The sequence below is a fragment of the Mytilus edulis genome, chromosome 3 (genome assembly GCF_963676685.1).
Source record: "Mytilus edulis chromosome 3, xbMytEdul2.2, whole genome shotgun sequence".
Classification (NCBI taxonomy): Eukaryota; Metazoa; Mollusca; class Bivalvia; order Mytilida; family Mytilidae; genus Mytilus; species Mytilus edulis.
In genome coordinates this window covers 13,938,021-14,081,173 of record NC_092346.1, presented here as the reverse complement: position 1 = coordinate 14,081,173, position 143,153 = coordinate 13,938,021, and the positions used below count along the sequence as shown (strand labels likewise).

The window sequence follows — 143,153 nt, the reverse complement described above, 5'->3', positions numbered from 1 at the left end:
ACGTGTTTTTTAAGCGTGTGTAGATGTTATATTATTAATCAATACATTGTGTATGAAAATAATAATACAACATCTACACACGCTTAAAAAACACGTGTCTCATGTCTATCTCTAGATTCACCTTCCGTGACAAGGTAACACTACGACTATTGAAGTTATAGTTTAATATAGCGGATGTGGTGGAGTGGTCTAGAGCGCTGGACATGAGGCTAAGCGATTGGTGCTGTAGTGTATCAAAGGTGTGAGTTCGAATCCCGCTGAGGGACGGACAAAAATTTGTCAGTATAAAATCTAACTCTAACACTGTTTGGTGTAATTTTCAGACTTATATATATATATATATAAGTCTGAAAATTACACCAAACAGTGTTAGAGTTAGATTTGTTTGGTGTAATTTTCAGACTTATATATATATATATAAGTCTGAAAATTACACCAAACAGTGTTAGAGTTAGATTTTATACTGACATATAAGTCTGAAAATTACACCAAACAGTGTTAGAGTTAGATTTTATACTGACAATATAATATATATATAATATAATATATATATATATATATATATATATATATATATATATATATATATATATATATATACGATATCCATAATACATAATAATTATTTTTTTATCACTAGTATTACAAACATTACAGAAATATTAAGGATATAAATTCTATTCTGTGCTATGAACGATTGTTTACATGATTCATGTCAATAGTATTATCAAAAACCGCCCATATTCATATAATAAAAGTATGATACTTTCCAATAAATAACTAAAAAATAAGAATTGAACAACTTTGTGAAAAAAGCTATATATTATGATAGCGGCAAAATGTGGTCTTTCCTGGATCATTGGAGGAATCAGGGGGGGGGGGGTTGAAACCCCCCTTTTATGGACGATCAATGCATTTGAATGGGAGCATATAGTTGGAACCCCCACCCCTCCCCCTTTTTAAAATGGCTGGATCAGACCCTGCGGACCTACTCAAAAAGTCATCTTAAAATTTGATAGTTAAGAGATTTGGTTGCCGGTTAAGGCCATTTCGCGTTTTCGCCCATCATATTCTATTTGACGAAAACGCGAAATCGCGAAGTCGAAAACGCGAAAACATAGAGAAAATCTGAAAAGAGCAAACATGTTCAGATTAATGAACTCTACTAATTTACCGTACATGTCAAAACTAGTATACAAATTATTTTTATGGTATTGCCCATACATTTAACAATTTATTTTAGTTTAAACATATTTATTTATAGTGGATTGGGAAACAAGTTTTGCAACTTATATTAATCCCTTTCCACTTTGCGGGTGCGAGTGCTGCCTTGTAGCGGCAATAGCCTGCTCTTTTTCGAAATCTACAAGGGTGTCTTTAATGTGCAAGAGATATGGCTCTCTCTTAACACGGGTCAGCCATTTATCGTCCCCTCCTGACGGACTATCATCGTTACCCCGTAGTAATTAGTGCATCGGACTACAACACAAAGGTTCCTGGTTCGATTCCCGTTCGGGATAAAAATTTCAGGGACTGAATTTTCGGCTCTCCCTTGACACCATTTGCGAGTATGGTCTTGAGGAAACGATGATAGTCCGTCGTAATTAAGGGGAAAATAAATGGCTGACCCATGTTAAGAGAGAGCCATTATAGCCATATCTCTTGTACGTAAAAGACGCCCTAAATCGGGCTTGTAGATTTCGAGAAAGAGTAGGCTATAAGGCAGCACTCGCACCCGCAAAGTGGAAAGGGATTAATATAAGTTGCAAAATTTGTTTCCCAATCCACCATAAATAAATATGTTTAAACTCAGGTAAGATGTACTTAAAAGTCAAATTTTGCTGTAGACTGTCACCAGGGGCGGATGCAGGATTTTGGAAAGGGGGCGAAGTTTTGAACTTTTGGGACCTTTTTGGGGATAAAAACATAAAATAAGTGTTATAAAATATGTGCACTGTTTAAATGGTTCCTAGCGTTGTGCATGTATATTTTGTAGTTTCTGTAATATGGAAGGGTTGGACATTTTCGATGCTGTATTCTATCTATTAATTGTCTATCATAAAATGATAATATGGATCAAAAGTTATGTACTGATAAATTTAATGTGGGACTTGTCAGTAAAAAATAGACATGGAAAATTCTCGCCATTTTGTTGTAAGTTAAGTTATCATAACCTCACAGATTTCTTGTTGTAAAGAAGATACCGTATACGCCAATACCACTGACACCAGTTAAAAGAGACAAAAACAGGCAGTTTTTATCCCAAAATTTGGTTGATATGTTTCACCCAAAAAAATTAAGGGAAGTGGGGGGTTTCAAATTAACCAAAGGCTACGAATGAGTCTGAAATGACAACGAATTTATGACGACAATTGGGGACGTAAAGGCAACATCCAGCTGGCAGAGTCTGGTCTCTAAAAAAAATTTAATATATATAAGTTCTGCGAAACAGACATTCCGGTCAGACATTCAAACCCCTGCTACAAATCAAATATCCTCTCTTTTATTCATCATGTTCATTTAATGCTAAATAATTCTGTTGGAAATTTTCGATTTTAATAGCAAAAATAATGGACAAGATTATTGTTTTCAATCAAGATACAGCCAGAATGTTTGTTTAAGGCAAAAATCAGTCGATTTGTTTTCTCTCAAATATCTCAGACTGTCTCCTTAAATCAACGGTTCGTACCGTAGACTTTAAATATGTCTAGAGCTGACATGTGTACTGACTGAGGATCAATATTCAGCTATGTTATTTTAAAATAGGCTGGAGCGTTTAGGGTTAAAGATGTTTCCGTAGGTAAATAAAATTGCCGTGGAATTTTTTTTTCATGAGAGTGTAATAGTCTATAGAGTATTGCTTTTTGTTTGGTGGAACAGTGAAATAGAAGTCAATACGTTTTTGCTCAATCCTATGTCGCTTTGAAGGTGTCATGATTCTCAGCCTAAGCAATGTGTTACTGAAATTTCAAAATGACTGAGCGACGTTTTTTCGACTCTCTGGCCAACTCCACCATAGCGAATCACATGACTTTGACAATTAGTAAATTCCACCGAAAAATATCTTTATAAGTTAAGAATTGTCGCATGAAAATTTAAAACTAGAGTACACGGGAAATGGCAAAATTCACGAAGTCTATCCTGATAAATCAGTTTACAAAAAAACAAAAAAAGCCTGAGCAAAAAGGGGGGGGGGGTACGCCCTCTACGTCCCCTCTGGATCCGCCACTGGTCACTCTTCATAGAAGTAATTGTCCTTACGTGAGGAATTGTTCACCCTCTTCTGTGTTTTGAGCAAAAAACTAAAGAAGATAGAGAGAAACCAAACCGACTAAGTTTAGATAAGTTATACAAAATCAACATTGAGGTAAAATGAAAGTTATATCTAAAACTGCTATAGATAAAGAAAATTTGAGAGATCAGTTTAGAATGTTGAGCTCTACCTATTATCCATTTGCATTTGTTAGTCGGCGTCTCATAGGAATTTTAACCCTTTTATGAGGAATTTAACGTATTCATAATTTTTATGCCTATTATCTTGAAAATTATAATAGATATATAACATAGTGAAACTTTAAAAAGCTAAAACTTATCTACAAATAGGTGTACATGGCAAAAATTGTCAGACGACTCCTCATTAGAGTTCTCACCTATTATTGACGATATTTACTTTTACCAATATTTTGTGGGTTCGACGACTTAAGAAAGGGCGACGACTTACAGAAAAGAACCGAAAAGAACCGAAAAAGAAATTGATTTTTTTTGTAATCGAAGGAAATTAGCAAATTGCAAATCATTGAAAACCTTATACTGTGAGAGGACTAATTTTAACTTACATGTGAAAATTTGTTCCTTTTAAAATTGTTATACGATAATGACTGATGTACCCATATTCTAACTATTTTATTTATTGTGTTCTGAGTGTTTAGTTAACGCATCAATGTAAATATAACGGAAATTGATGAGACTGTCATCAAAGTGAAAGGGTTAACGCTATGAAACCAGGTTTAATCCACCATTTTCTACATTTGAAAATGCCTGTACCAAGTCAGGAATATGAGAGTTCTTGTCCATTCGTTTTTGATGCGTTTTGTTATTTGATTTTGCCATGGGATTATGGACTTTCCGAATTGATTTTCCTCTAAGTTAAGTATTTTTGTGACTTTACTTTTTACAGGTAGGGTCGGATGCCTATCTTATAGAATAGAAATTTAAAAAAAAAAGTTTTTATTTACAATGTACCAAATAAGGGCCCCTAGGAGGGCATATAGCATACAAAAAATAATATCATACACAATAACATATGCAATACACAGACAATATATATGTTACATGAGAAATAAAAAAATATAAAAAAAACAGATGTCAAGTTGGTTCAATATTCAACATTCAACATTCAATTTTTAAAAATTTTTATTTTTTAAAAGCGGGTGCGCTTTTCAAATATTTATATTTCCTTTGAAAGACGAAATGAAATGACTGTGTTGTGCATAAAATTTATAATATACTAATAATTGGGACTTTTATACTAAATTGGTATAATAGTCCCAACTAATAATGTATTTTTTTTTTAATATTGATTAATCTTCTTTTATTCCCATGTACTGATGTAGCCCTTTGTTTTATACGAATTAAGAAATTGAAACTAAATAAGAATATCGTAAAGTTTGGCAAGGTTTACATGTAGCAGGTCTTGAAATTTTCGTCCAATATTTTTATAATTCTATTTTCTAAAAAAAAAGGAAATGACACCGTGATTTTTGTTCTTCAATAATATTTCAATGCCAATTGTTTTGTTAATTCTGATGACATTAATTTGCCGACATAGCCACTGTGCACCCATTTTCCAGACCCAAAGCAGAGGACGGATTCTATACATTCACATTCCTTACTACAGATACAGCATGGGTACTGTTTTCGATATCGAGATTTACAACTACGTGCTCTCACCTTTTTTTGTAATTTTGAAAACAAGTGAGGAAACAAGCCTTTTTATCTTTTTAAAGTGACGATAATCGTGATTAGATAACGTGTCACCGTGGCACCAGAACACCAGACTCAAGCTGGCAGCCACTTTCATCGGCCAATCAAGATAGCAGCCACTTTTTTCCAGCAGCCAATTTTGACGATATGTCTAAAAACCAAAAAACTGCGTGAGGCTCAAACGTTCCAAAAATCGCGAAATCTTAGTTAAATGCAATCTAACAGCGGAAATCGACAATTTCACGGTTTCTGCTAATATCTAAAGCATTTCATTCCGTTTTAAATATGTATGTACGCGGTCTGCCCTTTATTTGACATTCGATAATTGATATTCAATATCCAACCGACTGCTAGCCGTCGCTTCAATATTCAAATTTAGTTGAAAATCACTATAAAGCCTGAGGGAAAAGATACCATTTTATGACCCCTTCAAGCTGTCATAAATTTTCGTTGTCCTCGAATATAAACAAGTTGTATATTTGTCTTTATGTTATATAGATTTTTATCAATAAAGCATAACAGAAGATTCACCAAAGATGTAATTTAATATATAAAATATGAAACAAAATCCAATTACTCCAGAAACATATAGAAATATACATAGAAATCCAAAAAAGAAAAGAAATTAATAGTGAACAGCTACCAGAGACTGCTTAAATGAAGGTGACCACCCTAAGACGACTTTGGACCTCTGTGGTGGCCAGACGGGCCCGGATCCCAGAAAAATATTTAAGTGGGGAATAGCTTGGGTCAATACCTTTAAAATGAGCTAGGTCCGGTTCGGAACTTTGCCGTTGGTATATGCCGAAAAGTACCGAATGTATGCATATGGTTAAAACGGAAAATTACGTTAAGACCTTTGAACCTCTGTGGTGGCCAAACGGGCCCGTATCCCAGAAAAATATTTAAGTGGGGAATAGCTTGGGTCAATACCTTTAAAATGAGCTAGGTCCGGTTCGGAACTTTGCCGTTGGTATATGCCGAAAAGTACCGAATGTATGCATATGGTTAAAACGGAAAATTACGTTAAGGGGCACCTTTGAACCTCTGTGGTGGCCAGACGGGCCCGGATCCCAGAAAAATATTTAAGTGGGGAATAGCTTGGGTCAATACCTTTAAAATGAGCTAGGTCCGGTTCGGAACTTTCCCGTTGGTATATGCCGAAAAGTACCGAATGTATGCATATGGTTAAAACGGAAAATTACGTTAAGGGGCACCTTTGAACCTCTGTGGTGGCCAGACGGGCCCGGATCCCAGAAAAATATTTAAGTGGGGAATAGCTTGGGTCAATACCTTTAAAATGAGCTAGGTCCGGTTCGGAACTTTGCCGTTGGTATATGCCGAAAAGTACCGAATGTATGCATATGGTTAAAACGGAAAATTACGTTAAGGGGCACCTTTGAACCTCTGTGGTGGCCAGACGGGCCCGGATCCCAGAAAAATATTTAAGTGGGGAATAGCTTGGGTCAATACCTTTAAAATGAGCTAGGTCCGGTTCGGAACTTTCCCGTTGGTATATGCCGAAAAGTACCGAATGTATGCATATGGTTAAAACGGAAAATTACGTTAAGGGGCACCTTTGAACCTCTGTGGTGGCCAGACGGGCCCGGATCCCAGAAAAATATTTAAGTGGGGAATAGCTTGGGTCAATACCTTTAAAATGAGCTAGGTCCGGTTCGGAACTTTGCCGTTGGTATATGCCGAAAAGTACCGAATGTATGCATATGGTTAAAACGGAAAATTACGTTAAGGGGCACCTTTGAACCTCTGTGGTGGCCAGACGGGCCCGGATCCCAGAAAAATATTTAAGTGGGGAATAGCTTGGGTCAATACCTTTAAAATGAGCTAGGTCCGGTTCGGAACTTTGCCGTTGGTATATGCCGAAAAGTACCGAATGTATGCATATGGTTAAAACGGAAAATTACGTTAAGGGGCACTTTTGAACCTCTGTGGTGGCCAGACGGGCCCGGATCCCAGAAAAATATTTAAGTGGGGAATAGCTTGGGTCAATACCTTTAAAATGAGCTAGATCCGGTTCGGAACTTTGCCGTAGGGATATGTCGAGGAGTACCGAATGTGTGTTCGATATGGAAAATATGTAAATGGGCAACTTTGAACCTCTGTGTAGGCCAGACGGGCCCGGATCCCAGAAAATATTTAAGTGGCAAATAGCTTGAATCAATACCTTTGAAATGAGCTAGGTCCGGTTCGGAACTTTGCCGTAGGGATATGTCGAGGAGTACCGAATGTGTGTTTGATATGGAAATTACGTAAATGGGCAACTTTGAACCTCTGTGGTGGCCAGACGGGCCCGGATCCCAGAAAACTATTTAACTGGCAAATAGCTTGGATCAATACCTTTGAAATGAACTAGGTCCGGTTCGGAACTTTGCCGTAGGGATATGTCGAGGAGTACCGAATGTGTGTTTGATATGGAAAATACGTAAATGGGCAACTTTGAACCTCTGTGTAGGCCAGACGGGCCCGGATCCCAGAAAAATATTTAAGTGGGGAATAGCTTGGATCAGTACCTTTGAAATGAGCTAGGTCCGGTTCGGAACTTTGCCGTTGGTATATGCCGAAAAGTATCGAATGTATGCATATGGTTAATACGGAAAATTACGTTAAGGGGCACCTTTGAACCTCTGTGGTTGCCAGACGGGCCCGGATCCCAGAAAAATATTTAAGTGGGGAATAGCTTGGGTCAATACCTTTAAAATGAGCTAGGTCCGGTTCGGAACTTTGCCATTGGTATATGCCGAAAAGTACCGAATGTATGCATATGGTTAAAACGGAAAATTACGTTAAGGGGCACCTTTGAACCTCTGTGGTGGCCAGACGGGCCCGGATCCCAGAAAAATATTTAAGTGGGGAATAGCTTGGGTCAATACCTTTAAAATGAGCTAGGTCCGGTTCGGAACTTTGCCGTTGGTATATGCCGAAAAGTACCGAATGTATGCATATGGTTAAAACGGAAAATTACGTTAAGGGGCACTTTTGAACCTCTGTGGTGGCCAGACGGGCCCGGATCCCAGAAAAATATTTAAGTGGGGAATAGCTTGGGTCAATACCTTTAAAATGAGCTAGATCCGGTTCGGAACTTTGCCGTAGGGATATGTCGAGGAGTACCGAATGTGTGTTCGATATGGAAAATATGTAAATGGGCAACTTTGAACCTCTGTGTAGGCCAGACGGGCCCGGATCCCAGAAAAATATTTAAGTGGCAAATAGCTTGAATCAATACCTTTGAAATGAGCTAGGTCCGGTTCGGAACTTTGCCGTAGGGATATGTCGAGGAGTACCGAATGTATGCATATGGTTAATACGGAAAATTGCGTTAAGGGGCACCTTTGAACCTCTGTGGTGGCCAGACGGGCCCGGATCCCAGAAAAATATTTAAGTAAGGAATAGCCTAGATCAATACCTTTGAAATGAGCTTGGAAAGGTTCGAAAATTACCGTAAAGATATTCTTAGGAATTCCGAATGTAAGATTGTTGAAGAATCTCAATAAATGCGTTGTGTTTTCTTTATACGTTTAAATGTAGTGATAGGTAATGAATAATACAATAACATTACTTACTATAGCGTTATAGTTACAACGTTACCATAGCATAATGTTTGTACCTTGCGTATTTTCTGAAGTATGTAACGAAAAATTGTAAGAAAATGTAAGTTCACAATATAGATAAAAGAAATTTAAATTTATGTCCATCTCAAATAAAATAATCTAGTTCCTTAACCTTAACTGATCACAACTAAAGTTTATCTCATAGTCCATTCATGGATTTTTCTTCTGTCGCCTACTGTAGCATCACTCAGCGGTAATTTTCTTTATGCGTTGTAAGTTCCTTTCTTGTATCTATTTGGGTTCTTGACTCTACCAGTTGAGGGTGTGTTTGTTCGTCTAGGTAGCAAGTTACTTTCTTTGAAATTTTCCTTAAGTGGGTTCATGTGCGATCTACTTTGTACGAGCCATTGTGATGTGTCTTCTGGTCTTCTTTTGACAACGGTCGTGCCTGAAGGTATATCATCTGAACGGTCATGTTTCCATAGCAACTTTGCCGTGGACTTTCCCTTTTCGCTGTGTTCTTGTTTTCAATGACGTTTACCAGAGCTATAGATGTTGTCGGATGGTGGATGTTTCTATTGATTAGTCCTGATAACACACATCCGAACTTTGACTGTACAACGATTGGTCATTTTCCTCTTATAACTCTGTCCTCGATAATTTACCAGTAGTAGTCGGTGCCTATGAGTAAGTCAATTTCGAAACGTTCTGTACTTAAGTTTAAAAGTGGAAAGTTCCTTGTAGTCTGTGAAATCCTGTTTTAAATCGGAACTGCAATCTCTGGAACAATGAGTGTGTCGATGTGGACTTTTCCTCCTGTGTCGGTCTGTAACTGTATTGTTGCAGTGTCTAAGTTGCGAACATTCTGGGATAAATTTCAAATCACAGACGGATGAATGCTTACTTTTTCTGTAGGATTTGTTTCTAATTTATCAGTTAATTTCTGAGTTATAAAATTGAAGAAGGCTGTGCTCCCTCGTCAAATAAGATGTTACTTTCTAGTTCTTGGTCGTTATTTACAACTGGTGCAGTTGTTGTTTTCGGGAGAATGTCGTGACTCTGATGTGATGGATACATTACTGTAGTCTCGTTTGGTGTTTCAGCTACGTTGATTGCTGACTATTGTATTGTAGGCTGCGGTGTCATACCTGGAATTACCTCTTTTCCTTTACATATGCTAGTATGATGTATTCCGTTAAACTTTTTGCATCGTTCAGTAGAGTGGCATGCGGCTACTTAGTGTGACCCTTTACAGTTAAAGCATAACTGTTTCTGTTTTACAATTTGATTTCGTATGTTTACGTCTGTTACTTCAGGGCACTCCGCCGGATAGTGCTCAGTTAAAAAAAATATACATGTATGTGTATTTACCATCTTACGTGTGTCTTTGAATTCGCTCTTGTATGAATGTGATTGCGTACCCATAAAAAAGTGCAGTGGCGTACAATATGTCTGAATTCATGACTCCTTCGCCAGCTTTAAGTATTTCAATCTCTTTAGTTATTGCTATTCGTAGATTTTTCAATATCAAGTTATATTTCCCGCGTTTTCTTGCAATAGATTTTCTCATGTCAATCGGTAACTTGTCCAAAACTAAAGCGAACCATACATCTCAGGTGTTTGACAAAGTGACTCTAATCCTCGCACATATGATTCAAGTTTGTCTCCGTAAGATCTCAAGCTAAATGCATCATTTGTCGGTGCGGGTAAGCTCATGAGTGATTTCACGTAAGCATTAAAAAATTGCGTGAGTTTCCAAATCTCTCTCTTAGCAAACAAACGGCTGTCTCATAATTGGTGTGCGTAAGCGCAAATCCTGCTATGGTTTGGGCGGCGGTTCTGATAAGCTGGGCTTTCAGATAACTAAATTTCTGTATTGGTGTAAGGCTACTATTTTAGTGTATGGTACATTCGCAAAAGTCCCAAAATGTGCTCAACTGCAAAACATACCCGTCAAAATGTGGCTAATCTAATTAAAATAATCTATGATTTACATTACTAAATACATTTGGTAGTTGGGCTGGTGGTTGTATATACGAACAATCTTCCTGAGTATTGTATGATTGTAAAATCGGACCAATAAAGTTGCTTGATTGATTTCCGGTAGGATTTTCCTCCGATGGAATTCGTTTTTTAGTGTTTAGCATGTAAACGGCTGATATGTTTGTATAAATAGCGTTTGATGTAGGTATATAGCATTCAGTGTTAGCGTTCATTGTTTACTTTCTTTTAAATTAGAATTATTGTTGGGGGATTTGATTGTTTGCTTAAGTTTTCGTATTTGCTTTAGTTTACTGTCTAAATCAAGCATATACTCATCCAAGTCTGTAATTTCTTGTTCAATGTGATCCTCGTGTTGGATTTCTTTCATCTTCTCGTTAAAATCATGAATAATCTTCTTTTTCTGGGTTACGGCATACTCTATGGCTTTGAATTCCTCCATTTTGACGTTTTCAGGATTCTCTTTCAGCTCCTCGAATTTGATCCATAGCTTCGTCAATGCTGCTCTGTTGCCGACACGTATTGCCTTTAACGTCCGTCACGGCACCATAAATGTTAAAAAATCTCAATAAATGCGTTGTGTGTTCTATATACGTTTAATCGTCATGATAGCTAATGAATAATACAATAACGTCACTCACTATAGCGTTATGGTAACAACGTTACCATAGCATAATGTTTGTATTTGTGTATTTTCTGACATGATTATTATGAAAATATGTTAAGGCACAACTTTTAACCCCAATTGTGGTCAGGATTGCCATGATCCCAGAAAAATATTAAATCGGAACTTTGCCGTAAGGATATGCTAAGATGTTCCGAATATGTGGTTTGTAAGTTAAATACGTTATATGAATTTCGGAACCACTGTAATGCAGATGGCTCTGGATTATATAAAAAAAAGTAGTGAATAGCCTGGGTTCATACCAGTGGTGTAGAATAGAGAATGCTGCAACACTTTCAATTTTAGTAATTAACAGTGAACGTGAAAGTAGGAAGGTGACAGTGAAAAAAGTGACGTCATATTAGTAAGTAAAAGTTATGACGTAACATTATACAGGTAAATAAGCATCATGGTGTAAAAGTTAAAGTAGTCTGATTTAAAACTGCTCATTAAGGTGTTTAAGGTTTTAGAGTAAGGTGTGTTAGGGTAAGGGGTGTTAGGGTTAGAATTTGAATAGGAGTACGGGTGGTGTTTTTTAAATTGAAAAAAAAAACAGAATATAGGAATATTTAGGATTATGAAGGCATCTGTATAATCAATATTATTTCATTGATCTGAATACCTTTGACACAAAAGAAAAACAAAAATGGAAGGACCTGCCAACAAGTGAGGTGAACCAAATTATTGACACTACAAGTGGGGATGAAATAATTTGTGATACTTACCTACTAATCTTGAAGTCAATAAAACGGGTAACAAGTAAGGTGTGGGCTTGTAGTGGGTTGTATTACGAAACAAGAGCGTTGGAAGGACCGTTCATCATAAGTACGACTGCCTATACCCTTATTAGACAGTAGTACGTGTCCTTATTTTTCTTTTCACATCTAGTAAACATTAGATTAAAAAAATTACAAGTGGTGGTTAGGGGTGTAAAATTGAAAAAAAAATAATCATAAAAGACATATGTGTGTAAGTGTTAAATAAATAATGGCATTAACAAACAAAAACATATCGGGTACGCCTAGATTGTCAGTTAATATACATGCTCTACATAATAAAGAAGTTGCGCTAGGTTTATAAAGACAATACCAACGGGTCATTTACAAATAACGGTAAACAAAGGATTTGGGGTTAAAAGGATATAGTATAAACCCAAAAGACGTGTTGGTAAAGCTTATTGAAGACAAAACGCATCAAGTGTTACCCCATACAGAAGTTTTCACTAAAAATGAATTAATACTAAAAGCAAAGAAACGTGGTATACCTTATATATATATAGATCAAGATAAAGGAAAAAGGACTGCAACAAGACATAGCTAAGAAACCTGTTATTAAGATGAAAGATGGTAGAAAAGAACTACAGTGTTTATTGAACCATTTGTTAATTCATTTTTAAGGCAAGTCGAAGTGCTTTACATACATTTGATTCGTAAAATTTCAGAAGACAACTTAAAGTAGGCATCGAAGGTGCTTCTAGTACAGTTGGTAAAAAAAACCTTGCAACAGGTGACAGTGATTCCACTTTTAAGGTCAACTCAAGCATGGCAAGTTAGTATTACTGAATCAACCAACTAAGACACTGAACTAACAGTAATGATAGAAAAGGCAAAAGAAAGCACAGCAACTTGCATGCGTGATGGAATTAAGTGAACGTTAGTCATATTGTAGAAGTACACCTTCATATGAATACATTGTATCCCTGAAGTTTGAGTCTTACCTACGCCTTTCAGTAAAACTAGCACAGAAGAAAGCCATTATTAACGTAAGCTGTATTCTCACAATCACATCATGAATAGGTGGATCAGAAAAGTACATTTTACGAGTGAGTCAATACAAAAAATTCAAAACAGTACCCGTTAAAAATTCAAAAAACATCAGAAAGAATAGAACTCACACAAACACGTTGTATTTAACCAATGCTGCTAAACATCATTACTGTTGGATAAAAAGTGTGTACTTGTTTGGCTTTATAAATATTTTGATATGAGCGTCACTGATGAGTCTTATTTAGACGAAACGCGCGTCTGGCGTACAAAATTATAATCCTGGTACTTTGATAACTATTTACACCACTGGGTCGATGCCACTGCTGGTGGACGTTTCGTCCCCGAGGGTATTACCAGCCCAGTAGTCAACACTTCGGTGTTTACATGAATATCAATATTGTGGTCATTTTTATAAATTTCCCGTTTACAAAACTGAATTTTTCGAAAAACTAAGGATTTTCTTATCCCAGGAATAGATTACCTTAGCCGTATTTGGCACAACTTTTTGGAATTTTGGATCCTAAATGCTCTTCAACTTTGTACTTGTTTGGCTTTATAAATATTTTGATATGAGCGTCACTGATGAGTCTTATGTAGACGAAACGCTCGTCTGGCGTACAAAATTATAATCCTGGTACTTTGATAACTATTATCACATTTGATAAGTCCCCAAGTGTCATCCCACAATGGTAAAGTGTTTTTGTCGAAGATGTTTCAATCATTGTTAAAGGAAGACTTGTTAGACGAACATTTACTGTATTGTGTGATATGATGAATGGAGTGAAAATCGAAATAGCAGAAGAAGATACCATTACTATATCTTAAAACATAGTACCAACGTAAAATGCGATTTCCTTATGTTATTTATGCTGACATTCAATGTAGCTAAGAACAGATAGACACTTGCCAACCTGACAAACTTAAAGCTTACACGGATGTTAACTAACAAAATACACCTTCTGGTTTTACTACCGTGTCCAGTATGCTCATAGGGAATATAAATAAACAAAAGTGTACTCACTGGAAGACATTGTTCAGAGATTTGTGGCTTGTATGGAAGAGATAATGAAGGCAATTGCAGACATCTACATTGATAAAAGACCTGGTGATGACTGAAGAAGATCCCAATGTTTTACAGCGAGTTAAGATTGTCACATGTGCGATGATGAATTAGGTGAAGACAAAGTGCGTGATCACGAGCGTTCGACAGGTAAGTATCGTGGTGCAGCACATAAAACAAAATGTAACTTAGACTGTCAATTACCGGTAAGAAATGCTTTTCATTGATTCGTGTAAGTTTATGTTAAATTCGTCCGACACCTTATATATTTAGCTTAGAATTTAATGTTGAACCAATTTAAGGTATGAAAGTCGTGATTTAGGTAAAATAATGAATTTATGATAAATAATTAAAAATAAAATGTTTATCTTACGATTTCATGAAGGGTCATTACGACATGAAGAAAACACAACTACTATCTGCTGACCGACTTAATAATAAACACATTAGTGTGGCTGACTATAATCATGTACTACATGTGTTTACTATTTTTTTTTTTGAAATTTGAAACAGTGTTGTTTCCAATGGTTGGTATTAACCAAAGTGCATCGTGTGTCAAAACTTTAACAATCAATTTGGCTTAAAATTTTCATTGACCTGAACACTAACCTTAGAATCATAACCAGCATCGTATCTGAAAAGTATTCCTTTAAACTGATGAACAACTCAATGTTTGAAAATACCATGGAAAACACACGTTAACGGGTGAATATAATATTAATGACTACTGATAAGCAACCGTTGAAACTAATAGCTACACCCAACTGTGATCAATTCGTGGTGTATAACGAGTCCATGGTAGTAGCAAACATAAAGAAAACCAAACTAAAGTTTTACAAGCCTGTGTACTAAAGAGCAATTATCTTAGACATTTCAAAGATTTTAAATGTACGACATTCATTTGGACTTTGTGCTTAAACCAACGGGAACAAAGTTCGACAATTGTTTACCGACACTGATAGTTAAGCCTATTAAATTTAAACCGACGACTTTTACAAAGACATATTTCACATTCAAAACAAGATTGACACATCAAACTATTGTATGGACAACCCGTTTTCGAATTCCGACCAACGTCAACAACAAAAAAATGATTGGTTTGCATGTGGTGGTCAAATGATGGCTAACTTTGTATGGATGTTTACAAGATGTGTTAATATCGAATGGGTGATGGTCAACACACCAGGAAAGCTAAAGGAACGAAGAAACAAGTCAATTGACAGAACATTACATTTAACGATTGCAAGACGTGTTTGATGACCTTTTAACCCTTCCATTATGAGACCTGGAACCCATTGGACGTGTCAGTTTAAGACGACAACAAGCAAAGCGTATTTTCATTCTTACGGACTTTAATTCCCCCTTACGTAATGGTAAATTACTTGAAACTTAAGATCTACTACATCACCGATGAACTTCAGATAAGAGCACCAGTGGTCTGTGGACACTTTTGTTTGTAATTGTCACAATTGTTGTCTGAAGGAAAACCTTGATGAAGTTGCGTTTCCAAGACAGACAAATTTGGACTTTATGGAAATTGAGAAATACATAGGAGTCAATTGCTTGAAGAATTGAACATGAACAACAATCCTATCACTAACATTAAATCTTAGAATAATAATACGGATGCTGCAACAAAACGACGAGTCATGCGTCAATTGAAACACTATACAAAACCGTTAGAATTAAAATTACAATCCGCGTGTAACCAGATAAAGAGAGATATAAAACGACTAGAGAAAGGATATGATACCGTCATTAAAGAACTCGAGAAAAAGGTAGATGAGTTTAAGACCGCTCTGCACCAAGAACTCGAGGTAAATCAGATTAAAAACTCGACACATAAAACATTGATGAACTCTTGAAACTTTAGTTGTCAATAGAAGCTTAAGACCAAAACAAGGAAAATCTAGAGAGTCTGAGGATGTGTATTCTATCGAAACATGCTGGTGGGAGATTAAAATCCGTTAGTGGTTTATTATTTGGTAAAGACGTAGTCCAGATGTTTAAGCCTTCACCACATTAATACTCGCATAACAAAAGTATCCTTTATAATCTTGGTCAAATTGTCAAAGCCTATACTTGCTAAAAGGTTGGTACTGCAAATCTTATTGTTTAAATCAAGAGTTTATGGACTTAGGTTACCCTTTTCATGGAACAAAGACCTCTTTCACACACACCTGTTTTGTTTTCGCAAGACCTTTCCGATGCGGTTCAAATCCTGAACCGTCTGTTAAGTTAAGGTTCATAAAAAGAACTTTGTACTTTTTCGTCAGTAAAATCCTTGATGCGATACCATTGGGCTTAAGTTTGTAACACTTGGGACACCGGTTAAGACTTTTCTCGGTCCACCTTTTTAAACATTCTTTTCTTTAAAGTTTAAAACTGTGTCCGTCCCCTACTTTAAATTTAACCTGTTTCAATGAAAGAAGGTTACCAAACAAGTTCCATACACTTTATATTCGTGTTCTTTTTTACTAGCATTATAAGAAGCCATCTTAATTTATCTATATTTGGAGGTGTTGTACTAATGAAAGATATTGGCCATTATAGGGATTCAAAGGTGTGCCTTAACGTACTTTTCATATTAACCACACATGCTTTCGGAAATCCTAGGCTTATCTCTACGGCAATGTTCCGAACCAGACCTATCTCATTTTAAAGGTATTGACCCGAGCTATTCGCCACTTCAAAAAAATTCTGGGAACCGGCACTGTCTGGCCACCACAGAGGTTCAAAATTATCTATTTACGTACATGTATTTTCTATATCAACAATACATTCGGTATTCCTCGACATATCCCTACGGCAAAGTTCCGAACCGGGTCTGGCTGATTTTAAAGGTACTGACCAAGGCTATTACCAACTTAAATATTTTCTGGGATCCGGGCCTGTCTGGCCACCACAGAGGTTCTAGGGTGCCCATTAACGTCAATTTCCGTATTAACCACACATTCGGTACTTTTCGGCATATACTTACGCCAAAGTTCCAAACCGGACCTAGCTCATTTCAAAGGTATTAATTCAAGCTATTTGCCACTTTAATATTTTTCTGGGATCCGGGCCCGTCTGGCCACCACAGAGGTTCAAAGGTGCCCCTTAACGTAATTTTCCGTTTTAACCATATGCATACACTCGGTACTTTTCGGCATATACCAACGGCAAAGTTCCGAACCGGACCTAGCTCATTTTAAAGGTATTGACCCAAGCTATTCCCCACTTAAATATTTTTCTGGGATCCGGGCCCGTCTGGCCACCACAGAGGTTCAAAGTTGCCAATTTACGTATTTTCCATACCAACCACACATTCGGTACTCCTCGACATATCCCTACGGCAAAGTTCCGAACCGGACCTAGCTCATTTCAAAGGTATTGATCCAAGCTATTTGCCACTTAAATATTTTTCTGGGATCCGGGCCCGTCTGGCCACCACAGAGGTTCAAAGGTGCCCCTTAACGTAATTTTCCGTATTAACCATATGGGGCAATATGCGCAATTATTTCTCCATTGGCCGTAATGGTAACGTTTTCTTCTGTTGCTCAGCCCATATCGTAAACTTATATATGTATGATGGCTTGTTTCGAAGCTGAGACATTTTTACATATGTGGTTAAATTTTCGGGGTACGAAGTGTGATTCATTTTTCCGTAATTTAGCAAACCCCGAGTATCCTTTTGCGATGTGGCTCCTCATGGTAAAAAATCCCATTTTTAACACAATAAGTTCTTTGAAATTTTAATACTTTGAACACATTTAATAGCTCCATGGTTTTTACACATTTATTCTGTGTTCCCTTACTTTCTAAATTAACACTAATGGTTCAGCTCAGTCATTTGTTTATCATAGAAATGTGTCAAATATCACTACACAGAGATTTTTTGTTGACACGTGACTTTTGTGTTCCTCATTTCAAGGCGCATGTCCCATATGCATACATTCGATACTTTTCGGCATATACCAACGGCAAAATTCCGAACCGGACCTAGCTCATTTTAAAGGTATTGACCCAAGCTATTCCCCACTTAAATATTTTTCTGGGATCCGGGCCCGTCTGGCCACCACAGAGGTTCAAAGTTGCCAATTTACGTATTTTCCATACCAACCACACATTCGGTACACCTCGACATATCCCTACGGCAAAGTTCCGAACCGGACCTAGCTCATTTCAAAGGTATTGATCCAAGCTATTTGCCACTTAAATATTTTTCTGGGATCCGGGCCCGTCTGGCCACCACAGAGGTTCAGAGTTGCCCATTTACGTATTTTCCATATTAACCACACATTCGGTACTCCTCGACATATCCCTACGGCAAAGTTCCGAACCGGACCTAGCTCATTTCAAAGGTATTGATATAAGCTATTTGCCACTTAAATATTTTTCTGGGATCCGGGCCCGTCTGGCCACCACAGAGGTTCAAAGGTGCCCCTTAACGTAATTTTCCGTATTAACCATATGCATACATTCGATACTTTTCGGCATATACCAACGGCAAAGTTCCGAACCGGACCTAGCTCCTTTTAAAGGTATTGACCCAAGCTATTCCCCAATTAAATATTTTTCTGGGATCCGGGCCCGTCTGGCCACCACAGAGGTTCAAAGTTGCCAATTTACGTATTTTCCATTCCAACCACACATTCGGTACTCCTCGACATATCCCTACTGTTAAGTTCCGAACCGGACCTAGCTCATTTCAAAGGTATTGATCCAAGCTATTTGCCACTTAAATATTTTTCTGGGATCCGGGCCCGTCTGGCCACCACAGAGGTTCAGAGTTGCCCATTTATGTATTTTCCATATCAACCACACATTCGGTACTCCTCGACATATCTCTACGGCAAAGTTCCGAACCGGACCTAACTCATTTCAAAGGTATTGATTCAAGCTATTTGCCACTTAAATATTTTTCTGGGATCCGGGCCCGTCTGGCCTACACAGAGGTTCAAAGTTGCCCATTTACGTATTTTCCATATCGAACACACATTCGGTACTCCTCGACATATCCCTACGGCAAAGTTCCGAACCGGACCTAGCTCATTTTAAAGGAATTGACCCAAGCTATTCCCCACTTAAATATTTTTTTGGGATCCGGACCCGTCTGGCCACCACAGAGGTTCAAAGGTGCCCCTTAACGTAATTTTCCGTTTTAACCATATGCATACATTCGGTACTTTTCGGCATATACCTACGGCAAAGTTCCGAACCGGACCTATCTCATTTAAAAGGTATTGACCCAAGCTATTCCCCACTTAAATATTTTTCTGGGATCCGGGCCCGTCTGGCCACCACAGAGGTTCAAAGGTGCCCCTTAACGTAATTTTCCGTTTTAACCATATGCATACATTCGGTACTTTTCGGCATATACCAACGGCAAAGTTCCGAACCGGACCTAGCTCATTTTAAAGGTATTGACCCAAGCTATTCCCCACTTAAATATTTTTCTGGGATCCGGGCCCGTCTGGCCACTACAGAGGTTCAAAGGTGCCCCTTAACGTAATTTTCCGTTTTAACCATATGCATACATTCGGTACTTTTCGGCATATACCAACGGCAAAGTTTCGAACCGGACCTAGCTCATTTTAAAGGTATTGACCCAAGCTATTCCCCACTTAAATATTTTTATGGTATCCGGGCCCGTCTGGCCACCACAGAGGTTCAAAGGTGCCCCTTAACGTAATTTTCCGTTTTAACCATATGCATACATTCGGTACTTTTCGGCATATACCAACGGCAAAGTTCCGAACCGGACCTAGCTCATTTTAAAGGTATTGACCCAAGCTATTCCCCACTTAAATATTTTTCTGGGATCCGGGCCCGTCTGGCCAACACAAAGGTTCAAAGGTGCCCCTTTACGTAATTTTCCGTTTTAACCATATGCATACATTCGGTACTTTTCGGCATATACCAACGGCAAAGTTCCGAACCGGACCTAGCTCATTTTAAAGGTATTGACCCAAGCTATTCCCCACTTAAATATTTTTCTGGGATCCGGGTCCGTCTTGCCACCACAGAGGTTCAAAGGTGCCCCTTAACGTAATTTGTGTTTTAACCATATGCATTCATTCTGTACTTTTCGGCGTATACCAACGGCAAAGTTCCGAACCGGACCTAGCTCATTTTAAAGGTATTGACCCAAGCTATTCCCCACTTAAATATTTTTCTGGGATCCGGGCCCGTCTGGCCACCACAGAGGTTCAAAGGTGCCCCTTAACGTAATTTTCCGTTTTAACCATATGCATACATTCGATACTTTTCGGCATATACCAACGGCAAAGTTCCGAACCGGACCTAGCTCATTTTAAAGGTATTGACCCAAGCTATTCCCCACTTAAATATTTTTCTGGGATCCGGGCCCGTCTGGCCAACACAGAGGTTCAAAGGTGCCCCTTAACGTAATTTTCCGTTTTAACCATATGCATTCATTCGGTACTTTTCGGCATATACCAACGGCAAAGTTCTGAACTGGACCTAGCTCATTTTAAAGGTATTGACCCAAGCTATTCCCCACTTAAATATTTTTCTGGGATCTGGACCCGTCTGGCCACCACAGAGGTTCAAAGGTGCCCCTTAACGTAATTTTCCGTTTTAACTATATGCATACATTCGGTACTTTTCGGCATATACCAACGGCAAAGTTCCGAACCGGACCTAGCTCATTTTAAAGGTATTGACCCAAGCTATTCCCCACTTAAATATTTTTCTGGGATCCGGGCCCGTCTGGCCACCACAGAGGTTCAAAGGTGCCCCTTAACGTAATTTTCCGTTTTAACCATATGCATACATTCGGTACTTTTCGGCATATACCAACGGCAAAGTTCCGAACCGGACCTAGCTTATTTTAAAGGTATTGACCCAAGCTATTCCCCACTTAAATATTTTTCTGGGATCCGGGCCCGTCTGGCCAACACAGAGGTTCAAAGGTTCCCCTTAACGTAATTTTCCGTTTTAACCATATGCATACATTCGGTACTTTTCGGCATATACCAACGGCAAAGTTCCGAACCGGACCTAGCTCATTTTAAAGGTATTGACCCAAGCTATTCCCCACTTAAATATTTTTCTGGGATCCGGGCCCGTCTGGCCACCACAGAGGTCCAAAGTCGTCTTAGGGTGGTCACCTTCATTTAAGCAGTCTCTGGTAGCTGTTCACTATTAATTTCTTTTCTTTTTTGGCTTTCCATAAGTATTTCTATGTATATTTCTATATGTTTCTGGAGTAATTGGATTTTGTTTCATATTTTATATATTAAATTACATCTTTGGTGAATCTTCTGTTATGTTTTATTGATAAAAATCTATATAACATAAAGACAAATATACAACTTGTTTATATTCGAGGACAACGAAAATTTATGACAGCTTGAAGGGGTCATAAAATGGTATCTTTTCCCTCAGGCTTTATAGTGATTTTCAACTAAATTTAAATATTGAAGCGACGGCTAGCAGTCGGTTGGATATTGAATATCAATTATCGAATGTCAAATAAAGGACAGACCGCTTACATACATATTTAAAACGGAATGAAATGCTTTAGAAATTAGCAGAAACCGTGAAATTGTCGATTTCCGCTGTTAGATTGCATTTAACTAAGATTTCGCGATTTTTGGAACGTTTGAGCCTCACGCAGTTTTTTGGTTTTTAGACATATCGTCAAAATTGGCTGCTGGAAAAAAGTGGCTGCTATCTTGATTGGCCGATAAAAGTGGCTGCCAGCTTGAGTCTGGTCACCAGAACAAATGTATATTTCACATTTAACAATTACATCCGAGAGGAAATGGTGATGCTGACATGTATATTTTTTATATTACCATACCCAATGCCACCGGGCAATATGCTGACATCGATATCTTAATATAAACAAACGAAATATGTTTTTTTAAATGTTAGGATAAACATTTTTAGTACGAGAATATTTGCTTTTCATTTATTATTTTAATCAAATATTACTAAAAAACCAAGTTATATTGTTTCTTTTTTGTAAGTTCACATATCCCTTTAAATGTACAATCTAAATTTGAATTATGCATTCATTTAAATTATAACAAAGAATTGTTAACAGATTTTAAAAAAAATCCGTGTATATATATATACATTGTTTTAACATTGTTGTCGAGCCTGCAACTTTTGTTGCAGAAAGCTCGACATAGGGATAGTGATCCGGCGGCGGCGGCGGCTACGGCGGCTACGGCGGCTGCGTTAGCTCACTTCTTAAAAGCTTTATATTTTAGAAGGTAGAAGACCTGGATACTTCATACTTTGTATATAGATGCTTCATGTTACGAAGTTTCCGTCAGTCACATGTCCAATGTCCTTGACCTCATTTTCATGGTTCAGTGACCACTTGAAAAAAAAGTTCAAATTTTTTGTAATGTTGAATTCTCTCTTATTATAAGTAATAGGATAACTATATTTGATATGTGCGTACCTTGCAAGGTCCTCATGTCTGTCAGACAGTTTTCACTTGACCTCGACCTCATTTCATGGATCAGTGAACAAGGTTAAGTTTTGGTGGTCAAGTCCATATCTCAGATACTATAAGCAATAGGGCTAGTATATTCGGTGTATGGAAGGACTGTAAGGTGTACATGCCCAACTGGCAGGTGTCATCTGACCATGACCTCATTTTCATGGTTCAGTGGTTATAGTTAAATTTTTGTGTTTTGGTCTGTATTTTCTCATACTATATGCAATAGGTCTACTATATTTGTTGTATGGAATGATTGTAAGGTGTACATATCTAGCGGGCAGATGTCATGTGACCCTGACCTCATTTTCATGGTTCAGTGGTCAAAGTTAAGTTTTTGAGTTTTGGTCTTTTTATCTAATACTATATGCCATAGGTCAACTATATTTGGTGTATGGAAATATTTTATGATCTTTATGTCAGTCACGCAGGTTTTATTTGACCCTGACCTCATTTTCACGGTTCATTGCACAGTGTTAGGTTTTTGTGTTTTGGTCTATTTTTTTAAGTAATGGGTCAACTATATATGTTGTATAGAAGCAGTGTTAGCTGAACATGTCTGCCTGGCATGTTTCATCTGACCTTGACCTCATTTTCAAGGTTCATTGGTCTTTGTTTAGTTATCTTGGTTAATGTTAAGTTTATGTGACAGTTGTAATAAAGCTTAGCTTTACACCTAGGACTATCAACATAATATCAATGATTAGTATAGAAGGCGAGACATTTCAGCGTGTGCACTCTTGTTTTAACTTTATATATATTAAATATATATTTCCTCTTTTCGGTCCTTTTCGGTTCTTTTCTGTAAATCGTCGCTCTTTTCTGTTAATCGTTGGACCGACTGATATTTTGTGGGTTTACCTAATATCTTCAAAAGTTAAATCGAAACTTCAAAAAGCAAAACTTATCAGCAAGATAAGATTTTAAGATATACAAAAAGTAAAATCACAAAAATATTGAACCCCAAGGAAAACTAAAAACGGAAAGTCCCTAATTTTAAAATGGCAAAATCATATGATAAAACACATCAATTGCAATGAATGGAAAACATGAGTCTACATAGAGCTTTGTTTAGACGACTCATTATTAGAGGTGTGGCTCTTTAGTGACGATTTAATCCAATTTTTAGTGTAGCCCCCACTTTTTTTTTTTAAGATATAGTTGATAAACACTTAATATAGCAAAGTGATCAGCAGGACAGCATCTAAAAATAAGTCAGCAAGGTTGTAATAGTCCCTCGACTCATAATTAGAGTTATTGCATTAAATGACGATTTTTACCAAATTTTAGTGCGTTTGCTAATGATCCTGAAAGTATAATTATAGACACATTTAAAGGCAAAAATTATCAGTAATACGAAATGAGTCAACTTGGCCGAATATGCTAGTCAACTTTTTATGGGAGTTCTTGCCAATTTTTTTGGTGTTTTTACCGCTGTCGTCCTCGAATGACAACATTTTATGTGTTAGCTATAATCCTTGAATGCCAACAAAAATATTTCAATGGATGTATACATAATAACAAATCAAATCAAATATGTTATATTCGTATAAACTTTACAGTTTGTGAACAACATGTATTAACTAAATAAACATATATAAATACATATCAAAAAGTAAAATCACAAAAATACTGAACTCCGAGGAAAAATCAAAACGAAAAGTCTCTAATCAAATTGCAAAACCAAATGATAAAACACATCAAACGAATGGACAACAACTGTCATATTCCTGACTTGAAACATACACAATAAAAACAGCATATATGATAATCGTTTGTCTAGGGAGAAAAGTCCTGTCGTAGCCGTTAAAAGCGATGTCAATCAACACAACCAGCAAATAATAATTCTGGACGTGGTAAAATGGTGGCGTCAGAGGTCAAAATGGTAAACGAAGAGGGTATTAGGTTAAATGTGGATTTTGGAACTTAAATGGCTGGAATACTGATTGTAAACGAGATAAATTTAACCTTTTAACCGATATTATCGCACACTGTAATCTGCATATAGTTGGACTGGCGGAAACACACTTAAGAGGAAATGATTATATTGTAATGAATGGATATCAATGGTTTGGCCATAACCGAATCAATATACACAAACGTGCCAAATGTGGATCGGGTGGAGTTGGTGTTTTAGTCAGGAACGATTTTGCTGAGCAGTTTCAATAGAAATTGTCGAAAGCAGTAAAGATGGAATCATGTGGATTCGATTTACTGGGGGAAAAAACTGTGTCCAAAACTGTTTTTATGTTTGCGTGGTGTATTTTCACCAGAAAACTGACTAGAGCTGTAAACGCACAAGAATTTTTTGACAATACTATCGGTGATATTTATACAATTCCGAATGAAAATATGTTTTATCTATGTGGAGATTGGAATAGCCGATGTGGTGATATGCTAGACTATATACCAGGCGTAGACTCCTTACCAGAACAAAATGTAGTTGATTTTAAATGTAATACGTATGGAAGTATATTTTGCGATTTTCTCTCTGATATAAGCTGTTGTATACTTAATGGCCGAAATACGATTCAAAACGACTTTACGTACGTATCTACTCGAGGATCTAGTGTAGTAGATTACTGTATAGTACCTTACGAAAAGTTACAGCATTAATTTTTGAAAAGTTTAGTGTAAGTCATGCAAGTACTTTAGTCGACACTGTAAATGGTATCGGAAAATATGACATTTTTAAAAAAGGAATTGTTCCAGATCATTCTATGTTATCATGGGAGATGTCACTAGACTTTTTAGTGACTGAAATAACACGTGAAAATACCAAAACAATCTGTTAAGACGAAGTACGTCATACACAACATACCTCAGGACTTTCTAATAAATTTGGAAGCTATTTGTGACTTAAACAAACTTATTTTAGAGCTTGAAAACTCAAATAAGTCACAAATCGATTTAGACCAGATGTATTGTGAATTTGTTAAAGTGGTAAAATCAGAGATGTCAAGTAAACTTCCGTGTAAACATATATTACGGATGGATTTAATAAAAAACGCCGTAAATGCAAAAAAAAACATGGTGGAATGAAGAACTAACCGTTTTATGGAATTGTGTTTGTAGTGCCGAAAAATATGGCTTGAGGATGTTTGCTTGTCATGTTTTGGATTTTTTGTCAGATTTTTGAAATCCTCGGGTTTTATCCATTTGAATGCTTTAAAAGTTTTTGCCAATGGACCCCCATTTTTTTTTTATAAATCTTTTACATGTACAATTATAAGCCATTTGTAAAAATCTTATAAAATCTTATTTATTTCTTAATAGTTTCTGAGAACTTTAACTGGTCAATGGAAAAGCTAAGAAAAGTCAAGAGAGGACATTTTCCCGCCAAAATTCAACTGGCTTATTATATCTCGATAACAAGCAAATTGACCCATATTTGTTTTGCTTTTTTTATTCCTAAATTAACCCCCTGTCAATTTATACTAGTGTTATGGAAAGCTATTTATTTTGAAACTGAGCAGCAAACTTCCTTAAAGCAACCTGTAATACAAGTACGTTACGTCATAACTATGAGGGGGAGGACAGGGGTAAGGGAGACAGGGAAGAAAGGGGGTAGGAGAAAGGAGAAAGGGGGTGGGAGAAAGGAGAACGGGGGTAGGAGAAAGGAGAGGAAGGCTGGGAGAAAGGAGAAAAAGTTGGAGAAAGGAGAAAAAATAAAATATCTCTCCTTTTAAATTTTTTTCTTATATTTCAAGAAAAAATATCTCAAAAGGAGATGTTTTATTCTAATGGGAGAAAGGAGAACGGGGGTAGGAGAAAGGAGAAGGGAGAAGGGTATCCCCCTGTCCTCCCCCTCAACTATGTCCAAAAGAGGAAACATTTCGATAACTTGCGTGTCAACGTTCCAAACGCCAATACTGGTATAGTATGCAAGATGAATTAAAGAATTTAGAAGATAATCCAAAAGAATTTTGGCGGAAAATCGGGAAAATTGGAATAGGAAACAACAGGCAAAGTTCCAATGGAAGTGAAAATAGAAGATAATTCAATATGTACCGATACGAAATTGTTTTTAGATAAATGGAAATGTGATTTTTCAAATATGTTAAATTCTGGAAATTTATACGAAGCTACCAAAAAAGATGTTAACAGTTGCATGATAACCGATGACATTCTTGATAGTGAAATAACCAATGAAGAAGTTCTAAAATTGTCAAAAGCGGGAAAATCTCTTGGTTGTGATGAATTCCGATGGAGATCTATAAAAATCAGACAGCTATAAGCGCCATTACTTAAGTGTTTAACATTTGTTACAATACAGGAATGATACCGGAGCTATGGGGGTAGAGGAATAATCAGCCCGATACCGAAGAGTTCGACTTCCAACCCTCGGGACCCGATGTCTTACAGAGGAATAACATTCGCGCCAACTTCATATAAACTGTATTGCGGAGTACTGAATTCAAGATTAATAGTAAAGCTTGCTGAACTAAATTTTATACATGATGAACAAAATGGTTTTAGATATAATCGTAGTACCATTGATCATTTGTCAACAATTACAAGTATTATTGAAACAAGAAAAATGTGTAAACTGTCAACTTTTGCAGTTTTTATTGATTTCAAAAAAGCATATGATACTGTAAACAGATTTTTATTGTTTTGTAAACTGGAGTCAATAGGAATTTGTAGTAAAATGTTAAATGCTTTAAAATCTTTATATCATAAAGTACAGTGTTAATGGGAATTTAACCCAATGGTTTGATGTTCAATGTGGTTTAAAACAAGGGTGTGTGTTATTGCCCAATTTATTCAATATTTTTATTAATAATTTAGTAAATGAGGTGAAAAGTTTAAATGTTGGTATTCCGATAGAGGAAGAGAAAATATGTATTTTGCTCTATATACATGCTAATGATATTGTTTTTACTTGCTGAAAATGAATCAGACTTACAGATACTCTTAGATGTTTTACATATGTGGTGTCATAAAAATGATATTAGTGTTAATTTGAGTAAATCTAAGATTATCCATTTTAGACCACCTTCTTTTCCAAGGTCTATTTATATATTTATGCTGGGTAATGATAATATTGAAATTGTATTACAATATACTTACCTTGGTTTACATCTTACAGAATTTTTAAATTATGATTTAATGGCAAAAGCTATTGCAAAGTCGGCAAGTAGAGCTCTTGGGTTATTGATGGCAAAATGTAAATCAAATGGTGGTTTTTGTTACTCTACTTATACAAAGCTTTTTGACACACTTGTATGGTCAGTCATCGATTATGGTGCTTCAATATGGGGAACAAGAGAATTCTCTTGCATAAATGCCGTTAAAACAGAGCGATGAGATTTTTTATGGGTTTAGGAAAGTATACACCAAACTTATCTCTGTATGGTGATATGGGCTGGATTCCATGCAATGTAAAGCAATGGACAGCTGTTTTTAGATTATGGTCCAGATTTTGTAAAATGGACAATGATAGATTGAACAAAAGAGTATTTATGTGGTCATATAAGTATGGAAATAAGCCAATTAAAAACTGGTGCTTCAGAGTAATGACTAAGTTTAAAGAGTATAATCTTGAACCATATGGTAATTGTGATATATTGTTAACTAAAAATGTAAGTAAGGATATAGAATGCTTAGCTATTGATTTATATAAAACTGAATGGCATAATAAGTTGGTTTCGAATGAATATGCCAAACTACGTACTTATAAATTATTTAAAACAGAATTTAAGGTAGAAAATTACGTTTGTAAAACTATTGCAGGGAAATATCGAAGTGCTTTTGCAAAATTTCGCTGTGGTGTTGCGCCCCATAAAATTGAAACAGGCCGGTATCAAAACTTACCTATTGATGTAAGAATTTGTTTCAGTTGTAATGATACCATTAAAGATGAGAAACATTTAATTTTGAAATGTCCACTATATGCAGATTTTCGTGCTGTGTTGTTTAAGCATGCTAATTCTTTTTGTCATGATTTTAATAGTATGCCAGATGACGATAAGTTTGTATTTTTATTTAGTGATGAAAATGTTTACTTTTATACTGCCAAAATCTGCTATGATATTTAACTGAAAATTTTTTATTATATTTTTAACATTTGTATACTTTCAATTTGTTTTATGTTTTATATTTTATGTGTATATATATTTAACACATGGCAAGAGTAAAATCTCTTCGTTCTTATTGTGCTATAATCTAGATAATGCACAGCAAAGGTGTGCATTAACTACCTCAGATATACCGCACAGTTCAAATCTATTTTTACCTTTAGGGGCGGTTCCCGGATTTTGAAAGGGGCGTTATTCTATCAAATTAAAAAAAACCAAGAATGTGTCCATAGTACACGAATGCCCCACTCGCACTATCATTTTCTATGTTCAGTGGACCGTGAAATTGGGGTCAAAACTTTAATTTGGAATTAAAATTAGAAAGATAATATCATGGGGAACATGTGTACTAAGTTTCAAGTTGATTGGACTTCAACTTCTTCAAAAACTACCTTGACCAAAAACTTTAACCTGAAGCGGACGGACGAACGGACGCACAGACAGACAGACGAACGGACGGACGGAAGAACAGAGGCACAGACCAGAAAACATAATGCCCCTCTACTATCGTAGGTGGGGCATAAATATCACCGAGTGTAGCGAGACTAAAGACAATATTGACGATTTTAAGCTAAAACACCGTACTTTGTCCAATCCAAGGGTAAACGACCCGTTCGCCCCCACCCCCAAATCTGAACGACTTTTTGAATAATTATTCCTATTAAAAGACTAGATTTGGATCGGATTTAATGAGGACCATATTAAAGTTTGTTTTAAAACTGGGTGATTAGCTGGAGATCAATCAGACTTCATTTAGATGGACGTGTCTTAAAAAGTAATACAGTAGATTAAAAGTAATGGGGGGGGGGGGGGGGGAGGGGGATTGCGGGGAGTAAAAGGTTTTGAAAGAGAAACATATTTTCTGTTTATTTAACCTTTTAAATTTAGGTATTACAACATCTTCCTCGCTTCTTTTAAGCATATCATTGAGGGAAAGATATTCAAAAGCAATTAATCTTATTTAAACTCAACAACCCTTGCAGTTATGTTTTTTTTTCATACACCGATTTGAAAGTACACAATTTATCAAAGTCTTAATCGTCACCAATTAAATAAAAATTGGAAATAAATTAACGGAAACGGTTTAAAAACATATACCATTAAATCGCTATTTTAGAATGAGTCTAAATAAAAAAAAGATTAATTTAAAACTTACCAAAGTCGTATTTCCCCCTTTCTTTACCCTACAAGAAACTTTCCTAGGTCCCGTGGATTTGAGAATAACGTCCACATTTCTAAAACTTTCAAGTAAATTGATTGCGTCATGTGTTAAAACAGTTATTGACCAATCAAATCGGTATATGTAATTTAATTGGGTCATCTCGTGCTGTGCAGATTAAATGACATATACCGACTTGCTTGGTCAATAACTATAACATATATATATGTAAATGTAAAAGTATATGCCATTTTTTATAGTCTCTCATAACTCTTTTTAGAGTGTCTCTTGTTTTATATTGGAAATTGTAATATTATGTAAATGTTTTATAAGAGGTGAGACTCAAATAAAATATTGTCTTGTCTTGTCTTGTCTTGTCCTCTAGTTTTTTACATTTATGACAAAGGCGTTCCTCTTTTGGGATTTTAAAATATCTCACCTTTAGAATTAAGAGGGAGTGATCACTTATTCTAAATTTAGTTATTAAGCATGTACACCTCTGAGGGGCTTAACATTTCTAAAATTAAACTTTTCTTCTTAACTTGATTTTTGGGTTTATAAGACTGTAACAAAATATTTGGTGAAGAAAAAATCATATGGTGGTGCACTTCTTTTTTTGCTACGGCCCTTTGAAAATGCCCAATTTTGATGATTTTCCCATTCTTCATCAATTTTTTTACCTATTTTTGGGCTATTATCGTGAAAAAAAATCACAGTTCCACAATTAAACTCTTTTTCATACTTTCTATAAAGATGAAGTGGACCAATCTGAATAAATTTTGCTTTAAAAAACTATAGGTAGGTACGGAAGTCCTGGAGTGCCATGCAAAAAAAAAATTTCAACTTGTGCGCACAAGTTACTATCTTGTGCGCACAAGTTACACGTGATCTTATAGACATGCGCTGTTTTGCTAAAGAGACTACTTTATGGAACGCCGTAGCTGCCGAATACAAACATATGTTTATATACATGAATCCAAATACTTTTCAATATCTGTACATGGTTTTTTCTATGTATACACATTCTTTTCATATATATGAACATAGTTTACTTTATATGCACTTACTTTTTATATATATATGCACATTCTTTTCCTAAATATTCACATCGTTTACCTTATATGCACATACTTTTTTTATATATTATCATATATGCGGATTTTTTTTATATATCCATTTGCACATAGATAACCTCATATGCATATCCTTTTTTCTATAGATGCACCTACTTATTCTACATATGAATATACAAATGTAGTTCTGCATGTGAATACTTTTCTCAGTATATATGAACATAGTTTTTCATCGTGAGAATTACAATTCATATTATGCTTTTCTGTTGGTTTTTTTTCAAACTGAACTAAGGGTTCCAATATCATAAAAAGAATGTTTATTAAGAATTTCTTAATGATGTAGGTTGTTCAATTAAGCAACTTTTGAAATCATTTTCATATGAATGCAATACTATATATATATGGCGCTTTTGTCTTCGTCTACAGTCACTTGTTTTAATGCCATAACTTTGTATTTTGTATGAGTCGTTTGTATTACATTTTAACACAAGGATTATTACCACTAATGGCGTGTTGAATGCAGTGATTTTTGTCCAAACAATTCAGTGATAACGGGTCACAAGTTATATTAATGCATTTAGTTTGGTTTCCGCACTCTGTCGTTAATTTTGCCTTATCCAAAATGATTGAAATTCACACACAATGTTAATAATCACACAGAGTTAGGCCGAGTTATAATTTGGGCAGTAATTTTTTGGACAATTATGTCCCTTTATAACTTGGAAAATTGAAAACTTTAAGCGGGGCATTCGTGCTTTCAGACTTTTTTTTTATACAGGTTTTATGTTTTATTAGTAAAAACATTAGTAAGAGCCGAATGCACTTTGTCGGTGTGGGAATAATCTATAAAAAGTGAATGTAAAATGTCATAGAGTGAGACAAAGGTATTACTGTCCAGCGATGGCGAAAGCTATTTCTATAGAGCTTTATTTTTCGGTATTAAGATAGAATACCTGGATGCTTCATACTTTGTTTGTAATAGCCTTATGTTTCGAAGTTTCCGTCTGTCATATATTCTTTGGTCTTGACCTATCATAAATGGTACTGCGCGACTGGTTGAACAAAATTATAGTTTTTTTGTCATGTGAATTTCTCCCTTTTTATGAGTGATCAATGTTAAAATTACGTTATTTTTTACGTTTCGCAGATGTAATAACGCAGTAGGTCAACTATATGTGGCACATTTTCATGATTCATAATTCTTTGGTCAATGTTATTTTTTTTCTATAAAGAGTGTAGAAGAATGGCCGATTGAATTTCTTGATGTCTTTAAAAAGATGCCTATTATCAAAATGTTAATCACAATCCAAATGTAGATATGTCAAACGTATTTAAAGGGGCCATACTTGCTCAAACTATCCAGGGTTTTACATTTGCAGTAATATCAAGCTGGGCTCTTGGGCCATTTTATCAATTTGATCAGTAATTCTATAGTATATCTTAAAGAGACAAAAATATTGATAGAATCATATATTCATTTTCAAGTTGTAAGCTTTAGATAATTTGGGGTCGGGTGGGAATAATGTATCTCTCTTGAATTTTTCTCTTTGTATACGAAAGTAAATATATATATATATATAACTTCGTTGAAATATTATAAAAAAATAAACTGTTTTCACAGAAATGGTTATGTGACAACTTTTTGTAATTTTGACAATGCAAATGTTGAAACCATAATAGCAATACTTTAACATGAAAGTTATGGAAATATTCAAAGTTGATGATCCACGACTGAAAGTACATGGCTGAACACCATACATACCAAAATAATATTGCATTCATATAAAAATGATTCCAACAGTTACTTAATTGAACAACATACATCATTAAGAAATTCTTAATAAACATTCCTTTTATGATATTGGAACCCTTAGTTCAGTTTGAAAAAACAACAGCAGAAAAGCATGATTGATATGAATTGTAATTCTCACGTTGAAAAACTGTGTTCATATATATTGAGAAAAGTATTCACATGAAGAACTACATCTGTACATTCGTATGAAGAATAAGTATGTGCATATATAGAAAAAAAGTATATGCATATGAATATAAAAAAGAAGATGTGGTATGAGTGCCTATGAGACAACTGTCCACAAGAGACCAAAATGACACAGACATTAATAATTATAGGTCACCGTACGGCCTTCAACAATGAGCAAAGCCCATACCGATATATCAGCTATAAAAGGCCCCGATGTAAAACAATTCAAAAGAGAAAACTAACGGCCTTATTTATATAAAAAAATGAACGAAAAACAAATATTAATTATGAAGTTAACTATGTGCAAATATATATATATAAAAATGCGCATATATGTGCATATGAGGTAAACGATGTTCATATATATGAAAAGTATGTGTATATATAGAAAAAAACATGTGAAGATATTGTAAAGTATGTGCATTGAAGTTCGTGTATTTAAACATATGTTCGTATTCGGCAGCTACGGCGTTCCATAAAGTAGTCTCTTTAGCAAAACAGCGCATGTCTATAAGATCACGTGTAACTTGTGCGCACAATTTGTACAACTCGTGCGCACAAGTTGTGTAACTTGTGCGAACAAGATAGTAACTCGTGCGCGCAAGTTAGTAACTTGTGCGCACAAGTTGAAATTTTTTTTTTTGCATGGCACTCCAGGGCTTCCGTAGGTAGGTGTTGATATAAGAAAGTTTTATCATATTTTGACGCTTTTTTGTGTTAAATTTAACATGCTGTCAATTTTGTATATTTGTGATTATTCTCAGTTTTAAGAACAAAATGCATATTATTTCAACTTTTTTGTTATAAAGAATTGAAAAAATACATATCTAAGAAATTTGAAAAGACCAAAATGATATGGGATGTACATGATTCTTGTAAAATCATAAATGTTGGAAGTCTACTGTATTTTAGATTTCAATAATGTAAAAATTGGCGGGAATTATAAGTTACACACTGTCTTTCATCGTCATATTGTAAACACCCGAGAGAGCCGAAAATATATTTTCCGGTAGGTGTCGCTTTAGTACTTTCATTTTCAAATGTAGGGCCTCGATTCGTTCTATTATAGAAATGTCGAGTTTGTTTTAAGGATGACAATAGTTATAAAGGTTATTTAAGGTAATAAATATATGTCATTGAAGAGATAATTCAAGTGGGAACAGATTTATTCAGGTCAAAAAGTAAGTGAAAGTCTCAGAAAAATTTTACAGCAATAATTTGAAGCATTGTCGCAAATGAGCTTCCTCCCATATCCAGAAATCAACGCCACTTTGCTTATTTGAATATTATACTTAAGAAATTGGACACGGGTCACGGAAATTATATCAAAATGATAGGGAATTTTGAAAAAGGTTTATTTTAATTTTAATTTAAGTGATAGACAGGTTGCCGGGGCAGAAAATAAATATATACCACAATATACACGATTTAAACGAAACATTATGACTGTTTTTCCAAAAATCAAGGTTCCTGAGCTATTTTAAAAATCGAAGCGAGAGGCTTTTAACATTGCAGTGTCAAATACAGGCTAAATTGGCTGAAACGTCAAATTTGCAAACTTCGTGTTGAAAATTTGCTTACAAAGTCATTAGAAAAACAGGTTGCCGGGGTGAAATTTTAAACTTGAATGTTTAAAGAGTAAGCAAGTCCAAACCTTGTATGTGTAATTGTTGAACTCAAGGTTCCCACGTAAAGTTAAAATGCCCCTATTTCAGGAAGAATAAACTCACGCAAACATGAAAAATTCACTAAATTCGCGTTCATTGTTTTGATTTTTACACGGGGGGAAAGGGGGGGGGGGTGTAACTTCCTATTATTGGGTATACGGGGATGTGCCAAAAATATGGGTCATAATTTTGCGAGATTTTATATAAAAATGATCCTCCTTTTTAATGCCATCCTATATTAAAATGTATTTACGTTTGATAACTGTATATTGATTTGGGGTATGATCACCAAACGATGTCAATTCATATATAAAAACCTAAGGGTAGCTGGTATATTAAGAATTATGAGTGATGATGAGTTAACTAGTGCTTATATAAGCATGGGTCAAGCATATTTTAAATATTGTATATACGTATAGGTCATTCTTTCTTAAATATTCATATAACTATAGGTGCTGAATTTTAGTGAATGTTATATTAAAATGGGTACGTTTTTTTAGGCAAAAATGGCACACCCCTACCAAAAAAATATCGAAGTAACCGTGTAAAACGAAAGTGGCCGCATTCGTGTTCATCCTTAATATTGCAATGTAAGTTGTATTTTATGATAATACATAACATATATAAAGGTTGTGGATGAACACGGATGCGGCCACTTTCATTTTTGACAAAAACCATCTGAAAAGTGCCCTTTTTTTTGCATATTTGAGAGATTTTTCATATTTGAGCTTCAATCGGATCGTTTTTAATGACTTAATCAGTTAAAATCTTTCACATAAACTAATTGAATCAAGTGAAATAGACACTTAAGTGTTTAAAAAGTGGTCAAAATCTTTCGTCAGATGAAACTGAAATTTGAGGCCAAAATGAGTCCTTACCGGACCTACTCCTTTAAAGGTAATTTAGGAATTTTGTCAACGATAAACGCTAGCACATCATAGAAAAACAAGTACGTAATCTTTGTTCTGAATTTCCTAACAAAATTATCTTTATTAAAGTCTGTGGATTTTCTACAAAAAAATTGTTTTATTTTTCACAAAATCCCCCTTTTTTATTAAAATGCCATGAAACAATTAATAATAATGCTTTGTACGAAGTTTCCCCTTAATATATGTACACAATGACCCATCTCTATTATTCACCATCTTTACTGTTTTGATACTATTGCAGATTTAAAATTTCATAATTAAATGGCTACAGAAGGGGTCATAAACCACAGGGGCTTGTTACAATTGCCGGGTTTACTATCCATACGAACCCCTAAAAAAACACAAGGAGGGAAGCTAATTTGTGACAATGCTTTAAATTATTGTTGTAATTTTTTTCTAAGACTTTCACTTACTTTTTGACCTGAATAAATGTGTTCCCACTTGAATTATCTCTCCAATGACATATATTTGTTACCTTAAATAACCTCTATAACTATTGTAATCCATAAAACAAACTCGACATTTTTGAAACAGAACGAATCGAGGCCCTACATTTGAAAATGAAAGTACTAAAGCGACACCTATCGGAAAATATATTTTCGGCACTCTCGGGTGTTTACATAAATGTTATGCTTTTCGGAAGTCTACAGTATTTTAATTACAATAATGTAAAAATTGGCGGGAATTATTAGGAACATACTGTCTTTCGTCCTCATATTTAGGTAAACTCCCGAGAGAGCCGAAAATATATAATGAGAAAAATTTAACCCCCCCCCCCCCCCATTTTTTCACATCCCCCTTTCCCTTTTTCCAAAACTGATCTCAATTCAAATTCCTAATGGAGTTTGCAACAATAACTACTCATTTAAATACATCATAAAATATTAAAATGTAAAATAAAGTGCTTCTTAACACTGAATGGTAAAGATTGTTTTAATTTATCAGTTGGTAGTAAAAGTGAATATACATTGTATACTGTATAAAACAATGATTTAAGTTGATTCAACTACTATTCTGGACAAAGAAAGATAACTCCAATTGAAAATTTCTTGCTATTGCACAATATTGTGCAATTAGATATTTCTTGCTATTGCGCAATACTGTGCAATTGAAAATATTTGCTATTGCACAATACTGTGCAATTGAAGATTTCTTGCTATTGCGCAATACTGTGCAATTGAAAATTGCTTGCTATTGCACAATACTGTGTGCAATTGAAGATTTCTTGCTATTGCTGAATACTTTGCAATTGAAAATTTCTTGCTATTGCGCAATACTTAATATAATAATTTTGAATCCTGATTTGAACCAACTTGAAAACTGGGCCCATATTCAAAAATCTAAGTATATGTTTAGATTCAGCATATCAAAAAAGCCCAAGAATTCAATTTTTGTTAAAATCAAACTTAGTTTAATTTTGGACCCTTTGGACTTTAATGTAGACCAATTTGAAAACGGGACCAAAAATTAAGAATCTACATACACAGTTAGATTTGGCATATCAAAGAACCCCAATTATTCAATTTTTGATGAAATCAAACAAAGTTTAATTTTGGACCCCGATTTGGACCAACTTGAAAACTGGGCCAATAATCAAAAATCTAAGTACATTTTTTTAAGAATCTACACACACAGTTCAGTTAGAGACCTTGCTCGACCACAGAACACAGCCAAGGGTTGTAACAGTTGGACCAGAGACTTGGACAACAAGGACACACCAGTTTTTACAGATGGGTTACCAGACTGGACTGGATTCACGACTCATCACGCCACTAACTCAACTCCTTTGGTCACATACATTTGTACATTGAATCATCATCAGATGTTATTTATGCCAACCCCTAGAGCTTTGCATTGGTATGATCCAGTTGAGAATTTTTCAGGTAATCGTCAGATTTACTAGTTAAAAGCAGTATATTACTTTTAAGTTAACCCCCCTCATGTACAAAATGTACATGTGATTACAACATATAACAAACATATTTATATAGATTAAGACAACTTTTTCTAATCTTATGGGTTAGATTTTGCGTAACGTTTATATCTCAGTTTCTAAACTTAAAATTGCTGAATGTGTTACTTTTACAATTTATATGGCCTTACAATGATGGGATGCCGCATCATGTGTTTGAAATAAAAACTTTCATAAATATGAGGTTACATTCTATATAATTGTTATATAATATATTACATTGAAACTTTTAAATGTTGTTTGGTATTTATCACATTTTGAATGGAGGACGCTATCGATTTATAACTTTATAATATTTATCTTGTTTAATAACCTGATAAAAAAAAAATCAGATATGCATGTACTGCATGAATACAGATTTTGCAATAAAGTACCACAATTTGAGGACAAAAGTTTATAGAAGTGTATATTTATTGATCACTAGTTTAGGACAGACTTCTTATTGCTGTTTGCCACAAACCCTACCAACCAGTCTCAGGGTGTGGGAAATTTTCATTATTATCGATTTTTTTTATATATATATATTAAGGGGAAAAAGGAGTCCAATGGTTTTATCTTGTAATCAACTTTTAAATGAGACTATTTCAAGTTTTGTGTAATTTAAATTTGTCAGTAGCAGTTAAACGGATATGTACATGTAATATTAGCAAATCTAGTACAAACTAAGTAATTATTTACAGCTTGTCTTGCAGTCTGCTCCACCGTTAAAAATCTTTAGTATTTAGGTGTCGAAAACAGCTTTAATTTATATATATACTAGAATGTATTGTAATCTTCATTCTGGGAATTCTAGAAGTTGCTTAATTTATGAGTACATGTATTGTACACTGTATGTTTAGGTGCCGTTTGTTATTTTAGGCTGGTGCATTACCAGGAACTTTTCATTTGCATAAATCATTGGCCCTACAGTACTGGTTGCTTGGCAACAGTTGATTCCAATTTATGGTTGTTATTTATTATATATTATAGTACCGGTTGAATTTCAGTAACAGTTAGCATGAATGCTGGGACTATTTGAAATGTTATGCTTTTAATTATGAGGGTATCTAGATGTTGTTAAGCTCTTGTTTGTGTTTTGTTTTTTGTGTAACACAGGTCATCCTTTATAACTTTTGGATGTCCTAACAGGTAACTCAGGCGCGGATCCAGAAGGGGGGGGGGGGTTCCGGGGTTGGAACCCCCCTTTTTTTGGACGATCAATGCATTTGAATGGGGACATGTAATTGGAACCCCCCCCCCCCCTTTGTCCTGGGTTAGGAACCCCCCTTTTTAAAATGGCTGGATCCGCCCCTGTAACTTTAACCAGGTTTACTTTGATTAATATAGGCCTTCTTGTGATATCCAAGTTCAAATCACCTTGTCCTTTAATCGAAATAAGGTTTCATTTGGGAAACCTGGTTCAAACCAAAGATAAGAGAGAGAGAGTGGTTGCTGCTGTTAGACTCTAGTTTGTTTCTGCTTACATGGATTTAGACTCTAGTATAGGGTTCTCTTTTTTATTCATTCTTTTAATTTGCGTTTGCCTGAGTTGATCTAGTTATTTTTGCTTTGTATTTATTGGCGTTTACATTATAATAATTTCACTCCGACATAGTCATCTTACACATTCAGGCATTAACCATCCAATCTTTTATGGTTATACACTTTACAACGGACAAATGTCAGCTTTTACCTCAAAAACTAACAAAACATAAAAGCAAACTTATATAAAGTAGAAATACTGTTGCCTGCATATATATGGCTTATTTTGGCTTCAATATTGATTCACTTGTACATCTATGCGTCAGACTAAAACTCCTTTATTTTTAAACCAGTTGCAGGTATGATAAGAGTTATGTTTCTCTAATATATTTTATGGTGATATGATTTAAACCCCCTTGACGGGTTGGTGCTAGATTTTCGTATATTCAAGACATAGTTTTTCGAACAGTTTAATTGAGGTCTGGAGCTGGCATGTTGGTACATTTTTAACTGTTCGTAGTCCCTTGTTGATTTTTGTAATATCGTCATTTTCAATTTTTGTTTTGTTTAATTTGTTACTTATTCTGATATTGGACTCTTTATGATTTTTACAGTGCGTATTGTTGTGCGTTGCTTCTTCTTCATTTAGTTGAGATTTTGAAAAACTTGTTTAACCCCTCGCCATTTAAGTATCTGTTCCAAGTCTGGGGCCATTGGCCTATGTTAGCTTGTGATGAACTTTTATTTTAGATTTGAGTTTAGTATGACATTCATTATCACTAATCTGGTAAAAAAAAATAAAAAAATGGATGAAGCCATTTCTGGTTTTTAGAGGGATTGCTTCAGATGCTTGGCCCCAACTGCAGATGGTTATCCTGCTATTACCCCAAGGGAATTTTTACAGTTATTTCAGACCTTTAAATTAGTAACCGTTTATTTGTAAGTTCCACACCACCCGTACATACCATGTATCAGAGAGGACAGTCTTTCTTTTTTTCATGAGTTCGGTTCTCTAGTTGATGTATTGAATACATTTCCTATCTCTTTATGAATTGTTAAGGTATTGCTTACTTGTACATTTTGTATCTCTTTCAACAAAAATTGTGACATTACTAATTTACTAGGATTGGATATTTTTTGTTTAGTAATTTTAATGTAGTTCAAAATTGAGGTTTGAGTTTTAAGAAGGTATTAAACACTCTAGGCCAGGAGTCATGCTGAAGTTTAGCAATATTTTCTTATCTTGTGTTGGTATGAAATCAGTGTATTTGAAGCTGTCCTTTCATTGATTTTGGAGGATTATTACATTGGTTGGAGATCCAATACTGACTCAGAATATATAATGAAACTATAAGGATCCAACATATTTTTAATAAACTTGTAGTGGTATTGACACAGGTAGTTCTAGAGTGGGTCTTTGCCAATGAGATGAAGAACATGTTCAGATTGAGTGTGAGATTCATCATTCTAAAGTAAGGATTGTCTCAATTTAGACCAATGCAAACATGGACTGGTGCTGCTATAGAATTTACAACTATTTATTGCCGTTATAATAAGCTGTCGGGTTGCTACATAAAATATTATGATTTTCGATCAGACCAGAATTTTTTCAACTAGATGTTTTCCACTTGTCACCCTTAACCTGCTAATGAAATGAATTCTTAACATCTTTATATTATTTGTTGATATACTATAATATACTATATTTTATGATATTATACAAATACAATCAACTATCTTGTGGTTTGCTGTAGTTTTGGTAGGTATTTTTATCTGTGTAGGTAAATATGTTAATTGTTTTGAACAGTTGTTCACAAAACTTCATCTAGATTATTTAACATATATATTATGTACCAGTTGTACTTTAAATAAAAATATCTATTTATCTATCTAGACATTTATCATATATATGGACCAAGTTGTGCGTTAAATAAAATAGCTATCTATCTACCTAGATTATTTAATATATATATATATGTACCAAGTTGTACGTTAAATAATATCTATCTATCTATCTAGATTATTTAATATATATATGTACCAAGTTGTACGTTAAATAAAAATATCTATTTATCTACCTATCTGTAGTTATCTCATATCTGGTTCACAGCTTTGCAGCGAACCGCCCTTTTTATGGCGGTTGACAGAGTCTCTGTTTTCCTCCGTCAATGTGGCAGAATTCGCTGCATAGAATCTTAATGTTAACTATGAAATTTTAGGTTTTTGGATAATACAGACTACACTTGTGTATCCTACGGTGTTTTCTAAATTTAAAGCACCAGTGTATCCCACGGTGCATCTTTACATTTTCATATATATCTATCTTCACATATATCTATCTATCTACCTGGTTGCCATATTATCTTCGGGTAACCGACCATAGATCTATCTACATATACATGGTCTATGGTCTATCTATCTATATATATATATATTATATATTATATGAATCTATCATATTTTGAATAAAAGCTGTGGCCAGATATCGCGAAACCATATATGTATTTTGTTTTAATGGCACCATCTGAGATAATTAGATTCGGCATATCAAAGAACCCGAATTATTCAATTTTTGATGAAATCAAACACAGTTCAATTTTGGACCCTTTGGGCCCCTTAACTGTTGGGACCAAACCTCCCAAAATCACACCCAACCTTCCTTATATGGTCATAAACCTTGTGTTTAAAATTCATAGATTTCTATTTACTTATACTAAAGTTATGGTGCGAAAACCAAGAATAATGCTTATTTGGGCCCCTTTTTAGCCCCTAATTCCTAAACTGTTCGGACACAAAATCCCAAAATCAATCCCAACGTACCGTTTGTGTTTATAAACCTTGTGTTTAAATTTCATTGATTTCTATTTACTTATACTAAAGTTATTGTACGAAAACCAAGAATAATGCTTATTTGGGTCCTTTTTTTGGCCCCTAATTCCTAAACTGTTAGTATCAAAACTCCCAAAATCAATCCCAACCTTCCTTTTGTGGTCATAAACCTTGTGTCAAAATTTCATGGATTTCTATTTACTTAAACTAAAGTTATAGTGCGAAAACCAAGAAAATGCTTATTTGGGCTCTTTTTGGCCCATTATTCCTAAGATGTTGGGACCAAAACTCCCAAAATCAATCCCAACCTTCCTTTTGTGGTCATCATAAACCTTGTGGTAAAATTTCATAGATTTCTATTCACTTTTACTAAAGTTAGAGTGCGAAAACTAAAAGTATTCGGACGACGACGACGCCAACGTGATAGCAATATACGACGAAAAATTTAAATTTTTGCGGTCGTATACAATTTAAGAATCTACATTCACAGCTAAATTTGGCATATCAAAGAACCCCAATTATTCAAAGTTTAATTTTGGTTAATTTGGACCAACTTGAAAACTGGGCCAATAATAAAAAATCTAAGTACATTTTTAGATTTAGCATATCAAAGAACCCCAAGGATTCAATTTTTGTTAAAATCAAACGAAGTTTAATTTTGGACCCTTTGGACCTTAATGTAGACCAATTTGAAAACGGGACCAAAAATTAAGAATCGACATACACAGTTACATTTTTTTTAGATTCAGGATATCAAAGAACCCCAATAATTCAATTTTTGATGAAATCAAACAAAGTTCAATTTTTGACCCTTTGGGCCCCTTATTCCTAAACTGTTGGGACCAAAACTCCCAAAATCAAACCCAACCTTCCTGTAGTGGTCATGAATTTTGTGTTTAAATTTCATAGATTTCTATTTACTTATACTAAAGTTATGGTGCGAAAACCAAGAATAATGCTTACTTGGGACCCTTTTTGGCCCCTAATTCCTAAACTGTTTGAACTAAAACTCCCAAAATCAATCCCAACCTTCCTTTTGTGGTCATAAACCTTGTGTCAAAATTTCATAGATTTCTATTTACTTAAACTAAAGTTATAGTGCGAAAACCAGGAAAATGCTTATTTGGGCCCTTTTTGGCCCCTTTTTCCTACAATGTTGGGACCAAAACTCCCAAAATCAATCCCAACCTTCCTTTTGTGGTCATAAACCTTGTGTTAGAATTTCATAGATTTCTATTCACTTTTACTAAAGTTAGAGTGCGAAAACTAAAAGTATTCGGACGACGACGACGCCAACGTCATACCAATATACGACCAAAAAATTTTCAATTTTTGCGGTCGTATAAAAACGGTATCGGGACTGTTCGCCCTAATAACATGTTCGCCCTGGGTACGTTCGCCCTGAGTTCGTTCGCCCATAGAGTATGTTCGCCCTACTTAAAAAATATTAATATTCAGGGCATTTAAGTTGAATAAACTTATTCAGATATTTCTATGGTATATATTCTTGAAATTTATGGAAACAGGGAAATATTTAAAAGTGTATGGCTTGTTTAGGATCATTAAAATTGTTCAATGACAAAATAATTCGGATCACTGATACTAGTCTTTTGATGGATTATTAATAATAATCAAACGTTTTGTTTTGATAAAATATTCAGCTGGAAATTAATAAAAACAATGATGTACGAACTGTAAATCATGAAACATGTTCATTTAGTATTATACTCTGAAAGTAGTAATTATTAAAGAGAAATACATTGTATTCCAGTAATTTACTCTGTAAATCAAAGGGAAAATGATAAATTGATTGCGGGAATATAAATATTCTGTCAATTTTTCAACAAACTTTAACATATTTTGTTCAAATACTTAAAATTATGAAATCAGAACAATTAGAAAAAAATAAAAATCAGGGCGAATGGACCCTGGGCGAACAGGAATCAGGGCGAACAGATACCAGGGCAAACGTGAATCAGGGCGAACGGACCCGGAATCTATAAAAACCAAGATAACCAGATAAACCGTTCTCAAACATTAAACAGAAAGTTATATGCGACACTTTCAAGTGCCTTGACATGAATAACAGACCCTTTATATACTGTCCGTCATCTTAAGTCTAGATCAAACTTTTTACGTGTCATAACCTCATGTATGCATGACTTATATGAAAGTTTGAAGTTATTTAAAGATAATGAAATTTAAGTAAATAGACTTAAATTCAGTTATCGCTGGGGCCACTGACGGATTGCGTTTCATGTTTTAGATTTTCCCCAACATGTGTGACAGTTATATTATGTGACGTCATTTGGTCCTTTTTAGAATTTCATTGCAGCAAGCAAGCTGTTTAAATTTCGTAAGCGCTACAATTGAAAATCCGCCCTCCCACTCCTTTTTTTTTTTGGACGAGATACTGCTCTTTTGTATTTATTTTTCAGGTTTGTGTCGGTGACAGTGGTGATACAGATTTGACTGATGATGTTAACTTGTTTGCTGTTGAGAAAAGTGACTTTTAGTTGAACTTTGAGCATCACAAATGATTCCCGAAAATGGCAGAATTCGCTGCATAGAATCTTAATGTTAACTATGAAATTTTAGGTTTTTGGATAATACAGACTACACTTGTGTATCGCACGTTGTTTTCTAAATTTGAAGCACCAGTGTATCCCACGGTGCATCTTTACATTTTCATATATATCTATCTATCTATCTATCTGGTTGCCATATTATCTTCGGGTAACCGACCATATATCTATCTACATAAACATATACATCTATGGTCTGTCTATCTATATATATATATTACTAGAACACACCCGTGATATCGCGGGTCCGTGACTGAATTAAAGTATATAACTATGCGCAAGCCTTATCTTAGTATTAGTTCTGTCATCTGATAAAGTCATGCCGATTATAAGATACACAATTTTCCCTGCTTTCAAATCTTTTTGTTTGAACCCGTCGAACTGGAACTTATCAATTATTGGTAATATTAAATATTTGGAAAACAAAAGTCCTGGAATGGAGTATTTTTTAATCAACAGCATTGTCCTATATTAGTTATAAATAAAGTTGAATTCTTTGATTCGCTGTTTTACGTCATGCCCGCTAACAAATTGAAGTTTATTATTAGTCCAGATTTTTAGTATTCGTATTGTTATCTTAGAAAGTCTTACAGATTAAAATACTACAATAGGTAACAATTTGACTATTTAGTAGTGTCAACCCTGTGATTATGACCCGTTTATATAGCATATTAATCCTGAATACACCGTTTGGTGGTGCGCCTGTCAGGTGCGGAACGTACAGATAAGGTAATAGGTAACAGGTGATTATACTATTGGTATCGGTATCGGACTCGACCCGGAACTTCCTAATTATTGGCGATATTAATTACGTGGAAAACAAAAGGGCCTGGAGTGGTGTATTTTTTAATCTGCACCTTAGTACTATATTAGTTGTATATAAAGTTGAATTCTTTGATTCGTCGTTTTTACGTGATGACGGCTGACAAATTGGACCTCGTAATTTTACTATTATAGATATATCATATAAATCTATCATATTATGAATAAAAGCTGTGTCAGATATCGCCAAACCATATATGTATTTTGTTTTAATGGCACCGTCTGAGACAAACCATATATACAATACAGTTACAGAAACAACACATACATTCTGTATGTGCCTGTTCAAATTCTATCATGTTGCTATATATCATGTATTGTTGTTGCCTTCATGTTATTTTGTCTCAGGTGTAAAAAGGTCTTTTGGCAATCGTCCCGTATCTTCTTATATTTTATTGACATATTCGCGTTCTCAATCCGTTGGTAAATGATCAGTTGTTGATGTAAAGTCAAAACGGACGAAATTGTAACAATAGATGTAAGGATGGGTTGATCGGAAAATATTACATTGATATCAATGTAATAGGAATTTAACCCAGCTTTGAGGGCTGTTTCAGATTTGTTTCAGACTGAATCGTAGCGATACTTCCTTTAAGTAGTCCTCATTTAAAAACTATAAAAAAGTATCTGCAATTTTAACTTGCAATATTCATAAGGAAACAACCAGCATGCAGGAAGGCGTGTTACTATACTTATTATATCCGAGCCGACCAGTATTATTTGTACTTCGTAATGACATTTGCTAGTCTGAAAAGAAGCAAACATTAATTTTTAACTGTTTGGTTAAATCCGTCTTGGTGAACACACATGAACTAGCTCACACAAACGAGACGAAAAAAGCTACAAAAGATTTGATGTAAAATTTTATTATAATATCAAGAGATTAAGGTTCCGCTAAAGTCAAATTTCAGTAAAACTTTATTGTCAATTTATTAATTATTTGAGGAACAAAGATTACCATATCATATATCAAAATCTTCGTTGTGGTGTGTAGAATACATATATAACAAAATTAAACACTTCAGCATGTATATAAGTCTAATAAGTCATTCAGAATAGAGGCACACTTTGAATAAATCCACAGCATTTCCATGTACACAAAATTCTGAAAAATATGAATAAAACTATAGAGAATAGGAATTTCTAGTACAAGCTATTATTTATTTTGAATAAAATGCAACCATAAAAGCATGTTTGGCCATTAAAACTTTTCTTTCATAAAATAAAATAGTCGGCCATATTTGATAAGGAACTACTTTTTTGTGAAAAGTATGGAGGGCAATATTGTGAAAACTAGTATATATTAATATAAATGTTTTAGAAATAAAATTAACACACTATACAAACATTGATGTAAATAGAAATAGGAAGATGTTTTTTTCAAAATTACATGTTTCAAAGACTTCAGTGCTTTTAAAATTTTAAACCAGGTTTTTGAAAAAAAGGGGGGAGTTATGTTACATATATATATAAGAACCTCATCTACACAGAATAAAAACATTACTTTGTTACCATGGGCACATTAAATTAATTACAGCATCATAAATTTTAGGAAAGATAGGTATTTTGCTATTTTCCTCATCAGTACTACACTATGTCCACCCTTGGTCCCTTCATGTATTCCAACATTTAAAGTCAGATTGAAGAAATAATTCAGCATATATTCTAGAGTATATTGTTTTGTATGACCTTCTTTTATTTGCTTCAAGGTTTTGTACCTGATATTTAAAGCTTAAATCACAAAAAAAAAAGTTTCAAATGGCTAAAGATATATATTTCCCAGGTTGGTGTTCTTTTTTATAGATTGTATATTTACCTAGTTCTGGGCAGAGTATCTATAAGTGACGTATTGCCTCCAACAAGTGCTACCAAAAAAGAATTTCTTTTCATCTGAGAATTCCAGCTTCCTGAAAGTTTCAAAGACTATTCAGATTAAGAAACAAAAAAGTTTTAATACATACATGTATATAATTAATTAGCGCGTTTAAGTTATATTCTTAGACATTTATATAATTTTAATTCAGTAACTGTATCAGTTTATTTGCACAATCTGATCCACACCTAAATTGATTGAATGTTGATTGTTGCTTTTTTTATACATTATATATATAAAACAGATATGGGTGAAGGAATCAAGACATTACCAACTCCAAAAATGCAATACAAAAAAGAAATTGAGAGCTAACTTCAACAGAAGATATATTTCTGATCTGTTTAAGTGAGCTACAAGATCACCTCTTCAACATATGGTGCTTGCTTTGGGTATCTTTATACACAATAACCAAGTATAATCAAGTCTTTATGTCAACATCATAATGAAAAGAATGAAACATATGTCTTTGTCAGCTAAATTTTGCCAATACCACGATTTATTCTGTGCCCACAAAAATTGAAGGTACCTTTTTTCTTTTTTTTTTAACAAACTATAAAGGTCATGTGTTTCTCTGACTGTGTGACTGTTTATGATGTGTATTGATTGATAATTGCGTCTTAGATGCACGATTTTGTTTTATTCATTGTCAGTGGCTTGTAACTAGCTGTCAGTAACTGCTTGTACTTTCGGATCAGTATTTAGTGTCTTTTTAGTTGTTGGGATGTACAATTAAACTCCAACATCCTCTCTGTGTTTTTGTTGGATGTATTTCTATTTGTATCCATCTGATGAGCTAAGCTTTTTTCTACTGATTTGTATAGTTCATTCTTATGTTGTATTGTTACACTACTGTCTCAGGTTAGGGAGAGTGTTGGGATCCAGCTAACATGTTTAACCCAGCTGCATTCTGTATGTATGTGTCTCCAAAGTCAGAAGCCTGTAATTCAGTGGTTGTCTTTTGTTTTAATGTGTTACATATTTGTTTTTCCTTCAATTTTGTACATAAATAAGGCCATTAGTCTTCTCATTTTATTTGTTTTAAATTTGTCGGTTCAGGGCCTCTTATAGCTGACTATGCAGTATGGGCTTGGCTCATTGTTAAAGGCTGTATGGTCATATATAGTTGTTAATTTTTGTGTCATTTGGTCATTTGTTGAGTGCTGTCTCATTGACAATCATACTACATTTTCTGTTTATACATAACTACAAAGCTAATCATGATCATTGTTCAATAATTGGAACTTTAAAAAATTACAAACTTACTATTTCAAAGTTATCATTTAACAATATCTGTAATAGTTCACAGTCACTTGCTCTTGGACAAAAGACATTATTTTGAAAAGCAGAAAACAAAATGTCAGCTGAAAAACAATAAATAAAAACAGTCATATCTCATGAATACACATTATAAGATAGACAATAGTCCTTTTAAAAAATTATATAAAATGTATATATACATCATTTTGAACATGATAAGCTCTTGATTTCTTTTTTTATTGAATTCTCTTCTTTTTTACATCTGTAATTCACAATAACTAATACAGTACCTAAAACAAAGATGACTGTGATTTAACATGAAGATGATTTCCTTACATTATGTTTTGAATTTGCCTATGGACATAACATTATTCAATTTCCAAGGACCATAACTCTGTAGATGGAAATCATTACCCGAAAGTAGGTTTTATTTTATAAAGGAACATAACTCCATGAAAGCAATATTTGTCAACATTTGAAATGGTGTTTGTGTAATTTGCAGCTTGCATTTTTTATTTAATACAATAAAATAAGGTTAATCTACGTACCTCAAATGTGTATAATGATTGATTTTTTTATTGCAATGCAGATCATTGGTCATAAACTGTAAACGAAATTCCTCAGTCAACAATAAGGTGAAACTGATTGTGATACAATAATTGCAATTTTATCACAAGGTCTATAATAATCCAAGTGTTCATCAAATATAACAGCCTTCATTATACACTTATTTCAGATTCAAAAGTTGAAAACAGATAGGCAATTCCAAATCCATCTCACAGGAAATCATAATCAGTCATGTCAGTACAACCTTCAAATAAAATATTGAAATATATGAAATAATTGCAATGCATTATCAAAAATATATGTTGAAGTTCATTTGAAACATTCAAATTGCAATTTGATGAGACAAAATTTACCATCTATAATAAACAGGTATTGAAATTTTTATCATGGTATCTTCTTTATGATATCCTAAATAAAAGTAACAAATATCTATAATAGTTTATTTAAGAATTGAATGCTTCTTTTTGTAAATTTATTGGGGTGTAAAAGCGTTGACCAAAGTACATTTTGTATGAAGCGCGGAAGCGCTTCATTCTACAAATGTACGCACGGTCAACGCTTTTACAACCCTATAAAGTTACAAAAAGAAGCATTCAATACTTATAATTACATTTTTTAGCTATGGTCATGAAAACACGAATTTTATATGTTTTATTATTTAATTCACCTGTGTACTTTATTGTTGGAGCATGTGATATCATGAGTGAAAGTTGTATTGAGCAATGCAACTGCTTACGGAATAACACGGGATGTGCAGTTAGCCAATCAGAATAAAATATTATAATGAAACATACATCTAATGTAATTATTTCATAATATAAATGACTGATAATGTAGAACTAGAAAATATATTATGAAAGAATCAAATCTTGCTCTCACAATTTTTGGATGACCATCCGTACTACATGAAATGAAATAAGAATGTGTCTCAATGATTCCAAACCTCTTGCTGTGTTACTTTAAAACTGTTCGTGGGATATTTCTAAAAGTCAAACATGATATGTGTTTTATGGTTATTGTCGCAATTTTTGTAAAATGTTCATAATATTTGGTTCAAACAAAGTAAAGTTTATATACAGCTGAAACTAATTTCAAGTCCTACAAAGTGTGGTACAGACAGACGGACAAAGGTAAAACATAAATCTCTGCAAGCAAAACAGTGGGGGATAGTAAAAACACTTGATGTCAGCAATATGTCATTATTTTAAATCAAAAAGAAGATAAACATCAGGAGGATATAAATCCTCCATTGTGTACATGTAATGTGCATATACAAAGAAGTCATACACTAGTTTTCCAGATATATAACGAAATTTCTTATGTACAGAGTTTTCTCTCAGTTTTCATTACTTTATAATTGGCGGCTTTAAGGCTTAAAAAATTATACTTCCTTAAGAAATTTATAAATGATGTGCTACAAACAGAAAATAGCTCACCCTTATTTCAATAATGGCGAGATAAAAATGTGCATACCTGGCATGTATCATAAGTCACAAAATTGAACAGAACCAGAATGATAATCTGCAACTAAATGGTCAATTTCATAAACATCATCATCTCCATCAAACAACACTTCATAGACTGCATTCAATTTTCCATCTGTCCCTTTAAGTAATGAAACAACTGTTCCTTTGTACCATTCCTTATGGTTTGCATCCTCGTCAATTATCCACTGTTGTTTAATGCTACGTCCAACAAATTTGGTCTGTTTCTGCCTTCCTCTCCTAAATTAAAAATCACTAACTAAATTAAAACAACAAGTTACTTAGATGTTCTTTTAATATATAAAATTGAGATTGGAAATGGGGAATGTGCCAAAGAGACAACAACCCGACCATAGAAAAAACAACAGCAGAAGGTCACCAACAGGTCTTCAATGTAGCGAGAAATTCCCGCACCCGGAGGCGTCCTACAACTGGCCCCTAAACAAATATATACTAGTTCAGTGATAATGAACGCCATACTAATTTCCAAGTTGTACACAAGAAACTAAAATTAAAATAATACAAGACTAACAAAATATCTATTTTTAAAAAAGGTATACATGTACATTGTATGTCTTGTATTAGATATTTAGATGCAATACATATCTCATCTATATAGTAAGAGAGATGTACTATATAGTGTAAATGTACTAATGACTTACATAATACAAAATTGTGTTTTTCGTTTTGTACATACATGTGGTGTACAAGACAATCACATGATCATTTCCCAACATGATTTTGGGTTTTAACTATATATATATATATATAATTATGTTTATATTGAAATGGTATAAATTAATTAATATTTATATGAATATGGGTAAATGTACATCTTTAATGTACATTGTACCACTTTTTAATAATGAATATATTGGAAAAAAATTTAATAAAACAACAATTGTCAAATATCTTATTCTTGTCAAAGAAACACACCAATCTTCCGTGATGTGTTGTGTTTGTTTACTTGGGTTTAAGAACAAGAGGTGACCTCTCGATAGCTTGTTATGTCTCTACTATTGGATCATGTACCTTTTTTAAGAAAAATGTAACTTTTGGATGATGTATTTTTCTCAGTAAAATGTAACCGCTATCTCAAAATTAATCTATATGTATTGTGAACACAAATACTGAAACAGGTTTGACATTTGGTAAGATGTATTGGTATGATATGTAGATGTGCATACTTCAATAACATTTTGAAATCAAAATCATGAAATTTTGTAGGATTATGGGAAACTAGCTAGATATAATATAATATTACATACGTTAGCCTATTTTGTGCAGGTTCTTTAGCTTGAGTGTTGGCTGTTTCAGAGTCTGATGAAGTGTCTGGTCTTGGATTCTGTTTTTTCGTCTTTCTTCTATTCGTTGAAGCTGATGTTATCTTTCTCTTTCTTTTTATACTGGTTTTGGAATCAACAAACTGAAATTATAAAAGTTGTATTATAAGAATATTCCATTAATATACTCAGTGTTTCATACCAGCACCACACACAATGATAATGTCAATATAATTGGTTGTGAATAATGAAAATAAAAGCTGAATGATTGTCAAATTTGGTTTGTTGCATAGTGAAAATCTTTACAATATAATAGACACCCCTTTTGATAAAAAAAAAATGTTTCCCTTTCATCCTGAGATCTTGAAAATACAGTGAACTTGTGTGTTTATACCACTATTTTAATTAATAGGCAAACAATGTGATTTTTGGTGAAAAATCTTTTCTAGTAGGCTTTTTTTTGCCGTTAAAACTTTTAGAGTTGTAAGGCAGCTATATTTTTGGGCTCTAGGACATCAAGGTTTATATATATGTTGAAAATAATTAAGGAGTATAGAAAAATTATACAACCTATTTCACCTCCTCTCATAATACATGTAATATGAATTTTTTTTTAAATACAAATAATAATTATATATATATATGTTTTCAATTATAATCATGATAATTGAGAGTGTATTGAATTACCTACTATAATGAATATTGGAAGATTGTCCTTCTCAATACATGCAAATGACAGAGGCTGACAATTACAAAGTGAATCAAATACCTGTATAAATATAATTGGAAGATGTTTCTTCTCAATACATGCATGACAGAAAATGACATAGGCTGACAATTATATACAATACCTGTATACATGTAAGATAATTGGAAGATGTTTCTTCTCAATACATGCATGACAGAAAATGACATAGGCTGGCAATTATATACAATACCTGTATAAGATAATTGGAAGATGTTTCTTCTCAATACATGCATGACAGAAAATGACATAAGCTGACAATTGTATACAATACCTGTATACATGTAAGATAATTGGAAGATGTTTCTTCTCAATACATACATGACAGAAAATGACATAAGCTGACAATTGTATACAATACCTGTATAAGATAATTGGAAGATGTTTCTTATTAAAAAATACAATGCCCTGATAAGTTCATTAAATCAAATGTTGTTCCGTAAACAACTGAATTTTAAACAAGGCTGTTTTTGGATTGATTTCAAACTTAATATTGAACTCACCCATATTCCAGGTTCTCGAATGCCTGGGCTCTTTCCTTCTCGTGGTGAGGCAAGTTCAGGTAAAAGTGCCTTAGTGAAGAAAGCTTTGAGTTTTGGTAGTAGAGTGTTCTCCCAAAGGTCAACATCTCGATAAATTCTCTGTATAAACATCTGATATGGATTCAGTGTACGCACAACAAAGTCTATCCATGGTTTGTGACAAACATTCAGAAGGCCATGGCATTGGAAAAAATAAGGGTGATTTTCCTTCAACTTCAAATTTCCATTGATAGTAATCAGGCAGAAATTGTTTGAATTAGCAGCTTCAAAAAGGTTGATTGGTTTTGAATGCAAAAGGTTTTTTATTTCAATAAGTCCAGTGCCGTCAGTTGATGATGTAACAATCCCGTCTGGACTAGCAGCTAAAAATTTGTTGGTTGGGTGAATAACAAGACCAGTTTTATTCACATAGATATTCTCATTATCTTCTGCTTTCTTAAGCTTATATTCCTCTATGGTGGTATCTTCTTGTAGAATGCCATTTCGTGTATGTCTATTTCCTTTGAATTGGGAGTACAGCAAATTACGGACAAATTTATTTATAGGTAAAGATGGGTTTCGTCTAATGATGGAGCCAAAGTTTGAAGCAGTTATTCTTTTATGACGTTCAGAATGCCAAAGACCAGATTGAGACTGTTGAACTGTTGATAGTGTAATTTGTTTACATTGATCTGCCGAAAGATTGATGTGTGTATCCAAAAAATCATTCTGAAGTTTTTCAAGCGCTGAGGTAGATACATCAGTAGTAACCTCAATGGCATCTGTACCATACGATTGTCTAGCTTTCCTTGTAGTGCAGCCTTTCAGAGATGAGATTTTTCGTTTCCACCTTTTTTGTTTGACATCTGGCTTTGATTTGTGCCGAATGGAATTTTTAAGCATCTGTTCGTTACGTTTGTACCTAGCTGTAAAATGTTTTCCTGGTTCTGTTGCTGTACACGTTTCCCAAGCCTGACATGACCACTGCGGACCTAAATTCATGCGAAGAGCTCCTCCATAGCATCTTGCATGCCATGACCCACGGTTACAAAGGTTATAGACCTTTCCTCCATCAAATTTGGTTCGGATGTGCATCCAACTCTCTGCCAGGTTAGTTGTACTGTTGCTGATAAGGCGGTCAGATTTCTCAGCTATTCTGTTAAGCAAGGTCAAGACATCCTTAATTATATGTTGTTCTACATTACTGTACTGTATGGTTGTACCAAGTCTGGACTCTTCCTGGGATGCCAAGGACGATCCTTCTGACCAGAAATCTATCTGACAATCTAAAAGATCTGGTTCATCAGAGTTTTTTACTATGGTGGGTGAAGATGCTGTTGAATGATCAGAGTTTGATGAAGTACATGTATTAATATCAGATGATGTATCTGTTTGTTGGGTTTTAGCGCGGCAGAAGTCAGAACAGTGATCATGTTGACCAAAAACATGATTGACCGAGTTTATGATGTCATGGCGAAGTCGTTTAATTGCTGTTGATACATCTACTGTTTGTTCTTTTAGTTCTTTTGACCTAAAGCGGATGGCACATCTTAATGCACTAACCAGGCGCACTCGCGTTGTTTTAGACAAATGATGTCTCCCTTTGTACAGTGGGTTTTCAGTAACCATCTTTTCCAAGTTGGAACGATAACATTTACATATATGGTTGGCGCATTCCTCCTTAGTTACCTGTCTTCCCCACCCTGGCACTCCTTCCCTGATAGTTGCAAAAACAGAAGAGTCCCCATCGCCTACCACTCTCATGTACCGCAAACCATGTTTTTCTTCTGCCTGTTTAAACCCTTCTAAAATAATGTCACTTTCCATGGACTGGCTGTCTTTGTCCCAATTCTTAAAGCATGTGTGGGGTTTATTGTCATTCTGACCACAAATATAGCAGTATTTATTCCGAACACCTATGTGTAGCAGTTTCTTAGTTTCTTTCCCAATTATTATAGCAACCCCACCTGCAGCGTTATAGGAATGCTTATGAGTCCTCTTTGACCAACCTCCATCTACTATTACTGTAATAGCAGGAACCTCATGATGGTAATCATTCCTATCAATTGCCAAACGTCTTTCTTCCTGACCCGCTAGCATCATCTCCCGTTCTAATATAGAGTGCCACCATTTCCCAATGTCAGTTTCAATTGATGTAAAAGTTGGCTGAGACAAACCAGGTGAATTCAATGTGGCCATTAGTTCATTCAGATGTGCTGGGCCATTGCCAGTGACCATACTACCCCAAACAGCACGCACATTGACGTCATAACGTTTTGAACCAGGGACCTTGGGACTCGTATCAAATTTAAATTTCTTGAAACACCCTTGGCACTCTGCCATCATCACACTGGCTAAACCTAACGATCTCACCTCTGTCTGTAGCTTGATAGGAGTTTTTCCTTCAGACGAAACCTTCATTGCCTCTACACATAAACATACATGCATTGTTATTTCAGACACATGTGATTGCAAACAGTCTAAGTTCATCATTCTGTAACCTTTTGGACTGAGGTCTTTAACTTTGAGTATCCTCATTCTGAAGTTATCACCATAGGAAAATGCGGTATAAATAGAGGTGTTTGACATATGTTTTTTCAAAGTAGTGCCATAGAAATTATGTATTTTCTTTATCTTTATCTTCAAAATGTCTTTTTTGATGTTTCTAGATTTTTTTTTAATTCTGTAAATAGGTCTCCCTAAATGCCTCCCTCTCCTTACTCTGCTATGCCTACCCAGACTTCTACCAAACACTCTATTCTTTTTACTTTTACTGCCCATAATAAATTCTTCTTTGATATTGTCAACACATGTAGTGGCTTCCTTTTGTCAACCTTGCTTTCCATACACGTTTTTTAACATTTTTAAATATAACTTTATTTTCACTTACCTTGGTTGCAATGTGTTTCTTACCCATATTTTTACCATTCATATTTCCATGATTTAAATAATTATTTAATTTAAAAGTAATACAAACTCACCAAAATGACACACGTGTAAACATGTCTGTTTGGTCTACATTGTATTTATTTTTCCGTTAAGGACTTAACTGTGATATCTGATGATTGTTTTTTGGAGATATATATGTACTAAACAAGTATTTCAATATATAGGATCAATTCCTTACCAATCAAAGTTCACCGATTAGACAATAAACTGACATTTTCCCAATGTTTACTTCACTTGATCAAAAGATCAACCGTAGTTCTTCAAACCGGAAGTGATTTCTCTCATATAGTTATTTCTTTCGCATCAAAATTTAATGATTAAATCGATTGTTTAATGTCCAAAAACTTAATTCACCTGAAATATATAATAAAAAATATCAGTACACTCATTCAATTTTAAAAAAATGCTATTTTTGTTATATTCGAAAGTGCGGTGTGATATCAGATCATGAAATTCTACTTTCGTTTTCAGAAGAATCACAGAACACCCAATTCAACAGTTTATTTTATTGTGTAAATGGTAAAAAATGTTTTTAAATTACAGCTAAATATTCTCATACACATATGAATTTGCAAGTCATAAAGTGTCAAGGGAGATCAAGCAAATTAAACAGTTGTAAATAGTAAAAATTCAATCATACAACAACATTGTAAAAATGGCGGCTATCCAACAGCGTGGGACACTCTTTTATTCTTAACTTAATAGAAAGACAGATGACTTTTAGCAAGTTTTAGGTATAGCTCGACCTGCATTGAAACATAAAGAATACTCGGTGCCAATTTTGGGTGATATAACATTGATTTAAGAATGTTCTATTTTTTGAAAAAATGTGTGTTGTGAAGATGCATTTTCAACTTTTAACATTGGAATAGTGTATTTAATTTTAAGGTTTGATACAAGCCCTGCATGGTCCCACAAATAATGGTAAAAATTTTATAATTTGACAAAATTTCAGCCCTCAGTAATTTGTTTAAGGTACAAAACATGTACATTTGGTAATTGCACCACCAGATTGAAATTTTGACTTTAGCGGAACCTTAAACAATGGATGAAAGTACTGCGAGTAAATAAAAATAAAGTACAGTAAAGTGTGATTATTATGTTTGTTTTGCATATAATAAACGTTTAATATTTTGAGCTTCTTTGTTATATATTTTCTTTGTTCTAATACTGAATAAGAGTAGAACACAATGTTGAATGCTTTACCCCTATGTTGACATTTTTACTTATTATGTATTTTTGTTTGTTCACACATTCTTGTCAATATAATTGAGTTCACAGTTGGATGCGACTGTCATACAAGTGAGAGGTTAAGTTAGCTTGTTAAAAACCTTGTTTAATCCACATAAGATAATGCCAGTACCACGTCAGGAATATAACAGTTGTTATCCATTCGTTTGGTGTGATTGAACTTTCGATTTTGCCATTTGATAAGGGACTTCTCGTTTTGTATTTTCCTTGGAGTTTAGTATTTTTGTGATTTTACTTTATAGTACAGTAAAGTGTGAACATTAAGATGATCATTTGGAAAATACAAGAACAATTTAGTACACTCATTTGGACAATAAAAGTAAGATATAATAATACAGTAAGATATGAACATCCAGTTGACCATATGGAAAAAGCAAGTAAAATAATAGTACATTTGCACTAAAGTATGAATATTATTTTGGTTATGGTGATAATAAAAGTAATATAGTAAGTGAAGTTTGAAATTGAATTATTCATTTGGCAAATACAAGTAAAATTTAGCACTCTAAAAAATTATCATTTTAAAAGTAAAATATGGTACAGAGAAGTTTGAACATAAGGTTGATCAGTTAGAAAATACAAGTCAAACATAATAAGTACAGTAAATTGTGAAAATTCAATTGATCATTTGGGTAATACAAGTAAAATATAATACAATGAGATGTAAACATTAGTTTGATCATTTAGGGGGAGAGGGGACCCACCCCACCTTTTTTGGGGAACATTTTGGTTGAATATATAGGAAATAACTGAAGCATGACTAAAGCAGGCCCCCCCTCTTATCAACATTTCTTGATCTGCCACTGGCACAAAAATACAAATAAAATACAATGAAATGTAAACATTAGTTTGATCATTTGGGAAACAGAGGCGGATTTAGGGGGGGGGGGGGGGGGGCAGGGGTCCCAGCCTACCTTTTGTTGGCAATATTTTGGTTGAATATATAGGAAATCACTGAAGCATGACTGAAGCGGGCTCCCCTCTTATCAACATTTCTGGATATGTCACTGGCACAAAAATACAAATACAAATATAATTTAAAACAATGAACTGTGTACATTAAATTGATCCTTTGGAAAATACAAGTAAAATATAATACAATGAAATGTAAACATTTAGTTGATATTTTGATAATACAAATAAAATATAAAACAACGAAGAGTGTACATTAAATAGATTCTTTAGAAAATACAGGTAAAATATAATACAATGAAATGTAATCATTAGTTTGGTTATTTGGGAAACAGGGGCGGATTTAGGGGAGGGGGGCAGGGGTCCCAACGCACCTTTTGTTGCCAATATTTTGGTTGAATATATAGGAAATCACTGAAGCGGGCCCCCCTCTAATCAACATTTCTGGATCTGCCACTGGAAAATACAAATAAAATATAATACAACGAAGTGTGAATCTTAAATTGATCATTTGGAAAATTCAACTGAAAATATATTACAGTAAAGTGTCATCTTGAAAAAAAGCATTTAGAAACTGCTAGTAAAATATAGAACAGAAGAGAGTGAGCACTATATTGACCATTTGGATAATACAATGAGAATATAGTACTGTTATGTGTGATTAATCTGATCATATGGAGCATACAATTGCAAGTATATCAAAGAGAATAATTATCTGATTATTCTGAACATAATTTTTATGGATAATACAAGAAGAGTATTATTTGTAACACAGTTTGATAGTAGACTTTATATGATATATAGCATGTATAGGGAGTCAGTAAATTCCATATAGGTCGAGAGCAAATCAACCGTAGAAAGTAACAAACAGTTTGTAAAAATTTAAACTGACGAAAACTCTTATGCTTTTTGAGAAGATGCGAAAACAATAAAAACAGAAAACAGGGATACAAATTGTATAACGTTCATATGGAAAAGTGTTCTGTTAATCAGTTAAGGTTCTAAAAAGCGCAATAAATATTTGATATTACGTACAAAATATATTGCATCTTACAAATTATGTGTTTTATTTTTCGGCATTTTTTGTTGTTTGCCCGAACGATGATTGTGACCAAGTTTAGCTAAGATTAAACCGGTGGTTCCAGAGGAGAGTATTTCAGCGACGACAACATCAGACGAAAGACGACAAATAGTGAGAGAGACCACGTGGTTTATGTTCATAATATCAGAAACATAATTATGTTGTGTACTCCTAATTCGATATGAAGTCTTCAAAATGGTTTGATTTTCACGTGATTGTGAAATTAAAGTAATACATGTTGAGTACCCTTAAATTGATATCATGTTGTCACAAATTTTCGATGTGTACTTGTTTGATGAAGTTCAAGTACACATAAACATATGGTCATTTTGTAATTTCTTTCGTTCTGCAGTAACACGTTGGTAAAAGTAGGTTTCCCATTTGTTTATTCAAGTTATCTTAAAACACATCCATCCATGTGTAGTCGAAATGAGACGTTAAATCTGATGCATGCGTAGAGGTTTGCAGAACAAACGTGTCGTATTGATGTATTTTTGTCCTTGTAATGAGCATGCATAACGAAAAATGGCCACGGTGATCATTTGTTTCCGAATGGGTAAACATGTGTTCAACTAATGTCCCTGAAACATTGTGTAATAACTTTCGTCGCAAGTAAAAATGTAGTTACACGTTGTATTTGGTAAGACATTGATGCCTGAACTAATGTGACGTTGTATATAAAGTTTACTGTGGCAAGTATGATCAAATATTAGATGAATATTTTTTCTAACAAGCACCAGTGAAGTTTTCAACAACTTAACACACACACACATTGATCCACATTGCATAAAAAAACAATACTGTCAATGTCAAAAACTCCAAATTCTACAAAAAGGAACATTGTTTTTGCTTTCTGGCTTCTTTATGAAAAGAAATAATTCCTATAGAACTAAATATTTTACATAATTTGAAGATTTTACAGACTGATTTTGTTTAATGATTATCACTGACTGTTGACGTGTAGGTATGTTTTAGGCCATACCACTGCTTCAGTTTCTTCTTCGTACTGATAGTTTGTCGGGTACACAATTCGACAGGAATAGAATCCTTCATCACATTTATCAACATTTGAAATAACCAGAGATGGAAATTCTATTCTTGAACCATGATACTTTATACTGTCAACAATCACAGGTTCATCTACGCCTTTGTGTTCCTTGAACCAGCATATTGTGGACTCATAGGGTAACTGAGAATTTATATTGCAGTTGATGGTGCATCCACATCCTTTAGAAGCGGTTGTAGAACTTGGTAGTTGTACCTTTGCACAGACTGAAATTGTATTAAATAAGACTGATAACTTGGTATTTATGTAAACACTTGATAAAAGCTAATAAAACTCAAACATTTGTTCCTATACAGATCAAAATCCAATAATTCAAGCTAGAAAAAAAATAATATGATCGGATAAGAAAATCTAAAAAAAATGGAAAGTAATAATAAATATTTCAAATAAATAAGTTCCGTAGAATTATATCAAATATTTTAAAGAAAGATAATATGCAACAAGTATGTAAGTCTTGTCTAGTGTATCAAATTATAACTTAATATGATGCAGGATCCTCCTTGTACAATATAATATAAAAGATCTTACGGAGAATCCCCTCCGCCGTATTGGGATCGTGGTAACTTCAGTTACCATCATCCGCTTGTCAACAGTGCCTATACAGTTTAATGCATTAGCAAATTTGTAGTGAATATTCATAGTGTATTTGGGGTCCCGGTGGTCGAATAGTCTAAGTAGTCCAACTACTGTATCACTAGCCTGCCAACACTGATGATGTGAGTTCGAATACCGCACGGGGCAGGTGCACTTGACTGTGTAATTTTAATTGACTATGATCGTCAGTTTTCCTACTCTCCTGGCACCTTGGTTTCCACGAATAAAAACTAACAGCCACGAAATAGCACAATAGTATTGAAAGTGATGTTAAACACTAATTAATCAATCAATCATGGTGTATTTCTTAAATACAACTTTTTAAAATACCTAAGGTCTTGACTACTTGTATCCCATGCTTAAAAAGTGTGAGGAACCGAATTGCGCGCACTTTAAATAAATTAATGGTAAGTTGTTACAAGAAGACGTTATAGAAAATGAGGGACTGAATAATTGCATTTTGTCCTGTATATGCTGCCCTTACAGCGTAAAAATGTTAAAACTTGATATAATTCTGCGGTAAAGACTCTATATAATAAAATAGATCAACAATTTTACGCAAGTTATTTGGCACAAATATACATTTTTGTTGAAAACAATGTTGGCATTTGTACATGTAATTGTTCAAAGCTTGTTTGCAAACTGTTTCGTAGTAGTGTTATGTATTAGGGTTGAATTCTGTTCGAGGTCGGGGCTATTCCAGGTAAGGGTGTAAGGTCAGACCCGTAATGCTGTTTTTGATGTTTCTTGAGTATGAACGTGCTTATGGAGAATAAAGACGTGTTTGTAATGATGTCTTGTCCATTTATTTAGTCCCCGTAAAAGGCAAGAACATCTCATGGTGGAGGACTTCAAATGGATTAATTTGTTTTGTAAACCGCTTTTGACAATTTGTTTCAATTTTATACTGTGTAACTAACTGAAATATTTTTGTGAATTACCACGAGGATCGATTTGCGTGCACTGAAGCGTGACACTACATGGTTTTTACACAGAGACATTTCCGTTGGTTGTTGAAATTTTTGTACACATATGAGTCTTATTTCTAAAGCCGAGAAAAATCTCACCAACTTAAGTCCGAGGTTAGAAAATGTGGGAACTTTGAAAAATATACCTGTCGTTTTATCTGACAGTAACGGAAGGTATTTAAAGGATCAGACTGTAGATAAACACCCTGAACGGAAAATTGTATGGTGGATACATCACGGCACGACAGTACAACAGAATTTACAATGGTTGAAAGAAAAAGCTGTGAAGACATTTCAGGACTTAGGGCAGATACACATTACTCTTTTTATATGGTTGGGCACCTGTGACTTAACATTCAAGACTGGTAAATATATATTTTTTTTAAATCATCTGATTTTCAAGTGGTAACAGATCTTTGCCAGGATTTTCGGGATATCTACACCTTTATGCACAAGTTCCCAACAGTGCGACTTATTTTTCTTCAAGTTCCGTTTTATTCTATTTATTGGTGGAACAAGTTTCATAACCACCCTGACCCCGACCAGTTCTTAAAGAAGGACGATATTCTACATAAGCAGTTATTAGAAGTGAATAAGTACATCATCACTTTAAACGAATTTTTAGGACAAAACTCACCGGATTTCAATTTGGACATTTTGGCATCCAGAAAGCGGCACTACGATCTGCAAACGAGTTATAGTACATCGTTCGCTCTGTACTTGGATGGGATTCATCCGTCACCTACACTAGCGAAGCTTTGGCTTCTCAGACTTTGTTTAAGGCTTAATAAAGATTGTAATTAAAACATTTACCTAACTGATTGGTATGTTTTTCACAGATTTTCAGTTTTGTATGTGAGAATTTATCTCGCTGCTCTTTGTATTGATACATGAACATGGTTGTATGTATAGTGGTTCAGTGTATGTGAGAATTAACTCGCTACACAAGGCATTAAACAAAGCGTAATACATTTAGACTGAAGTATACATACAAAAGCGTAATATCATTCTAGCTCGCTAGACCCACAACTGTTGATTTTTGCTCTTTATATTAAAATGGCATCTTATGAATGTGTATGTGAGAATTTACTCGCTACATGTATAGGGTAATCCTGATCGTTGGTAACATAATTTTGTAAATGACTTCAAATCAACTCTCGGCAAATTTTTCTGATGACGAGTACGACAGCGAGGTCGAATTTGGATTGATATCAATAAAGTCGCCTGAAACCCCAATACTGCCTTTACCCGTTTCTATATCACCATTGTCCCAGTACTCTGACGATTCCCTAGAATTTGAACTTGAACAACCAAACTCTGTTATATCAGACGAATTTTTGTCGCTAAATCAGCTTCGGGAGCCAGATATTAATTATTTACTTACTCCGTCCCCAAAACTACCTTTGAACTTTTCAACATGTAATTCAAATCTTGCCATTTCAAACACGATGGAAAAACTAGCAAACTGTCGGAAATTTGGCGGCTATTCCCATGAAAATGCTTTATTATTTATTTCTGAGTTTGAATCATATGCAACCCTACATAACATTTCACCACTGGACGACAACCGTATAATAGCGGCGCTTCATTTACATTTGACTGGTCCAGCATAAACCTGGTTTAATTCACTATCGTCTGAAAATAAGGCATCATGGGAAGCTATAGTACATTTGTTCACAGATAAATATGTTGATTTAGACTGGCAAAATCCTACAGTTATGCTTGATAGTGAAATCTTTGAAAACATGTCTTTATCGTCAGGCCAGTCAATTGATGATTTTTATTGCCAACTTGTGGAAAAAGCAAATACATTGAAAAAACCTGATCACGAAATTTTAGTTAAATTCATTAAAGGGTTACCCGAACTAGCATTTTTTGTAAGAGCCGGTCACCATAGAGACAGTCCATCGGCATTAGCAGCCGCTAAAATGGGAGAAGCTTATGGGTATAGGAAGGCTGAGCTACAAGTAGCTACGGCAAGTAAACAGGCAAAACCTAGTGATAAACGTGACTCCGAGTTCGCCTCCTTACAGTCACAAATAGACACTCTCACTAAGGCAGTCCAAAATTTAACTACATCTAAAACTGATGAAAGTACAAAACAAAACAGACGTACCGATCGATTTGCTTATAGTCGTCAGCAGGCAACTTATCCCCCTCAGGCAACAAACAGTCGTCAGCAGGCAAAAAACAATCTTTGTTTCAATTGTAATTCGCCAAATCATATTAAACGTTATTGCAACTGGAACGGACAAGGAGTTAGCAGTTCCGATATCACATGTCAGTTGTGTGACCAAATTGGTCATCCAGCGGTTAATTGTAAGAGACTTTCGGGAAACTGAAGAGTCCCGGAGAACACCAGGCACGGTCTTTCGGGAGGACTGATATAGGTGCCAGATGTCGTAGTCGTTCGCCTTCTAGGTCATTTATTAACACTGTTCAATCTGAACATTTTCAAACTTCCGATGATGAAATGCAACACTGTTCTACATCAAATATGGAACGCCGGAATAAGTTTATTTATTTGCCTGTACAGATTTTGAATTTGAAAATTGCAGCCTTAGTAGATACGGGAAGCTCAATAAATGTAATTTCACAACAATTATTTAATTCAATACCTGAAACTCACAAGTCATGGGTAAATTCAACTAGTGAGAAAATTGTTTTAGCTAATATTAACCAATCTGTTAACATTATTGGTGTTTCACGAATTAAAATACAAATTCCACAAGGAAAACATTGGATTTTAGTACATGTATTTTCACAAACATCACATCCGTTATTATTAGGCACAGACTATTTGGTCTCGAAGAACATAATGCTAGATTTTTCAAAGTTGACCGTATGTTCCCGTTTCTGTAAAGTGAAAAATCAACAGCGTTTGTCAGTTTTGCCAAATTCTGAGATGATAGTATGGGGCAAAGTTCATAATGATATTTTACATGGTATGCAAGGAATATGCACGAACCATAATTATTTGTTTAAATTAGGTGTTTTAACAGCGAAATCGGTAGTTTCTGTAAATAAAGATAAACTCGTGCCTGTCAAACTGTTTAATTCTACAAATGAAATAGTTGATATTCCAAGGGGTCAGATTGTTGCGAAATTTGAGATACTTGACAATGACTCTGATTTAATAGCTACATGTATAGGAAATAGAGAAAATCCAGAGGTTAATAATGTACAGTTTTCGACCGAAAAGTGTGAAGATGGGGAACTTAGTGGGACAAAATTTTTCTCCTATTTTGATATTCCAAAACATTTATCTGAGTCTGAACAAGGACAATTGAAAGGGTTTTTAAAATCGCATGACAACATATTTGTAACAGACGTAGTGCAACACAAGATTATACTAAAACCGGATTTCAAGCCAAAATATCAGCGATCGTATCGCCTTACCCCAGATAAAAAAACAAGTACTTCAGGATCATCTCGATCATTTGCTAAAACAAGGAATAATTTCCCCGGTTGGTGAAACCGAAGATATACCCATCACAAGTCCCATAGTGTTAGTTTCAAAAAGAGCCAAGGAGTCCCGAAATAGCCAAAATAGCGATTTCAATCAGTCTTCAAACAGTCTCTCTCAGTTCAGATTTTGTTGCGATTTCCGTTATCTAAATTCTCAGTCTCAGCAGTTTTTTTATGGACTACCAGAATTACAGGTTTTAACAGAGTCTTTCTCAAACAGGACCCCGAATTTCATAACTCATATCGATTTAAGTTCAGGATTTTTTCAAATGCCTATATCTCCAGACAGCCAACGATATACCGCATTCAACACTTGTTACGGTACATCAATTTCTCCGCCTACCAATGGATTTAAGTTCATCGCCAGGATCATTTCAACTTTTAATCGACAAAGTGCTCCATGGGTTAACATTCAATTCTTGTCTGTGTTTTTTAGATGACGTTTTAATAACATCAGAAACCTCTGAGCAACACCTTAGTGATTTACATGAGGTATTTAATCGTTTACAAGCCGCTGGCCTAAAATTGGGCCCTAAGAAATGTCATTTTGCACAGAAATCTTGTTTGTTTCTTGGCCACCTTATTTCTAAAGACGGTATACAACCACCACCTGATCGAATTACAGCAGTTCAAGAATATCCGTCACCCCGATCAGTACGTGAGCTTCGCCGTGCACTAGGTCTGTTGAACTGGTTCAAGAAATTTATTCCAAATTTTAGCGCTGAAATAGAACCTCTAACCAAACTTCTTCGAAAAAACGCCAAATTTCGTTGGACATCAGAACAAGAAAATGCATTTACCAAGTTGAAATCTTTATTGACAAATTCTCCGATCTTAGCATTTCCAAATTTTCATACTGAGTTTTATTTAGCAGTGGATACCAGTTCTAAAGGTATAGGATACATGTTGTACCAGTATCAGGAGACAGCTAGCGATAGTAAGGAGGTCAGTGTAATTCGTTTTGGTTCTAAGTCATTAAGCAAATGGCAAAGATCGTACGGACCTACAAAATTAGAATTGGTAACAGCTATTTTAGATTGTGCAATGTATTTGAGGGGTCGTAAATTTATTGTCGAGTGCGACCACCAGGCCCTATATTTCAAAAACAACTTAAAGGGGCCATATATGAACGCTGGGTAGCAATATTGCTATAAACCGGCAAAAGATATGCAGGTTGCAGACGCTTTATCTCGGTCAACTCGATTGACTAGTTGTGAAGGTATATTGATAGTCCTGATCAAAAGGACCCATTTTTTCCGTACGTTTCAGTTAAATTCACTGATTCAATTGAAATTTTTAGACATGGTGATTTTAGTAAGGACACTTTTCAAAAACTGCAAGTGGGGACCCATACTTTGGACCTTTTATATCATATTTTGAACAGAATAAATTATCCTTTTCACAGAAAGCTGCCAGAAAACTTCTAATCGAAACTCCAAATTATGACATGGTGGATTGATTGCTTTTTCATACTCGCACAGCAAAGTGTAAACGGACAAAACTTTTCACTTCCTATCAACTAGCGTTACCAGAGGTCGCTATTAAAACCGTTCTTCGATTGTACCATGACTCACCGTTAGGTGGACACGGTGGCATTCAACATACAGCGGACATGTTAAAAGAACATTATTCTTTTCCGAAATTATTACAGAGTGTGACGGATTATGTTAGAAGTTGTCACGATTGTCAGAGCCGAAAAGTTACTCAAGTTAAAACAAAAGCAGGTATCGTCGCTTTTAAGACACCTGAAGCGCCTTTTCAGGTTTGGCAAATGGACCTATACGGACCCGTACCAGTGTCAGCAAAAGGAAACTCTTATATATTTACAGCCGTCGATGCGTTCACAAAATTTTTAGTTGCAGAGCCTATACCAAACAAGATGCGTTGACAGTTGCGGAAGTCTTGTTTAAACTTGTATCTCAATATGGAGTTTGCGATACTCTGATCAGTGACCGTGGTTCGGAAGCCACCGCTCGTGCAATTAAGGAAGTGTGTCGATTACTAGAGATAAATCAGCAATACACACCGAGTTTTACTCACCACTGTCTTGGTTTGTGTGAAAGAACGCATAGAACGTTTGCAGAACGCATGACGCCTTACATTCAACAGGGAAAACATTGGGAGGATATGGTACCATCTATTTTATTTTCATTAAATTCAACTGCCAATGACAGTGTAAAATATTCACCTTTTGAAATTCTTTACGGCAGTCGTCCTAAATTTCCTTTGTCGGGACACGTTCGTGATTTGAATTTAGCGTCAATCCCAAAAGATTATCATGACTATCTTAAACAATTTTCCGAAAGATTAAATATTATTCGGAATGAAGTAAAGGATCACGCACTAAAGTCGCAAACAGCAATGATGGAACGCCCTAATCAAAAAGTTCATAACTTAACATTAAGACTTGGCGACTTTGTATATATGAGTATAGACACGACAGGTCCAGGACATAAATTTAAATTCAAATTTGAAGGACCATATGTTGTTGAAATAGTGAAAGTCCACACTTATATACATTAAAAGACCAGACTACATCTAAAATTTTCCCGTCAATCCATATTAACAGACTAAAGCCGGCATATGTTCGCAAACCTAATCAGTGTAACTATTTCATGGATCCAGTTATTACAAATGTCAATCAGTTCACAGTAGAACACGATTTACTATCAGATGAACATTCGGAACACAGTGAGAAAGATAGTCCATGCAATGATCTTGTTTCATCCGAAAATAAATTATCCAATGTCCCGGATGTAAGCACATCAGAAAATAATTTACCCGTGCGACGTTCTAAAAGGACACACAGAAAACCCATGCGTTTCCGAGACACTAATTTTACGACACCTGAATCGTCCACAGATAGTCATATCAAAGACAATGTTAAAATCAAACGTATACTAGCTTGTAAAATAGTGAACGGTACACATAAATATTTAGTTCATCTTTGTGGCGAACCTGCACAGAACGCACGTTGGATGCATATTTCTGATCTCAACGTTAAAGCCAAAGAGATTATTATTAAAAGGCCCCCGCCTATAATAAATTAAGTATATTATAGCTTGGGCGTGTGGAAATTATTCCGCCGCTTACAATGAAATAAATGATCAAAGTAGCGTCTGCTCGTAACTGCATAAGCGTGTGGGATTTTCACTGCCGCTAGTTCATAAGTATCCAGAGATAAAGTTTGCGTAACAAAGTAATGTAAGAAAAAGAAAAGAAAAGAATCACCAGCATCAACTCTGTTGCACCTGATATTTGTGTGAGGGTTATCTCGCCGTCATTCGTATTCTTGTATATTGTATAAACAATTTGATAAATTTTGAACTGTTAATTGAAGCACTTTATTAATGTTAATCGTTTGTTCAAATTTATTGCATTTCATTATATTTTTGGTTGACTTGGAATAGCCCATTTTTTTTAATAAGTGTGCATAAATTCATTCAAGATTTGCATATCAGTTTTCACTATTTGCACATAACTGATTTTCATCAAATTTGTTCATGATAATGGATATCATTGGATAGCGTGTACATTTGATACAGTAGAATGAATGTTCATGTGGAATATTGTCAGTAGCGGTGTGATAGAAATCATAAATTGCCGTTTCAAGAGGTGTTGCTTTTCTGAAACATGTTTCATTAACTATAAATACGGATCCAAGAGTCTGTGAGAGAGAGTAGGGGGTGGGGGTATGAGAGTGTGAGAGAAACAGTTATGGTGAATGAAACCTATTGTGGAAAGCTCATTTTCAATAAGAGGTAGCGGTCTCTGTTGGTTCCTTATCGATGTATAATAAACAGCTACAGTCATGACAACATTGTTTCACTTATATATATGCTATTTTACAAATAATTGTATTGTGATTTCATAACGTTATCAAATTTTACTAGAGCATATGAGTAAGATGTGAGATTGTAGAGCAAAGAGTTGAAACGTATATTTCAATAAGATTTTTGCATATGGAGTCGTATTGTACTGGAGATTGTTTTTTATAAATTGATATTAACATAGTATTATGGTTTGAACTGAATTCAACCTGTGGAAAAAAATTATCCAAATTTTTGCTAAGCGGGGGGATGTTATGTATTAGGGTTGAATTCTGTTCAAGGTCGGGGCTATTCCAGGTAAGGGTGTAAGGTCAGACCCGTAATGCTGTTTTTGATGTTTCTTGAGTATGAACGTGCTTATGGAGAATAAAGACGTGTTTGTAATGATGTCTTGTCCATTTATTTAGTCCCCGTAAAAGGCAAGAACATCTCAGTAGTATAAAATCGACGAAAATGTCAAACTATAACAAGTGTCTATGTGCCACCGTTTTATTATATGAAAAAGTTTCTTCTATCTATATACATGTTGGAAGGGAGCAGAAAACTCATTTGTATAAAAGTTGGAATCAAAAAAGAAAACTGTCAATACTCAATGCACAATACAAAAACACCAATTAACATAATAAATGTGTGGTTAGCTAAACGTGATGGGAAACCCTCATGAAATGGCACCAGGTGCATTAAGTTTGATTGAATCTGTCAATCTGTCAATCTGTCAATCAGGTGTGCCTTAAGAAAGTTTAAAAAAATACTTCCATTATCAAAAAGACATAGACAAAAGTATTTGCCACACATCTACATTCTAAATGTCAATTCAATTGTATAAAGTCGTTTATAAGAAAATAAAATAGACCAAAATAGCTACCGTTTTATTTGTATAAATGATTAATCGTTGTTTGCTTAATGTCAAGTGAACAATATTTATTGCATGTTCAGGACGATCTGATAGCAATTTAAATCACCTGTTATTTTTTGGCATAAATCTTTCATTAATGATTATTTTCAATATATATCAATGAGCGGCTTAAAAATGCCACTTAAATGTTCATTGTATGTCATATTTTCTTCAAAAGCAAATAAATGCATTTTACCCATATAGTCCAATTTACACATAGTGTCTATGTTTCTTGACATACAAGAAAATAAAATACAAAATGTATACTAGATTCATTTAATAAACATACACAACTTGAGTAAAATTGTCCTTAACGTGCAATAACTACTTAAGGGGTCAATTGACAATTTTGGTTATTTTAACTTTTTGTAGATCTTACTTTGCTGAACATTATTGCTGTTTACAGTTTATATCTATCTATAATAATATTCAAGATAATAACAAAAAATGCAGTGCAATATGTCCTTACAAAAAACAATTTAGTGGCAGCAACCCAACCACGGGTTGTTCCATTCGTCTGAAAGTTTCATGGCTAATGATCTTGACCAATTGAACAATGTTACCCCCATGTCAGATTAGTTTAAAAGCTTTACTTTTTCAGATATAAGCCAAAAATGCATTTGACCCCTCTGTTCAAATTTTAGCCATGGTGGCCATGTTTGTCGATGGATCAGAACTTCAGAGACAATTAATAAACTACATGTAAATGTAGATACCCTGTGGAACATTTAGTTAACGTTTGAAGGTATTTGACCCAGTAGTTTCAGAGGAGAAGATTTTTTAAATAGTTTACGACGACAGACGATGACGGACGCCAAGTGATGGCAAAAGCTCACATTAGCTAACCAGATGCTCTGCAGAGCGCAGCTTTATACTACCGCAGAGGTTGAACCATGAACGGTTGGGGCAAGTATAGACACAGCTCTAAATTTGGATTGTGATTAAATAGTTGACACAGCATAGGTTTCGGACACAGAATGAATGTGGTCTAATGAACTTAAAATATTTTGTTTTCCTTTGAGCAATTCACTATGCTGTTGAACATTAATCCTCTCAAAAAAATGTTTGAAGAAATTTTCTTTTTATTTATGAAATCTGAAATGAGAAAAATTATACCCCCCCCCATTTTTTTCACATCCCCCTTTCCCTTTTTCCAAAACTGATCTCAATTCAAATTTCTAATGGAGTTTGAAACAATAACTACTCATTTAAATGCATCATAAAACATTAAAAAGTAACAAAAGGTGCTTGTTATCACTGAATGGTAAAGATTGTTTTAATTTATCAGTTGGTAGTAAAAGTGAATATACATTGTTTATTGTATAAAACAATGATTTAAGTTGATTCAACTACTATTCTGGACAAAGAAAGATAACTCCAATCAATTGAAAATTTCTTGATATTGCACAATATTGTGCAATTAGATATTTCTTGCTATTGCGCAATACTGTGCAATTAAAAATACTTGCTATTGCACAATACTGTGCAATTGAAGATTTCTTGCTATTGCTTAATATTGTGCAATTGAAAATTTCTTGCTATTGCAAAATACTTAATATAATAATTTTGGATCCTGTTTTGAACCAACTTGAAAACTGGGCCCATAATCAAAAATCTAAGTACATGTTTAGATTCAGCATATCAAAAAAGCCCAAGAATTCAATTTTTGTTAAAATCAAACTTAGTTTAATTTTGGACCCTTTGGACTTTAATGTAGACCAATTTGAAAACGGGACTAAAAATTAAAGAAACTACAAACACAGTTAGATTTGGCATATCAAAGAACCCCAATTATTCAATTTTTGATGAAATCAAACAAAGTTTGGACCCCGATTTGGACCAACTTGAAAACTGGGCCAATAATCAAAAATCTAAGTACATTTTTAGATTCAGCATATCAAAGAACGCCAAGGATTCAATTTTTGTTAAAATCAAACTAAGTTTAATTTTAGACCCTTTGGACCTTAATGTAGACCAATTTGAAAACGGGACCAAAAATTAAGAATCTACATACGCAGTTAGATTCGGCATATCAAAGAACCCCAATTATTCAATTTTTGATGAAATCAAACAAAGTTCAATTTTGGACCCTTTGGGCCCCTTATTCATAAACTTTTGGGATCAAAACTCCCAAAATCAAACCCAACCCTTCTTTGGTGATCATAAACCTTGTGTTTAAATTTCATAGATTTCTATTTACTTATACTAAAGTTATGGTGTGAAAACCAAGAATAATGCTTACTTGGGGCCCCTTTTTGGCCCTTAATTCCTAAACTGTTCAGCCCTCAACTCCCAAAATCAATCCCAACCTTTCTTTAGTGGTCATAAACCATGAGTTCAAATTTCATTGATTTCTATTAACTTATACTAAAGTTTTTGTGCGAAAACCATAAATAATGCTTATTTGGGCCCTTTTTTTGGCCCCTAATTCCTAAACTTTTTGAACTAAAACTTCCAAAATCAATCCAAACCTTCCTTTTGTGGTCATAAACCTTGTGTCAAAATTTCATAGATTTCTATTTACTTAAACTAAAGTGAGAGTGCAAAAACCAAGAAAATGCTTATTTGGGGCCTTTTTGGCTCCTAATCCCTAAAATGTTGGGACCAAAACTCCTCAAATCAATCCCAACCTTCCTTTTGTGGTCATTTACCTTGTGTTAAAATTTCATAGATTTCTATTCACTTTTACTAAAGTTATAGTGCGAAAACTAAAAGTATTCGGACGACGAAGACGCAGACGACAACGCCAAGGTGATACCAATATACGACCAAATTTTTTTTAAATTTGCGGTCGTATAAAAAGGGCATAAGCAAGAAAAATCAACATCAACCAATGAAACATTGATATGTATTAAGTGTCAGGTGCCTGCTGTCAAAGAAATTTATAAAGTTGTCTGTGGCATATTTCACTTACCAAAAATAATTTTTTCTTTGCATGTTTTCCAGTCCTGAAATGTCATCTTCTTCTTGAGTATGTTTTCAAACCGCTGGACATAATCAGAAACATTATTTTTTGTTTCTAATCTACCCAAAACCTTTTTATGTAGGTTGCAGAGTTGAACAAATCGTGCATCTTGTAGCTCAAATTTGCTTGAATGTTGAAGTTCATTCCTTGTTAATCTAATACGTTCTATATCGTCTCCAGGAGCTGTAGCATTTGAATTTATATCTACCCACTGACCTCCCCAACTCCCACGACTTGGAATGAAGACATTCATTTTGTTTCTGTGTATGTTGTACAGTTTAGAAATATCACATTCACTTCTAGGTGATGTAAAATTCGGATCAGCTACAAGAATAAGGTCGTAAAGGGCATCTGCTAGTACATCCAAGGTTATAATTCCCATTTTTGTGAAATTAATGTGTCTTTGGTTCAAGTCAATCTGAAATAATCCAGAATAAAATCATATCAATAAGATGTTTTTGTAGCATGGAGTACTGGTCAAAACTATGTTAATTGAGGTCTGGAGCTGGCATGTCAGTTAACTGCTAGTAGTCTGTTGTTATTTATGTATTATTGTCATTTTATTTATTTTCTTTTGTTACATCTTTTGACATCAGACTCGGACTTCTCTTGAACTGAATTTTAATGTGCGTATTGTTATTCTTTTACTTTTCTACATTGGCTAGAGGTATAGGGGGAGGGTTGAGATATCATAAACATGTTTAACCCCGCCGCAATTTTGCGCCTGTCCCAAGTCAGGAGCCTCTGGCCTTTGTTAGTCTTGTATGATTTTAAATTTTAGTTTCTTGTGTATAATTCGGAGTTTAGTATGACGTCCATTATCACTGTACTATTATGCATATTTTAGGGGCCAGCTGAAGGACACCTACGGGTGCGGGAATTCTCGCTACATTGAAGACCCATTGGTTGCCTTCGGCTGTTGTTTGCTCTATGGTCGGGTGGTTGTCGCTTTGACATATTCACCATTTCCTTTCTCAATTTTATTAAGATTTTTCAAAATATTTACACACTGAGAATTTAAAACAAGAGTGCACACACTGAAATGTCTCGCCTTCTTTACTAATCATTTATATTATGTTGATAGTCCTAAGTATAAAGCTTTATTACAACTGTCACATAAACTTAACATTAACCAAGATGGCTAAACAAAGACCAATGAACAATACAAATGAGGTCAAGGTCAGATGAACAATGCCAGGCAGATATGTACAGCTAACAAAGCTTCCATACAACAAATATAGTTGACCTACTACTTATAGTTTAAGAAAAATAGACCAAAACACAAAAACTTAACACTGTGCAAGGAACCGTGCAATTGAGGTCATGGTCAAATAAAACCTGCGGGACTGACATATAGATCATAATATATATTTCCATACACCAAATATAGTTGACCTTCGGCATATAATATTAGATAAAAAGACCAAAACTTAAAAACTTAACTTTGACCACTGAACCATGAAAATAAGGTCAAGGTCAGATAAAATCTGCCCGCTAGATATGTACACCTTACAATCATTCCATACAACAAATATAGTAAACCTATTGAATAAAGTATGAGAAAAACAGACCAAAACACAAAAACTTAACTATAACCACTGAACCATGAAAATGAGGTCAAGGTCAGATGACACCTGCAAGTTGGACATGTACACCTTCCAGTCCTTCTATACACAAAATATACTAGCCCTATTGCTTATAGTATCTGAGATATGGATTTGACCACCAAAACTTAACCTTGTTCACTGATCCATGAAATGAGGTCGAGGTCAAGTGAAAACTGTCTGACGGGCATGAGGACCTTGCAAGGTACGCACATACCAAATATAGTTATCCTATTACTTATAATAAGAGAGAATTCAACATTACAAAAATTCTAATCTTTTTTTTCAAGTGGTCACTGAACCATGAAAATGAGGTCAAGGACATGGGACATGTGACTGACGGAAACTTCGTAACATGAGGCATCTATATACAAAGTATGAAGCATCCAGGTCTTTCACCTTCTAAAATATAAACCTTTTAAGAAGTTAGCTAACACCGCCGCCGTAGCCGCCGCCGGATCACTATCCCTTTGTCGAGCTTTCTGCAACAAAAGTTGCAGGCTCGACAAAAAACCACACGGAGATTAAAAAAACACAAAAACACACACACTGAGAATCAAAATTACACACTGAGATGTCATAAGGGCGCATTGAGATAACAAAAAAAGTAAAACACACACTGAGTCAATGATAACGAATATGCAGTTGTATATGGTCATTTCCAATCGAAGATTATCCTCAGTAACTGTTATAGTCTTTTGACTCTGAAATTTTGCTTTGTTCTCTTTGTTATATGTATTAGTTTGTGTTTATGTTTGTTTAAAAGGATCGACTTATAAGTCAATAGTGTTTAATATGCAGTTTTATTAGCATTGGTTCATCTCATTTCAATGGAGATTGGTAAGTCATGTACTTTTAGCCAAAGTTAATTGATTTTAAATATTTGCAAAACTTACATGTGAAAGTGCTGCTTTTTTTAATTTCAACATTTGTATTATCGAAATTACAAAAAGGCGAGACATATCTCTGTGTTAAAAGTTCATTTTTATTTAAAACGTTATTCAAAATAATAGACAAAAACTTGCATTTTATCCCTATATTCTACTTTTAGCCAAGTCGGTCATCTTAGTCATAGGTGCACATTTAATTTCAAATTAGATACCCTTATGATGACTGTGCCCATGTTTGGTTTAATCAAGTAGTTTAATAGGAGAAGATTTTTTGTAAATGTAAAGAACAACGAAGACAATTACAACGACCGACACCGCGTGGTGAGAAAAGCTTGTCCCTTTGGACCAGAAGCTAAAAGGGTAAAAATCGTCATTAAACACATGTTCACTACAATAAACATATTTTTGAAAGGACTATAAACAACCTAAGTATAATGTCATTCAAAAAAACTTATTTTTTTATTATAATCCCTTCTATATTTTATATACCTTAGATGTCTCACAAAACCAGTCATCTTTATATCTATGATTAACTGCATGTTCCTGACACAAGAATGTTTCTCCATCTGTCTTCTTTCCAAATTCTTCAAAGCTATTCTCACAGGTATAGTTTGTTAAACTGCATTTCCATTTCTTGACAAAGGACACAGTTGTCATTCTATATCTAGTGGTCAAAATTCGGTTGATTTCGCCCTCAATAAAATTGAATATTTCATTATACTGACAGGGTTTTTCTTTATCCCACTGCCATACTTGAATCTCTATCATATTACCAAACTTCACAAGAAGTAACTTTATACATCTACAGTCAGACACATCAAATACGCAGCAATCTTTAAAGAGTCCTTCCTGTTGCTTAACAGATGCTACGGAGTACTTTCTTAGACATGAGACAATAAGATGGCTCATAAGATAAGGTGGTAGAAAGTTGAATATGAAGCATAAGCATGTTGATTTATATTCATCTTCTACTTTGAATAATTTATCAATTTCTTCTATCTTCTGCACCTGCATCATGCATGGTATGTAGTAATAAGACTCTGCATCACTGCTTACAGAACTTTTGTTTGGATGCCCTAACGGATTAATTATAATGTCAAACTTTTCCATTACAGCAAGTACATGATCTTGGTGTTCCTTAATGCTATCTTCCTGTGTTTTGAATATTTCTTTTATCAATTGAAAACTTATCTTTCCCGTTCTTTTCACTTCTTTCCATTCGGAGAAATAGGGTAATTCTTTCTGAAAATGTGTTGCAGTTACAATGCATTTGAAGGCGTCTGAAAGCCATAGTGGGTCAAGTATAATGTACTCTGGGATATCACGGAAGAAAACCAAGTTACCGATTTCATTTTGATATCTTAGAAATAGATTGAGTTCTTCTTCGTCTGTAATTGGAATAGATATCTTTGAAGCTAATTCTTGGACTTTCATGAAGGAAAATATCCGTGTTCCTGATGTATATTCAACATGTAATAGTCTCTCTAGTTGTATAAATTTCACAGGATATTCCTTTTCTGTTGTTATGCTGTTGGTTGCTAAGTCAAATATGTCTTTTCTTATTTTGTCAAACTCACTTTTACCACCACTTTTGTTTGAAATCAGATGACATTTTCTCAAATGTCGCCTTGTATCTACGCAAAGTGTATCCATGTGACACTCTAATTGCATTGAACATTCATTTTCGTGCTAATAAAAAAAAGATTCAAATCATAAGCATAAGGATATTAAAGAGCCATTTTAAATGTTGAGATAAAGTTAAAGAAGGGGATCATTCAGTCTGATTAAAATCAAACCTATCAGCACTCCTGTTTTCCGATATGTCGCGTGTCATATCAGAAAAGGTCAAAGCTAATAGATTTGATTTTAATAAGACAGGGGATTCTTATACATCGGAAATCTATTGTATCATAAATTGTATCAATTGCACCTACTTGTTTTAGTGAAATATTCCATGCAAAAAGAGGAGAGTGGTCCCTCACTATTCTAGTGATATTTTGGTAAGGTATGCCCAGATATATATTGCTAGCCCTTTTTACTTGCCGGAAATGTAGAAAACCATTCAAAACATTTAAAGTGAACATTAGAAACGTCTTATCTATTTTCACAAAATAAGACAAATAAATGGGGAATTGGGACACACGTACATGATGCCCTCGCTAAATTAAAAAGGCACATAACCCAAGAACTGTAAAAGTGAAGCTACCATTTACAATTTGAACTAAGTTTTATGGTAATAAGCATTACTAATAATTCATTTCATAGCATTTAATTGAGACAAACTCAAGTTAGAGAATGGAAACGAAAAATTCAGCAATTTTTCCATTTGTAAAGGGTCATAACCCTAGAATATTAATCAAAGTGTTTGTAAGCACTACACAGTAAAGATTGCGTTAATTTATCAGTAAGAAGTAAAATCAAATGTTGCATTGTCAATAAAGCATAGGTTGTGGTTAATTCATATACAATTCTTGACTATGGAATATAACACCAATTTTTAAAGATGACTAAAGCAATGACATCATTTTAAATTTTATTGTTAGAAAATATATAAGATTCCTGCATCTTGCAATTTTCTTGACAAGTGTAACATCTTTAAGTGAGTTGAATATCTGAGCATATATTACATTGATAAATTTGAGAAATGTTCATGGATAGGATGTATGAAATGTTGTGATCAATACACTATATTTTGTGTATCAAAAATGTAGTGATCAGCTTTGGAAGATTTAGATATTAAGTCAGTGACATAGGGTTTTGATTGCACTTCATGCAATGTTTACCTGACACCACCAAAATTCATACTTGATCTGTGTTTTGTGGTAATAATTAAGCATTGTGTATAAGTTTCATAACATTTGGTTGAAGCAAACTAAAGTTAGAGAACAGAAACGAAAAATTCAGCAATTTTCCCATTTGTAAAGGAGCATACATGTAACTCTAGAATGGTAAAAGTGAAGCCACCTTAATTCGAATTGACCTGTGTTTTTGGTAATATCATTGTGGTTTAGTTTCTTAACATTTGGTTGAAGCTAACTTAAATAAGTTAGAGAATGAAAGCCAATTGTGTGACGTACGTAAGGACATACAGACGGACAAGAGTAAAACTTGATGCCCCCTCCGCTACAGCGCGGGCATAAAAAGGTAAAAATCAGCACTGTGTATGAAAATAACCTCGTCCAGGACCAACCTAAATAAAGTTTAGAATATTGAAAGTAATAACCAGATGCTCCGTAGGGGCAGCTTGAAACGACTGTAGAGGTCGAACCCTGAACAGTTGGGGCAAGTATGGAAACAACATTCAAGCTTCATAGAGCTCTAAATTTGGATTGTGATTAAATAGTTGACACAAAATAGGTTTCAGACTCAAAATAGATGTGATCTAAGATTAAGAACTTAAAAAAATTAAATTGGACATTTACCTATTAAGGTCCAATATCCAAAATCTAAATACTTGGTTACCCTTAGATTCAGCATATCAAAGAACCCCAAGAATTCCATTTTTGATAAAATCAAATAAAGTTCAATTTTGGAACCTTTAGAACTTAATGTGAACCAATTTGATAAAGGAGCCCAAATATAAAAAAATCTAAATTCATGGTTAGATTAGGCAATCAAAGAATCCCATATATTCAATTTTTGTTGAATCAAACAAAGTTTAATTTTGGACCCCGATTTGGACCAACTTGAAAACTGGGCCCATAATCAAAAATGTAAGTACATGTTTAGATTTGGCATATCAAAGAACCCCAAGAATTCAATTTTTGTTAAATCAAACTAAGTCTAATTTTGGACCCTTTGCGCCTTAATGTAGACCAATTTGAAAACGGGACCAAAAATTAAGAATCTCAATACACGGTTAGTTTCGGCATATCAAAGAACCCCAATAATTGAGTTTTTGATGTAATCAAACAAAGTTTAAATTTGGACCCTTTTTGCCCCTTATTCGTAAACTGTTGGGACCAAAACTCACAAAAGCAATCCCAACCTTCCTTTTGTGGTCATAAACCTTGTGTTTAAATTTCATAGATTTCTATTGACTTATACTAAAGTTATTGTGCGAAAACCAAGAAAACTGCTTATTTGTACCCCTTTTTGGTCCCTTATTCCTAAACTGTTGGGAGCAAAACCACAAAATCAATCACAACCTTCCTTTAATGGTTATAAACCTTGTGTTAAAATTTTATTGATTTCTAGTTACTTTTACCTAAGTTATTATCCGTAAATCATCAGTCTTTTGACGACCCTGACGACGACAACGACACCGACACCGACGACGTGATACCAATATACGACCAATTTTTTTTTTAATTTTTGCGGCCGTATAAAAATGTTAACCAAATGAAAGTGATTGGTGATTGAAAATCTAAACTGATTTTAAAGCAAAATGCCATGGTCTGAACCACTTAATTGTTTAAGAATAACAAGGAAATGTGGAGTCATTAAAATAGAATGTTTACACCATTATTTCAGTTGAGGGGAGGGTTGTGTGCCCAAAACATGTTTAGCTGTGTCACATTGTTTATGTTCGTTTAATAAGTCAGAGGTAGTAATCAAGTGGCTGTCCTTCGGTTCATATTTGTCCTATTTGTTTTATGTTAATTGTATAAGCAGACTGATTTTTTGTTGTTGAAATTGTTTCACATTTTTAATGTCTGGACACATTATAGCTGACAATACTGTGTGGGTTTTCTCATTGTTGAAGGCCGTACACTTACCTATAATTTTATTTTTGTCATTAGAATTATGGAAGATAATTGTCTCATTTGTTATCATCACATCACATCTCCTTTTTTATACAAAAAAGGACAACAGTACTAAAACATATTATATTATATACCTGTAATTCATCTTTGTGTGTGCCAACAAAAATCACTGGTGGGTTAAGCAAAGTAGCTTGATTAATAGGACCAACCTCTGTTGTGTCTACTCTGCATCCATAACAGTGGATTGTGTCCATCCAGAATTTGAAGGTAACTATAAAAAAATCATAGTTTTATCATTTTAAAAGTTGATGTGTGTTTTTGTCATTTCTTGACGAATTCAAGCCTAAAATAAGTTAACCACCACGTTAATGTAAAGTTTTAAACATAACTTTGATACATGCAAGAACTGTCAATCCTCTATTGTACATATGCTATCATTATTATTATCTTAGTGTTGCCTAGTCTTCAATTTATTATAATGAGGCAAATAAGCAAATAAACAAAATGAAATATATTGGAGGTTCATTTTAAAGGTTTTGTAGGACTATGTTGACAGTTGTGCAAATGTTGTTTTTTTATCAGAATTTTGAAATAACTTGTTTTACCAACTATCTAGAAATCTGAGTTTCTGGCAAGCATATAAGCTGAATGTGTAGGTTATTTCCAATTTCAAACCTTTTTGAAAACTTTTTTTTGTATTGCTCTGGCACAGTTCAATTATCTGCAATCTGGAGTTATTTAAAAAAATTTGTTTTGTTTTAAATTTCTCGCTACATTGAAGACCTGTTGGTGACCTTCTGCTGTTGTCTTCTCTATGGTCGGGTTGTTGTCTCTTTGACACATTCCCCATTTCCATTCTCAATTTTATTGGAAGTAGTTGAATTTCATTTAAAGAAAGTCTTTGTTTTGGACTGTAAATAGGCTTAAACAAAATGATTATCCCTTAGTAAGAACATGAATTACATTCATTCTTCACAATAGAGAAGCACCAAATCCTATAATTTCATAAGTACACAGCACTTAGCTAGATTCAATGTGATTTAGTTCATGACCCTATTAATCATTGTTAATGATATTTCTTGAATCAATTTATGAATAATTCATGAGTAAATAAATTTCACGTATGTATTTAGTTCGGGTTTCTTCAGGGCTAAGTGAATCTTGAAACCACCCTACACTCTTTAAATATTCTCAAAAATATCTACAGTTCCTGCATATGTCTCTTAAAATCTTTGCTGGTGCTGATAGGGTCTGAAGATCTATTTGAATGTTTTGAATCTTCAGCTGTCTATTCATTCTTCTCTTTCCTGGTGGTATCTCCAACAATTAAGAAGGAAGTGTTCTGTGTTTTCCTCTTCATCACATTTGCAGTATGGCGTGATGGATTGGCATATCTCTATTTGTATTTTTAGTGTCTAATACCATTTTCTGATGTAATTTATGATGCTTTTCTGTTCGTAATCATTTAACATGTTTGAGCGTGTTTTTTTCTCTTTCAAGGCATTTAATGATTTTTAGTTCCGTTTTACTTTATGTAAAACATAATTCACTGACGGTGACAATTATTGTCACCAGTCAGCAGTGTTATTTTTAGTGGTATTTAAAGTAGACGTGACACGATTTAAAAAAATTTTCTTAAAATTTATTTAATTAATTAAAACATGTTTTGTACAATTTTGCTGGTAAAAACCTGATCAATCGGCATTTTTTAGGTCAAAGAAACCAGCGCTTGTCAATATGAATGATTTTAATTAGATAACGATCACGTATCGACATTGTCCAAATAGAGACATTTTTCAAGCTTGTAACAACTGACGTAAGCACAATCACGTGATGTGGCTCCCTTTTTTATTGGTTACGTAAGGACTTTTTATAGGTATAAACTATCACCAGAAGTTATGAATTATCGCTGTCATGCGTTTTGTTGGATAATAATCGAAACTCAATTTGCGTTGCACCCATATGTCAATAGAATGAAAGTTACCACTGACGTATTAGCCTCATTTCTGAATGACTTCGGTAAGTGCATTAAAATACCATCAAATATTTGACACTTATATTTGCTATCGATGTATTTTGGGGATATTTAAGTATAAATAAACATATTGAAACACCAATTAAAGATCATGTCATGTCTCCTTTAAATGTACAGAAAATACAGCGATTAACTCTCATTAATTTGAAATATTTTTCAAAAATTTCTTTAATATACCTTAGAATGATAAATGATAAATAGACAACAACCCGACCAAAGAGCAAATGACAGCCAACAGACACCAATTGGTCTTTAATGCAGCAAGAAAATCACGCACCCGCAAGGGGGCCTCAGCTGATAATTTGAGTGAGCCATTGTAAAAATGAATAATGAGAAATGAAATATATAACTTCTCAAAGTAAGTTACAGTTATTCCAAGATAATTTTTATATGACTCACACTATGTACCATGTACTTCTGCTGCCGTAGTGTCAAAAATGAAGACACTACTGAGCTAATTTCAGTTGTCAAATGTAAAGAGAATATATATGTTTATTGACATAATTTTGCTTTATTACTTATTCAAGTAAGTGTTTCATTTAAGACTAATTGCCTTTTTCAACTAATGTTGAATTTTCAAATCGAAAAGATAACAATTTGGTTGATAAGATGACTATATTTAACTAAGATAAATTCATCTAAATGTATTTATAAAACAAGAATTTGTCCATAGTCCACGGATGCTCCAATCGCACTATCACTTTCTATCGTCAGTGGACCGTGAAATTGGGGTTACAACTCTTATTTGGCATTAAAATTAGAAAGATCATTTCATAAGGAACATGCATAACTTTAACCTGAAGCGGCACAGACAGACAAACAGACGGACGAACGGAGGCACATACCAGAAAACATAATGCTCATAAATGGGGCATGAAAAATTTAACCTGAAGCGGGACAGGCAGGTGGACGAACGGACGCACAGACCAGAAAACTGTAAAATATAATGCCCAAAAGTGGGGCATAATAACAATAAATCACTGGAGAGACATCATGGTTCTCATGAATTATTTTTGCCTATGGGGAGTGAGAAGATGTATTGTATTCATTTTTTATTCAATTTAAACTTTTCCTTTTTTGCTGAATTTTGTCTCCAGATGTCCTTAGATCTCTCTCCGTTTGACGTCATGCAACACACTTTTAACTATGACCTAATTTTAATTATGATGTCAAATTTTACAGGAACAACTGTGCGATTTTAAGTAATGACGACAAATTTGCAAACAAATTAATGAGAAACCTGAGACATGCCTCTAAAACAAATAAGACATTTAGTTTAATTTTGTAAGTCATAATTGAAAAGTTTTAAGTTTTTGAACTTGATGATTTTACTGTTTTTTTTAAATTCATAAAATTTTCCAAAACATGTGTTTATTTTTATGAATTTTGTGAATTTATTGATTCTTATAAATTCATAAAATGATCATGAACATGTGTTATGAACAATTTATGAATGTTAAAAATAATGAACTGACTAACAGTTCAGAAACGTTCCGGAAAAAATCATAATCGGCATTTTGTGAACTGTTCATGAACTAACTCAATGAACTTCTTATGAACATGAATGCATTATTCATTGACATTTCAGTAATTAAAATGAATCCATGATTTACAATTTTACATACCATGTTCATGGTTTGCATTATCTTTGTCTTTGTCATTCAAATTTGCTACCAAAATGTAAACTGCACCTGGATTAAGGAAAGTTTGATGTGTTGCATAAAACTCTTCATCACCTGCAAAATCCCATAATGTTAATGTTGTGAAGTCTTCATCATCTTTTAACACTACATCAGTATCAGAAATGGCGGACAGTTCTTTAGACGCAATTTGTTCTGAGGTTTGCATAATCTCATTAGATGGCTGGTCTGTCTCCTGTACCAATACCGGAACAGAAATGTCTATTTCTTGTCTGCTACTTTCAATTCTGTCATTATTAACCTCATCTTTGTCAACAACCCTTTCATAGATAACATCGTTGTCGTCTGCAATCTTTCCATAAATAACATCTACTTTGTCATCAATCCTCTCAATCACAATTTCTTCTTCATCTAACGATTCTGCAATATTTGGATATATGTTTTTATCTAACATGCCTGGTGAAGACTCAGACAAGATTTGCTCTTTTTCGTTCAAGTATAATTGTTCAACAACTGACTCCAGTATTCTTTTGTTAAAATCAGAGTCTTTGTCTGCAGATAGAAGGAAAATTGAAAATTATACATGTAGGATGCGTGAAAAGAACACTATGAAATTTGTATACTTTAACTAACTACTAAGAAAAAGATACATGTTGTACAAATTAAAACAAATTTGGAACAGAGTTGCAAATCATGCTTATATTCAAGAAATTTTTAGTGTCGTTGATATTTCCAAGGAACAAAACTCCTCCAAAAACTTTCAATCTGCATTGATTAAAAAAGAAATATTTGAAATATGACTGAAGTTAAATTTTACAAGTTTTATTTAATTCTTAGGAGAAGTTAAGGTGTGAGGCCGACTATACCTTGTATCACTATTGCAAGAGAGACGAAAGAATAAGTACCTCTTTGTCAAGCAATCTAAATTTATGTTGGTTTCATTGTAAGAATTTAATAGGTATTGTAACGCCGCCTCCCTGGTGCTAGAGTCGGCCACCAGAGAACACAGGGTCACAAATAAAAAAGGATTTAAAGGATCTATAAAGTGTAAGGTTGGACGTCCACTATTAACCGTCGGACCAAAACACGTTACAGAAAGGGAAAACGTATACTTGTATTTATATATAGTTCTCAGTTATGAAATAAAATATCTGAATAAAATAAAGTTTCATATTTTATTAATATTAAAAATAATCCACGCCGGAGAGAATGGGTCTTGCAGGATCCGTCACTGGTCTGGTCAGGTTCCCGGTTAAGGTTGGTCTTACATAGACACACACAACTAGAACATATACTTCAACAGTCAAGTAACAAGGTTGTCACTTATTTTGTATCTTTCTATAATCTCAATTAAAGGATTAAAACACCTTTCTTCATTATAGAACTAAGAAGACAATAACTAAGTATAACACATTAAATGACATATTAATCATGTCAAAACCGCCAACATAACTCTTAATGTACACTGTCACCGACACTGTCACCGTCACCGGTAACCGTATTTAGCACCGTCACCGTCACCAGTATTTAGCACCGTGACCGGTGACTGTATTTGTCACCGTCACCGTCACCCGTATTTAGCACCGTCACCGGCACCCGTATCTAGCACCGTCACTGGCACCGACAATCTTAAATTAAAACAAAGTTAACTTTCAACGCTTGTCTGTATTTCTCAGACATATTCCAGCTTCTATTAAAGTTTGTCACTATCCATTCATTGTCAACCCAACACTCCGTCGTTTCTGTTGTTGTTTTGGTATTTATACTTTCGACTGACCAATGACAGAGCTTGTTACATATTGTTTACCAATCGGCAACCATGGATCATATTAGGGAAACTCCCATAATGTTGATACTGTTTGTAAACAATGATTGATCTTCATCAATAAAGATGGGTTTCGACATTAAATTTATAAGTAGATCATTAGAACAGTCTTATTTGAGTTTATAGTATAATAAGGTAACTACCGCGAAAATACGGAATCAGTACGTGAACTGAAACTTCTTAACAAACTAACATACACAAATCTGTCGTATCATGAAAACAACAGCCAAAATAACAAATGACAAGTCTTACACTACTTGTAACATTAGACATCTCACTAACATCTATAGTTTTATACTCAATAATTTCAAGAAACTATACAGACATAGGTTAACTATAAAAAGGGGGGAATGTCGGCATTACATTGCCCCCACCTTTAAGGATTTGGTCCCCAAATACATTCGTTTGTAAGGTTTAATTAAAATAGAATCCAATTCATTATTATTATTTTTCTTAAGCTGACGAACATACAAAAAGAATTACACGAATAAATTCATTCATGTCAACAACCTACACTTAAAGAACTTTTGTACTTTGATTTCTGTCCACTCTGGTTTCAGGTTTTTCCTTTACTTCTGATATTTAGGCTTGCAAACATTGTAAAATATTTCACCAGCAAAACCATTTGATCATTCATTGCTCCATAAACACTGACCAGAAGTTAGGTCACTCATGTGTCTATCTCTATTGAACAAATCTGTCGTTTCTATCTATTCCTAAATAATTATTACTTTCTTTTTCTCTTAGTTTTCCTATACAGCCCTATTTTGTATTACATATACCTATTTCACTTTATATTATACGTTCTGGCTTGCAAATATTGTAAAGATATTTAAGCAAACCCGCTTCTACTAAGCTTTACTCCATAAACATCGACCAATAATCTGGTCACTCATGTTTATCTCTATTGAGCAAATTTCTCTTTCTATCAATTTATTATTCTTTACTATTTATTCTTCCAGGTTTTTTTTTTACAACATTATTTGACATTGACTAGACTCTTTCTCTCTTTTATACATGTACTAATATTCGGGCTTGCAAATATTGTAAAGATATTTAAGCAAACCCGCTTTTGTCAAGCTTTGCTCCATAGACACTGACCAGAAATTAGGTCAAACATGTGTCTATCTCTTTTGAGCAATCAATCACAACTTTAACTTACTATCTGATCTGGGAAATATGACATGTACACGCAGCCTTTCTTTCGGAAGGTGCCTCGTTGTGTACCTCTCGTTATCTTCAGATCAAATGTCTACTACATTCTTACTGCTAAAGTCTCAAGAATCATACCTTCAAGGTATATATTTGACTGGCCAAGCCAAAATATCTCCGTATCAGTATTTAACTGAGACATTTTTAATTATCATGTATTGAGCTTTTATCATCTAGCTCAATTCTACATACTCTCCTATTATTATTTTTCATATTTTACTCTATATACGAGTTTTGAGAACAATTCTCTAGATAGGGCTACCGACTAAGATCGTAATAATATATTTGCATCATGCTAGTGTGCTCAACAATTGTATAAAGCACTACCTGCAACCAGAGTTTCTAACCAAGTTATCAGTTGACCTTCTATTTTGTTTTTAATGTCTGCATCAGAAATGACCAGTACAGATCAGTATATTCACTAAACGTGTTCATAAGTATTAAACACATTGTAAAAAATATAGTATTTAGCGCCACTGCAGTTTTTGCCTTCATTAATAATTTATATTTAGAGCGGAAATTCTACAATCTCTGCTACGGAGATTCTACAGCAAGAGGCATTACCTCTGATTTTGAGACAAAGGACAACATCATCCTTAATTATTAAACAATCCTTAGTGAAAGGAAATCAACATGACATCTATACATAAAACATCTGTTTCGGTATAATAATTGTCCAGAACAAATCGGTCTGCAAAATAAAAAAATTTAACAAACTAGCCCCAACTAAAACGAGCATACGAACTTTTAATTGCATATATACATCTATAGTAGCCAAAACAAAACAACTGTTTTGGTGGCACAACACAATATTAAAATAATAGTATTCACAGTGTCGAGAAATCATTCTCTCTCCTGACTGGACATTTTTCCGTTTTCCTAACGACGAAATGCTCCTTTATTGTTAAAATTTCTATTGGAATTATTTTTATTTCCTCTATAATTATTATCTCCTCGGAATTGCTGATCATTTTGATTTTTGATAATAAGTACTTCACTCGTCAAAGATTCAATACTTTGTTTGATTTCATTTATTTCCCGTTTCAGATCAGGCTCTTGAACGGTTTCAATATTGACAATGCGAACATTTCGACCTTTCCTTATATCGGCAACTCGTAATGCTTCGAGTCTAACAGCAATATTTTCTGCCTCATTTATTGATTTTGGTCCAACCTCCCTTAATCTGAGACGTACATCTGTCTCAGGTATTGCATCAATAAAAGAATCTAAAGCTATAATGTGTCCCTAACCAGTGGAGAGGTACCAGGATAAGCCCTGCGTGTCAGTTTCTTAATAGACTGAGCTAATTCAGGCAGACTTTCATTTTTAAATCGTACTCGTGTTTGCAACTCTGCTCTAAACACTTCAGCTCTATTGACTGAACCAAACCTATTCTTAAGAGTGGTGACCAAACTGTCAAAATTGTGTAGTTCCCCATCTGTGATTTCATTTAATATAGCCCGAGCACTTCCAGATAAACTACTGGCCAAAAGTAAGGCCTTAGTCTTAGGGTCCCAATCATTTAGTTCTGCGAATAAATTAAATTGGGTCAAATACTCCTCCAAATCATCCGAGCCGTCATATATTTGTGGTTTTATTTTGCAAGAAATATCAGATTTTGACCGTCGGATATTTGGAATATGACTGTTATTTTTATCAGTTCTGTCTTGCCGGGTTATGTGTTCCAGACTACTTGCTGGAGTTTCTACTCCCCTTCCCAAAATTTGAGTGGACCTACTTTCCATAGCTTGCCCTTCAAATTTTGCAAACAACTGATTCATATCATTTGAAAAATCGGAAAAACATTTGTCCATCCGAAGTTTCATTTCTGAACGTGCCTCTGCCAGCATTCTCTCCGTTGTTCTATAAATTTCAGAACTTTGTTTCTCTAATAAATTGTCATGCATAGTTGCATCAGCCTCATCACCAATCTCATTGAGATGTGCGCCAAAAGTAACGACGTTTGAATCATCCATTTCATATATAATTAATTTGCTTAAAGTACAAACACTAACAGACTCTATAAATCAATCCCACCGCTGCCACCAAATTGTAACGCCGCCTCCCTGGTGCTAGAGTCGGCCACCAGAGAACACAGGGTCACAAATAAAAAAGGATTTAAAGGATCTATAAAGTGTAAGGTTCGACGTCCACTATTAACCGTCGGACCAAAACACGTTACAGAAAGGGAAAACGTATACTTGTATTTATATATAGTTCTCAGTTATGAAATAAAATATCTGAATAAAATAAAGTTTCATATTTTATTAATATCAAAAATAATCCACGCCGGAGAGAATGGGTCTTGCAGGATCCGTCACTGGTCTGGTCAGGTTCCCGGTTAAGGTTGGTCTTACATAGACACACACAACTAGTACATATACTTCAACAGTCAAGTAACAAGGTTGTCACTTATTTTGTATCTTTCTATAATCTCAATTAAAGGATTAAAACACCTTTCTTCATTATAGAACTAAGAAGACAATAACTAAGTATAACACATTAAATGACATATTAATCATGTCAAAACCGCCAACATAACTCTTAATGTACACTGTCACCGACACTGTCACTGTCACCGGTAACCGTATTTAGCACCGTGACCGTCACCAGTATTTAGCACTGTGAACCGTGACCGGTGACTGTATTTGTCACCGTCACCGTCACCCGTATTTAGCACCGTCACCGGCACCCGTATCTAGCACCGTCACCGGCACCGACAATCTTAAAATAAAACAAAGTTAACTTTCAACGCTTGTCTGTATTTCTCAGACATATTCCAGCTTCTATTAAAGTTTGTCACTATCCATTCATTGTCAACCCAACACTCCGTCGTTTCTGTTGTTGTTTTGGTATTTATACTTTCGACTGACCAATGACAGAGCTTGTTACATATTGTTTACCAATCGGCAACCATGGATCATATTAGGGAAACTCCCGTAATGTTGATACTGTTTGTAAACAATGATTGATCTTCATCAATAAAGATGGGTTTCGACATTAAATTTATAAGTAGATCATTAGAACAGTCTTATTTGAGTTTATAGTATAATAAGGTAACTACCGCGAAAATACGGAATCAGTACGTGAACTGAAACTTCTTAACAAACTAACATACACAAATCTGTCGTATCATGAAAACAACAGCCAAAATAACAAATGACAAGTCTTACACTACTTGTAACATTAGACATCTCACTAACATCTATAGTTTTATCCTCAATAATTTCAAGAAACTATACAGACATAGGTTAACTATAAAAAGGGGGGAATGTCGGCATTACAGTATTGTTCTCTATGAAATTAAGTCAAAAGGACCTTTGAACTTGAAAACTTGGCCCGTAATCAAAGACAAAATACATGATTAGATTTGATTTAGCATATAAGAGAACCCTTCGCATTCAATTTTTGTTTCTACCAAACTAATCTTATGTTGGACTCATCATGCTCTTTGGACTTGAATGTGGACCGATTTAAAAATATGCTCCAAAATTATAAATCTAAAAACATGGTTTCATTCGACATATCAAAGAACCTAGATAAAAAAAATTTTTTTTTATAAAATCAAACAATTTAAAACAGGGACTAAATCCCAAATCTAAATGCACAGTTAGATTCAGCATATTTAAGAACTCCATGAATTCAAGACTTAGAATTAAACCCCATTGATATTGATTAGGAAATAAGCATTCTGAAAGTATACCGTTTGGTTTTGGCAATTTCATTAAACTCAAATATTAAAGAAAAGTAGGCATTATAGCAATCTTAATGCCAAATGTCAAAATTGTTCATATTTACATTGTAGGCATTTTCTTGAACTAAGAAAGTTTATGAGACAGACAGACAAAAAAAGGTGAACTATAGCCCAAGGAAAATTCGAGTGGGGAAATAATTTGCAATATTTATTTCTCATAACTGCAGACATGTACTTACCTGCCTTTTTGGTCCACTGATCTGATTTTATTTTGCATTGTCTGCGATGAATTTCTATACCATTTGTACTTTCCAAGTTGGTTAGTTCTTCTCCGAAAAGTCGCCGTACTAATGACGTTTTTCCAGCTCCTTTTTTCCCCACTACAACTAAAGTTAAATCCCTTCTCTTTTCAGAACCAGACTTCAAGGTCTTTAAATAAAGCTCTATTGACCATGGTTCCATCTTTCTGATTGCTATAGGTATTCTATCATCTTAAAAGATAATATTTATTATATAATTTGTTTAAACTCATTTACTTAACAAATTCAGAAATGTACACACTACATTTATTCTATAAATGACATATAGATGAACCATTTTTTTTATATTATCTCCCCAAAAAAACGAAAATAGTAGTCAATCCATTATATCAGGTTGACAGATATATACTGCAGCTGGTCTATTAGTGTAGTCAAATTACAGTATAATAATTTGTGACAGTCAATGACCATGTATCATATTATTTTCAAAGTTGACAATACGTTTTATTTATAACGTCATCAAGTGTACAGGTTCGTAGAATTTTTAAGTCGTTTGGTCCAAATTAAAAAATAATTATGGTTTTTACCCTGATTACCTCATTTTGATCAGTTCTAGGAGTTGCAATATATAAAGAATAACCATACATTGTCTCGAAATATAAATTCATATTTTTACTTGACTCAAAAGTCAAAATAGGACAAATCCTTGCTCCCTACCTGTTTCTAAGCCTTGTATGAATAATTCTTTATTTCAAGACAATGTATGGTTATTCTATATATAATGAGCATCTATTATACTAGAACACACCCGCGATAATGTGGGTCCCTGATGGAATTAAAATATCTAATTATGTGTGAGCCTTATTTTAGCCTGGATTTTTGGTATCAATAATTGGTATTGTCATCTGATAAAGTCATGCTGGTTATAAGATGCACAGTTTTCTCTGCTTTCAATATCTTTCTGTTTGAACCCGTCGACCTGGAACTTATCAATTATTGGTAAATGAATTATTTTGAAAACAAAAGGGACTGGAATGGAGTAATTTTTAATCAACAGCATTGTCCTGTATTAGTTATAAATAAAGTTAAATTCTTTGATCCGCTGTTTTTACGTCATGTCGGATAACAAATTGGAAACTGTACCTACGCCTTATTTTAAGTCTAGATTTTTAATATTCGTATTATCATTTTATAAAGTCATGGTGATTAAAATACTACAATAGGAAACAATGTGGCAATGATGAAGTTAGTAGTGTCAACCCTGTGATTATGACGCGTGTATATTATAGCAAATCACTAATACACCTTTTGGTGGTGCGCCTGACAGATATGGAACGTACAGATAAGGTTATAGGTAACATGTGACATGTGACATATAATGACATGAAAAAAAATAAAATTTAATCATGTTGCTTTGAATTCTTTATTTTAGTCAAACCATTTTTTTCCAAATTTCCTAAAATTCCATAAAGGTTTGATTAAGTTAATGATGTCTGAAAAATTTAACCACAGTATTAACCTAATTGTTGTAACTACAGGCGCCAACAATGGAATCTAGGATCCCTATGTTTCGCTTTGGGGAAAAAATGTTGCAGACTCGACAAAAAAAACTTAAGATAAGACAGTTCATTAAATGAAATGTTCTGATTTTGCAAATTCTTGAACAACAGTAATTTTACCTTTTGATGAGTCATCTCTTCTATCAAAAATTTTTGCTTTGTTTTCCAATAATAGCTTCACTATCTCAGTATGACCTTGACCCTTTGCTGCAAATAGTGGAGTCAAACCATCTTTGGAACATTTATCAAGGTCAGCATTGTTTTGCACTAACAAACTCACTGTTTCTGTATGTCCTTTATGACAAGCTGCAATAAGCGGAGTTACACCATCACATCTACTTTGATTAATATTAGCATCATGAATTAGACACCACCGAATTAAAGAACTATCTCCTATAAAACAGCACCGTAACAGTACAGTATCTTTATAGTTATCATCACAGGTATGTGCAAGTTGTCTCTGGTGGGACATATCTAGCGTTTTCAAATAGCAGAGAAATTTCTGTCTGAATACAGGTATCTTCATATTGATGTTACTAAATACATCTTGTAATTTTCCTTTTGACCAGTCATCAATCATTCTCTGTATGTACATCTGATGATATTTTGTTGGTATTATAGTTATAAACTGATCCATGCCATCCTTTCTTTCTAATAAAAATCGTTCCTTGATCAAACCACTGTCTGCATTCTTTATTAAGCAAAGCATTATCTTTTGTCCATAGATCTTTGCAAAAAAGTCAAATATCTTATCATGTAAAATTTGATACATGTTTAGTTCTTTCTTTATGAATATATGCATGAGAGAGTCGAGTTCATATAGTAAAGAAAGTCTTGACGTTCCCCTGTCTAATCTACATGCCTCAAATGTGTTCTCTATGATAGTCCTGGTTTCTTCATTCACATCTTCTGTCAGAATTTCTTCCTTCAACTTGTTATTAAACATGACGCATAGAGCCAAAGCACAGTATTTCGTGTAATACCCATTCTTAAGGAGCTTGTCAATTTCTGTTTCATAAACTGAAAATGGATTCTGGAAGAAATTTTTAATATCAAGTTTAGGATTATCATGGCACAGTTTACATAGAAGTGGAAAAGCATCATATAAATCATGACAATCAGCAATCTCCGATGCTTTTGTTTTCAGATAAAGCTTTGCTATTGACTGTTTTTCAGTTATTGACAAACGCATATTCTCTGACTGCAGGTTACAAACACATGAATTGAAAACTGATAAAGATTCAAACTTTTCATCTTGGTAGACTTGTAATCTACATGCTGCAATTATTTTAGTTTTTTTGTTTTCAAGAATATATTTTATATCGTCCATGTTTAGTTCCATACTCTGAAAGTCCCTTAGGTTAACAGCAACGTTTCCACATAAATCATCGACAACAAACAATACTTTTTGGGTTGGATTGTAAAACTTGACAATGTCACTTGGTTCTGTCACTAGAAGTACATCATATCCTTCTTCTGTCATCTGTAAAGCAATATGTCGGAGAGTGGCAGTCTTCCCAACACCAGAACTACCTGTAATAGTTACACAACTGTTTTCCTTTATACATTTAAGAACATGCTCAGCAGCTGTAGTCTTTATAAACATCTTGTCATCATTGTCCTTCCAAGTTTCGAGTATTGCGTTAATTCTTTCTGAAATAAAAATTTTGAAATACAAAATGCAGATATATATAATGTTTTGGTACAATAAGTCATATTTGCAAACAAAAATAATCAATATAACTGATTTGTCTATATTAATGAGAAAGTTGAATATATCATCAATGAACCTTTGAGCTTTAAATAACTTACAAAGCTTATCATTATTCTTTTAATATATTGTGGTCAATTACTTATATTTCTTTTTAAAAATTCTTGTTTAAAGGTTTTTAATAGCCTGCATTTAGTATGCATCAATTATCACTAGAATAGACAAAACAATAACTTTGAAATATTTTCAATATGTCTTGAATCCTGGTATATGTTATCATTTAAACCTCACATATTCCTTGTTAATTCAATATAATTTGTTATTGTGATATTATACTACACTAATGTATTATTACAATTATAATCAATATTACCTCAATGATTGTTTGCCTAAAATAACAGAATTTAAAACGAAAATCAATTGAAGGCCATACAAAAGCTTATTAAGGACTCTTTTGGTTGTAGGGATTAAAATTTCTACCTGTTCAACGTTTATGGGGTATAAAAAATCCCAGGTGTTCCAGCTACCTGATTAACTTTTACTTTTACAGGTAAATTTCATCAAGTTAATTCAATATGCTTATTATGAATATCTCTCTGGTAAAATTTATGACCAGAAAACATCAAAAGCCTCAAAGGTGTGAAATTGAATGTAAACCTTGACCAACCCAGCATGTTTTATTGCTGTGGTCAGTTCTAACTTAGCGAAATTTATATTGGGTTAAAAGTCTAAAGAATTAAAATTTCCAAGTTTGTTGGTAATCAGTCACAGTAGTTCCTTTTCTGTAGCAGTTTGAATTCGTTTCGTTGCCAAATGCATATCTTATTTATTAAAGTATTTGACCTAAGTTTTTAACAAGAGTGCTGACACGCTGAAATGTCTCTTCTTTTTTACTTGCCATTGATATTTTGTTGATAGTCCTAAATATAAAACTTTAGTACAACTATCACATAAACTTAACATGATCCAAGAAAATGAGGCCAAGGTCATATAAATTAAAAGAGAAATTAATACATGTACATATTCACCTTAAAATCATTCAATACACAAAATATAGTTGACCTGTCACCTGCCCCTATGGCTTATACTTTTAAAAAAACAGACTAAAAATCAAAGCGCTGTAAGCACTGAAGGCAGTTAACCAAAAACGAAGGCAAACGTAATTATGAAAACTGTGGCAATGTTGCTTCAATTCTTTTTTTCAAATTTAAAAGAACAAACATAAACATTCATATATTGTACATTTATATTTATCTAATCAATTAATTATTAAGGCAAATAATTTATATGTTATCAAGGTTTTCAAAAGCAACTCATATATCAATGTATATTTTTAATGGTGAGTCTGCAGTGGTACAAGTTCGCAATGATTGCAGTTGTTCTAGTTGGTAGTTAACGTTGGTATTAGTTGACTGTTAGTAGTACAATTCGACTTAGTAAGAGCTTGTAATAGTATGAATGGACTTTCTTGACCCTGGAAAGAAAACTGAGTTTGTGTTCTATAGTACAAAAGTTATGAGACACATATCAGACAAATGTTTACTACTACAGGGATCAACTGCCCACAGTAAATGTTAATTACCCCCACCTTCACCCCAAGTCCATGAAGTTTGGAATAAAATGACAGGTGATTATAATACAGTTGGTCAAACATTCTTTGGCTTGAAAGATTTATATGTTTTCTTTAAAATGAGTCATAAATGAAAAATCTTTATAGGACCACAAATAATTCAAAATATAATTAAGGTAAATTCTTTAAACCTACTAATTTTTTGCATCAATAAAATTTTATAATATACAAGAAATAATTGTCATAGAATGCTGTTACAAAGTCTCCCATAACTTTTCATTCCCCTGGTTGCCTGACATTGGGCAAAGTCTAGTACACATTGGACGGTTCGGTCTAGTAAAGTGATATGCATATGTGACGTCTAGGAGATTGACCTTGTATTTCATTCAAATCTTTTTGAAATGATGAACAGGAATAAATATGGTTTAGGTGTTGGTATCTCAACCATTTACAAGTTCTCAAACACACTCAGGAGGCGGTGGGTGACCCTACGGACTACTCCTATATTTCATTTGATTTTTCATATTGTCCCATACATGAATATATACGGTTAAGGGGTGGGGATCTCGATCGTTTTCAAGTTCTCAAACAGGAGGGGGTGGGGTGACCCTGAGGACTTCCCCTATATTTCATTTGATTTGTTATATTGATCAATACATGAATATATATGGTTTAGGAGTGGGGATCTCATCCTTTTCCAAGTTCACAAACAGGAGGTGGTAGGGTGACCCCAGGGACTCCCCTATATTTTATTTAATTTATTATATTGTCCCATACTTGAATATATATGGTTTAGGGGAGGGGATTTCATCCGTTTCCAAGTTATCAAACAGGAGGTGGTATGGTGACCACAGGGACTCCCCCTATATTTCATTTGATTTGTAATTATAGTCCTATACATGAGTATGTATGGTTTAGGGGTGGAGATCTCAATTGTTTCCATGTTCTCAAACGGGAGGGGGTGGGGCATATCCAGGGACTCCCTTATATTCATTTGATTAGTTATATTGTCCCATATATGCATAAATATGGTTAAGGGGTTGGGATCTCATCCGTTTCCAAATTATCAAACAGGAGGGGGTAGGGTGACCACAGGGACTTCCCCTATATTTCATTTAATTTGTTATAAGAGTCCCATACATGAGTATATATGGTTTAGGTGTGGGGATCTTGACTGTTTCAAAGTTATCAAACAGGAAGATGTACAGTGACCCCAGAGACATCCCCTATATTTCATTTGATTTGTTATATTCCCCTATACATGAATATATACGGTTAAGGGGTTGGGATCTTGACCTTTTTTAGTTATCAAACAGGAGGGGTGGGGATACCTCGAGGACTTCCCCTATATTTCATTTGATTTGTAATATTGATCAATACATGAATATATATGGTTTAGGGGTGGGGATCTCATCCTTTTCCAAGTTCGCAAACAGGAGGTGGTAGGGTGACCCTAGGGCCCTCTATATATTTCATTTAATTTATTATATTGTCCCATACTTGAATATATATGGTTTAGGGGAGGGGATTTCATCCGTTTCCAAGTTATCAAACAGGAGGGGGTAGGGTGACCACAGGGACTCCCCCTATATTTCATTTGATTTGTTATATAGTCCTATACATGAGTATGTATGGTTTAGGGGTGGAGATCTCAATTGTTTCAATGTTCTCAAACGGGAGGGGTCGGGGCAACTCCAGGGACTCCGTCATATTTCATTAGATTTATTATATTGTCCCATACTTGAATATATATGGTTAAGGGGTGGGAATCTCGACCATTTCTAAGTTCCCAAACAGAAGGAGGTGGGGTGACCCCATGGACTCGCCCTATATTTCATTTGATTAGTTATATTGTCCCATACATGAATAAATATGGTTAAGGGGTTGGGATCTCATCTGTTTCCAAATTATCAAACAGGAGGGGATAGGGTGACCACAGGGACTTCCCCTACATTTCATTTGATTTGTTATATAGTCCCATAAATGAGTATATATGGTTTAGGGGTGGGGATCTTGACCATTTCAAAGATCTCAGACAGGAGGGAGTGGGGTGACTCCAGGGACTCTCCTATATTTTATTTGATTTGTTATATTGTCCCATACATGAATATATACGGTTTAGGGGTGGGGATCTCAACCGTTTCAAAGTTCTCAGACAGGAGGGGGTGGGGTGACTCCAGGGACTCCCCTATATTTCATTTGATTTGTTATATTGTCCAATACATGAATATATATGGTTTAGGGGTGGGGATCTTGACTGTTTTCAAATTCTCAAATTTCAAATTCTCAAACAGGAGGGGTGGGGTGACTCCAAGGGACTCCCCCTATATTTCATTTGATTTTTCGACCTTTTTCCAAGTTCTCAGACAGGAGGGGGTGACTCAAGAGACTTCCCCTATATTTCATTTGATTTGTTATATTGTCCGATAACTGAATATATATGGTTAGGGGTGGGGATCTCAACCTTTTCAAAGTTCCCAAACAGGAGGGGGTGGAGTGACCCCAGGAACTCCCCCTATACTTCATTTTATTAGTTATATTGTCCTATACATGAATAAATATGGTTTAGGGGTGGGGCTCTCAACTGTGTCCACGTTCTCAAACATAGGGAAGGGGGTGGGGGTTGACTTCAAGGACTCCCCCTATTTTTTCATTTGATTTGTTATATTGTCCCATTACTGAAGACTGCGACAGCTGAAGACCACATGTGTCTATCACTTACTGTTTTCAAATAACAGTCATTTGAAAATTAAAAACAAAACAAAACAAAAAAACATGGGGGTTCTACTGTAAAACCCTCCCTTCTTTAGACCCCTTAAATTACCCCCAAATAGACCCCAATGCACCAATGAAAGATTGATGACTCCGCTAGACATGTTAGTCTAACATTTTATGTAACCCTAAGTAAATCTGACAGACGGTCTGTGTTGTCTTCCAAGACGGTCCGACTTGTCTCGGAGACGAGTTGTCCCCATTTCTTAAAACATCCTATCAACGTTGATTTCAGGATCTTTTTCATTCTTTAATAATAACAAGTGTAAACATCTTATGGTTGATCATTACTTGACAAGGTCATTTTATATGTGAAAACGTATCGACGACAAACAATATTCCTTCGACTTTTGCCATTTGGGAAATCTAAACTACTTGTCCTTAGAGATTTTAGGCGATTAAATATTTCATACAATTGTTCTTTGACATCTTAGCCAAAAGCACAGGCGATAATAAACTACATAAGGATTCCTAATGAGCACTACTTTCATGTGCAACTTCAAAACTTTTGGGTGATTCGACGATCATTTAAGGTTTTTCTGGTTATATTTTTTTGTGATCCAGAATTAAAAGTATGAAAAAAGTGTTCAATTAGTTATATATAGAATGAAATTCAAAACAGTGTGGCTGTGGCCATTGATTGACACATTAAATTCATCCATTGACTGGGACAATTTACGTGAACGTTTGTTTGTAACGACCACTGTTCACGACGTACCTACGATAGACATTTAAACTGTGGGGTCACCAAAGGTTTCTTAACGCCTTTAATTATAAAATAATTCGAAAAATTAATCAGGAATAACCTTTATGTTTTGATTTATATAATTGATAGAAATCAAAACATCGTGTTATTTCTGATTAATTTTTCGAATTACTTTATTAAGGTGTTGAGAACCTTTGGTGACCCCATAGTTTAAGTGTCTTTTAAAAAGTACATAGTGAGCAGTGGTGGTTACATACAAACTTTCACCTAAATTGTCCCAGTCAATGGATGAATTTAATGTGTCAATCAATGGCCACAGCCACACTGTTTTGAATTTCATTCTAACATAGTAGCCAGCTAGATAATAACAAAGGCATGTATTTCAGCATTTATTGGGTAGAACACAAATCTAGGGTGCTCACATAATGCAGCTTAACTGCATAAAAACCCTAAACATTGACCAATGAACCATGAAAATTAGTTCAAGGTCAGATGTACCATGCCAGGCAGACATGTACAGCTTACAATCCTTCCATACAACAAATAAAAGTTGACCTATTGCTTATAGTTTAAGATACAACAAATAAAAGTTGCTTATAGTTTAAATCAAGAGTGCACACACTGAAATGTCTCGCCTTCTTTACTAAAGATTGATATTATGTTGATAGTCCTAAATATAAATCTTTACTACTACTATCACATAAACATAACATGATCCAAAAAAATGAGGTCAAGGTCATATAAACCAAACAAGATTTACATGTACACCTTACAATCATTCAATACACTAAATATAGTTAACCTGTTGCTTAGTTTCTAAGAAACAGATTTAACCAAGAAAACTAAACATTCACCAATGAACAATGAAAATAAAGTCAAGGTCAGATGAACCATGTCAGGCAGACATATACAGCTTACAATTCTTCCATACAATAAATATAGTTGACCTATTGCTTTTAGTTTAAGAAAAACAGACCAAAACACTAACTGAACACTGATCAATGAACTGTGAAAATTAGATCAAGGTGAAATAAAAGCGGGAGACTGGCATGTACATCATAAAATATTTCCCTACACCAAATATAGTTGACCTATTGCATATAGATTAGTATTAGAAAAAAGACCAAAACTCAAAAACGTACGTAACATTGACCACTGAACCATAAAATTGAGGTCAAGGTTAGATGACACCTGCCAGCTAGACATGTATACTTAACAACCATTCCATACACCAAATATAGTAGACCTATATCATTCAGTATAAGAAAAACAGACAAAAACGCAAAAACTTTTCTATAACCACTGAACCATGAAATGAGGTCCAGGTCAAAAAACACCTGCCAGTTGGACATATACACCTTACAGTCCTTCCATACACCAAATATAGGAGACCTATTGCTTATAGTATTTGAGATATGGACTTGACCACCAAAACTAAACCTTGTTCACTGATCCATGGAATGAGGTCGAGATCAAGTGAAAACTGCCTGACGGGCATGAGGACCTTGCAAGGTACGCACATACCAAATATAGTTATCCTATTACTTATAATAAGAGAGAAATTAACATTACAAAAAATCTTAACTTTTTTTTTCGAGTAGTCAATGAACCATGAAAATGAGGTCAAGGACATTGGACATGTGACTGACGGAAACTTCGTAACATGAGGCATCTATATTCAAAGTATGGAGCATCTATATACAAAGTATGGAGCATCCAGGTCTTCCAGCCTCTAAAATATAAAGCTTTTAAAAAGTAAGCTAATGCCACCGCCGCCGCCAGATCACTTTCCCTATGATAAGCTATGATAAACAAGTCACAGTTTTCTGCAGCTTTACTATATGTATGTTATTTTCTAATTGCATAAGGCCGTAAAGTGGCATATAGTTGCTTGCATAAACCTCCTTGGGTCTCCACACGGTATTTGTCTCATTATAAATTAGTTTAAACCAGTTAACTGTCAGAAGGCCCTTATATAGAATACCAAATAAGCTAACTGATTAACCAGACCCTTTTTTCAATTTTAATAGATTTGATATAAATGTGTATTAAAATCATTATCTAATACATTTTGTTGAATTATGAAAGTCACTGTCGTGCTACTTAATACAACAGAATGTCCAGTATATTATTAACTTTGAAAGCGTTCCAAGTAAAAAAAAAAATTAGCACTAAGACAACTTGTCTATCAGCCCTGGGCAAGATCTAGAGTAAAAATAATTAGCATATATGTATTTTGAACAGTTGTAATCTGATTTAATTTTCCGATTTACTTAATTATTTCACTTCGATTTACATGCAATATTGCGTAGACCTACACATAAATATGACGCTTGCATCGTCCAGGGCTTTGTCATACTTTAAACTGTCAAACAGATTGCGGAATCAAAAATGCAAATTATTTAAATGGTTTAATGTTAACATGGTGGTAAAAAAACAGGTTTATAAATCATCTCAAATTGAATCACTCAACAGAGTTTTCTGACACAACAGAATAAATGACACAATCACTATTTTCAGAATTTGTCGATTCCCAATGATCAAGAAGATTTTCATCTTTTCAATCTGAAGTCATTACAAACACCATAGTAGATATAGTATTATTAGATTATCAAAAGTTGTACAACTTTACCCCCATCAGAGCTAAAGACAGGTTTATCTATAATTGACCTAGAAAACATAGGCGCATCCATTAACCTCTCATGTGACTGATCCACCATTACAACTGTGAAAAATAATGCATGTGTATTGATCAAAACATAATGGATTTTCAGTTTACATTTGTATTTCCTTTGTTTTCTTATTTATTTCACTATGGATACTGCCGAAAGTTATAAAAAAAAGTGGAGGCATTTCTTGTGCAGTTAATTATTAGTTGTACAAATAATTGTAGAAAATTTCAGATGTGCAAAAAAAATCAATAAATAAAATATGTGAACTATACAAGTTGTGCTTACTGCACACAATCTTTTTTTTTAAATCTTTTTATGAAAGTAAAATTACACTGGCAGATGAATGTTGACACGTAGTCAAATGAAATTATTTATGAAAATTATTCCAATGACTACAGCTGCATCTGCCTCTGTTTGTATAGAAGATTTACATATCAGATGGTCCCAGGATTTTGAAAAGGGGGCCCCGGGTCCTCAAACAAGACACAATTTGTAGTGGAAGCAGTAAAAAGTCTGAATTAACCACGAGTTAAGCTTCAAAAGGGGGACTGGGTACCCCCTAAATCCGTTCCTGTACATTCCTTTAGATAATAACAATGAAACCTACCCGAGACTACATGCATGTAGTTATAATTGGATGCAAATCAAACAAGTATGAAGAGACGATTTTTTTTTTATACATGACGACTATCTTTAGGCTGCAAAATGGACAGATGTTACAACAACATTAACTCAAACAAACATATTGTTTACAGAGGAGTAAAGAGTTCAAAATTGAATAAAATCAGGAAACCAATTCAGCTTACTATATATATATATATATATATATAAAAAAATTTGCGAAAGCAAATTTACAGATCTAACATTGTTGGGTTGATGTTTAGACGAGTTGTATATACATTATGTACACAGCCATGTATCACCATCATTGATGGCGATCCGATGGATACATCTGTTGTAGGGTTGTCACTGACTCAGACGTACTTATAAATATAATTATTTTCTGTGACTGTATCTTACATTAATTTGTAGGATCCTTTACTATAGATAATTTAGCTGATCTGTAACAATAACATCTTCATGCCTTATATATCATGTACTGCAGTACGCCGCTAGATTAAAACTGACGTGGAAAGGTAACACACGGCCAGCGAAAGCTCTTTTTTTGAGAGCCCAGGTGGTCGTGTGGTCTAGCGGGACGGCTGCAGTGCAGGCGATTTGGTGTCACGATATCACAGAAGCATGGGTTCGAATCCCGGCGAGGGAAGAACCAAAAATTTGCGAAAGCAAATTTACAGATCTAACATTGTTGGGTTGATGTTTAGACGAGTTGTATATATATATATATATATATATATACATATTATGAATGACAGTTACACCTTATTGTATACTTGTATTAATATGGAACTAAGTTTTCTTTACTTTAAGCAGAATAAATACACAATTTACTTTTCAACTATGATATTGCAGATCAGCTGTTGCTAGATCGTACTGATGAGGTTAACACTTAATTTGATGTTTGGTTATTTGGGATGGTGTTTTCATATTTCGAAAAGTAAGGCTTGTATATCAACTATAATTTTATTCCTGGGTGCCAGTTCTTGCTGAAAAACTTAAAGGTTTTACAAACAGCTGCATCCATAGACAAATCACAGCAAAACTTACTATTAAGGGCACTTCTCTATAAACCTTGTCTTAATGGTCCATATATGAAGGAATGTGTGCTTAAAGTATATATTCACTTTAGTTGGATGGTCCAATATACATCCCTTATGTAATACTGTTATTCTGTATTTCACTGTATTATACATGTAGGACTCGGAGGTGCGATGGGGATGCTGAAGTGCGATGGTCACGCTGAAGTGTGATGGTCTACGCTGCGTGCGATGGTCCTTTTGCTGAAGCCGATGGTTTTGCAATTACGTTTGGACAATGTGACGTTTTCAAATAATACGTTATCAAATTAAATGGCTCAGTGTTGAAGACCATACTTTGAACTATAACGGTTTACCTTTACAAATTGCGACTTGGATGGAGAGTTGTCTTATTGGCACGTACTTATACTACATCTTATATCTACATAGGCAGGAGAATAAGATTTTGTAGGGTTTCATACGTACAAAGAAAAGGAAACAAAATGAAACGAATGATTCAAATCCAGAACAGTTTTGAGCATTAGAGACAAAAAGATGTCAAACTAAGTCAGACAAAAAACCATGCATGGGGAAAAGACGACTAAAAGATGATCTTTGTCTATAGATGGGCTAACCAGTGTTTGCCGAAGCATGTATAATGCATGCCGAAAACGCTTTGTAAGACAAATTAAATGCATTTTTTGTATTGATCTTAATATTATGTTTTACTTCTCTTCAAGTATACATCACATAATTTTGTGCGGACAACTCGACAATGAAATAAAATTAATTATTAGCAATATGTTTGTGCTATAATTTTGTTTTATTCTTGAGATCAAACCTAGCTGCTTTGTAAGAAAACATGCAATCTTAAAAAATTCTATTGTGCGTATTTATAAACAGTATTCATCTTCTGCAATTCAGTAGGCCTAAATAAACCCGTTTTGTACAAACTTGGTGTACTTCTCAATTTCTGATGCTCAGCTCAGCTTATTCTCAAGCTTGTTTTTACAGAAAAAGCTTCACGTCTCACTATATATTTGAGTCAAGCATTAATTTACTTAGTTGTTTTTATTTCTTAAAAATTGTTATATCAGATAAATAGATAAATGAGTGTTGTGAGCAATTTCTTCGTTATGACATGACAAGAACAAATTACTAGTATATTTGACGAAATTAAAAGTGTCCTGCTTAGTTAGTACTTTAGATGTCACAGTTAGACCAACGCACTTCACCGTATCTAACAACAAGTTAGCGTCACAATGTCACCATCGCTCTTCAGCGTGTTAACCAATGCACTTCAGCGTGGACCATCTCACTTCAGCGTGACCATCGCGGTTCCCAGTCCTACATATATATATCGGGGACTTAATTCATAGGTATATTTTTTTTCAGAAGATGTAAGTAACTGTGCGCCGGAGAAAACAGGCTGTCGAATATCATGAATATAGAACCTTCGGATTAGAGGATTGTTGAATTTTAGGAAGACTCATTATAGGTTGGCATGACTACAGAAATTTCTATGAGTTAGATAAAATCACCTGGTTTTTCTGATATATCACATTCGACCCGCAAGACTATATTTTTATTTATGTATGTGTTATAATAACCAATATTATGATTACCAAATGATTTTAATCGATATGTAACCTGGGATTCCTATTCGTAAATATTATGTCCAGGTTACGTTAATCATATGCAGTCTGGGAAATTTTGTTCACGGTTGTAATGGTGATCGTACTACAACAACGCCTAGGAGTCACGTCTCAAACTAAGGCAGATAATTGGAACCAGATGCTCCGTAGGGAGCAGATTTTTACAACCGCAGAGTTCGAACCCTGAACAGTTGGGGCCCTGAACAAGTATGGACACAACATTCAAGCTTGATACAGCTCTGAATTTGGATTGTGATTAAATAGTTGACACAGCATAGTTTTCTGACACAAAATGAATGTGGTCTAATGAACTTAAAAAAAAATTACCTAGTATTGGCCATGGATTGATTCAGCATATCAAAGAATCCCAAGAATTCAATTTTTTATGAAATCAAACAAAGTTTAATTTTGGACCCTTTTGACCTCAATGTTGACCAATTTGATAACATGGCCCAAAAATCAAAAATCTAAATACATGGTTAAATTTAGCATACCAAAGAACCCCATACATTAATTTTTTGTTGAAATCAAACAAAGTTAAATTTTGGACCCCAATTTGGACCAACTTGAAAACTGAGCCCATAATCAAAAATCTAAATACATGTTAAGATTCAGCATAAATACATGTTAAGATTCAGCATACCAATGAACCCCAAGAATTCAATAATGGTTAAAATCAAACTTAGTTTTATTTTGGACCCTTTGGACAATCACAGTATACCAATTTGAAAACAGGACCCAAAATTAAAAATCTAAATACACGGTTAGATTCGGCATATCAAAGTATCTCAATAATTCAATTACAAAAATTAATGTATTGATGAAATCAAACAAAGTTTAATTTTGGGCCTGTTTGGACCTCATGTGGACCAAATTAAAAACGGGGACCAAATTCAAAAAAAATTATACACGATTAAATTAGATTCAGCATATTTAAGAACCCCAAGAATTCAAGAATAAAACCCCATTGAAATTGGTCAAAAAATAAGCAATTTATACAAAGTATTAGAAAAGTATTGTTTTTGGCCCCTTTTTGGCCCCTAATTTCTAAACAGTTTGGGCCATAACCCCCAACCTTCCTTTTTTAATATTTCCGGTCGAATAACAAAATTTTTTTAATTTTTGCGGTTGTATAAAAACCTGTCTTAAAGAAAAACAGTATATTAAAGGGTATTACAGGACTCTTTATCAGTCAGGGGGCTTATTGAAATAAGGGATTTTTAAATCACTTATTTAAGTATCAAAATTCAAAGTTTTGACACAAATTGTGATTTTGTAGTTTTACCAAAATTTTAATCACATAGATTTAGATAATATCATTTCATTAGTAAAATTGAAAAAAAAAAAACTTTTTGCTTCTTTTAAGGTTTATGCCTTTGATGCAATCATTTAACTACAAATTCTATTTTAGTTGAAAAAATGCTATAAAATGGCTTTACATATAATGAACTGATACTTTCTCAACAGATTTATCCCAGCAGTGGGAGCATTTTTCCAGTAAAATTCAAGGTTTCAAAATTCTTCTGTTCGCGATAAAAATTTCACTGTTCAGGGGTGTTGAAATAAGTGGGAGTTATTAAAATAATGATACTTAAAGAAGTGATTTTCTGAAGGAAATTGAGGTACGATACCTAAACAAGTGATTTGTATGTCATGAATAGAATCACCCGTGTATGACCAGTGAGTTCATGGGCACTTTAAATTTCAATTAGATTTGAACTTTTTGTTCCTTAAAGTATTTCATGTCTCTGATTACTAGTAAAATAATTACATTTGCATCAATACATTTTTTTTAGACAATTCCAGTAAACAACTTTTCATATTAGTACACTAAGGGATTGACTATTTAGGCAGCAACCATTTGATTTTCTGGGGGGGGGGCTATGGGTTTTTTTTCTGGACAAATTTTTTTTTTTTCGCCTGCGTCGAAAAACAATCTATTTTATTTCGCGACAAGTCGAAAACAATTTTTTTCTTTCAATTTTAGCATTACATATAGTGGCAGCTGAGGGTGAAACAAACAATTTTTTTTTCTCAGAATCAAAAACAAATTATTTTTTTCTCCCAAAACTGGAAACAAACTTTTTTTTCCAAAAAAAACCATAGCCCCCCCCCAGAAAATCAAATGGTTGCTGCCTTACTTTTGAAGCTAAATGGTCGGTCCGTAAATGTATTTGTTTCTTTTCAAAAAACATGCAGTCAGGGGCGTTACTTAAACAAGTAACTTTTTTTAGTTACTTATATAGGTAATTTTTGTTTTTAAAAAAGATAAAATTACTCAATAGAGTTATTTTTAATTTCAATAGAAGCAGGGACTAAATGTAGTTTTCATGAATTTTTACATCATTTTATATCATAAATTTACGAATTTGTAAGATTTGAGAGGAGAATAGACATAAAGGGTTATACTTTAAAAATAATGACAAAAATGTTACTTGAATAAGTTATTTTGTACATCTTTGAAAGAATTAGTAATAACACTTATTTAAGGAACATATGTAATTGTTTTGGGTTACAAATTATAAATAACTTCAAGTCTTAATTAATTCATAACTTTCTATCTATTTATATCTGTCTACCTTCAAGATTTTGAAGGAAAACGATATTTTTATAGTCCCAAAAGACCAACCGCCGAACCTTTGACCAAGACGAGTCGATATCAAAGATAAATGCGTCAGAAAAGCAATTAGTGTTTCAGAAGGATTAGATTTTATATTTCATGGGGAAAATAACCAGATGACTGTAAAAATTTGTTAAAACTAGTAGAATTTGTATAATTGGTCACCTATAAAAATAATATTTAAAAAAGTTACTTATATAAGTAATTTTTAAAATAGCCTGGTTTTCAACATTACTTATATAGGTAATTTTAAAAGTTACTTGTTTAAGTAATGCCCCTGACTGATATATGGACATGAATAGTATTTTAAACAATGCTGAAAGTAAAGAAAAGCTGGTACCGACATTTACATTTCAATAAAAACAAGATATTGACTGAAACCTACAAAAATGCTTATTTGGGCCCCTTTTTTGGCCCCTCACTTATTGAAACCCCGCCTCCTCCCTTGGAGCAAGAACCCCAAAAATCAGTTCCAGCCTTTCCTTTGTAGTAAGAAACCTTGCAGTATAATTTCAGAGAGATCCATACACTTAAACCCTAGTTATTGTCTGTAAACTAGAAAAAATGCTTCTTTTTGGCCCTTTTTTGGCCCCTTATTCCTTAATGGTCAGGGATATCAACCCCAAACTGAATCAAAGCCTTCCTTTTGTTATATGGAACCTTGTGGTACAATGTCAGAGAGATCCATACAGTTATACATAAGTTATTGTCCCGAAAGTACAAAAATGATTATTTTGGGCCCCTTTTTTACCCTCACTTCCTAGACTGTTTGCCCCATAACCCTTAAAATATATCCCAACCTTCTACTTTATGTGGTACAATATCAGAGCAATTGAAATACTTATTCAAAACTTATTCTCCTGAAACTAGATAAATGCTTGTTGTGTGTCCCTTTGGGCTCCTAATTTCTAAACCATTGGGACCATAACCTCCAAAATCAATCCCAACCTTCCTTTTGTGGTAGCAAACATTGTGTTAAAATTTTATTGATTTCTATTATACTACTTATACTAAAGTTATTATCCGGAAACCATCTGTCTTCGGATGACGCTGACGAAGACGACGATGACAACGTGATACCAATATATTAATTTTTGCGGTCGTATAAAAAGACAGGAAATATGTACAACCAGATGCTCCGCAGGGCGCAGCTTTATACGACCGCAGAGGTTGAACCCTGAACGGTTGGGGCAAGTATGGACACAACATTCAAGCAGGATTCAGCTCGAAAATTTGGATTGTGATTAAATAGTTGACACAGTATAGGTTTCTGACACAGAATAAATGTGGTCTAATGAACTTAAAATATTTGTTTTGCCTTTGAGCAATTCACTATGCTGTTGAATATTAATCCTCTCAAAAAAATGTTTGAAGAAATTTTCTTTTTATTTATGAAATTTGAAATGAGAAAAATTTAACCCCCCTCCCCATTTTTTTCACATCACCCTTTCCCTTTTACAAAAACTAATCTCAATTCAAAATTCTAATGGAGTTTGCAACAATAACTACACATTTAAATACATCATAAAATATTAAAATGTAAAATAAAGTGCTTGTTCTCACTGAATGGTAAAGATTGTTTTAATATATCAGTTGGTAGTAAAAGTGAATATACATTGTATATTGTATAAAACAATCATTTAAGTTGAGTCAACTACTATTCTGGACAAAGAAAGATAACTCAAATTGAAAATTTCTTGCTATTGCACAATACTGTGCAATTTAATATTTCTTGCTATTGCGCAATACTGTGCAATTGAAGATGTCTTGCTATTGCACAATACTGTGCAATTGAAGATTTCTTGCTATTGTGCAATACTGTGCAATTGAAAATTTCTTGATATTGCACAATACTGTGCAATTGAAGATTTCTTGCTATTGCTGAATACTGTGCAATTGAAAATTTCTTGCTATATTGCACAATACTTAATATAATAATTTTGGATCCTGATTTGAACCAACTTGAAAACTGGGCCCATAATCAAAAATCTAAGTACATGTTTAGATTCAGCATATCAAAAAAGCCCAAGAATTCAATTTTTGTTAAAATCAAACTTAGTTTAATTTTGGACCCTTTGGACTTTAATGTAGACCAATCTGAAAATGGGACCAAAAATTAAGAATCTATATACACAGTTAGATTTGGCATATCAAAGAACCCCAATTATTCAATTTTTGATGAAATCAAACAAAGTTTAATTTTGGACCACGATTTGGACCAACTTGAAAACTGGGCCCATAATCAAAAACCTAAGTACATGTTTAGATTCAGCATATCAAAAAGCCCAAGAATTCAATTTGTGTGAAAATCAAACTAAGTTTAATTTTGGACCCTTTGGACCTTAATGTAGACCAATTTGAAAACGGGACCAAAAATTAAGAATCTACATACACAGTTAGATTCGGCATATCAAAGAACCCCAATTAATCAATTTTTGATGAAATCAAACAAAGTTCAATTTTGGACCCTTTGGGCCCCTTTTTCCTAAACTGTTATGACCAAAACTCCCAAAATCAAACCCAACCTTCCTTTTATGGTCATAAACCTTGTGTTTAAATTTCATAGATTTCTATTTACTTCTACTAAAGTTATGGTGCAAAAAACAAGAATAATGCTTATTTGGGCCCCTTTTTGGCCCCTAATTCCTTAACTGTTGGAACCTTAACTCCCAAAATCAATCTCAACCTTCCTTTTGTGGTTATAAACCTTGTGTTTAAATTTCATTGATTTCTAATTACTAATACTAAAGTTAGTGTGCGAAAACCAAGAATAATGCTTATTTGGGCCCTTTTTTGGCCCCTAATTCCTAAACTGTTGGAACTAAAACTCCCAAAATCAATCCCTACCTTCCTTTTGTGGTCATAAACCTTGTGTCAAAATTTTATAGATTTCTATTTGCTTAAACTAAAAGCTATAGTGCGAAAACCAAGAAAATGCTTATTTGGGCCCTTTTTGGCCCCTAATTCCTACAATGTTGGGACCAAAACTCCCAAAATCAATCACAACCTTCCTTTTGTGGTCATAAACCTTGTGTTAAAATTTCATAGATTTCTATTCATTTTTACTAAAGTTAGAGTGCGAAAACTAAAAGTATTCGGACGACGACGACGCACACGTGATACCAATATACGACCAAATTTTTTTTAATTTTTGCGGTCGTTTAAAAATCTAAGTACATTTTTAGATTCAGCATATCAAAGAACCCCAAGGATTCAATTTTTGTGAAAATCAAATTACCGGTAAGTTTAATTTTGGACCCTTTGGACCTTAATGTAGACCAATTTAAAAACGGGACCAAAAATTAAGAATCTACATACACAGTTAGATTCGGCAAATCAAAGAACCCCAATTATCCAATTTTTGATGAAATCAAACAAAGTTTAATTTTGAACCCTTTGAGCCCCTTATTCCTAAACTGTTGGGACCAAAACTCCCAAAATCAAACCCAACCATCCTTTTATGGTCATAAATCTTGTGTTTAAATTTCATAGATTTCTATATACTAATACTAAAGTTATTGTGCAAAAACCAAGAATAATGCTTATTTGGGCCCTTTATTGGCCCCTAATTCCTAAACTGTTGGGACCAAAACTCCCAAAATCAATCCCAACCTTTCTTTTGTGGTCATAAACCTTGTGTTTAAAGTTCATTGATTTCTATTTACTAATACTAAAGTTATTGTGCGAAAACCAAGAATAATGCTTATTTGGGCCCTTTATTGGCCCCTTATTCCTAAACTGTTGGGACCAAAACTCCCAAAATCAAACCCAACCTTCCTTTAAGGTCATAAATCTCGTGTTTAAATTTCATAGATTTCTATATACTTATACTAAAGTTATGGTGCAAAAACCAAGAATAATGCTTATTTTGGCCCCTTTTTGGCCCCTAATTCCTAAACTGTTGGGACCAAAAACTCTCAAAATCAATCTCAACCTTCCTTTTGTGGTCATAAACCTTGTGAAATTTCATTGATTTCTATTTACTTATACTAAAGTTATTGTGCGAAAACCAAGAATAATGCTTATTTGGGCCCTTTTTGGCCCCTAATTCCTAGACTGTTGGAACCAAAACTCAAAAATCAATCCCAACCTTTCTTTTGTGGTCATAAACCTTGTGTCCACAGATTTCTATTCACTTTTACTAAAGTTAGAGTGCGAAAACTGAAAGTATTCGGACGACAACGATGACGACGACGCAGACAACGACGCCAACGTGATACCAATATACGACCAAAAAATTTTCAATTTTTGCGGTCGTATAAAAAGAAATGGGGTATGTGTCTATGGAACACAGATAATGCCCCCGCTTGCATTTCATATAAAGTTATAAAGGGACATAACTGAAGAAGGGTGAAAGTGACTATACCCAAATGTGGGCTTGATCCGAGTTTTGTGGTAATAATAAAATTGAAAATGGAAATGGGGAATGTGTCAAATATACAACAACCCGACCATAGAACAGACAACAGCAGAAGGTCACCAACAGGTCTTCAATGCAGCGAGAAATTCCTGCACCTGGAGGCGTTCTTCAGCTGGCCCCTAACAAATATATATACTAGTTCAGTGATAATGAACGCCATACTAAACTCCAAATTGTACACAAGAAACTAAAATTAAAAATAATACAAGACTAACAAAGGCCAGAGGCTCCTGACTTGGGACAGGCACAAAAATGCTATACCTCTAGCCAATGTAGAAAAGTAAACGCATAACAATACGCACATTAAAATTCAGTTCAAGAGAAGTCCGAGTCTGATGTCAGAAGATGAACCAAAGAAAATAAACAAAATGACAATAATACATAAATAACAACAGACTACTAGCAGTTAACTGACATGCCAGCTCCAGACTTCAATTAAACTGATTGAAAGATTATGTCTTCATCATATGAATATCAGGCAAAATCCTTCCCGTTAAGAATGTTACCATCATAACATATATGAGAAGAACATAACCTGTGTCATGCCAACAACTTGTTTTTAAATAAATGTGTTTAGTTCCGATGCAAAGACCCTATAAGTGAATCAATATTAACGCCAAAATATTCAATCTTTAATGACCTGACAACAATATCGTAACTATATATATCCCTTCTTAATAAGTCTATTTAAAGGTTTTGTTAGCTTCTGAGGTGAATACTGACATTTTTTGTGCTTTATAAAGAATATTTCCATAAAAAATGGGATGTGAAATACCTGAACGTATAAGAAGACTGCATGTTGAGAACTTGAGCTATACATTATTGATGTGTCTTCTTCAAAATAGCATCGAATTGTTTGCCCTTTAAATTATTTACTTCAGCTGCAAAAAGCTGTAGTTGCTACCTTTCCCTTTTACAAAAGTACAAAAGAATCATATAACTTCCCAGTACATAAACTAGTGTTAACCTTCCTTTAATTCCAAGGTAAACTTTTACTCCCAATATTAAACACTTACATTCAAACGTAAAACCAAAAGCCTATTCTCCGAGATTTAACTTCTAAAATATCACAATATTTAACTGTCAAATATTAACGTTAAACTTTTCAAGATATCAACGACATCATTGATTTCAATAATTTTCATGTATCAACAATCCGCGCCCTGAGTACACTCCCAACAAATCAAGGTCACAATACAATTAACCAATCTTTGCACTTTTAACCTCTAACATTTCTAAGTCATGTAAGTACAAGATGTGATCTCTAACATGAATCTAACATTCAGATTTCAATGTAATCTGACCTCTTATAAAATGAGAACACGAACCCCTACAACTGTTTACCTCTGATATTCCATGGTACTGTATCATTCAAGGTACTTTTCAAAATTTCCATTTCTTTTGTCACTTTCCTATGGTCTTCCTGTAACAATTTATAAGATTCCTTCAGCACCTTAATTTCATCATTAGATCGCTTGATTACTTCTTGATTGGTTTGATCTAGAGATTTGATTTTCAGATGATCACACTCCAGCTTCATTTGTGTTCCACCCAATCTATGAATGGCCTGTAAAAAATAGGATGATACTATTTGCTCACAACTTAAACATGCATGCAACAAATATTACCCAATAGAGATCAAATGGTGTATATGTAAGCAATTATAGATCACAGTAAGGCTTCCAACAATGAACGGAACCCATATTGTATAGTAAGTAAGCTTTTAAAGGCTCCAACAGGCAAAATTTAACAGCCTGATGTATAAACCAAAAAATAATAATGAAAAACAATTATGATAGTCAGCAACCAACAACAACCTCTAAATTACAGGCTCCTGGCTGTTGAGATTGATATAAGTCATGTAAGTATTCTTCTCAAAACAAAAAAATAATTGTAATTGTGTTGCTTTTTTTACTCAATTTAAATATAGTTTTACAACAATAAAAGATAATATAAAAGTATCAACTAGCTTTTAACAGATTTAATTACCAAACAGATGATCTAAGAGTTTTAGTTATAGTACTACATGTATCTCATTCTTTGTAATTAGTATAAAAAAAAATGTCTTGTGAATGTTAATTCTTATTAAACCCAAAGACTTAGTGTCAAGCATTCATTTCTAGGTTATAATCAATCTGTTCTTTTTTTGTGGCTTCAGTGGTATATGTCCCAAAAATTTACAAGAAGTCAAAGAAACTCCTCCAAAAATTAAGAAATATTAACGATGGTAGAGATAATGGTCAACAAAGAAAAAAATGTAAATAAGCACCACTTGTTATTTCTGAAATTGCAGGCTGCTGTGAGTGTGTTGTTAACTTCATAAACTGCAAAAAACACTAACTAATTACATTTATCAGTAAAATATAGAATTTTTAGATAAACAATTTTGCTCTAGATTTTGTCTTTTGATGATGGTGAAGCATATGTCTTACTCATCATAAAAATAATGTAGATGTGGCATGATTGCCAATGTGACAACTACAAAATGTATACACAAGGTATCATTGCCAATGAGCATGATGAGATAACAAACCTATGAAATTCCAAAGTATAATTTATCAACATTCAGGTAAACACAACCATAATATTAAATTTATTAGATTTCAACCGCTCGAAACGGTCCAGAAACAACAAGGGCAGTCGCATAAACAATTTCAAGACTCCCGTAAAATTATCGAACTGTCTTGGACTAAACAACTTCAAACAGCTTATCCCCTGGGTCTAAATGACAATATACTTGGACAAGGGAACATATCTACTACTTCCTCTATTGATATCATGAATATTATTGATAAAAAACAACGAAATAATAGGTCTCATGGGAAACGTATCAATCGAAATCAACGAGTTAAACATCGTATAAATTATACACTTGGTTACCCCCTATCTATATTTAAAAACAATGGTAGGCATCAATTATTATGTTATCTGTCGATACCTGTAACGGCATTGCACAAGGTCATGTTTTTCTCTGGCTGTTTATGACGTCTTTACACTAAATCCATTGGATGTTGGATGTGTACGGATTGATAGTTTAGTCTTAGATGCATGATTTTTTATTAATTGTTAGTGGCTTTGAACTAGCTGTCAGATAAATGCGAATACTCTCAGATCTGTTTTTGTGTCCTTTTGTGTCGGGATGTATAAGTACCCGGCCACGTCCACTTGTATTTTTGTTCATCTGATGAGTTAAGCCTTTTTCAACTGATTTTTATAGTTCGTTCTTATGTTGTACTGTTAATACCACTGTCCCAGGTTAGAGGGAGGGTTGGGATCCCGCTAACATGTTTAACCCTGCCACATTATTTATGTATGTGCCTGTCCCAAGTCAGGAGCCTGTAATTCAGTGGTTGTCGTTTGTTTATGTGTTACATATTTGTTTTTCGTTCATTTTTTTTATATAAATAAGGCCGTTAGTTTTCTCTTTTGAATTGTTTTACATTGTCTTATCGGGGCCTTTTATAGCTGACTATGCCGTATGGGCTTTGTTCATTGTTGAAGGCCGTACGGTGACCTATAGTTGTTAATGTCTGTGTCATTTTGGTCTCTTGTGGACAGTTGTTTCATTGGCAATCATACCACATCTTCTTTTTTTTATATCAATTAGCCTTCAGTTGACTTCAAATGAATTATAGGTTATCCTATGGTCTTAAACAACTTGAAAACCTTGAAAAACAATATAAACGAAAAGTATGGGTAATGAATGTCTCATTTGCATGATCACCCCTACCATAAAAATATCAAAGGATTTGTCATCCAGTCACATATCCTGGCATATGTGTTCAGGTTGATCACTGCAAATTTTTTAGACGTCCTTCATGTCCTTAGAACAAGGTAACAATTAAACAGTTTACAAGATTACAAGTCTTGTCATCCTATTTATACACTTTTTGTAGACTCCCAGCCAACCCTGCAGTCAATTCAAAACCTATATCATGTATAGAAGCATGATCTACATGATCTAACTGTTTAGAAAACTTGCTGAGAGCTTTTAGTATATGTTAAAGAAGTGTGGGAACTCCAATTGGATATATAATTATGGGCACAAGCTTAATATATTGAACATCCAACAGCTGGATAACCTCACTTTAGAACATTTATATTCATTTAAGAGCAACATAATTCAACATACAGAATCATAAAAAGTATGTCCGACAGGTAGCTGAGGATTAAAATTGTGTTTTACACTCAGCTTTCAACAGTCTGCAAGTAAGTTACACAGAATAATAAGGTTTTATTTTATGCCTTTAAGATTCTCAATGTTGTCTAGATGTAAAATATTGGATCCCTAAAACCATCTACATATCTTGGTGAAATAAGGTGGAAGATCTTTTAATGTTTATAGGATATACTATCATACATTATGTATTAACAAATCAAAACTGATGGAAAATAATTTTCACAAATGTGTTGATGTGATGTAAAATAGCGTTAGATCTAATAACTTTTTCCAAATGTCTTCCACCATGTGACTTATCTTCAGCTAAATGAAAAATTGATATATACGTACACAAGTTATATCATTCCAAGCAGTATTGAAGAACCCTATTTCTAGTTTGCCTTCATCCAAATGAGCCAGGTAATTTCTGTAGTATTTGATCCTTGCTAAATCTGCAGCTGGTGTCGTGTCCATTGCAGAAGGTAAACGGTCAAATCCACAATGAGGAGAGGTCAACGGAGTCAAAAACCGCAGTAATAGTGTCATCAAAGTCACATCAAATGTTTTGGAATCTGGAACATCTTTAAAAAAAAATTAATCTGATACTAAAAGTAAAATCTAAAGTTTTTAAGGTTCATGTGGACCCATTGGCTAAAATGGCTGTATTTTTACATCAAAATTTACTCTGAGTACAGACAAACCTGTGCATCTGGAAAAGTTTTAAGGCATAGCATGCCCTAGATAAATATAGTTCAAATGCATTGTATGATTTAGAAAATTTATTACTTAACTGGATATTGCCGTGCACTTTTTTTCGTCCCTGCAGAAGATGATAAAATTAACAAACAGTTGAGTTTACCTTGATATGGTCCACTCAGGTATACAGTTTAAATCACTGATTATTGTCAGGTATCTATCATCCATGTCAATTAATACTGCTCACTTAAATTATTACCTGTGGGGAAGATCTCAAACCTGTTTCCCAACTTGGTTTATTTTGGCACCTTCTGGAGGAATGAAAAAAAGTGCATGGCAAAATCCTGGTAAGTTTTTATTTTTCTAAAACATAAAACATATTTGAACTTTTTTTATCTAGGGCATGCTATGCCTTAAAAATTTTGCAGATGCCCAGACTTGTATGTTATCTCAGAGTAAATTTTGAGGTGAAAATATGGCCATTTTAGCCACTGGGTCCACATGAACCTTAAATTGGAACATTTAGAAAATAAATAAAATATCAAATTAAAAGTTTTACAATCTAAACATCTGGAAAATAAATCTGATACTAATAACGTCACATCAAAAGTTTTCAAAACTCAGGTACGTATAAAAAACAAATCTGATATCAAAATATCATATCAAAAGTCTTAGAATCTAGATCACATATGGAAAATAAATCAACACTAAGTAACTATAATATAACTTTAACTAGAATATTCTAACTGTAGAATTGTAAAATAATTCAGTATTTAAATTTTGGAAGCACAGAGATTCAGACAGAGAAATCTGATGTGTACAGTTTGTTTAAAAATGTGGTACTGTATAATCACTGTCCTAGGGTAAAAGTTGCTAACAAATATGTTTAACCCTTTCCTCCATGGATTTTTTTTTTTACATACTAGATTCGCATAGGATTTTTTCAATAAAAACCAGATGCTCCGCAGGGCGCAGCTTTATACGACCGCAGAGGTTGAACCCTGAACGGTTGGGGCAAGTATGGACACAACATTCAAGCTGGATACAGCTCTAAATTTGGATTGTGATTAAATAGTTGACACAGCATAGGTTTTTGACACAGAATGAATGTGGTCTAATGAACTTAAAAAAAATTTTTTTGCCTTTGAGCAATTCACTTTGCTGTTGAATATTAATCCTCTCAAAAAAATGTTTGAAGAAATTTGCTTTTTATTTATGAAATCTGTAATGAGAAAAATTTACCCCCCCCCCCATTTTTTTTTCACATCCCCCTTTCCCTTTTTCCAAAACTGATCTCAATTCAAATTTCTAATGGAGTTTGCAACAATAACTACTCATTTAAATACATCATAAAATATTAAAATGTAACAAAAGGTGCTTGTTATCACTGAATGGTAAAGATTGTTTTAATTTATCATTTGGTAGTAAAAGTGAATATACATTGTATATTGTATAAAACAATGATTTAAGTTGACTCAACTACTATTCTGGACAAAGAAAGATAACTCCAATCAATTGAAAATTTCTTGCTATTGCACAATATTGTGCCATTAGATATTTCTGGCTATTGCGCAATACTGTGCAATTGAAAATATTTGCTATTGCACAATACTGTGCAATTGAAGATTTCTTGCTATTGCGCAATACTGAGCAATTGAAAATTTCTTGCTATTGCACAATACTGTGCAATTGAAGATTTCTTGCTATTGCTGAATACTGTGCAATTGAAAATTTCTTGCTATTGCACAATACTTAATATAATAATTTTGGATCATGATTTGAACCAACTTGAAAACTGGGCCCATAAACAAAAATCTAAGTACATGTTTAGATTCAGCATATCAAACCAAACTCAATCCCAGCTTTTTCTTTGTGATATGATACCTTGTGGTACAATGTCATGAATGTCAGAGAGATCCATACACTTAATTACACACAAGTTATTGTCCAGAAACTACAACCAGGTGCTCCGCAGGGCGCAGCTTTATACGACCGCAGAGGTCGAACTCTGAACAGTTGGGGCAAGTATGGACAAAACATTCAAGCGTGATACAGCTCTGAATTTGGATTGTGATCAAATTTTTGACATTACATGGTTTTTTTACACAAAACAAATGTCAAGATTTTACAAATCAATCAAAGATTTCTTCTTCAAATTTATTTAAATCTAAAATTAAATAGTTGACACAGCATAGGTTTCTGACACAGAATGAATGTGGTCTAATGAACTTAAAAATTTTGTTTTGCCTTTGAGCAATTCACTATGCTGTTGAATATTAATCCTCTCAAAAAAATGTTTGAAGAAATTTTCTTTTTATTTATGAAATCTGAAATGAGAAAAATTTAACCCCCCCCCTTTTTTTCACATCCCCGTTTCCCTTTTTCCAAAACTAATATCAATTCAAAATTCTAATGGAGTTTGCAACAATAACTACTCTTTTAAATACATCATAAAATATTAAAATGTAAAATAAAGTGCTTGTTATCACTGAATGGTAAAGATTGGTTGGTAGTAAAAGTGAATATGCATTGTTTATTGTATAAAACAATAAAAAAAACTTCATCAGCAACATTTTATATTGGCAAATTTCCAATGAAGTTATTTACATAAAGTTATTGGCAAATAAAAATAGAAAATGACATCATAGTCATGTCTGGCAAATGTCCAACATACATTATCTAAAAACATTTTAGAAAAGATAAGGAAAAAAAGCTTCATCAGCAACATTTTATATTGGCAAATTTCCAATGAAGTTATTTACATAAAATTATTGGCAAATAAAAATAGAAAATGACATCATAGTCATGTCTGGCGCATGATACGCCCGTTACTCTTTTAACTTGTCTTTTATGCTTTAAATGAATTTATATGATCAACTAGAAATATATATACAAATCAAAAAGGGATGTTACACTAATATATTCACCAAAGTTTCATAAAATCCCCCTTTTTTAAGTATAAAAATTCATTACTTAAGAAAAAGTAAAATCTAAAATTTATAAAAATGGAAAGGGAGCTTATGTCATTAGATATAAACAATTTATTAAAGTTGCATCAAATTTTATGAAAGTGTTAGTTATTGTCCCAAAATTAGAAAATCCCCCCTTTTTTAAGCATAAAAATTCATAACACGGAAATGTAAAATCTGAAATTTATAAAAATTGAAAGGGAGCTTACATCAATATATAGATATAAACAATTCACCAAAGTTTCATGGACATTGGTGAAAGCCTTTTTGAGTTATTGTCCGAAGTGTTGAAAATCACCCTTTTTTTTATGAATAAAGCCCCATAAATCCAAAACTTAAAATCTGAAATTTATAAAAATTGAAAGGGAGCTTACATCAATATATAGATATAAACAATTCACCAAAGTTTCATGGACATTGGTGAAAGCCTTTTTGAGTTAGGGAGCTACCATTTGATTTTTATGGGGGGGCTAGGATGAAATTTGAAAAAAATAGGCAGGACAGGAGTTTTGAGTAAAAAAAAAAGGCAGGATGAGACACTTTGCAAAAAAAAAAGGCAGGATGACAATTTAGGTAAAAAAAAGTCAGGATAAACTAATAAAAAAAAGGCAGGACAGAATAGAGTGAAAAATAAAAAGGCAGGACTGAGATTACAACTAAAAAAAAATGAAGGACAAAATTTTTCATCCTAGCCCCCCCATAAAAATCAAATGGTAGCTCCCTTATTGTCCGAAGTGTTGAAAATCCCCCTTTTTTTATGAATAAATCCCCATAAATCCAAAACTTAAAATCTGAAATTTATAAAAATTGAAAGGGAGCTTACATCAATAGATATAAACAATTCACCAAAGTTTCATGGACATTGGTGAAAGCCTTTTTGAGTTATTGTCCGAAGTGTTGAAAATCCCCCTTTTTTTATGAATAAAGCCCCATAAATCCAAAACTTAAAATCTGAAATTTATGAAAAATGAAAGGGAGCTTACATCAATAGATATAAACAATTCACCAAAGTTTCATGGACATTGATGAAAGCCTTTTTGAGTTATTGTCCGAAGTGTTGAAAATCCCCCTTTTTTTATGAATAAAGCCCCATAAATCCAAAACTTAAAATCTGAAATTTATAAAAATTGAAAGGGAGCTTACATCAATAGATATAAACAATTCACCAAAGTTTCATGGACATTGGTGAAAGCCTTTTTGAGTTATTGTCCGAAGTGTTGAAAATCCCCCTTTTTTTATGAATAAAGCCCCATAAATCCAAAACTTAAAATCTGAAATTTATGAAAAATGAAAGGGAGCTTACATCAATAGATATAAACAATTCACCAAAGTTTCATGGACATTGGTGAAAGCCTTTTTGAGTTATTGTCCGAAGTGTTGAAAATCCCCCTTTTTTTATGAATAAAGCCCCATAAATCCAAAACTTAAAATCTGAAATTTATAAAAATTGAAAAGGAGCTTACATCAATAGATATAAACAATTCACCAAAGTTTCATGGACATTGGTGAAAGCCTTTTTGAGTTATTGTCCGAAGTGTTGAAAATCCCCCTTTTTTTATGAATAAAGCCCCATAAATCCAAAACTTAAAATCTGAAATTTATAAAAATTGAAAGGGAGCTTACATCAATAGATATAAACAATTCACCAAAGTTTCATGGACATTGGTGAAAGCCTTTTTGAGTTATTGTCCGAAGTGTTGAAAATCCCCCTTTTTTTATGAATAAAGCCCCATAAATCCAAAACTTAAAATCTGAAATTTATAAAAATTGAAAGGGAGCTTACATCAATAGATATAAACAATTCACCAAAGTTTCATGGACATTGGTGAAAGCCTTTTTGAGTTATTGTCCGAAGTGTTGAAAATCCCCCTTTTTTTATGAATAAAGCCCCATAAATCCAAAACTTAAAATCTGAAATTTATGAAAAATGAAAGGGAGCTTACATCAATAGATATAAACAATTCACCAAAGTTTCATGGACATTGATGAAAGCCTTTTTGAGTTATTGTCCGAAGTGTTGAAAATCCCCCTTTTTTTATGAATAAAGCCCCATAAATCCAAAACTTAAAATCTGAAATTTATAAAAATTGAAAGGGAGCTTACATCAATAGATATAAACAATTCACCAAAGTTTCATGGACATTGGTGAAAGCCTTTTTGAGTTATTGTCCGAAGTGTTGAAAATCCCCCTTTTTTTATGAATAAAGCCCCATAAATCCAAAACTTAAAATCTGAAATTTATGAAAAATGAAAGGGAGCTTACATCAATAGATATAAACAATTCACCAAAGTTTCATGGACATTGGTGAAAGCCTTTTTGAGTTATTGTCCGAAGTGTTGAAAATCCCCCTTTTTTATGAATAAAGCCCCATAAATCCAAAACTTAAAATCTGAAATTTATGAAAAATGAAAGGGAGCTTACATCAATAGATATAAACAATTCACTAAAGTTTCATGGACATTGGTGAAAGCCTTTTTGAGTTATTGTCCAAAGTGTTGAAAATCCACCCTTTTTTATGAATAAAGCCCCATAAATCAAAAACTTAAAATCTGAAATTAAAAAAAAAACGAAAGGGAGCTTACGTCAATAGATATAAACAATTCACTTAAGTTTCATGGAAAGTGGTGAAAGCGTTTTTGAGTTATTGTCCGAAGTGTGGACGACGGACGGACGGACGGACGGACGGACAACGGTATACCATAATACGTCCCGTCTAAAAGACGACGGGCGTATAAAAATGCTTATTTGGGCCCATAGATTTCTATTTACTTCTACAAAAGTTTTTGTTCGTAAACAAAATTTGTTTGGACGATGCTGTCCCTGACGACAAGGATGATGTGATTACCATGTACAAGTTTTTGAATGTACAACTGCATTTTTTTTTAGGTGACCAGTATAAAAACTGCAAATTTTCTTAAAATAACCAATTCGTTCTGTTCCACTGAAAATTTCAGGACTGATAAATCTTAACCTATTGAAAATTTTTACCCCTTGTCAGATTTTCTCTAAATGCTTAACTTTCTAAGATACATGTATAGGCCAAAAACTGAATTTGACCCCTATGTTCTATTTTTAGCCAAGGTGGCCATGTTTGTTGATGGATCAAAACTTTTTTGACATAACAAAGGTTTTCTGAAACAAAATAAATGATCTTAGAATTTGAAATGGGACAATAAATTTACCTAGAATGTTAGGCCCAATAATTATATCCAAAATAGTAATAAACGGTTAGAACCCCAAAAATTGAGACTTTAAATCAATCTCGTTGAACATGTTAAAATTGGTTAAAAGATTTTAATTTATTTTCTATTGAAGATTTCTTGCTATTATGTGATACTGTGCAATAGAAGATTTCTAGCTATCGTGCAATACTGTGCATTTTTTTGTGCCCCTTATTCCTTAACTTTTTGGGCAATTACCCCAAAACTCAATCCCAGCCTTTCCATTGTGATATGGAACCGTATGGTACAATTTCAGAGAGATCCATACATTACCACACAAGTTATTGTCCAGAAACTACAAAAATGTTTGTTTTGGCCCCTTTTTGGCTTTCAATTCCTAAACTTTTGGTACCATAACCCCCCCCCCCCCCTAATCAATCCCAACCTTCCTTCTGAGTATTTAAACTTCAGGTAAAATTTCATAGAGATCCATTCACTTAAGGTGGTACCTAACACTACAGGGAGATAACTCTGTAAAGTCAGCTAAACGTTTTAATTACGTTGTGTTGTAAAATGAATATTAAGCTTCTCAATGATCAAAACTGGTGTTTGTCAAACTGCTATATAACCAGTGTATTTTTTCTGACAAAACGGTTGGTTCAAAATTTTTGAAATTTTTATATTTTTGTTAAAGGGTCAAAGTAAATACTTTGACAGAATTTTATGAAAATTAAACGAGCCAAATTAATTTTAGTGAAAGTGTTGGGTACCACCTTAAACTTAAAGTAATTGTTCAGAAACCAAATGCCTCTTTGGACGTTGTCGACAACAACATGATAGCCATATAAGAACTTAATTTTTTGCGGTCATATGAAAATTACACAAAAGATGCATCTTTACACGATAGTTCGCAATTTTGCTTTAGCCATTAGATCATTTTCAAAAGTGACGACAATAATTACATACTTAATTTATAATACAAATAAATTTCAATGCTAAATGTTTTATAAGAGAGAGTTTACTGTCTGAAAATTTAGATTAATTCAGCAAATTTACTTTGTGGTATTTAATTCCAATCAAACAAGGGCCGGTGGTTCATTTTATTATACATATAGTAAGGATGCTTATGTTTAAATTCTAGGCACTTCAATACGTTGGTGGTTGGTAAAAATGAAAATGAAACTAGAAATGATATAATGCACTTAACGCACTACAACATACGCCGAACAGAAAGTTTGGATATGCTTAGTACATGAATATACAGCAGGGTTTAATTTGTGTATAATTATTGTGAATCTTTAGGAAAAGTGTATTTTAATTTTGTTTATTTCTGCACTTACCAGGAAATCTTGGACACAGACGGTTCCATTGAGATTGGTTAATCATATGTTTCATTTTCAAGTCAAGCAATTTGTTATTCTCTTTCTTTATTGTCGCTTCTAAACATGCTGGAGGAAATTCACTATCAAAGAAGGTTCTAACTGCACGAGGAGAAATTGCAGTCAGTAACAAACACATCCTAATATAGTTGTCTTCCTCTACAGTCAGAGGCGCCATTGTAAAGTCTTCGTTATTCCTTTGCTAATTATAGACAGGATTTTATCAAGAAGAAGATTGCCATTGAAACGGTCAAATCCAACTATAAGTTATATGGTAAATTTCATGACTTTCAAGCTGGCATTATTCTTAGGCGTACATCTTGGCTGTTTTCCCACTTATGAAGAAAATTGTTTATGATATCTGGTATATTTTCTGAAAAAAAAAAGATATCAAACGAATTTATAAATATCTGAACAAGTCAATTGAAATAAACAATATAGATAATTCCTATTACTGACATTTTTTTTCTTCTAGCTAATATCAAATACTGTAAATTCACAAATTATTGCGTAATTTTTGCGATATTGAGAAAAAAAAAACCGTTTAATTCATATAAAAAATATCAAAATGCTAATTTAAATTATTGCGATTATATCCCTGTCGCGTTTTTCTCAATATTAATTAATAACCAGATGCTCTGCAGGGCACAGCTTTATATGACGGCAGTGGTTGAACCCTGAACGGTTGGGGCAAGTATGGACACAACATTCAAGCTGGATACAGCTCTTAATTTGGATTGTGATTAAATAGTTGACACAATACAGGTTTCTGCCACATAATGAATGTGATCTAAGAACTTAAACTTAAAAACTTTTTTTTTAAATTGGACATACCTATTATGGTCCAATATCCAAAATCTAAATCCATGGTTAGATTCAGCATATAAAAGAACCCCAAGAATTCAATTTTTGATGAAATCAAATAAAGTTCAATTTTGGACCCTTTAGACCTCAATGTGGACCAATCTGATAACCGGGCCCAAACATCAAAAATCTAAATACATGGTTAGATTAAAGGGAAACTTCGCAAAAAAATCAAAAATTGATATTATGTTCATTCTGTATAAAAATGCTCAAATTCATAGATATTAAAGTTTTATTCCGCTAGATATTAAAGCGATCACCATCGATTTTAAATTTAGAGTATCAATTCTCTGCGATCCGCCATTTTGTCTTCTTTCCCGATTAATAAAAACGATATGTCTATAAACCACAAAGAAACAAAACTACAGTAACCGATGTAGTCGTAATTGCGTGTCGATATCTTGTCAATCGTGCGGTTGTTTTATCCGACTAACTAACTTGATACGAAAAATATTCTTACTTTTTTTTAAATTACCTTGGTCTGTTGTTTTTAAACTGTTGATATTGGAATTAGGTGAAAAGTCAAAGTTGAAATCATAAATAAGTGTTCCGTGAAAATTGTTTTCGAAAATCTAATTTGTTCATAATTCTTTAAAGCTGAGACTACTATAACACATGTAGCATGTGTATACGTGTATCATAACCATATCCCAGCCAATTCACAAATGCACCTGTTTTTACAGGTAGGTAAAATAGGTAAAACATTTGTATATTTGATCAAGGAATTGTTTATATGATTCCTTGATTAGATACAATAAACGGGACCTGTTTCACCGTAACAATTTCGGTTGTCGGATTTATGAGAATTACAGGCGCGTAGCTCCCTATACGCTAACACGCAGTTGCGTGCACATCGATTCGGCATGCAAAAAAAAATGGCAAAATCAAAATTTATAGATTGAATGTTAAAGGAAACACCTATGTTGTCACTTTTTTAATTGATGAAATATCATTAAATAACGGCATTTGGTTTCAAAATAAAAGTGTTATTGGAGATTATGACAAAATCGGACAGTAAGTTGTATCTTTTACAAGATTTGAATTTGTAATACTCAGTCTAAGACATGCAGTTTTTGGAGCACATTTTACAGTGTATGGTTCATCAGTTTGGAATGAGATGAACCAATCGGCATTAGAAATATCAGAACCCTTCGATATCGTTGAAAATATGCCGAGGCGATGTGGTCGACAGACTACCAGAGCCAATCACCCTGCAAACACGCCAAAACAGTATTGGAAAGTCTCATTATTTTTTGCGTATGTTGAAAACAAATGTACGATCAACAATGAACGACGACAGTTACTAGCATTACTGCATATTCATCGGCATTTCAGTGTGAATATTGACCACTAAAGTAATAGAGAAGTTTGTTTCTGCCCAGACCCGAAGAGCAGATTTTGGACAATTTTGAGTAAATTCTGTATCACAAATGTGTTGTTTATGTATTACTCTATTCAGAAGATTTATTAATAGTTTTACATTCATAATTTTTTTATAAGTCCTATCTACATGATATAGCTCCTCTTTAACCGTTTATGACCGAAAACTGGAAAAGAAAACTGCATAAAAGGGTCCCAAAAAAATAGTTTAATAGTTGCTTGCACATTGATTCTTTCTAGCTACGCCCCTGAATTATCTAAACACAATCCATTCTCGTCGCAAAGTTCATTTTAAAAAAACTATTAAAATATGTTAATTATGAAAAACTCTTAAAATATATTTATTATTAAAAACTATTATAATATAATAATTATTAAAGTAGGTTAATCATAATAATATTCATATAAAATGAATAGTAATGACAGCATTGAAAATAATAATTCACTTTGTTTTATTCAATTTTAATTTGAACAATTACATGTCGTCTGCTAACGGTAAAATACGAAACTACGTTAAAATAACGTAGCTAGCTTTTTTGAGTGTGTACGGTTTTATAGGGAAATTGAGAGTGACCAATCTCTGTGTTATAGTAGTCTCAGTTTAAAGTAATAAACAAATATATTTTGATCTTCCCTCATCTGATCACCAGCATGGCTAAAGGTATTACTTCCAAAGGTATTGTGAGGGGTGTGAGGTGACACGTCCAGGTATTCAAGCGATTTCCTGTCGGGCTTGCAAGTTCATGCATCGTTTCACTTCTGCAGGTATTGATCAGTGTACACGGCTGATAACTTATAACTTATAACTTTCCATTTTGAACTATCAGATGAATAATATACAACTCTGTCTTACTTGTCATTACTAAACTCATACGCTTGTTTATAAATAACATTTCTGGTGTAAAGAAGGAAGCAGGACAAGTCGCCCCACTGGCAAGTCGCCCCACACCTAGTCGCCCCACTTTTTCACCAACTCGCCCCACTTAAAAAAAAACGCCCCAACCTGGATCACCAACTCGCCCCACTTTTTAAAAAATCGCCCCACTTGTGAAATGTGTTAATTCCCGTTAATATTACTCCCACTTAATGGAAAACGGTAATATTTAGATATAAAATTAAAATATAAAAACTCGCCCCACTTAAAAATAATTTTCGTATTATTGAAGAATAACTGTATTTTTTAAAGATTAGTTATTTGCATAACAATTGTTTAATGATAATAATCATGTATTTGTTTAATAATTAATAATCATGTATAAATAATTTGTTTAATAATAATAATCATGTATTTGTTTAATAATAATAATCATGTATTTGTTTAATGGTAATCATGTATTGGTTTAATACTAATCATGGCGAGTTGGCAGGAGTAATATTTACGGAATCTAACTTATATACAACGGGATAACATCTTTTTCCATAAGTGGGGCGAGTTGGCAGGAGTAATATTTACGGAATTTAACTTATATACAACGGGATAACATCTTTTTCCATCATTGGGGCGAGTTTTCAGGAGTAATATTAACGGGATTTAACACATTTCACAAGTGGGGCGGTTTTTTAAAAAGTGGGGCGAGTTGGTGATCCAGGTTGGGGCGGTTTTTTTTAAAAGTGGGGCGAGTTGGTGAAAAAGTGGGGCGACTAGGAGTGGGGCGACTTGCCATTGGGGCGACTTGTCATGGATTCGTAAAGAATATAATTCATAAACATATAAATAATACCCAAAAAATAAGATTTGATGAAATTAAAATCTATTTAAATATTTTTTCCAAGGGTGAATTTGGGAAAATGTAATATATAGTCATTGTCAATAGTAAAGGACAGATTGGAACAGACCAGAAATATTGATTTAAAAAAATGTACGCACTTGCCGACGATTCGTTTATACGACTGGATAGAAAGTTACGGAACTATAGCGCAATTTAAAATATATACATGTATACATTGAACATAAGAAAAAAACATATATTTTGAATAAATAGGGGTAAAAGTGTTGTAAATAGACTAGTCCACGTATGCCAACAGTATGTAATCATCGAATGTCGATAGACTATTGTATACCAGAAGAAGAGAACCAATTTGATTTAAATACAGGTCGATGTATAACTTTTGCTTTGGTTCATTCAGAGACATATAATACATTGTATTATATGTCTCTGGTTCATTGAAGCTGTGGACCTAGTAAAATCACAGATTTATATTTCAATAATATTGTTCTCGAACAAAGGAAGTAATTCGTCATCACAATTGTTATATATGCCACTGGACGAACACTAATTATCCCCAGGGAATGTGAATATTTTGCTGGGAAACTTTTGAGTATCAAAGTTTCAAATTAATTTCGGGATTTATTTTCTTTCTTGGTATTCAATAACAGAAAAAAGAATAAATTACTTGTTCGCTGAACAGGGGTATTCTTGTCAGATAAAAGACTTTTAGTTATATTTAAAAAATAGGGAAATTTCATATGACATTAAATTGGTTCTGTCTTTTTTTAAAACATCTTTAAAAAGATGTGTGTCTAAAGTGAACGCCACAAGAACCCTGTAATACTAGTACGAGAGTATAGCATGTAAACATTCCTTCTCAATAATATGGTTGTATTGTAAATCTTTTCATACAGATTGACAACTCATTGTCCGATATGCATGTAATATTTGCCACATGACGCCCATAGTTCTTTCTACCATCATCATCTTATTCTGTGATATTGCTGTAAACATCGATGGTTCACACCCAAACAAAATGGGAGTAATGGACCTTCAGAGCTTCTCCGTGTTATACACTTGTGAAATATATAGACGAAATTTCTGTATTGAAATGAATCTACATCTCACAAACAGGATTTTCAAATAACGATTGTGAGTAATCACCTTACAAACCAATATAAACGTATGGCAAGATATAACCATGAAGGAATTTAGTTTTTGTCAGACGCAAGAACTCATCACTATATATATCATAAACGTATACGTATATATATGCATACAGTTTCAAATATTAAGAACAAGCGGTCGATGTCGATAGTCTGTTTTCTAACTGTTCAGAGTTAGACATGTCACTTGTTCATTCTTGGAAGCCTTCATATTCCCCGTCTAACGATGGGAACTCTTTCTGATTGTGTTGACTATAAATGCTTGTATGGTAATTCTGTCGTTTATCTGTACAAGCGGTTGCATTTCCTCTCCTTTCCCAACAAACAAACGAACGAAACGCCACTAGTCTGCTTTCTCTGGAGCTCATCCTCAATGGCTCTTATACGTCAGGAAACTTACATGTATACTAATAATGATTGTTTCAAGAACAACGATGTATGGACGAACTATTATAAATTCGTCAATATCAGTTATGCATGACTAAAATATAACTTTTATTACAACTACTGTATTACTTATTTGGATTAATGACGGCTATCATGTTCAACATTGCACAAATATTATCATAGAATTTTAAAAAAAATCCTCAAAAATCCTCAAAAGAAATAATGCCTTAGCTTAGATAATTGATATTCTTTTCACAAAAAGTTCGTGTAAATGATTGTCAAATGAATTTAATTATGTAAGAATAAAATGTTAAAAAGAAACTAAAAAAAATCATGCATGTTGTATGTTGTATTTTTTTGTCAATTAAAAACTTTAAAATTGCAATAGTTTTATTAGCATTTAAACACAGCCAGATTTGAATACAAGTTAAGAAATTCCGGTAAAGTCAATGATATCAAACAGATGTACAATGGTATATCAAATTGGGTAATATTGCATTTAGTTTTTATAAAAGATTAAAACTACTATGTTTTGCTTCATATTTGAATCTTTACGCCAATTGCCGCTAAGAAAGTAATCAAAAATTGTTTCCTTTTATTTTTATACACTTTCGGAATTACGAAATCTGAATTTTATTTTCAATTAATTTAAACAATTTAATTATTGTATCTTTATTCTCATCGTGTATTAAATCTTAGTGTATTTACATCGTGACAGCATACTCTTTCTAATCCTTTCTGTTTATCCTTTCCAAATAACAACATTTATACCTGTGTACGCTTGAACTCACACCTGCGGCTAGATAGCTACAAGGTAAACGAATTGACGCATTAACAAGCCGAGAAATATACAGTGACCTTTACAAAATTATATCCACACTGCACACATTAGTTGCATTGAAATGATTTTCAAAACAATAACGGTAAATAGAACTGAAATCTTTTCAGTTCAATATCAGTAAAAATGTTCAATAAATATTTTATGAAAAAAAATCTCAACAATAATTAATTAAATTTATTCAAAAACATTTACTAGAGATAATTTTATAGGAGTTTAATTCAATCAATACAAAACGGTATATGCATATTCATTTTCGTTCATTCTTATATTGTGGTGAATAACTTCGACCATTCGTCAGCTGTGCGCTTTTAATTACGTATATTGTCGATAAGCTATAAGAGTTAAACAGATTTTATTTTTTCTCAGAATTCAATAAATCGGGCTAATACGTCACGACCCACTCGAGAATTCAACCAAAAAAGTTACAAATACTTGATTTTCTCCGTTATTAGAAGGAATATAAATTTAAAACTTTGAAAATGTGTTTTTTATGTTAAGATGAACATAATTAGATGATAAGTAAAAAATCGCGGAATTTCCCTTTAAGCATATATCAAAGAACCCCATATATACAATTTTTGTTGAAATCAAACAAAGTTTAATTTTGGACCGCAATTTGGACCAACTTGAAAACTGGGCCTATAATCGAAAATCTAAATACAGGTTTAGATTTAGCATATCAAAGAACCCCAAGTTTTCAATTTTTGTTGATATCAAACAAAGTTTAATTTTGGACCAACTTGAAAACGGGGCTCATAATAAAAAATTTAAGTACATGTTTAGATTCAGCATATCAAAAAACCCCAAGAATTCAATTTTTGTTGAAATCAAACAAAGTTTAATTGTGGACCTCAATTTGGACCAACTTGAAAACTGGGTCAATAATCAAAAATCTAAGTACATGTTTAAATTCAGCATATAAAAAAAACCCAAGAATTCAATTTTTGTTAAAATCAAACTGAGTTTAATTTTGGACCCTTTGGACCTTAATGTAGACCAATTTGAAAATGGGACCAAAAATTTTAAAAGAATCTACATACACAGTTAGATTCAGCATATCAAAGAACTCCAATTATTCAATTTTTGATGAATTCAAACAAATTTAAATTTAGACCCTTTGGGCCCCTTATTCCAAAACTTCCAAAATCAATCCCAACCTTCCTTTTGTGTTCATAAACCTTGTGTTTAAAAGGAGTAGGTCCGGTAAGGGCCGATTTTGGCCCCAAATTTCAGTTTCATCTAACGAGATATTTAGGACACTTTTTAAACACTTGAGTGTCTATTTCAATTGATTCGATTAGTTTATGTAAAAGATTTTAACTGATTCAGTCATTAAAAACGCTCTGATTGAGGCTTAAATATGAAAAATCTATCAAATATGCCAAAAAACGTCACTTTTCAGATGGTTTTCGTCAAAAATGAAAGTGGCCGCATCCGTGTTCATCCTCAACCTTTATATATGTTATGTATTATCATCAAATACAAGTTACATTTCAATATTATGAATGAACACGAATGCGGCCACTTTCATTTAAGACGGAAACTGTCTAAAATTTAACTAAAATGCTATAATTGTGACGATTTCAGTAATTTAGCATGACTGTGTGATGCTAGTACACGATATATGTTCATTGTATTGTCAAAAACAGCACATATTTATGTAGCAGAAGCATTCTACTTTCCAAAAAATAGCTAAAAGATTACATTTTCACAATTTTGCAAAACTCCTTTTTGGCCCCTAATTCCCAAACTGTTGGGACCAAAACTTCCAAAATCAATCCCAACCTTCCTTTTATGGTCATAAACCTTGTGTTTGAAATTCATAGATTTCTATTCGCTTATACTAAAGTTATAGTGCGAAAACCAAAAGTCTTCGGACGCCGACGACGGACGAAGACAACGCCAATGTGAAACCAATATACGACCAAATTTTTGCGGTCGTATAAAAACAGCTCAATAATTTCTAATTTTACAGTAACACATTTCAAGTTAATGAATGTCATCATAAAAAGGATACGAACTCCTATTATGGATCCAATAAGTGGTTCAGTCATATTTACATATATGGTAGATCTTATAAAAAAGAAGATGTGGCATGATTGCCAATGAGACAACTATCCACAAAAGACCAAAATGACACAGGCATTAACAACTATAGGTCACCGTATGGCCTTCAACAATGAGCAAAGCCCATACCCCATAGTCAGCTATAATAGGTCCTGACATACTTTATGAGAGTCAATTCATGGTCTCAGTTTGACATTTGTTGTTGATCTTGCTTATTAGTTTTGCTGCTTAAAGTATATGTAAGCCCTCTTTGTTCATACATTTTAATTTACTTTGGCTTTACTTTTGTTCTATGCAGTTCTTTTGAATAAAGTTTGGATTTCAAATGTTTTTGTCTTGTGTATCACTGAATTGACATTTAGCATTGAGGGTTTGGTACCAGCAAACATGTTTAACTCCATTTTATTATCATGATTATATATGTGGTTATCATGGTTATTGCAAGTCAGCTATAGGTGCCTATAATTTATATCATGTATATATCAGTAAATGAAATTTCAACTTTCAATTTTATGAAGGTGTGTATTAATCTGACTGAACAAGAGGTTCATAAAAGGTAATTAAAACAGAAAGTAGAATGGTGTGTTTTTAGTCTTTTAAATCCTTGTCAGCAAAGCACAAAGACATACAGGATCTTTATTATAATCAGATTGATCTGAATATGATAAACATTCATAAAAACATGATAAACAAGCATTCCGACTCTTAGAGTATTGCATGCTGAATACATCATGTAGACATGTACATAAATACCTACCAGTTAACAATTCATTGTACTGGAAAAAAATGCTTACCTGATCTATAACGTGTCAAGGTGTAAAATATATAATATATATCCTATCTTCAAGCATGATTGAAAAAAAAGTGTGGAAAACTGATTATTTGTGTTAATTCTAAAAGTCTAAGGATTACAACTCTGCAAAAAAATATAGTGGGGATGATTGGTTTACCCCTTATAAATGAAATGTCCCGCCCACTTTACTAACCATTGATATTTTATATAGTAGGAGTGATTGGTTGATTTTATAGAGAATTACTAAAGCATATCTGGAGCGGGTAACTTAAAGCAGTCAGTGGTCTTCCCCTTATAAAAAGAGTGTAAACACTGAGCAATGAACCGTGAAAATGAGGTCAAGGTCACATAAAACCTGTGCTATTGACATATAGATCATAAAATATTTCCATACACCAAATATAGTTGATTTATAGCATATAGTATTAGATAAAAACACCAAATCTCAAAACATTTACTTTGACCACTGAACCATGAAAATGAGGTACACCTTACAATCATTCATACAACAATTATAGTAGACCTTTTGCATTAACTTAAGTATGAGAAAAACATACCAAAACACAAAAATCTAACTATAACTACTGAACCATGAAAATGAGGTCAAGGTCAGATGACACCTGCAAGTTTGACATGTACACCTTACAGTCCTTCCATACACCGAATATACTAGACCTATTGCTTATAGTATCTGAGATATGGACTTGACCACCAAAACTTAACCTTGTTCACTGATCCATGAAATGAGGTCAAGGTCAAGTGAAAACTGTCTGACGGGCATGAGGAACTTGCAAGGTACGCACATACCAAATATGGTTATCCTATTACTTATAATAAAAGAGAATTTAACATTACTAAAAATTTGATTTTTTTTCAAGTGGTCACTGAACCATGAAAATGAGGTCAAGGACATTGGACATGTGACTGACGGAAAATTTGTAACATGAGGCATCTATATACAAAGTATGAAGCATCCAGGTCTTCCACCTTCTACAATATAAAGCTGTATCACTATTCCTATGTCGAGCTTTCTGCAACAAAAGTTGCAGGCTCGACAATAATAACATAATGACATATGAGCTACGGTTCCGCAGCTAGTACAAGAATAGTGTCAAGACTGGCTGAGCACAAAGTACATGAATGTGCATAAAAAAACTGTCAAAGTGAACATGAAATGTATCCAGACTGATTGTAATTTGAATCACAGAAAAATTGGGTGCGAACGCCTCTCAGATATCAGAACCATACGAAATAAGAAGGTCGTAAATTAATAGGGGTACGTTCATGATGGCGAATAACGTTAAAATAATACATGTGACATTTATCGTGACATTCTACCTCATATGTTACATACACGCATGCGCATGTGTGTAAACAAACTAGATTAGTTTCATTATTTACATCCACATGATGAACAGGAATGGAATCTTATATCAATGACATTAACAATTTGTTCAAACAGTATAGGATATAATTTTTTATCCAATTATACTGCGCAGCCATGATTCCACATTAAATTTTACAAACTGCTTGCGTTTCAATTGTATATATATTAATAAGCTTATATATAGGGCGATGCCCCATGGGCCATGTCCTGACCAGCAGAAGATCGAGACGCCCCCTCCCGGGGGGACCCCCTTACCCCTCAGCAGACGTACTTCGTGTCGGACCATCGGACTGTCGGATTAACGGACTGTCGGATTATCGGACCGTCGGACTATCGGTCTGTCGGACTTTTGGACTGTCGGAATTTCGGGGTGTCGGATTATAGCTACGCTCCCATTGGGGGTGGGGGTTGGGTTATTATTTATATTAGTGTTTGTCGAATGAACGACATTTTTTACGGACCAGTAGATTTGGAGCCTGACCAGTAGATTTTTAGTCCACTGGTTCGGCTGGCCAGTACACAAAAGAGCTTAAATTCGACCCCTGGGTCAAGATCAGATAAACAAAACAAGAAAAACATGTTCACCTGACAATCATTCAATCCACTAAATATAGTTGACCTACATTGACCTATAGCTATTGCTTATAGTTTCAAATATAGATTTAACAAAGACAAGAGTGCACACCCTGAAATGTCTCAACTTCTAAATTTACCAACCATTGATAATGTTGAAAGTCCTAAATATAAAGCGCTTAACTACAACTATCACATAAACTTCATATGATCAAACAAAATGAGGTCAAGCTAAGAATAAATAGCTTCGATGAGTGCAGCCTGATACAACCACAGAGGTTGAACCCTGAACAGTTGGGGTAAATTTGGACACAATATTCAAGCTTGATACTGTCTGAATTTGGATTGTGATCAAATAATTGATATAGTATAGGTATCTGATACAAAATATAAATGTCTAGAACTTACAAATCTGTTGTGCAATACTTTGCAATTAAAGATTCTTCTTAAAATTTGAACTAGAGGCTCTCAAGAGCCTGTATCGCTCACCTGACTCTACTTGGGTTTTTGAAATCATATAAAACAAGAGGCTCTCAAGAGCCTGAATCGCTCACCTGGTAAACAATGCCTTATTGAACATATTGAACCATGCCAGGCAAACATGTACAGCTAACAATTCTTCAATATTACAAATATATATGACTTACTGTTTATAAATAAAGAAAATGAGACCAAAACACAAACACTTAAAACTTAGCAATGGACTGAAAAAATGAGGTCAAGTTCAAATAAAACCTGCGTAACCGACATATAGATCATAAAATATTTTCATACACCAAATATAGTTGACCTAATGCATAAAGTATTATAAAAATAGACCAAAACTAAAAAAGTTAACTTTGACCACTGAATTATGAAAATGAGGTCAAGGTTAGATGACACCTGTCAGCTAGACATGTACACCTTACAATCATTCTATACACCAATTTTAGTAGACCTATTGCATATAGTATAAGAAAAACAGACCAAAACACAAAAACTTACCCCTATGTTCTATTTAAAGTAAGGGCGGCCATGTTTTTTGACGGATCAAAAATCGAAGCACACACTTTGTGCAGGATAATCTAAGGAACTATCATGCTAAGTTTCATCCAAATCCATTCAGTAGTTTCAGAGGAGAAGATTTTTTATTCCTGTTTACAGTTTATCTCTATCTATAATAATATTCAAGATAATGACCAAAAACTGCAAAATTTCCTTAAAATTACCAATTAAGTGGCAGCAACCCAACAATGGTTTGTTTGATTCGTCTGAAAATTTCAGGGCTGATAGATCTTGACCTAATGAACATTTTTACCCCTGTCAGATTTGCTCTAAATGCTTTCGTTTTTGAGATATAAGCCAAAAACTGCATTTGACCCCTATGTTCTATTCAAAGTAAGGGCGGCCATGTTTTTTGACAGATCAAAAATCGAAGCACACACTTTGTGCAGGATAATCTAAGGAACTATCATACTAAGTTTCATCCAAATCCATTCAGTAGTTTCAGAGGAGAAGATTTTTTAAAGTTAGCAAATATGATGAACAAATTGTGAAAAATTGTCATTAAAGGACATTTACCCCTTAAGGGGTCAATTGACAATTTTGGTCATATCAACCTATTTGTAGATCTTACTTTGCTGATCATTTTTGCTGTTTACAGTTTATCTTCATCTATAATAATATTCAAGATAATGACCAAAAACTGCAAAATTTCCTTAAAATTACCAATAAGTGGCAGCAACCCAACAATGGTTTGTTTGATTCATCTGAAAATTTCTGGGCTGATAGATCTTGACCTAATGAACATTTTTACCCCTGTCAGATTTGCTCTAAATGCTTCCGTTTTTGAGATATAAGCCAAAAACTGCATTTGACCCCTATGTTCTATTTTAAGTAACGGCGGCCATGTTTTTTGACGGATCAAAAATCGAAGCACACACTTTGTGCAGGATAATCTAAGGAACAATCATTTTAAGTTTCATTCAAATCCATTCAGTAGTTTCAGAGGAGAAGATGTTTGAAAAATTGTTAACGACGACGACGACGACGGACGCCAAGTGATGAGAAAAGCTCACATGGCCTTTTAGGCCAGGTGAGCTAAAAAGATAAAATTTGGCTTCAAATTTACAATACTTGGCCAGCACCTGATTAGGAAAGAAGCATTAGTGCTATGTTTGGTTTCATTCAATTCAGTGGTTCTCTAGAAGAAGACTTTTGTATGCATTTCCCATAGGGTCCTATGTTAAACTAAGCCCCTCACTGGTGGCCATCTTGTATGATCGATCAGCTTAAAAGTAGCAACACTTGGTCAGCATCTAATCAGGAACATTCATACTATGTTTAATTTCATTCCATTCAGTGGTTCTCTAAAAGAAGAAATTTGTATGTACTTCCCATAGGGTCCTATGTTAAACTTAGTTCCCCCACTGGCGGCTGTCTTGGACGTTGGATTGGCGACAAAGTAACAACATTTGGTAGAGGCATCTCATTAGCAGAGCTCCAGATAAGAATTCACAAATTGGGTTTTTTTACCCACCATTTTCTTATACAATTGGGTGATAAAGTTTTTTAATTGCATTATCAATTCCAATTCACCCCTCATGTTAATATCAAATTGGGTTTTTCACCACCAAGCTCCTTAATGTATTGGGTTTTTTCATCAACACAATATTGAATATTTAGGCAATATCAACCCCAGATTTTTTCCATCTTAAATATGTTTCTATTCTTTGTTTAGCTGTTTTATTTGGTTAAGGGTTAGGGCTAGGGTTATTTGCTAGCTGTTTTATTTGGTTTATTCACTGAGGAGCAATTGTAGGTTTAATTTGTGTTCCGTTTCAAACCTTCTGCCAGTTTTGTATTTTCTCATATAAACTGTAAAAAAATGGATATGTGTATTCACAGGCACTCGTCTTATACCTTTACAATGCTTTATATAATAAATTCTGAGACCAGTGCCTGTGTGTATTCATTAATTAACCGTAAAATGAAAAAAATAGTATTTAAACTCTAATTATACTTGAATGTTTTTGTTTTATTCCAATTTTCATAAATCTGGGTTTAGTTGTCTTTTATTAGAACTTTTGGTTGCTGATGCTTTATCATGTCATAATTGATTTGGCCTTTCACTTTTCAACTGATTTCGTTTTTGAGGAAACCCTGTTTTTATTAGCAATGTTCTCGTTAAGGTACGCACTCCGGTGTGTTCGATGGACGCTTCCTAAAAACACTGGCTGAGTCTTGTTATCATCATAACTTTCCGTCAGCTTTTCAAAAGAAGCAGAAAACATGCTTCTATTCAATATTTTACCGGACTTTCACTTTCGTTTTAATTCAATGTATGTTTTGATAAATCACGAGCAATGCGAAAAAAATATTACTTCATGACACACGCTAATTGGATAAACGCCGAGAAGATCTAAATGTTTTCAAAAACACGTGTACCTATTGAGCAACGGAAAACTTTTAACAGGGACCCATTTAAGCTACATGATGCAGGGATCTATTTTTAGAACGAAAGAAATTTCCAATTATAAATATTATAAAAATAGTTTACGCGACGACTGTAAACAGATAAGGGTAAATAACGCAAATGGTAGCCAATAAAAGGGTTGAGAACTCATGGTTTTGGAATATAATTGGGTTTTCCTTTGAATTAATTGGGTTATTGAACACTGCAATGGGCAATTGCATTGGGTTTTTTATTATTTGTATTGCGTGATCACGCAAATACGCAGCTTATCTGGACAAAATGCTGGAGCTCTGCATTAGGAACATTCATGCTATGTTTGGTTTCATTCCATTCAGTGGTTCTCTAAAAGAAGACATTTGTATGTATTTCGAATAGGGTCCTATGTTAAACCAAGTCCCCCACTGGCTGCAATCTTGGATGATGGTGACAAGTGATTGTCCAGAAACTCTAAAAATGATTGTGTTTGGTCCTTAATTCCTAAACAGTTGGCACCATAACCCCCCAAAAATGAATCCAACCTTCTGTTTGTGGTATTAAACATTATGGTACAATTTCAGAGTAATTGAAATACTTATACACAAGTTATTATCCTGAAAGTAGAAAAATGCTTGTTTTGGGCCCCTTATGTGCCCCTATTTCCTAAACGGTTGGAACCATCATCCCCAAAATCAATCCCAACCTTCCTTATGTGGTATTGAACCTTCTCATTGAATTTTATAGAGATCCATTCACTTAAACTAAAGTTATTGTCTGGAAACCAAATGTGTCTTCTGACGAGGACGACACAGAAAACATCATACCATTATACGATCCCAAAAAAATAAACAAGAAATACATGTTCACCTATCAATCATTCAATACACTAAATATAGTTGACATTGCTTATATTTTCTAAGAAACAGACTTACATGTAACCAAGAAAACTAAGCATTAACCAATGAACCATGAAAGGAAGTCAAGGTCAGATGAACCATGTCAGACAGACATCTACACTTTACAATCAATCTATGCATTAAATATAGTTTACCTGTTGCTTATAGTGTCTAAGACACAAACTTAACCATGAAAACTTAACACTGAGCAATAAACAGTGAAAATGAGGTCAAGGTCAAATAAATCCTAGGACACTGATATGTACATCTTAAAATATTTCCATACACAAAATTTAGTTGATCTCATGCATACTGTGTTGTAAAAAAATGTGGAATGTGTCCATAGGGACACAGATGATGCCCCTCTAGCATATAACATAATAAAGGGACATAACTCAAGAACTGTAAATGAGACACTTCCAAAATTTGAACTTAAACTAGATATATGTAATATAAATTTAAAAAAATGAATATTTTATTCAACAACAAAAAAAAAATTAAAAAAAGATCTGTATCATATACCCAAGCGCCTCAGCCCTGTAGTGTTTAAACCATCAGATAATGAAAACGAAACTCATGAAAATTATGGCAAAAATTGAAAATAAACCAAAAAAACTTCAATTACTTGGACTAACATTTCTACATCTTTTGATATCTATTTTTATAAAAATCGCTCATACAACATCGATGTAAGGCGTCAAAGAAAAAAAATATAATAGCCTTTCAAGATGTCATAATTATTTGGACTTTTTTGTCCCATGAGTGTACTATTAATGATGATGTTGTTTTAAAACTATTAAACCGTTATCGGTTATAAGATGTGTTTTGTTTACCAGATAAACTTGAAAATACATTCTTTGAACCATTACTTATATCTGGCACTATACTAGTATAATAGTCTCAACTTATATTCATTCCTCTGTTTGAACATGGACGACAAAATCGACGAGATTGTTGAAAAATGGGAAATACCTTTTTTTCTACTTTCGTTTCTGATTGTAATGGTCGGTTCGCCCTAATTCTCGTTCGCCCTAATAACTAAGTAAGTAAGTAATGACTTTATTTAAAGAGAGTGACTCAATTAGCTTTCGCTAATCTACCTTGAGGCCCTAATTAACTTCTTCTTCCATTAACTTATATTAAGGATAATGTATCTCCATCACATTGATGCTGTGTCATCTGAGTGTAGGAGTGATTTACCCATAGTCGGTGCAGATGATCTAAGAATCAGTTAAATATAGCAAAATTTTGGCAATGACTTGAAAATTATCTCGGCCATCTTTCAGCGGTTTAAGAAGTTTGATTTTAGCAGAAGAAGGGCTATTTGTAAATTACGTATGGTCAGATCATATGTTTTCGTATGTCATATGAATTCGAACTGTCCACGGCCCCACTTTATTTGGCCTTTTAAATCTTTTTTGAGTCGAGCGTCACTGATGAGTCTTTTGAAGACGAAACCGCGCGCAAATTTAAATTTTAACCCTGGTATCTATGATGACGAGGATATATCTGTTCATAGGCTTCAAATTGAATTTGGTTGTTGTTCTAATATTCCATGAAATGAAAGAATTTGCAAAAATTGTTCGGCTCTGGCGTGATGAAGATAAAATCAATCTGTTAACTTCATTTGAAAAAATGTTCTACATCTATACTGCATCTATGCAGTGGAAATCCATAAGGCAGATACTGCTGTACAAACGTCAACCTGCGACGTGCTCAGTATTTACAAGTGTAATTAAAATTGAATAAAAAAAAACCAGGTGGTTTCTGTCAAGTTACAGCTGTAGTCTCCGAAGTTGCTCCTTGAAGCATTCAAGAGATGTAGCTTGAAAGGCTTCAAGAGGCAGACTGTTCCAGTCGGTGATGGTGCGTGGTATATAGCCGAGGCATCTGTGGAGGTACTGATCTGACTTAATTTTTCTGGATGGTATTGTCTAGTTAAGGTAGATGGTCCTTCACGTACGATGGTATGTTGACAGCCGCCTTTACATGTGTTGCTTTTTAAAACATGCTTAATCTTCTAGATTTCTGTCTAGATTCCAACGTTTGCCATTCTAGGGTTTTCATGATGTTTGTAACTATCCCACTGGTTCTCGCGATCGACTGTATGTCGATGTTGCAAATCTGGCATCTTTCTTTGGATCATTTCTTGGGAGTCGATGTGATGTTTTCGATACCGATGCCATACTGCAGAGGCGTACTCAAGATGTGTTCGAACTAGCGATGTATAGGCCTGCGCTTTGATGTCTTGTGGACACTTCCAGAGGTTGCGTCTTAGGAATCCTAGTACTCGGTTTGATTTTGTGATGACTTTCTTGATTTGTGGATCCCAACTGAGATCTTCTGACAATTCGACTCCGAGGTATGGATATTGGTGTACCTTGGTTAGTTGTTGTCCCTATTATTTCTTATTGTTGGATTTTTCTTTCTTGATATCCTCATTTTGTAGCATTTAGCTCAGTGGGTAGAATATCATTTGCCACCTCTCCGCCCATTTAGTCAATTTTGTTAGATCTTGTTGTTACTCTGATAGAGATGCTTTCTTTGGCTTGGTTGCCATAAAATACCTTCCTTTACTTTACAAAACAATCAGTAAATATGAATATATTTATTAAGCTGTGAAGACAATCACGAAAGTTCATGCAAGTCAATATAAAGTAATGAAACAAAAGATTAGTATACATTGTCATTTAAATTTCTTTTTATTTATTCAACTTTAAAAAATTTAATAAATACACTTTTCTGAAATGCAAGATAATCAATCTTAACAAATATAGAATATAAATGCAATATTTCAATGGCCAAGCTTTACAAATGGCACAATTTGAACAGTAATCTGCATCCAAGCTAGCAGTGTTATCTCTTTTTTACTAACCAACCTAGTTGAGGATGTTTGGCTTACAACAGTTAAGAAAACGTCGATGAACTGCTGACAACATGTGTACATATACACGCTACAAAATCGTTTACTGATTACGTGACAGAGTTCTGGGTTGAACGACACCGCTTTATATGGGACAACAACTACCGTGACAGAAGGACCAAGCATCAATTGGGAGGATGGCACAACAAAATTAAGAAAAGATTCCAACATGCAGCAGGAGGAGCTCGCCCACCAAAATAACGAAGATATAGAGTTATAGACACGAGACTCCAACTACTGAAAGAGAGATACACACAATGACTTCTCAGTGTGGTTAACTATATTGACGCAGGATCACAGTATCTTTATTTGAATTGAACAACTTATTGAAATATTGTAATTTGTACATTTTTAATATAATGTTTTGTGACTTTGGAATTGTATTTCCCATTAGTGTCTCATATTACCTATTT

General features: G+C 33.9%; 2 protein-coding genes and 1 long non-coding RNA gene across 4 annotated transcripts; all 3 read right to left on the bottom strand.

Annotated features, from left to right (window-relative positions):
• Positions 1-45,962: 45,962 nt before the first annotated feature.
• LOC139515875 (uncharacterized) lies at positions 45,963-56,098 on the bottom strand. 2 transcript variants are annotated; one of them, XR_011662861.1, is made up of 7 exons: positions 55,920-56,098; positions 51,512-51,669; positions 50,233-50,483; positions 48,741-49,003; positions 48,199-48,296; positions 46,879-46,985; positions 45,963-46,167 (listed from the first exon to the last, which is right to left on the bottom strand). It is a non-coding gene; the product is annotated as an uncharacterized lncRNA (long non-coding RNA). The 2 variants fall into 2 exon arrangements; XR_011662860.1 differs by having other exon boundaries at positions 46,879-46,969; positions 55,920-56,092.
• On the bottom strand, positions 52,697-55,823 carry LOC139518136 (uncharacterized). The gene has a single exon (XM_071309831.1). It carries the CDS (start codon positions 55,571-55,573, stop codon positions 52,697-52,699), a length of 2,877 nt encoding a protein of 958 aa, XP_071165932.1. The 5' UTR covers positions 55,574-55,823.
• A 3,730-nt stretch (positions 56,099-59,828) lies between the features above and the next one.
• Positions 59,829-140,811, bottom strand: LOC139515868 (uncharacterized). Its single transcript, XM_071305605.1, has 11 exons — positions 140,651-140,811; positions 124,286-124,697; positions 116,470-116,699; positions 113,304-113,526; positions 92,317-93,849; positions 90,617-90,868; positions 83,632-84,198; positions 80,106-80,242; positions 75,755-76,954; positions 72,721-73,189; positions 59,829-60,257 (listed from the first exon to the last, which is right to left on the bottom strand). The coding sequence occupies exons 2-11, from the start codon at positions 124,500-124,502 to the stop codon at positions 59,929-59,931; spliced, it is 5,157 nt and encodes a 1,718-aa protein (XP_071161706.1). The 5' UTR covers positions 124,503-124,697; positions 140,651-140,811; the 3' UTR covers positions 59,829-59,928.
• Positions 140,812-143,153: the final 2,342 nt, after the last annotated feature.

Bases quoted from the DNA above. Each gene is read 5' to 3' on its own strand.
- LOC139515868 (XM_071305605.1), bottom strand. From the start codon at position 124,502: ATGGCGCCTCTGACTGTAGAGGAAGACAACTATATTAGGATGTGTTTG. The intron at 93,850-113,303 runs GTAAACAGTTGT...TTTTTATTTCAG, and splicing joins AGTACCATGGAATATCAGAG to AAAGAATTAACGCAATACTC. The intron at 73,190-75,754 runs GTATATAAAATA...GGATTATTTCAG, and splicing joins GGTTTTGTGAGACATCTAAG to ATTGACTTGAACCAAAGACA.
- LOC139518136 (XM_071309831.1), bottom strand. From the start codon at position 55,573: ATGGGCAGTAAAAGTAAAAAGAATAGAGTGTTTGGTAGAAGTCTGGGT.